The sequence below is a fragment of the Medicago truncatula genome, chromosome 2 (assembly GCF_003473485.1).
Source record: "Medicago truncatula cultivar Jemalong A17 chromosome 2, MtrunA17r5.0-ANR, whole genome shotgun sequence".
Classification (NCBI taxonomy): Eukaryota; Viridiplantae; Streptophyta; class Magnoliopsida; order Fabales; family Fabaceae; genus Medicago; species Medicago truncatula.
In genome coordinates, this window is record NC_053043.1 from 20,441,458 (window position 1) to 20,564,368 (window position 122,911).

At 33.4% G+C, this 122,911-nt stretch overlaps 4 protein-coding genes and 7 long non-coding RNA genes across 11 annotated transcripts; 10 read left to right on the forward strand and 1 right to left on the reverse strand.

Annotated features, from left to right (window-relative positions):
* Positions 1 to 11,682: 11,682 nt before the first annotated feature.
* On the forward strand, positions 11,683 to 14,587 carry LOC120578188 (uncharacterized). The gene is made up of 4 exons (XR_005644115.1): positions 11,683 to 11,849; positions 11,937 to 12,023; positions 12,298 to 12,486; positions 14,425 to 14,587. It is a non-coding gene; the product is annotated as an uncharacterized lncRNA (long non-coding RNA).
* A 610-nt stretch (positions 14,588 to 15,197) lies between these two features.
* On the forward strand, positions 15,198 to 17,022 carry LOC120578317 (uncharacterized). The gene is made up of 2 exons (XM_039830991.1): positions 15,198 to 15,359; positions 16,636 to 17,022. Exons 1-2 carry the CDS (start codon positions 15,198 to 15,200, stop codon positions 17,020 to 17,022), a joined length of 549 nt encoding a protein of 182 aa, XP_039686925.1.
* A 13,807-nt stretch (positions 17,023 to 30,829) lies between these two features.
* Positions 30,830 to 39,473, forward strand: LOC25486629 (squamosa promoter-binding-like protein 1). Its single transcript, XM_013608247.3, has 10 exons — positions 30,830 to 31,847; positions 32,386 to 32,570; positions 34,088 to 34,737; positions 35,085 to 35,159; positions 35,259 to 35,366; positions 35,486 to 35,603; positions 35,702 to 35,843; positions 36,561 to 36,711; positions 37,277 to 37,912; positions 38,726 to 39,473. Exons 1-10 carry the CDS (start codon positions 31,294 to 31,296, stop codon positions 39,182 to 39,184), a joined length of 3,078 nt encoding a protein of 1,025 aa, XP_013463701.1. The 5' UTR covers positions 30,830 to 31,293; the 3' UTR covers positions 39,185 to 39,473.
* A 10,184-nt stretch (positions 39,474 to 49,657) lies between these two features.
* LOC25486631 (uncharacterized) lies at positions 49,658 to 50,256 on the forward strand. The gene is made up of 2 exons (XR_003009306.2): positions 49,658 to 49,889; positions 49,985 to 50,256. It is a non-coding gene; the product is annotated as an uncharacterized lncRNA (long non-coding RNA).
* Positions 50,257 to 63,804: 13,548 nt separating this feature from the next.
* On the forward strand, positions 63,805 to 65,490 carry LOC112419207 (uncharacterized). Its single transcript, XR_003009361.2, has 3 exons — positions 63,805 to 63,917; positions 64,006 to 65,056; positions 65,157 to 65,490. It is a non-coding gene; the product is annotated as an uncharacterized lncRNA (long non-coding RNA).
* Positions 65,491 to 68,798: 3,308 nt separating this feature from the next.
* LOC25486632 (soyasaponin III rhamnosyltransferase) lies at positions 68,799 to 70,393 on the forward strand. Its single transcript, XM_013608251.3, has one exon. The coding sequence runs from the start codon at positions 68,852 to 68,854 to the stop codon at positions 70,253 to 70,255; it is 1,404 nt and encodes a 467-aa protein (XP_013463705.1). The 5' UTR covers positions 68,799 to 68,851; the 3' UTR covers positions 70,256 to 70,393.
* A 4,539-nt stretch (positions 70,394 to 74,932) lies between these two features.
* LOC25486633 (uncharacterized) lies at positions 74,933 to 75,784 on the forward strand. Its single transcript, XR_003009198.2, has 2 exons — positions 74,933 to 75,374; positions 75,477 to 75,784. It is a non-coding gene; the product is annotated as an uncharacterized lncRNA (long non-coding RNA).
* Positions 75,785 to 80,497: 4,713 nt separating this feature from the next.
* On the forward strand, positions 80,498 to 81,767 carry LOC25486636 (uncharacterized). The gene is made up of 3 exons (XR_003009197.2): positions 80,498 to 80,653; positions 80,753 to 80,855; positions 81,575 to 81,767. It is a non-coding gene; the product is annotated as an uncharacterized lncRNA (long non-coding RNA).
* Positions 81,768 to 85,521: 3,754 nt separating this feature from the next.
* Positions 85,522 to 86,083, forward strand: LOC112418987 (uncharacterized). Its single transcript, XR_003008981.2, has 2 exons — positions 85,522 to 85,707; positions 85,807 to 86,083. It is a non-coding gene; the product is annotated as an uncharacterized lncRNA (long non-coding RNA).
* Positions 86,084 to 93,549: 7,466 nt separating this feature from the next.
* Positions 93,550 to 94,330, forward strand: LOC25486638 (uncharacterized). Its single transcript, XR_003009651.2, has 2 exons — positions 93,550 to 93,710; positions 93,829 to 94,330. It is a non-coding gene; the product is annotated as an uncharacterized lncRNA (long non-coding RNA).
* A 7,483-nt stretch (positions 94,331 to 101,813) lies between these two features.
* On the reverse strand, positions 101,814 to 104,181 carry LOC25486640 (S-adenosylmethionine synthase). Its single transcript, XM_013608259.3, has 2 exons — positions 104,025 to 104,181; positions 101,814 to 103,274 (listed from the first exon to the last, which is right to left on the reverse strand). The coding sequence occupies exon 2, from the start codon at positions 103,259 to 103,261 to the stop codon at positions 102,071 to 102,073; it is 1,191 nt and encodes a 396-aa protein (XP_013463713.1). The 5' UTR covers positions 103,262 to 103,274; positions 104,025 to 104,181; the 3' UTR covers positions 101,814 to 102,070.
* Positions 104,182 to 122,911: the final 18,730 nt, after the last annotated feature.

Genomic DNA, 122,911 nt, shown 5'->3' on the forward strand with positions numbered 1-122,911 from the left:
CAAGATCATTTGAACTAGCATTATCAACAGTGATGGTGAAAACCTTATCTATCATCCAACCCTCCAAACACTTCTCAATCTTTTTTCCAATTACCTCCCCCTTATGAGATGTGATTGGACAAAAATTAAGAATTCTTTTATGCATCTTCCAATCTTGATCAATGAAATGTGCAGTTAGAATCATATAATTAATATTTTGCACAGATGTCCATGTATCAGTTGTTAGACAAACACTTTGATTTGCTTTAGTAAACATGTTTCTTAGCTTATGTTTCTCACTAGTGTAAAGGTTCAAACAGTCCCTAGCAATTGCAAGCCTTCCCGGAAGCGGGAGTCTAGGTTGTGTAACACTCATAAAATAACGAAATCCTTCATTTTCAACAAATGAAAAAGGCAACTCATCCACAATTATCATTCTAGCTAAAGCTTGTCTAGACACATCAACGTCAAAATGGACAGCAACAATTGTGCTATTACTACTGGTTCCTTTACTATCTTGAAGGCTAAGAATGGTTTGGTTAGGATCATAGTTAGGATCAAGATGTTTGGGAAATTTTTTACATTGTTTTCTTAAATGAGTTGATAAATTGGAGGTTCCACTATTGTGTGAATCAGCAGCATAAGATGCATTTTTACACCACTTACACATAGCCCGACCCTTTTCTTTTATAAAATGATCCCAAACCCAAGATTTAGGCCTACAAGGTTTTCTTTTACCTGGATCTTCAGCATTAGAAACATTCTTTGTAGCTGCTTCTCTGACTTTCCTTTTCTTTTTCTTTTGAACATTGTCACCTTGATCTTTGTCCAAATCAATAGTTTGGGGTGGTTCTGGTGTAGGCATTTGTGATAGAGTATTTTCAGCCTGCTAAAAAGATGAATGTTCATACCATGTTATTTTCAATTAAGAAATACCAACAAGGTAGCGAATAAGATAAACAACTTATTATGCAATTTTACCTGATTTTCGTCTGTGGGTATTAAAGCATTAAAGGTTGCATCAGAACTCACTTCCTTATCCATAGTCATATCTAAAGTTAAAAAACAAAAATCATAAACATTGCCTCAATATAAATCATGATTTAGTGAATAAAAATCATGATTCTAAATTCGGCAAACTATCAATATAAATATTGCCTCTTTGCATAAATGTAAAATTTTTCTTGCAAGGATGATCACGAATCTATAGAAAATTCTAGACTAAGAAATGAATAACAATCATTCATATAATAAACAGCTGTATGTAGAAAATTCTAAACTCCAAAATGAATGGCACTCATGAATGGCAGTAAAAAATGAATATTGTGTAGTTTCTGCAGTGTGGTATTGGATAAGTTGTCTTGAGTACAAATTCACAGTATAATTATACAATTCACTAAATAGTAAATGCTCCAAAGGCTAAGTACACTAAGATATAGACAACATATAATTTTATAGTTCAGATATAGACATATAATTATATGACTAATCAAAATAGTTAAATTATAATTAACCATATTAAATTCAATACAAAATAGTGAAATAAAGTTTCTAAAATAGGCCAAGGAAACAATTGCAATATCACCGTCTACGACTACTACTGTAGTGTCTAGAATCTAGATACACATGAATTTTCTTCTTAAAATTATCAACATAAGATCTTAAATGTATAATCATATCATATATAGTCATATATAGTCGTATAATTGAAAGCTTCTTCTTCTTTTCTTTTTTTAACCTTTTTTCGATAACATATAATCATATATAGTCATAATAGGTAAAATTATAACTAACCATATTAAATTCAAACACAACTTATATTAAAATAGGTAAAATTAAGAAGAAACATAAGCATGAATCAAATTATTGGGAAGAAAATGAAACAAATTCATCATTGGAAATGAATTGAAGGAGATGGAAAGGAATTAGAATCAAACCTGATGATGCAACAATGGAAAAATCGAATTAAAGGAGATGAAATTTGGATTATATGGGAGATGGAATTTGGATTATGGGAGAGATTGAGGTACGCAGCCAGAAACCCTAAGGAAAATGAATTGAAATGAGTCTCTGAATACTGAAATGAAATGAATAGCTGGATAGTGTTGGGCTTGGGCTTGGGCTTGGGTTCACTTTGGTATTGGGCTAGTACAGTACTTACTTAGTTTAATAACATTGAGTATTTTTGCGGTTTGGTTTGGTTTGGTTCGATTGCTGAGATGCAAACCGCAAACCGAACCGAACCGCGCGGTTCAGTCTAAAAGTCATCCGAACTCATCCGAACCAAGTGCGGTTTTTTGCGGTTTCAGTTTGGGTTGGTTCGGTTTGCGGTTTTTCTATTGGGTTGGTTCAGTTTTGAACACCCCTAGATACAACACCCACACCTCCGCTCATTTTTCAAAGCTTCGTGTGTTCAGTTAGTATATGAGTTCCGTTTTTATGCTGGGTCGGTATATTTTTTTTTCTTATCCTCACATATAAATTTGGATTTAGGAAAGTATATGTGTTCAGTTAGTATATGAGTTCCGTTTTTATGCTTACTTGCTTAGCAATTTCTGTGTGAAAAAGAAGATAACTTGATCCTTATTGGTTGATCAGAATCACTTTCACTATGAAAATGAATTTCAGCAGAGTAACTGATTTGAATTTTTCTTGTTATAGATTTTTTTTCTTAGTGTTTAGGTCCAGGGGAATTGATGAAGTCTTCTAACATTGGCATAGTACTAGAGTGAACATGTGTTGTGATAAAGTTTGAAAATATGTGTGTTCTTATGTTGATTCTTTGGTTTCTTTGTAATGAAATTCTGTATTTTTGCATTTTGGGTTTCTCTAAACCATTGCTGAGAAATTGAAAAAGGTTTCATTTGTTTTGTTTAGGATTAGTTGATCTGTGATATAGTTTGATTTTGTTGCTATGGTGAATGATTTGAAATGTATTTTTCATTGCTGTATGTATTTGTAATTTTAGTGTGTAAAAAAAGAGATAATTTGATCCTTTAATTTGTTGTTTAGAATTTCATCAGTTGTAGGATGCAATTACAATGATTGTGGTTGTTTCTGATTTTTGACAACTGATTTCTTTTTTCTGAATGGTGTTTAGCTTCTGTAACAATATCTTAAACTCCTTGCTTTTGCCCCTAATCAGAATTTTAAATGATGTACAATTTATTTGATCCTTTCCTAACATAGTAAAAAACTGAAGAGAAACTGTATAATTGCATACTTGATCTCTGTTAATAATCCATTCAAATTATAGTCATTGCATCTTAGAGGAAGTATACATAAGTGGTTGGCAGATAGCATCTCAGAAAATTGATGTGCAGTTTTAAACCTCGTGGTTTCAATTTGACACTTTTCATTCCCAGTAACCTTTTTCTCTTTGTTAGGACTTTCAAGTATAATTGCTTTGTTTGTATGAATGAGAAATTTGGAGATAATTTCAGTCATCTCAGTCTGTTTTAGGAATATTTCTGGTGATACATCTTCGATACTTTCTAACCAACTAGGAACACAACACAACTGTCATCTAGATACGATACATCTAACTAAATTATTCCTGAATAAATTATTTCTTAGTTGAATAAATTATTGTTTAAATTCCTTATGTAAGTGAAATTTTAACTTTAATTAATATCTTAAATTCCTTGGCTGACATTAAATAAGAGAAAACACTAAGAATGATTTAGTTACTATTCCTGAACTGATTTCGTTAACACTCACAATCAGTTTTCTACGTTTCCTTATAGTTAAATATTCTCTACGATCACCTTTGGGTGTCTATTCATTAGAAAGTTTAAGAGAAATTCTAATTAAGATACTCTGGCACCTTATAGGCATATTACAATTCCAGTTTATAATATTGGCACTGTATTCCACATAGCCACTTAGATGATACCAGACTGTGTTCCTTCTGACATTTGCATCATTTGATAGAAGTCTTATTCAATTTGATTTACACAAGGATATTATATAGTAATTGACATAAATTAGTAATATAAAGTGGTATTAGTTGTTAGTTTTTAACACAAGGATGTTACCTCTCTGATAAAAGTATCTTCTATAGGGTTCAAGTATTTTTTGCTTATTTGTGTAAAATAAACCATAACCACTTCTAGAATACCATACCAATTGTTTTACTATAAAAGGGAAGGACTTCTAGTCAGGGGACATAATGTGTGTGTGTGTGTGCTAGTTAAGACACATTTTAGTTGATTTTCTTGCTAATTTTCAATTTCAGATTGCTATATCTGTTCAGCAGATAATCATGTCTGCGATTTCATGTTGGAGCAATTTCAGTTGTTGATATAGCATTAGGTGTTTCTTGATTGTTGTATATCTTATTGTATTATGTAAATAATTTTTTCATTCTAATGCATGAACTAAACTTTTTTTTTTCTTGCTTGGTGTTTAGAATCAAATGAACATACAAAATCTAAACCTTCAAACTAAATCTGCTATTCTCAAGGTTCTGTGTATACTGAAGAAAGAGGGCTATCTACTAGGATGACCAAGGTTCATCAATAAATTTGAAGTTTCACTGTTGTTTAATAGTACCTGTGAATTTTATTTAATTTGGTCGCTTTGCATATCCTTGCAGGTACAGGGAGATATGTGACGATATCATTTTTGCTAACAATGTCGACTCACTTCTCAGGTTAGTTAGTTAATTAATCAATAGGGTTTGTGTTGGGTTTTTTATTTTTTCAAAGCAAAAGGTAGTGAAACCTATGCATGAGACTATTCATGTTGTTATGCTTGGTTTCTTTTCCGCAGTTATAACTTAGAAAGGTATCAGGTCAGAGTTTGTATACACAATTATGATAGTTTTGTTGGAATGTTTTGGTAGTTGATGTGGTTTTATATACATGTAATTTTAGTAATCAGTAGATGTGATGTAGTCTGTGTGTGTTTGATGAGTGATTTTTGTTCTTGTAGAAAAACGAGCAAGAAGTGTATGCATGTAAATCTCACAAGCGACATGTGATAAAGTACGAAAACCATTCGGTCAAGAGGTAACACACTTTTGAATTGATTCAAATAAGATTGAAGATTTGTTCAATGCATCTTTTACCTTACAATTGCATGAGAGTATGGTTGGATATTAATGTTTAGTCTCTTGTTGCCTTGGTTTCTTTTATGGGCTCAAATTTGTGGAACTGAGTGAGTGTTGAAATTTAGATATTTAAGCTGTTAGTTCAGCTAGCCCTTAGGATGTAGTAGCCATTCCCACAAGTGGGTAGAATTGCATATTCTAATTCTCCTCCTCCTCCTTCTCCGGATTTTGAGTGTCTTCATGACATAGCCTATATCTCTATACCCGTTATTTCCTTGTAGATAGTTCCCTGACTTAGCTTTCGTGTTGCTGCTGCTCGCGGAGAAAGTTTTGTCTCTCATCGATTTATTTTGTTGCATTGCAGTTTGCAGGTATTTCCGGGAACTTAAGTTTCGCACCGTCAAGAACTCTCCACCTCGCCTTCTGATTTATGACAGCCTTGCAATATCTGAGACATTCAGCTCTGATTGCCTTCAAAGATCCGTAGCCACTCTTAAAACAACTTGGTTTTGCACAGCCCTTGTGACTCTTTGGTCTTCATAGGTTATTTCAGTTTCCATTTACCCACTGTTTTGTACAGCCTTCAATTGTTACAAAATTTGTCATTGTCTGGAATCTACTATACTAGTGTATTGGTTTTTCAATGTTTAAACTATGCACTTTATCTATTGTTTTGATTGTTACTCTTAAAAGAATTATATGAATGAGATTTTGATATTTTTAGTTATATATTTCTGCATTTTAAGTATTTATTAATATATTTATTTATTTAAATTGGCAACAAAACAACCCCAATTAATTTTTTTTTTTTTAAATCTTAACATTTGCGACTGTTTTGAGGGGTCGCAAGCCCGTTTAAATTAAATTGAAAAGCCTACTTTGCGACTGTTAGGAACTGTCGCAATAGCCTTTGCGACAGTTGGTGCAACTGTTCTCTGAACTGTCGCAAAAGACAGTTGTGACCCCAACATCTGCGTCTGTTGGGGAACATTTGCGACCTTTCTAACAGTCGCAATCAGCCATTTTAATAGTTGCAAAATGCAAATTTTCTTGTAGTGATTTCATATGGAGTGGTGATGTTCATACTAGGAAAGTTTGCACGGTAGCTTAGAAAGTAATGTGTCGACCATGGGCGGAAGGTGGGTTGGATATCAAGCCTACGCGTTTGATTAACGAAGCTTTGATTCTTAAATATTCTTGGGATTTACTTGCTACAGATACTCAATGGTCTAACCTTTTAAAGAGGCGTTATTTCTCAAATGGTAAGCCTAGCTTGCGCTACTTTAAATCGTCTGTTTGGTCAAGAATTAAAGTGTATATAGGTACTGTCTTGGTTAATTCTTTGTGGACAGTGGGCAGCGATGATCGAATTAATTTTTGGACTGATAATTGGTTAGGGGAACCGTTGGTGGATTTGTTGAATTTGGATACAGAGTTTCACGGTAATCTTAAAGGAAAGCTCTCTGAAGCTATTATTAACGGAGCCTTGTTCATACCTACGAATATAGCTGCTAGTGTAGACATTCAAAGCAGAATAGATGGCATTGTATTACCGAACAGCCAGCTGCCGGATGTGTTTGTTTGGAGGCATTCTTCGGATGGAACTCTTTCGTCAAAGCACGCTTATTCACGAAAAAATGCCCACTGATGAAAATCTTAGAAGTCGTGGCTATGTTGTCGTGTCCGTATGCAATTTATGCTTGAAAGCATATGAATCATCGGAACATCTCTTCCTTACTTGCACCTTTGCTTCCCACCTTTGGGATTGGATTGGCTCTAGGCTAAATTGTGTTGCAGATACATCTTCCTTTGATTCTCTTATGTCATGTAGACTAGCAAGATGCTCTTCTCAAGTGGCGGACATATATCTAGCAGCAATCTTGCATACTCTTAATAATATTTGGTGTGCTCGCAACTCTATCCGTTTCTCTTTGTTAGAGCCCTCACTGCACTCAGCAAAGGTACGTATTCATTCTTCTATTGCCATGTCTGGGAATGCATCTAAAGGAAAATATTTGAAATCGAACTACCCCTTTCTTGATTCATTTATGGTCTCGCGCCATAGCCGTAGAGTTAAGGAAATTATCTTGGTCTTGTGGAAGGCGCCATCATCTCCTTGGTTAAAGGTTAACAGGACGGCTCAGTGCTAGGTGGGCATGCAGCTTGTGGGGGGCTGTTTCGTGATTCTCTTGGTACTTTCCGCGGAGCTTTTTGTTGTAATATTGGTATTCATTCTGTTTTTTATGCGGAGGTGCTTGGTTTTATTATTGCTATTGAGTTTGCAGCCCGCAAAGGGTGGAGAAACATCTGGTTAGAAAGCGACTCCACTAGTGCTTTGTTGATTTTTTCTAACTCCTTGTTGGTGCCTATTATGCTCCGCAACAGATGGCATAATGCTCGTAGGCTAGGAGTTCAGGTTATATCATCTCATATTTTTCGTGAAGGAAACTGTTGTGCGGATAAATTAGCCTCTTTGGGACACTCCAGTGTTGGTCAAGTTTGGTTGGACAACCTGCCTACTGATTTGAGCCTAGATTTCGTTCGTGATTCCTAATTACAGGCTTCCTTAATTTGTTTTTCGATTGAGTCTGTTGTTTTTACTGTTTTATTTTCTGTTTGTGGAGGGTTTTGGTATAGCCCCCCTCCTTTTGTAATTATTTTCCCCCTTTTTTTAATAAATTTTTCATGAGTGTACCGGTATATGATGGAGGTATCTCGAGGTGCCAACCTAGCTCGGATGTCGATGACGCCTCTTGATGCTGTTTACACTCTCCTAGTTTATAAAAAAAAAAAAAAAAAACCATTTAGATAAAATAAAATAAAATAAAACATAGGGTGTGTTTGTTTCAAATTATATTTGTTGATTCCCGGGAATAAAATGATAGGAATTTATATGCCTATGTTTGTTACAAGTTTACTAAATTTTATCCCCGGATATAAAATGTTCCTGGGAATAGAAAATTTTTCCCAAGGAAAAGGGTGAGAATAAAGTTCCTATGGAGATGAGAATAAATTCATAAATAGTTACCTATTATAATCTCTATTTTTATGGTTGGTAGGAATATTATAAAGTTAACCAAACATATTTTTTCTAAATACATTGAAATAAAATTCCCATCTTTATATTCCAAGGAATGTTATTCCTAGGAATAAATTTGGTAAACTTTAAACAAACACACCCATACATTTTCTAGATTTTGATAAGAACATGAATACAAAAATTCTCCTTCTCTTTCTACCACAAAAATAAAACTTTCCATTTCGCTGTATTTAAACATCCTTTGCATTTTTGACATTTTTTTAAGAAAAATTGTTAGTGAAATTAATGTGTCTATTTTGTGTGTTATTATTACTCCCTCCGGTCCTATTTACAAGAGACAATTTACTTTTTAGATAGATTAAATAATTTATGTATTTGATTTAGGTTCTTGACTAGATACATACATTATTCAATGTATCTAAAAAGTCAATTTTCTCTTATAAATAAGACCAGAGGGAGTACCAAATTGTCATTTATTGTATGTGTATTAAATTTGACTTTTCATATTTCAGAACAAGTTTGCAGTATTAATTAAGGGTATGTTTAGGAAAAAAAATGTATCTAATAATTTAAAAAGAGATTTATATTTAGAAATAAATTTTTAGTCATAAGAGTTAATACTCTGGAATAGTCAAACTCTTTCAATGCAATAAATTACATTTTTTATTTTTGATTTTTCATTTAAATGAACTTTAACTTTTTCCTTAATTTAGGAATCTAAAATAGTCAACATATAACATTACATTTAATTGTCTTAAATACTTAAATTATATTTTTCCTTTTTTATTTATCATTCAAAATGAACATGTTCAAGATGTACTCTACTTTAAAAGTATAGTTTAGTGAGAAAAAAACTTGAATTTGTAATATAAGCTTGCGCACTTGTTCATGCATCCTCCTCTTGCTACTCTTGATTGGCCGGCTGTTATTTGGCGCACTTGCATTCCCCCATCGCACTCATTTGTTTTTTGGCGTTTGATGCTGTCCAAGCTTCCGACATATGAGAATCTCAGGTCCCGTGGCTGCACCTTAGTGTCTGTTTGTGTTCTTTGTTTTCGGCATGCAGAAACTTCTTCCCATCTGTTTCTCCATTGTGAATTTGCAACAATTATTTGGAGATGGCTAAGTGTTAAATTACGGTGCACTATTTCCTTGGCTTCGTGTTCGTCAATTCTTGATTGCATACCGCGGCCTTGCAGCTCCCAAATTCTTGATGTGTTCGCTGCTGCTCTTGTTCATACGGTTCACACAATTTGGTTGGCTAGGAATGCGATTCGCTTCAGTTCCGCAAACGTTTCCATTCATGCTTCCATGGCCAAAATTTCGTCCCTTGTTGCTTTGTCTGGTGCTAATTCCAAAGGTAATTGTTTAGTCACGGATGGGGATGTTTTAAACAATTTTCTGATCCCTCCTTCTTACAGGTGTGTTAAAGATATTATATCGGTGATTTGGAAACCCCCAACCATCACTTGGGTTAAGGCGAACACTGACGGTTCTGTTCTTAATCTTCATTCTTCATGTGGGGGAATTTTCAGGGACTTCCGTGGTACATATTTGGGTAGCTTTGCTTGTAATATCGGTCATGGAAATGTTTTTGAAGCTGAGCTTGCAGGTCTGATGTGTGCTATGGAGTATGCGGCTTCCAACAACTGGCTTAGATTGTGGCTTGAGTGCGATTCTGCCACTGCGGTACAGGCTTTCCACAATCACTCTCTTATTCCGCTGCATTTACGGAACCGTTGGCATAATTGCATTCAGCTTGGCCTTATGGTGATTTGTTCGCACATATATAGAGAGGGTAATTGTTAGGCAGACACTCTGGCTTCCTTGGGACATATTGTGACTTCCAATACCTGGTTCCGTACTATGCCGGCTTCTCTTTCGGTACATTTTGCTCGAGACAGAAATGACCTGCCTAACTATAGATTTCCGTAGGCATCTCTTGTCTACTTGTTCTGCTTTATTTTTTATTTTGGCTTGAGGGTTTTGGCCTAGTCCCCCCTCTTTTGTACATATTTTTCCCCTTTTTTTATTAATATTATTTATTAGGTTGGCGGTAGAGGATGGGCGTTCTGTGGGGTGCCAACTTAATTGGGATGCTACAGTTACACCTTGATGCCTAACCTTCCTATTGGCTCAAAAAAAAAAAAAAGAATATCTGATAAATATAAAAAAAACAAAACACAAGATAAATATTCGTTACTACCACTTTAAAGGTATCTCTGATAAATATAAAAAACAAACACAAGATAAATATTCATCATTGATAAATACTATAAAAAAAGAAAAAAAATATTGTTCCTTACGTATAAAAAATGGGACAAAAATTTGATAATAATCAACACATGATTTATATTTTTCATGATAAATATAAAAGAAGTATAAATATTTATCATTGACACAAAAAAATTATGGGTCAATTCGTCAAAAAAAAATTATGGTTCAAATATTTGCGACTGATAATTATGAGAAAAAAAAAATTCCATGAAAATATTATTTTTTTGACAAAGGAAAATATTAGTTATTGGTACATAAAAAACATGGAAGGAAAATTTGGCATTGGTAATTTAAATCTTAAAAAATAGGGACAAATATTTGTATTTATATAAAAAAAAACAATTCGAAAAAAATTTCGTTGATAAATATAAAAGTAATGGAAATATATTTTCCACTGATACATAAAAACACAAGACATATATTTATAACTAATAAACATAAAATAAAATGGGAGACACATTTGTTATCGTGTCATAAAAAAATACAGACAACAATGAAAAAACATGTGACAAATAATTTTTGTTGATAAATAAAAAATAAAAATAAAAATAAATTTTCTTTAGAGATTAACAAACAGTATCATGTCGCCCGTGTGCATGACACGGGTTAACACACTGGTTTTATATTATATCATGTTTTTAAACACTTTTGTGGTCGAATGTGTCGAAGTCAATACACAAGATTCAATAACAGTCAACCTTTATCTATGAATTTAATTGTTTTAAATGTATTAAAATATTTTTTTGTCTTTTTCATTTCTCATTCAAAACATATAGACATTTTCTCCTTATTAATTATCAAGACTCTGAAACAACAGTCAACAACTATAATTGAATTTAATTCTCTTAAATGCATTAAATTGTTTTTTGTATGTTTCATTTATCATTCAAAAATGAATTTAATTGTCCTTGTTTTCTTCATCTGTTTCAAAATGAACGTCATTAGAAGAAATGAAATAACTATTTTACCAAATTAAGTTAAATCTTTTGGAAATAGTGGACATAATATTAATTGGCGGGTACAATTAGAAAGAAATAGTTAGTGGTGCATTGAAAATTAAGTGACATTCATTTCGAAACAATATTTTTTACAAAAGCGACATTCATTTTGAAACGAAGAAGTAATATTTTTTCCTTCCCAAGTTCATTTAGAAAACTGAACGTAGACTTTTGTCTCCTTTTAATTTTATGAATTATATAGCGGTCAAACTCTGCCAATGTATTAATTGTCTTAAATGCAATAACCACGTGTACAACAGAAGTTAAGTAGTGGGTCATATCCTTAAAAGTAACATCTTTCACTATGTAGTATAAATACATGTACAACTATTGAGTTGCCTTGAAAAAAGTATTACATGTCCTTGAAAATAACATTTAAAATTGTATGGATCTAATTCTCTTTCTAGTTTTTAGTTTGTGCATAACATGTTGCAAAGTTGAGGCAAGAAGAGAATTTTTACAAGATGAGCAAAATAATTTTACTCTATCATATAGCATCAAGGTATTTTTTTTTATTATTATTTGTTGTCCAACATTAGTTTGATTTATACATAATGTAGTTGATCGTAATTTTGGTTAACGAATCCAGGATTTTATGGCCGATAAATTTGATTGTGTTGATATCTACAAGCAACCTGCTCTACAACACTCTTTACTAAAAAATCACAAAATTCAGGTATAATAATTGAAAAGTTTATAATATTAATTATCTTACTTATTGTCAAAAAAAATATATATATCTTACTTTATTGCTTTGCGAAAACTAGTTGTTATTTGATGAAAATGAAGATAATGTTATATAATTGTAACTAACATATATATAATTCAAGATTTGTAACTTTAAATTTTCATTCAAAATTACTTTATTTGTTTGTAAAGAATTTCAACATCAACTATAAATCATTTTAAATAATTTTTATTTTATTCCCTCTTCATTGCAACATATGTAGCTTCTCCCAACTTTTGCAAAGAACATTGTGTGAAGTAGACCATCATATGGTAAAACAGTCGATGATTGTCCATTGGGAAAAGTGCCTATTTACAACAGGAGAAGAAGACATCAGATTATTACCAATTCATCTTCAAAATTATAAATTGATGATTTTCAAAGGCATTCTAAAAGTTCCCCTGGCTATCATGTAAGTGGGTATTTTTAATCAATACATTAATTTTACATGAAATATTAAACATTATGTATTTACCAATATTAGGAAAAAAGGACCAACAAAATTAATTCCGCACCAAGACAGCACAAAACAAAGTCGTACTCTGATGACCGAATAAAAAAAGAAAATATATATTTAGAAACCACTTATTGAAATAAAAGAAGAGAAAAAGTGAAGCAAAATGGGTTATTATGGGGCCAACCAACTAGAGGTGTATGGTTTAAAACCTCATCCCCGCCCCTTTTTATGGTTAGCCAGAGGGTTATTTTTTTTTTTCCGTTAAATCTTTGTTAAACGTATTAATTACGGGAAATGCTAACTAGTACCCCGTGACACTAGTTAAGGATGTCAAAAAAGGAAATTATATTGTAGTTATTGCATTGAAAACTGTGTAATTAATACTAAAAAAAGTCAAAAGTGTTATCTTTTATGATAATAATTTCCTTTTTTGGCATACTTAACCAGTGCCCCGGAGACACCGGTTTGCATGACCCATTAAAAAAATTAACAAAAACTATGTGAAAAGTGTAAAAATAAATACAATTAATGAAGCTAATATATATATATATATATATATATATATATATATATATATAGTCAGGATCCGTTGACACCAAATCCTAACCGTCTATATCATTTGATCTAAAAGCCAGAAATTATTCATTAAACAGCTCATGTGATTATTGTGTCTGTTAGCCCACATGATTTCTTTCTTCATGTTGGGTATGAGTTTGTCTCTCTCATTGTAGCTCCATCACTGATTTTCACCCTTTCCGATTAATATCAATAAGAATGGTGAAAGCAATTGAGCTGTTTGGGTCTTCAGGACAGAGAATTATAAGTAATTCAATTTTATTCAATTGGAGATTTAGGAAAATACTAGATGTCAACGAATCTAGTATTTATTTTATTCAATTGGCAATTTAACGTGAGATAAATGGAATTGAGGCTTATCATTTTTCAAAACAAGAATGAATCTGCTCTGTCTGAACAACATACTATCAAATTTATTTTATTCTATTTTATTAAAATGTTTAGATATGCTTGTGGAAGAGATTGTCAATTTAAAGAATTGTGATTGAACTTTTTCTGCAAAAATAAAAGCATCATAGCTGCTGTGAGTGAGTTCAAGAAAAGGAAGAAGGAGATGAGTGATTTCTTTTATCCGCTAAGGAGTCTTCACCATAACAACCAAGGTGAATAAATGTCAACCGTTGAGATGGAAAAAAGAACGGATAGAATTTGGTGTCAATGAATCCGTTGATACCTGGTGTCAACGGATCTTAACTCATATATATATATATATATATATATATATATATTGATAAAACTAACGAGACCAACAAAAACAAATAAATAAATGATCAAACATTTATCATAAAAAATCTAGAATAAGTCCAGAAGACATCTAAAATAGCTCTAAGAAAAAAGTTGAAATAAAAATGTAACGGGTGCACTAAAGTGATTAAATTAAATGAATTTTCTCTCTCCATTTGTATTTCAAACATACAAGTAACTAGAACCGTAACTTATAAGAAAAATGAGTGAAAAGAGGATATTTTTACTATTATTTAAACCGGACGAGCCGACCCGCCCTATCACCACCATATTAATTTTGTGGGGTGTTTAGTGAGGCAAGTTAACTACTAGGTGAGATGCAAAAATATAATGCCTAAACGTCATGTCAAACGGGTCAACATATTGGGCCTAACCCGTTTTCCAATCCCTGCTTTTTTTATGGACGAGGAAGAAAGAACTAGGATTACAAGAGAGAAAGGTGGCTAGGTGTATATGCAAGATAGGTAGCTAAATATCAAATTTTAGATTTAAGACATAGTGTTCGTGACAAATCACTTTAACATTTTAAAATTGTATAAAATATGAAATATTGTATGTTTTTATCTTCTCTAGACTGTTACCATTGATACAACCCAAAATATGATATATCATGGTGCATACGCGGGAATAGTTGGGTATGATCTATCAGTTCAAGCAAAGCAATACAGCATGTCATACATTTGGATTGAAAGTGGATCAGGAACACAACTAAATAGCATAAAAGTTGGAGTTGGGGTTAGTTACTTTTCATTTCATTATGTTAATATTTTCCTCTCATGACATTACATTCTTTTAGAGAGATAATGTTAGAAGAAACATAATCATTCTTTTATAATAAACTAGTCACATCCTCTCTTTTTTATGTAAAAGGTTTATCCAACCTTATATGAAGACAGCCAACTACGACTAATTGCTCGATGGACGGTAAGAATACAAATTTAATGCATTTAATAAATATATAAGACCATCTACAATGGTTAGTGCTTCACGAATTTAGAATCATATTAAATAGGAACTCCTACTGTGGAACAAACAAACATGGTGCTTGTACAGAAGAGTGGTTATGGAAGCACCCCTTTTTAGCCCCCTAAATAAATTGCATTAAAATAAATTATTTTGTTGAAATTTCATGATTTAACGTTATTGGTGGGACTAGAATTATCATTTTTTTTGTTGTGTTAGGTTGGAGAGATTGGATACTCATTAAGTATTAATATTAGTAAATGCTAAAATTGATGAAGTGTATATATAGGACCATCTTAAACATCACTGTGGATGGTCTAATGTGATGGAAACAAAAAATAAATACATATTGTTAATGTGCTCAAGCTCAATTCGATATAAACATGCAGGCAGATGGTTTTAAACGAACTGGATGTTACAATGTTAATTGTTCGGGTTTTGTGCAAGTCAATAATAACCAAGAATATACTCTTGGATCTATCGCGAGGCCCACTAATTCAATTGGATCAACCGAAAAAGTTGCTACTTTTATCAAAATCAAACAGGTAAATTTGCAATTATTATCAATACATTTAAATATATTATACATTATGATATATATTTACAAACTATTACATCAAATTTAAAGGGTTTATAAAATTATTTTTGTCTGACAATATTATATTTAGAACACGTATTAAGTAATTACTTTAATATATTTAAAAAAAAAGGATAAATTAAGTTTTTTTTTTTGCTAAGCCGGGAGATTGGACATGCATTAAGGGTAAACAACGACATCACAACTAGGTTGGCACCCCGCAAAACCCCCATCCTATGCCGCCAAACTCAGATAAAATTTTATTAAAAAAAATGGAAAAAGGTTACAAGAGGGGGGACTAGGCCAAAACCCTCATGAAAAGAAAACAGAAATAGAAATAAAACAGAAAGAAAAAGCAACAACTGACTACGGGAGCCTAGAACAAGGGAACCCACTCCGGTGCAAGAAGAAGTCAGTCTGAATAGTCTGAGGCACACCGATAACCAAACGTTTCCTTGAGTAGCGTGTCCCATATTAGCCAGAAAATCCGCACAACAGTTCCCTTCCCTAAAGCAGTGAGATGAGATAATTTGAATTCCTTGGTTGCAAAGATTATGCCAGCGATTACGAAGTAAAACCGAAACAAGCGACCGGTTTTTAAAGACCAAAAGAGCACTCGTCGAGTCACTCTCTAACCAGACATTCCTCCAACCGTTTTGAGCTGCATACTCCAAAGCAAGAAGAATAGCGTATACCTCAGCATAAAAAACAGTAGATGCGCCAATATTACAGACAAAGGCGCCTAAAAGGGAACCTTGGTGGTCATGGAACAGGCCCCCACAAGCTGCATGAGAACCAATTGGAGAGCCATCTATGTTCACTTTTATCCAAGGGGCTGAGGGGGCCTTCCAATACACCATCAAAATATCGCTAACACGACGATTGTGAGGAGAGACCGATAAAGCATCTAGAATATGTGCTTCAAAAACAATACATGAAGAGAGTGCAAAGAGACCGTTTGGTCGGTGAAACACAAGAATTCTGCGCCAGCCAAATACCATGAAGAGAGTGAATTACCGCAGCCAAATGGATGTCATGAATTTGGGATGAACAAAATTTAAGTAATTGAAAAGAATGATAATTAAATATACAATCTTAAATATTTATAACTCATTATGAGTCCCTTCTAAAGAAAAAAAAAAAACTCATTATGAGTGAATGTTTTTGTTTTTTTTTAATTAGTCTTAATATGATTGGTTAATATCTTCTCCTTGTATTTCTCTTACCTTTTTAAATATATGTAGGATCGATCTACAGGTCATTGGTGGTTACTTATACAACATGAATCAATACATGTTGGATATTGGCCAAAAGAGTTATTCAACCACTTAACTTTAGGAGCATCAAAGATTCGATTTGGAGGTCAAACTCATGCTTCACCCAATACGGATAGTCCCCCAATGGGTAGTGGAAGATTGCCTAAAGAAAAATTTGAAAACTCGTCTTTTATGGGAGCACTTCAGATTATAGATTCACAATATAATGAAGTTGATGTAAAACCTGAAGACATGAAGCCATATAGAGATACTAATTCAGATTGTTATGACTTGATATACAATGGTTTTGAAGGACGTCTTTATAGGCAAGCTTTTCTTTATGGTGGGCCAGGCGGACGAAATTGTGGTATATGATTGTATTGAGAACTATATTTAATAAAACTATGATTCGTCCTTGATATATATTGTTATACCCTTGGACCAAAACAACATAATTAACATAAAATTTGTGGAAAATTAAAATTTTATGCTTATAATTAACAAAACGTCCCCGTGAGCTTAGCTCACTTGGTAAGGGATATTGCATATTTTATGCAAGGCCCGGGGTTCGAACCTCGGACATCCCACTTATTCATCTTTAAGGTGAATTTCTCTATCGCTAGGCTACTTGACAAAAAAAGAAACCACATTTCACAAAGGTATACATAAATCATAGAATTTAACAAAAAAAAAAATTCTTGAAAACTAATTGATTTAAATTAGTTTTTTAATCGATTATTGATTGTTAAATTTAGGAACTGTACTAAATCGTAGTCAAGTAATAAAATTTAGGCTTAATTGCACTTTTGGACCCCTATCTTTTCAAAAGTTGCAGTTATGGACCCCTAACTAATTTAAATACAAAACAACCCCCTATGTTTTGATTCTTTGGCAGTTTTAGACCCCCAAGGCAAAAAAAAAAAAATGACACGTGGCACCTCACTTAGGGTGCCACGTCAGTGTTGACCGAGTCAACAACGGACTGGGGGTCCAAAACTGCCAAAGAATCAAAACATAGGGGGCTGTTTTATATTTAAATTAGTTAGGGGTCCATAACAGCAACTTTTGAAAAAATAGGGGTCCAAAAGTGTAATTAAGCCTAAAATTTATAAGTTCATCTCCACGGAGATTATGAAATTGCAAACTAACTACTACGTTTTTATTTTTTTTATTTTTTGATAAAGCTAGAAATGTATTAAAAGAAACCAGGAGCTTCCTGAACCTCTTACAACAATTAGTCCATAGAAACCCTAGTAAAAGGTAACCCTAAAGAATCCCCAACAAGAAAGGTTGAAATAAAAAATGAAGGGTACTCCCACCATTAAGAGGAGCAAGGCGTAACATCTTGACCATTCATGGCTAAAGCATCAGCCACCATGTTCCCCTCCCTAAGTACATGAGTGCAAATACATCTAATTTTCCTACAAAAGTGCATACAATTGTGCTATCTAGTATTCATCCTCAAAGGAACACCTTCTTGCTTGTTTGGTATCATATATCGGTTCAACGTTATGAGGAGGGAGGGGGGGGGGGGGGGGGTGCTTCTCTGTGGTCGATCATAGACACGGAGAGTCTCTTAATAGAGAGATGTTAATGTGTCAGTTGTAAGTAAAAGTTCAACATTGGATATGCAAGAGTAGATGTTGAGAAACATATGAGGGAGATTATCATATACCTAATGTCTTAGGACTTTGGGTGAAAAAGTGATGTCGATCTCACTTGTGCTGTTGCTATTTGACTAATATGATGATACAACTCAATGTAGGCTTTCATATAAGTCGCAACATTATAATGATTTGTTTTGTTAGTTTTTGGATGTCATTTGTTTAATTCTTTTATCTTAAATTTTAGTTTTAGGATGTCATTCGCTTTAATGCATATTTGTTATTTCAAATTTCTTCACTTTTAGTCTTTCGTATGAAATGACAATAGAAAATGTAGACTTGTTGTGTTGAGTTGACAACATACATGTGTATTAGACATTTTAATTTGATGTGATATTTTTTGATTGAGTCTATTATTTTGGTAGCATGATTATCCAGTAATTTCCATCTCCTTCACAAAATCATAAATTATCAGCAACTCATTTTATTAATTATATTGTCAATGATAAAACACACTCTCCTTAGTTTTTCTTCTTATCATTCATCTCTTATTCAAATTCATTTTTCATCTTCTTTCTTTTTCTAATTTACTTTCTATCTTCTCACTAAAGAAAGAAACAAAGACACCCTTCTACGAAATAGCCACCAACTCACATTTTTTATCATGTTGTTCCTCTTATCTTATTTTTCTATCTTACCATATCATAGACACATAAAATCTCACACTTAACGGAGATCATTTGTGAGTAAAACTTCTACATTGGATGCAAGACTATATATTGTGCAACATATAAGTTAAATGACAAATATATCTAAAGTCTTAAGGTTTTGGATGAAGATGTGGTGTCAATCTCACTTATGGGGTTTCTCTTAGCCAAATGTGATGATTCAAGTCATTATAGACTCCCTCAGAGCTCTAATCATTATGATAAATTATTGTCTTAATTTTTGGTTGTCCTTTTCTTAAATTTTTATATTAAATATAAGTTTTTGGGTGTGGTTCACTTTCATGCAATTGCTTTTATTCAACCTTTTTTCTTTCAAATACCTCAACTTTTGAACTTTAATCTTATTTATGGTAGCCTTGGTCCCAATCCCAGATTAAAGAAACGGGCTGCTTTAACATCTACAACAAAATGATGTGGTTAACAAAGCGACGTTTTAAAATGATGTGGCACTTATTTCTTGTGTCTATTTTTTTGGTAAAATACTACTCATAAATCTCCAAGTGCTTCAACTAACCCGTAAAATTACCAATAACTCACTCTATTCCGGAAAACACTTGGGTGACATTGTGGTTGGTGACATTGATCAACCACAATATCACAAGTGTACAAAAAAACAAAAAAAAACAAAAAACCTTGTGAAAGAGAAAGAAAAAAGCCTCTTATGACATTGTGGTTTCCACTGACAAAATACAAACTACTTTTTTTTTTCCTTATCATTTCTTTTTCATATTCTTTCTTTTTCTAATTTTCTTTCTCTCTTTTCATTAAATATAGGAACATAAACCTACATTCATTAAACCACCATCAATTCACGTTTTTTACCATGCTGTGCGCCTATGTCACCAAATCAAAAATGCATCAAGTCTCACACCGAAAGGAAATATGTTAATGTCTCAATTTTGACGTAAAGTTAAACAATGGATGCAAGAGTAGATGTTGACAAAAATATAAGTGAGATGAACAATATAAGAGTAGATGTTTAAGTTTTATATTAAATTTTAGGTTTTGGATGTCGTTCGCTTTCATGCAATATTGTTTCATGGATAAAATCATGTGTGATTTGTTGAATTAACAAAATACATGTTTATTAGACACTTTTAAATATTGTGATGTTTTTTTTTCTGAATTAAGCCTAAATTTTTGGTAAGTTAATTATCCTAAAGTCTCCAACTTCTTCAACAATCTCATAAATTACCAGCAACTATGTTTATTCTCTAGTATGAACACTTGTGTCAAGCACATTATAGTATCATTCTCATTTGTGTGGTTGATCTCTGTTCAGTGGCTAAATCCACACCAATTTTGACTCCCCCAAAAGGTTCGATGATGGTATCATATCCCGATTTGACGATGAAGAAGTAGAAGAAGTTCCTAGTGGTAGATCCCTGAAGTGGATAGTCTCATACTTGAGGAATAGAAGTTAATGTGTTATAAGTCTGAGTTAAAGTTTCATATTGGATGTAAAAATATATGTTGAGTGACACATAAGTGATATGACTCATATACCTAATGCCTTAAGGTTTAGGATGAAGATATGGTGTCAAACTCACTTAAGTGGATTCTCTTACTCTAATGTAATGATCAAATTCAATGTATCATCCCTCAAAAATCTCAACATTATAATGAACTGTAATTTATTTTTTATTTTTGCATGTCATTTTTTTTAAAATTTAGTTTTTTGAAGTCTTTCTCTTTCATGTGATTTTTTTTATTCAACCTCCATTATTTCAAATTCATTCAATTTTGATCTTTGGTGGTAAATGAGAATCGAAAATTGCAAACGTGTTATGTTGAGTTGACAAAATACATGCTTATTAGACATTTAAAATTATGTGAGATTTTTATAATTAAATATAATTTTTTTTGTAAAATAATACCCGAAAATCTCGTACTCCTTCAACTGACCTATAAAATTATTGGCAACTCACATTATTTCTTATACTCTTACAAATAAAACACACAATACTTATATTGTTTCCCTTATCTTCTCTCATGTTTAAATTATTTTTCCATATCTGTTTATTTTCATTTAATTTCAATTTTTTTCTCATAAAAGAAAGGCTTAATTACACTTTTGGTCCTCGTGTTTTGGCCAACTCACGAAACTGGTCCTGCCCTTTTAAAACAGAACAAAACGGTCCTTCAGTTATCATTTTTGTTGCAGTTTTCGTCCTACCCCCCATTTTATCCTCCAAAAACGCTGATGTGTTGCATTTTTTGATTAGGTGTCCAAAAAAGCGCTTAGGTGGCATTTCCATGTGGCATTTAATCTGATTTAAATAAATAAAAATAAACTAATAAATCAAAAAAAGCTTTTATTTATTTTTTGTTTGCTTTAAAATCATTAAAATAAAAAGGGGAAGAGAAAGCTTTGAAACCCATTTTTATTTCTCTCACTAACCCCAACAACCCTTTCCCTTCTCTCTAAAACATCCGCTTGTCTTCATCTTCTCCGACGAGACTTGGCCGGTCCGACGCGGTGGCTGGTGAGCCACCACGGTGGCACCGCCGCGCCGGAAAAGAAATCCTCATTTTCTTTTTAATGCAATTGCTCTACTTCTTCACCTCTTTCTATTTTTAAAAACAAATTTTCAAAGAAAACTCATATACAATCTAGATCTACAAATCAAAATACGAAACAACAAAAAAACTACCTCTTCTTTCTTCTTTCGTTTCAGTTTCGAAAATAAGGTTAGATTATTGATGTTGTTGTCGTTTTATTTCGAAAAAGGAAGTGTTTGTGTTTGATTCGAACTGGTACAGTGGTGGTTTGCATTTTTGTGTTATTTGAAATGGATATTGAGGTTATTGTGATATGATGGTGGCTTTGTGAGTATGTTTGTTGGTTGATGGAAATCAAAAATGTGTGATTGTTGTTGAGTTCTTGAAGGTTTGTATCAGAGTTTGTGTTGGTGATGTTAGAACATGATTCTGGAAAAAAAAATACTTGTGGTTGGTGTTGTTAGATTGAAAACTGTTGTTGTTCTTGAGGGAGAAAAAATGGTTGAAACAACATCAGTTTGGGTTCAAGATGATGAAGAATCATGAATTTGGGTTTGAATGGAAGAAGAAGAACATGGAGGAGTATGTAGAAGATGAAGAAACACGATGGAAAAGAACAAGATGGAAAATTGAAGAAGCACTTGAAATGTTATTTCCTTTTTTATTCTTTCAATTTTATTTCCTTTTTTTTTCTTTCAATTTTATTTCCTTTTTTTTCTTTCAATTTTTTTATTTTAATTTTTGAAATGTTTAAGTTGGTTTTTTAAATTAAAAAATGTTGTTTTAATGACATGTTAATGTCATTTTCCAAGTTGGCACTGCCACATAGGTATTTCTTTGCCATATCAGCGTTTTTGGAGGATAAATGGGGGATAGGACGAAAACTGCAACAAAAATGATAACTGAATGACCGTTTTGTTCTGTTTTAAAAGGGCAGGACCAGTTTCGTGAGTTGGCCAAAACACGAGGACCAAAAGTGTAATTAAGCCTAAAAGAAATAAAAACATAAATCTTCCTCCATGAAAACACCACCAACCAACCTTTGTGTCTCTTTTTGACATTATTTGACTATGTCACATGCTTAGGACACGAAGAGTTTTCCATTTGATTGTATTGACAACTATGTTTAATAAAACTATGATTCGTCCTTGATATATATTGTTATACCCTTGGCCAAAAACAACATAATTAACATAAAATTTGTGGAAAAGAAAAACTATGTTTATAATTAATAAAACCACATTTCGCAAAGGTATACAAAATCATAAAATTTGATAAATTATCTTTTCTTGAAAACTAATTGATTTAAATTAGTTTTTTAATCGATTATGATTGTTAAATTTAGCAACTATATTAAATCTTCGTCAAGTAATAAAATTTATAAGTTCATCTCCACGGAGATTATGAAATTGCAAACTAACTACTACACTTTTTTTTGTTGATAAAGCTATAAATGGATTAAAAGAAACCAGAAGCTGACTGAAACTCTTACAACAATTACTCCATAGAAACCCTAGTAAAAGGTAAACCTAAAGAATGCCTAACGAGAAAGGTTGAAATAAAATATGGAGGGTACTCCCACCATTGAGAGGATCAAGGGGCAAGACCTTGACCATTCCTGGCCAAAGTATCAACCACCATGTTCCCCTCTCTAAGTACATGAGTGAAAATATATCTAATTTGCCTACAAAAGTGCATACAATTGTGCCATCTTGTATTCATCCTCCAAGGAACACCTTCTTGCTTGCTGAAAGCTTTCACAACATTAAGTGAATCAGTTTCAATCCAAATATCTCTAAGGTCCAGATCATCAACTTTTGCCATGGCAAACAAGCACCAAATTCAGCTTCTAAAGAAGATTCAATGCCAATATTTTGAGCCAAAGCTTCTATAAAGAAAGATGGAGAAGCTATAAAGATAACACCATTGGAACCACAAAGAGGATTGTCAAAGAGACATCCTAGATGGAGAGATCTTTCTAGCCTTCATAGGTATGCCAAAGAGTCTAGAAACCTTGAAGTCTTGCATGCTAGTAGATCCCTTAACAATATCAAGTACAAAGATGCTATGAAAAAGAGTGATCATGGAAGAATGCTTGTTGGAGAAGTATCTTTTATTTATTTCAATCTAGATGCTCCAGATGACATGAACAATAGAAGAATTCATCACATATCTGTCCAGTTTACTAGTAGTAGTATTCACACTCAGCAGAAGAGAGGTTATGGAAGATAGATAAAGCAGTTGATCAGTCCCTTTCACCAGCCATTCCCATAACTAATAGGTAACAGGGCACCTAAGATAAATGTGTTGAGAAGATTCATTTGTTTTATAGTAGAAGCAACATATAGAAACAATGGAGCAACCTGTTAGCCTGTAATTACGACATGCTATAATAAATGCAGTCAATGAAGTTTGACTCACTGTTTGATCGAATTTATGGACTTTAAAGAGATTTGTTGTTTTTATGGTGAGGGCTCGACGAGCAAGCAAGAGTCGAAGAGAAGTTAGTGCCAGATAAAGGAGCCAAGTAGCGGTTACTATCGAAGGATATTATTTGAAATTCAAATATTTTTATAATAGTTATTAGCAGTTATGTTAGAACATTTCTGTGTAGGTAGTTACTTAGTATAAATAGTAGTTTTTCATAGGAAAAGCATGTCACAATTCAATCATACAGAAAACTTACAATCAAACTATCCGCATTCAGAGATAAACGAGTAACAAGTCACAATGTATGAATCTCTGTACCAATTTACATTCGATCAATGCAATTTACGTTTATTTCTTTAATTTCCATTGCAATTTACTTGTTCTTTTCAAGCAATTTACTTTATTCCTTTGAATATAACTTCAACGGGTTCAACCATCGTTGGATTCAACGGTTATATTCATATTCTGCATTATATTATCAAGAACATTCATCATTTTTCTAGAAAATAATAAACACAATATGTCCCAAAGATTTACTGGTTAATCTTGCAAGTAACTATTTTTAAACCAGCGGTTGTTTACCAAAAACTAGGGTAAACAAATTGGCACGCCCAGTGGGACTGTTTGTGCTTTTTATTTAAATTGGCAGAGATTTATATCAAGGAGATTGTGATGTTACATGGTGTTCCTTCGAGCATTGTATCAGATAGAGATCCAAGATTTACTTCTAGATTTTGGAAAAGTTTGCAAGAGGCTTTGGGTTCGAAGTTGAGATTGAGTTCGGCTTATCATCCACAGACAGATGGTCAGTCGGAGAGGACAATTCAGTCGCTAGAGGATTTGTTGAGAGTTTGTGTTCTTGAGCAAGGAGGAACTTGGGATAGTCATCTTCCGTTGATCGAGTTCACATACAATAATAGTTATCATTCTAGTATTGGAATGGCACCTTTTGAGGCTTTGTATGGTCGGAGATGCAAAACTCTGTTGTGTTGGTTTGAGTCAGGTGAAAGAGTGGTCTTAGGACCAGAGATTGTTCAGCAGACTACTGAGAAAGTTAAGATGATTCAAGAGAAAATGAAAGCGTCGCAGATTCGACAAAAGAGTTATCATGATAAGCGCAGAAAGGATCTTGAGTTTCAGGAAGGAGACCGCGTGTTTTTGAGAGTCACTCCTATGACTGGTGTAGGACGTGCATTGAAGTCAAAGAAGTTGACCCCGAAGTTTATTGGTCCGTATCAGATATCAGAAAGAGTTGGAACGGTGGCTTATCGAGTGGGTTTACCACCGCATCTTTCAAATTTGCACGACGTTTTCCATGTGTCGCAACTTCGGAAGTATGTTCCGGATCCATCTCATGTGATCCAGAGTGACAATGTGCAAGTTAGAGACAACCTTACGGTAGAGACTTTACCGGTGAGGATTGATGATCGTAAAGTGAAGACGTTGAGAGGCAAAGAGATACCTCTCGTGAGAGTCGTTTGGTCGGGAGCGACTGGTGAAAGCTTGACGTGGGAGCTTGAGAGTAAGATGCTGGAGTCTTATCCAAAATTGTTTGCTTGAGGTAAATTTTCGAAGACGAAAATCTTTTAAGTGGGGGAGAGTTGTAACGCCCACTTTCGTTTAATTGTTTAATTAATCGAGTTTAAGCGATTATATTATATTTTTATAATATATGTGTGAGTTTTGTTGATTAAGATGATTTAAGTTGATTTGGATAATTTGACGTGTTTTGATAAGATTATGAGACTTATTTTATTGTTAAATAAAATAAGATTTGATAAGAAAATAGAAATATGAAAAATATTTAGTTGAGGGCTGTTTTGATATTTTAGATAGTTTTGGGGGAGAAAGTGAGATAAGATAAGTAATTAGGAAGAGATATAAATAGGGAAGACCTAATTGTTAGAAAAACTATTGTACGTGAAAACTTTTGGAAAAGGGAGAAAAAGCTTAAAAGGGAGAAGATCAAAGAGAGAGCTGCGATTTCTTCATAACCAGGTAAGGGTGAGACTAATAACTCAGTAATGTTAATTGATTGTAATTCTGATGATTAGTTAGCAAGCTTTAGGATTGAATTGGAGAAAACGAAAACTAGGTCAAATCCCTAGAATTGATGATCAAACGGTAGGAATTGGTTAAATTGATGTAGAAAGTGCTCCTAGACCTTAGATAATGTTTAGGACGAACTTTGGAATCAATATTAGGATTAGAACCATGTGAATCGCTGAGTTTTTGTGAAAATAGCAGGTCTGGCCGTAGCGACATTCATCGCTCGCCACGGCGAGCTATGAATCTCGCCTCGCGAGTGATGAACATTCATCGCTCGCCTCGCGAACCCTTTTCCCTCGCCTCGCGAGTTGCACAATGCAGCTCGCCACAGCGAGCAACCTTACTCGCCATAGCGAGCTAGGGCAGAGAGCATGTAAGATTTTGCAATTTCGACTTTTTAGTTGGACCATGAGTGCCTTTGAGTGCCTGAACATACCTAGTAATGATTAGGAATGAATGTAGGACAAGATTGAACCTAGAACAACATTAGTTGGGAAGTTGGCTTGTACTCGCCATGGCGAGTAGATACTCTCGCCTCGCGAGCACTTCCAGATTGGAGTGCTTTGGGTGTTTGTGCGATCTGTGTCGCACGTATTGATCAAGACTGAACCCCTAATTGGTAATGAAACCTATTGATGACGTTTAATGCAATATGTAAGGCCGTTTAAGATATGTTGTTATTAATTGAGTATGAGTTAATGTATTATGCATTATGTAAGATATGAATGAATAATTATGATGCTATTGAATTGCAATTGATATATTGATATCATCCGTTATTGTGACTTGACTATGTTGCTGCTGTTATTTAACTAAGTGCATAATGTCTATATATGATGAATAAGATGACGTTTAGCTCCAAATTATTGGATGCATATTGATATGATGATTACGATGTTTTGTGATAGAGTCCATGCATTAGCATTCATTGAGCTTAGTCCTCACCATGATAGGAGCTTTGTCCTCCGCACGATTATTAGGAGCTTTGTCCTCCGCACGTTTAAAGTATATTAATACTTATGATGACGATTGGTACCACATGCATATAAGGAGTCTAAGAGCATTGTCGCATTGTCGTGTCTAAGATGCTATGTTGTTGATGATGATTGAATATGTGATTACGTGATAATTGTTTATCAAATATGCAAAGTTGTTTAAGATTGATATGATGTTAATTATGATTCAAATTACTTTGATTAATATTATTTTGTTATGAAATCTCACCCCTTCTGCTTGAAAATGTTGCCCTTCGTATGGGTAACTTGCAGGTGATCGTGCTTAGTGTGCAGTTGTCGTCGTGAGTGGCCTTGCCTTCACTGTGTCGTCTAGGTCGCTCTGATACGTAACGGGATGGGGCTATATGTTATGCATGCTTCGTTCTATTACGTGAATAATATGCTATTTGTGATATTGAACTAACTCTTAAGATTATATTGATGGGGCCAGCGTGCCAAAACGTTTTATGGATTATAATATAATTTCCGCTGCAATGTTTAAGTTATTTGGTTAAATTGTTATTTAACTGTTTTGGAATTATGTTAAATGTGATATCCCGTTGTTTATGATGTTTACTCTGATAAATGTTTAGAAATTTTTATGATGGGAAAACGGGGTGTTACACACCGTCAAGATCTTTGTCATGTCAATAACTTTTTTCTTCTCCTCCACATTAAGTCTACCTGCAAGAAGGTGGCCTGATAACTTTTCCTCCAAGTCATGCTTGTGCATTCAACAAAGCATTGCAATCCACCAATCATTTTTATCCTTATTAAAGAAACCTTTCAATCTAAACGGACATTGACATTTCCTTGAGCCGATTCAAGGTTCCGTTTCTTCCTCGTCTTAGGTGGCTTGTATATCCCACTCCTTTCACGTTGCATCGTCAAGTATGATCTTTTTAAACTTGATTTATCTATGCAAATAGTAAATTCGGCCCTTGCCCCTTGTCGACGAACCCAATCAGGTAACTCTTCTCGCTCTCTCCATCTTGCATTTGTTGTAAAAAATGAGGCGGTGTTGCGAACTTTGTAAACAACGCCGATAGGTACCAATTTAGGTTCTTCAACGCGAGTGTTTTGTGCTGGGAGAAGAACATAATTCAAAAGTAAAAGCCAATTTGCATTGCATATGAAATTTGTAAATTGTAGACAAAGTCAAATTGGATCCTTTCTTTCCTCTCATTCTTTCTCCTTTCAAAATTTGTTTCTACCTCTCTCTTTATCTTTTTTTATTTTTATTTTTCTCCCCTTAATCTTTTTGTTACAAGAAAAATGAAGATAAAAAATTTCTATATGAAACCAACTTCAATATTCAAAACATTTAATGGTAAAGCATGGTCATATAACTCCATTATCAAATTTCTGTCAAAATCAAAAGCAAATTCATATGAAGACAAAATGAAGAAAGAGGGTGAATGGAGCACTAATAATGTTATTGAGCGGAGAAAAAGACCCATCTCGCAACCCATCTTCAAATTCTCGCAACCCATCTTCAAATTTCAACAATGGCAGTGGTAAAAATTTCTGAGACAAGTAAGAAATTGTACTCAATCGATTAATGAGTTTTATTACAGAACAAATTATATAGGAGAATCTGAGTTCAATTTTTAGATAAAATAATTATTTTGAACATATTTTTTTTTACTTTTCAACTAATCTTTAGATAATTAAGATTTCATTCTTCTAAAGACCAAAAAGTTAACATAAAAAAAAAAAATCTTCTAAACATATATAAAATGATAGTAAGGATAAAATAGATCACAATATAGCTTCAATAAAAGAGTGCGAGAATTTGAAGAAACAAACGAGAAAGAGAGACAAATGGGACACAACAAAAAACGTCCACATTCGATGACCATTTATTCAAGTCAGCTGGGTACTTTTTATCTTTTCTTTTTTTTTTTTTTTTTGTATCGGTTGGAAATTCACTTTTTAAAGTGAATAAGTGGAGTGTTTGGGGTTCGAACTCCAGCCAACTGAACTATGCTCACGGGGACTTTATCTTTCTTCTTTAATTAAACACTTCTTGAAAAAAAAATCTTGAATAAATTGTACTACTATTAAAGATTAATTAAGCATTATAAAAACACTTAACTAGTTACCATCATTTTCCTTAAGATAATTAAGCATTTATTAAACTATTACGAGGAATCTATTGAAATAAATAAGGTGAACACAATGAACATTTTGAAGTTTGGTTGTGTGTTTATCAATTTTCTAATTAATCAGTATTATGTCATATTTTTGTATCAATTTATTTAAAAAAATATATATTTTGAATGAGTTTTGTCTACGGAGTATATTAGTACCTGATCAAACTTTATTTGCTCCAAGCATAAAAAAGGGGTTAAACCACCAAGAATGATACTCAAAATCGAAAGTAGTGTATTTTACTTTCAGTCACTAAAACGTTCAAAACGTAATCAAGAATTTGGTTCAAAGAGAGCTCCTCATGCTTGAAGATTCGTCTATTTGTTTTGTTTCAAATTTCCCAAATGCAAGAAAGACGTATAAGATAAATTGTTGAACGAAAATTGTTTGAAGATCTTTTTAAAAAACCAAACTGAAGCATAAGATCCTAAATATGAATCAAATTTGCCGTTGAAACCTAACCTCTGCGAAACCAATGACCAAATTAATCCAAAAAAATCATATTTTAAAAATAAGTGGTCGACATCCTCAATAGTACCACAACCTCCCACACAGAGCTGATCTTGATTTTGAAAAACTCTAAATAATTGTAAGATTTAAAAGCTCTTTTAGTCACCTAATAGTATTCCAACGAAAACATGGTTAATCCATTTTGGAGTTTATTTTTTAAGCTCTATCATATTCATTTATGACGTAGAGTTACGTTTAATGATGTGGCATAATAGCAAATTAGGACTTGAAAAAGCAAACTTAAGTTTCATTCATCAAATGTAATTTTGTTTTTAAACTTGTTCTTTTTGGTTCAAATCAACGATGTCATATCATTAAATTTAATTTTATATCTTTGTCAAAAAAAAAATTATATCATTAATAAATCTAATAATCATAAAAGCAAGGCATGGACTGAATCTAATTTCGATGATTAATTTGCATATTCATTCAACTTAAATTCTCTGAATTTGTTACAAGAGTAATCACAAGTTTTTTTTTTTTTTTTGAGAGAAGAGTAATCACAAGTTGATGTTATAATATCTGCCCATTTTTATATATGAGATTGAAATTTTTTGTGCATTATATTTGAGATTAGACTAGCTTCTAGATTGTAATTAAAAAAAAAAGACTAACTTCTAAATTAAATGCTATGAGTAAGCCATTATCAACTCTTCAATGACTACAACTTTCACATGGATTGTTTATAAACTATAGTTTTACCCAAGAGAGAAATACATTTATTTAGAGGTGAGAGAAATAGATTATGACCTTTTACTAGATATTCGATCGGATCTTAATTATAAGTACAACATTTTACTTTTTAGATTTATTGAATAAATAATATATTTGTTCTATATTAAAGGATATACATTAGTTATTAAATAAACCTAACAAATTTTTTTTGTTTATACATACTAATAATTTGATTAAAAAACATTATAAAAAGAAAAATCATAATTGAATATAAGGTTGAACCAACAATATAAACCTTGATCTATTGAACCAACAATAACTCGCACGAGACGAAGTAATATATACTAAATAAATTAGTTATTCAATAAACTTAAAATATACAATATTACTTGTAATTGAGATAGGAAGGAGTATTAATTAATTCAAATAGTTTAAAAAAAAAAAAAGATTGATCACTAATAAACGGCGGTAAAAATTTGGTATAAATTGTAAAAAAGAACATTGACCGTTTGAAAGACAAAAGTAAAACATAGTACATGAGAGAGAGAGAGAGAGGGTAGAGGCAAGTACTGTCTCAACAGTAGCACAGAAACAGCATTTTTCGACAAATTCTTTCCTAACCTTTTCCTAATTTCCCTTTGTTATACGCATGTTTTCTGTCTCCACTTCCTAACTTTTATTCTATTATCTTTCTTACCACTTTCTCTTCAACTCAATTCAATCCTACTTCAACTTCTTTGAAAAATTCATGCTGCAAGCTTTAATTTTGCAATTCTGGGTCTGTTTTATATGAATTCAGTGTAATTTTTAACATATTTGCTTGTTTTGGGTAAGTAGCTATTATTTGGAATTGGATCCATGTTTAAGCTAGATTTTTTTGTTATATGATGAAAGTTTATGATTAAAGTTTGAATTTTTATGTAATTGGTTCAATTGGGTATTTTAATTTGGTGGATTTGGATCTGGTTGGTTGTAGATTTTTAGAGGGGTTTTTGAATTATGGATGCTGATTTTGAGGGGAAAAATCAGCATTTGTATGAAGCAGTAGTGCCTGAGATGAAGGGTGCTGTTGGTAGGGGGAGTAAGGATTGGGATTTGAATGATTGGAGATGGGATGGTGATCTTTTTACTGCTAAGCAACTGAATTCGGTGCCGACGGATTGTAGGAATCGTCAATTTTTACCCGAAATACGTGAAAATGTTGATGTTTCGAATAATTTGATTTCTGGGGAAGGTAGTAGAGAGTTGGAGAAGAGGAGGAGGGGTTTTGGTGGTGAAGGGTTGGAGATGAACGATGATTTTGGTTCTCTTAATTTGAATCTTGGGGGTCAAGTTTACCCTATAATGGATGGGGAGGAAAAGAGTGGTAAAAAGACAAAGATTGCGCCTGTGCCTACTTCAAATCGTGCTGTTTGTCAGGTGGAGGATTGTAGGGCGGATCTTAGTAACGCAAAGGACTATCATCGTCGACACAAAGTTTGTGATGTGCATTCTAAGGCTAGTAAGGCACTTGTGGGAAGTGTTATGCAACGATTCTGTCAACAGTGTAGCAGGTCAGTTAGGTTGTAAAATGATAGTTTCTTAAGGATTACAATTCAGATTTATGATAAGTTCATCGCATTAGTTTTGGATTTAATTGGTATGCATAAAGATTTTATACACTTTCAATCCATTATGATTGTCAGATCATTAAAAATGTTTGCTTTCAATCAAAACCATCGAAAAAGTCTCATATATGATTGGTTGACTATGTAAAAGGTTTTACATTGATAGTGCATAAAAAGTGGGTTAGGATCCTCTCCATATCTCAAAAGAAATGGAGAGCTCCATTTGGAGAAATAAATTTTTGAAAAAAATAAAATCAATGATGGTGCAGCCCACTTGGTGGTGGGACCCACTATCTACTTTTTGTGTCGGTCTCTCTCAAAATGGAGTCCTTCATTTCTTTTGAGAAATGGAGAGGATCCAAATTCATCAAAAGTGAACTCTTAATATTTTGGAATATGTTAAGACCGGGTTTACATGCATTTTTAGTTTTCAGAATATTTACATGAGCACCTTAGTTGGTGCGACTTTTTAAATTTATGACAGGTTTCATGTTCTTCAAGAGTTTGATGAAGGGAAGAGAAGTTGTCGTAGGCGTCTTGCAGGCCATAATAAGAGGAGGAGGAAGACACATCCTGATACTGCTGTAGTTAATGGAGGTTCTCCGAATGAAGAAAGGGGCAGTAGCTATCTGTTGATGAGTCTACTAAGGATATTGTCCAATATGCATTGTGAGTTTGTGTGTTGCATTTGTAATTTCTTATTTACCTCCTACATTACAAACGAAAATAATGTATAATGTTTTGTCTTTAATTCTTCTCTGGATTGAGGAAATTTGATAATCATAAGAATAAATAAGATGGGTGAAAGATGCTGCATTGATGACACTTTTGTGAAGGTGTTAATGGTATCTAAATGGTCTATATGCTCTTGGGATTAATGTTTAATAGTGGTGTATCGCGCCACAACAGTGTTGATGCGGCGCAGAGCATTAGCTGAGCGCCACAGTGGTTTTCACAGCCAGAACGTGTGGGTTGTATCTATCGCGGCACACTAAATCCGCTACAGTGTGTCCTCGTGAGCTTAGCTCAATTGGTATGGACAATGCATAATATATGCAAGGTCCGGGGTTCGAATCCCGGCCACCACAAAAAAAAAAAACTGCTACAGTGTTATGTTGATTCTTCCGAATCCTCCAAGTAGCCGATGGCTGTGTGTGATGGTGAACAAATGTTTGGCACAATTTAAGATACCGTTTAGGTCTACTAGTTACTAGATTAAACGAGAAGACAAAGTCTTGGCCCTTAAGGCCCAGTTTACAGAAATATCAACTAAAAGAAGACGTCATAAAAAAAAAGGGCCTTTGTAAACCTTAGGCTTTTAAAAAAACAATAGTAGTTAGTAATAATAAACAAATAAATCTTTTTAAAGAATAATAAACAAATAATAAAATGTCCAAGGAACATAATTAAATAAAAAAATATTATTTAGTAATAATAGACCAATAACTTAATAACAATAATAATATGGACTAATAGTAAAATAATTACTTGTATAAAAGATTAGATATATATAGTATAGGTTATTAAATGTAAACTATTTTGATATAAATAATTGTATATACATAATATAGTATCATTTAGATATTATTTATGTAATATAAATTATTTAGATATAAATAGTCAAATAGCGGCCATACCACTACACACTATCCCAGTTTCAAAGTTGGTCGCTCCGCACCGTTACCTGAGAACTATGGTAAAGTGAAAATAACTAGTATAAGGTAGCAACAAATAAGATCTGAGTTTGACGGAAACTGAAAGTCAAACACCTGGTTCTGAGAGTAGCACATCCAACCTTCTTGTTCGTAGCTGATATATATTTTTCCTAGAAAGATTGCACATCATTTCGATCATAAGAGAAATCATTTGGGCAGTTAAAGCTACCCAGGATATATTTGGTCAAAATGTGGGATTGGAGCACTCGGATTAGTCGGTCCTTAGGCCGGATACCGAGTTTTAAAAAAAATATATATAATTTGGTCCAAATGTACTATAGTGATTGTTCTCAGCCAAACCAATTCTTGAAAAGTTGAATGTTCCATGTTTCCTTTTTGAGCTTATTCAAATTCAAATTATATCTTCTTTTGGAACGTTTAGTATTAGTATTACCATCTACAATTATTGTGAAATTCATCATCGGCATGTTGATTTTGACACCACATATTTATGTGTTCTATAAATTGCAGCGAACGGCCCAGATCATACGAGAAACTTGGATGGTCTATCCCATCTAATTGGGAACCTGACAAGTTTAGCTGGTACATTTAACGGAAGAAATATAGCATCCTTATTGGAGGGACCTCAAGAATTAGTAAAAGCCGGTACATCTGGAGCTGCACAGAATGTTCCAAACTCAAATCCGAATGGCGCTGAACCATCAAGACCAGATTCTTCTATTGAAATGACAAACGGTCTGATCCATCAGGACCCTCCAGAGTCTAGGTTACAGTGCGCGACAGTTCCGGCCAATCATTTGACACAAAAATGTATACCTTCAAGCAGTGTTGGAGTAGGATGTTTAAAACCTCCTCTGATACCGCAGTCCTCAAATTTAGTTCCTTCAAGGGGTAGCCTTCCACCTCGACCAGTTGCCACAGAGACTACAGTTGGAAGAAACAGGTTATGTAATATTGACCTGAATAATGTATATGATGATGGACAGGACTATGTTGAGAACCCTGAAAATTCTAATCCACCTTTGGCCTTAGGGGTTGAATCCCGTGATCATTCTTCATTTGTACAATATGAATCTCTCAAGTCAAGTCCACCACAGACGAGTAGAAACTCAGATTCGACTTCTACTCAATCACCATCCAGTTCTAGTGGAGAAGGCCAGGTATATTGTTTTAGCAATTGGAATTTGTTTCATAATTACTATATCACTTGATAATGTTGTTTTTACCTCTGTCAAAAAAGTGCTGGAATTCCAAATGTACATTTCTGATGATTGTTTTGTTAAATTTTTATACCATCTATCTTAATATTCATGTAGATTACTCTGCTATAGCAGAATCCGTGGAATTGGTTATAAGTTGTGTATATGATTTATTTCTTTGTTATTGATAAAGTAATATTTGGTGTTCACAAAACTAGTGGATCGAATTTTGAGTGCAACTTCGTTTTATGATGGCTTCCAGATTTCATTTATTGACATATTATTTATATACTGTTTTATGTTTATAGAGTCGAACAGATCGAATTGTTTTCAAACTCTTTGGCAAGGATCCTAATGATATCCCCCATGTTCTTCGATCACAGGTATTTTTTTTTCCTTAACTTGAAATTGGTATTAACTACAATTTGATTGAACTTTTTTCTCTAAATGGTGTTTGATTATTATTTCTCTTTGAGCACCAGGTCCTTAGCTGGTTATCCAACAGTCCCACCGAGATAGAGAGCTATATAAGACCAGGCTGTATTATTTTAACTATATGTCTCCGCCTAGAAAATTCTGCATGGGATGAGGTATAATTAATATTCAAATTATTTGTTAACTTGATATAATATCAGATCATATGTAGATTGCCTACTGGAACCATGAAAACAATAAATCTGAATATGTCAAATACTATTTCATAATGTAGCTATGCTATAATCTGGGGCCCAGCTTGAGAAAGCTTCTTGCTGCATCAAATGATTCTCTTTGGAGAACAGGATGGATATATACCAGAGTGCAGCACTCTGTAGCTATTTTGTATAATGGTTGTTCCCTCTCACTGTGTGTGTTGCATCCATTCTTCGGCAAAACATACTTGGATTACTAATATATATATATTTTATTTCTTGTATATATCCTTTAGGTCAGCTGGTCTTAGATGTGCCATCGCGTCTTGGAAGCCCACAGAATTGTCAGATTTTGTGCATTAAACCCCTTGCTGTCTCTGCAAATGAAGACGTAAAATTTACTGTGAAAGGGTTAAGCCTTTTCTTGTCTAGTGCAAGGTAATTTCCTCACACCTTATTTGCTTAAGACTTGAGAGGCTCTAGTTTCGAAAAGAGCACTGGCAGAGCTGTAGTAGCATATTTAGAGCTATGTGGAATGCTAAGGACACTCTCTTCAACACTCTCTTAAACACTCATTCTCTTATTGGATGAAACCATTGTTTGACTCACCACTTTGAGTGGAACCCATTTTCAAAGTCACCACGATTCAAGCCAATAAGAAAGTGAGTGGTGGAGAGAGTGTTGAAAAGAGAGTGTTGCTAGCACTACTCTTAGAACTATAACTATTTCAGCTATACTTGAAAGAGAGGAAGGAAATAATAATTGGAATATTATCTATCGATAAAGTGATAATACTACCTTATTAACATTATATAATGCACATAAATTCTGTTAATTGTTAGCCTTGAATTACATGGAAATATATTTGCAAATAAATGAAACAACACAAGAACTAATGATATAATAAAACTCTATTTCTTAAGAAATTAGTGACATGTTTTGTTGTTCGACGGAGATATATGCCCACTACTTCAGCAATATTATGTTGGATTTTGAGAGAGAATATAATTTTAGATGGTTACAATATGCAATATTTTTACAGGCACCACAATAATTTTGAAAATGAATTGCGAGAGAAACTAGGAAATATTACCTAAATGTCCATGGTTATTTACTTAAATGTCCCAGAAGTTAAGCCTTTCCTCTTGATTTCAGGTTGCTCTGTGCACTTGAAGGGAAGTACCTGGTAGAGGACATGTGTTATGATTTGATTGATGGAGCTGATGCAGCCATTGGACATCATGAGCTTCAAACTCTCAGCTTCTCTTGTCATATACCAAATATGACTGGAAGAGGGTTTATTGAGGTGGTATCTTAACATTGTTTTATATATACTTTCTTTTTCCATGATTTTTGTTTTCGACGCTGTGAACTTCTTGAATTTTTATGAAGCTCAGGATGAACTGGATTATGCTTTTGAGCATTCTTTTCGTTCTACTGTAATTTCATCATTTCAGAAAAATAATCCACATATTTTCCTTCCATTGTTAAGTGGTTGTTGTATAATTTTCCTGTGTTGGATCCGAGTGTGCATCAAGGAACCTAGTTAGTTCTACTTTTTCTCATTCAATCTATTTAGTGCCAATCTATGAATGAGAATGTTAAGTTTGACACCGTCCATCTGATTCTGGAAATCTTAAGTTATGTATAATCATGTGGTTTTTTCTTAAGCAAAACTAACTGTTTAAAAGAGATGCGTTGTTCACGTGTCGTGACAGACATTACTATAAATTTTCAAATATTTTTGAATTTTTTTAAGAAATGACTTAACAGAGGAAAGAAATGTTCTCGCAATTCTGTTTTTCTTCTCTCTCTATTTTGCTAGTTTTTGAAGCTATATCTTTGTCTCTGATTTGCTAATCTTTACTCAGGTTGAAGATAATAGTCTCAGCAGCTGTTCCTTTCCATTCATAGTTGCAGAGCAAGAAATTTGTTCCGAGATATGCAGTCTGGAAACTATCATTGAGGCGGCAGAGACTGCTGATGACATCCAGATCAAAGCCAAATTAATGGAAGAAAAGACTCGAGCAATGAATTTCGTACAAGAAATGGGTTGGCTCCTTCATAGAATTCGTATAAAATTCCGGCTAGGGCCAATGACACCTGTTCAAGATCGTTTCCATTTAAATCGATATACATGGCTTGTCGGCTTCTCTATGGACCATGATTGGTGCGCTGTGATGAAAAAACTCTTGGACACTATCTTTGAAGGTGAAGTTGATACTGGAGAACATATCTCTGCAGAGCTAGCTTTGTTAAACATGGGTCTTCTACACAAAGCTGTAAAGAGAAATTGTAGGCCTATGGTGGAACTATTGTTAAACTTTGTGCCAGTTAAAGCATCAGATGGTGGAGATAGTAAAGAGATGCAAGTCAATAAGGTCCCCGACGGATTCTTGTTTAGACCTGATACTGTTGGGCCTGCTGGGTTGACTCCCCTTCATGTCGCAGCAAGTATGAATGGCTATGAGACTGTATTGGATGCGTTAACTGATGATCCGGGAATGGTAATTATTTTCGCTTTTGCATACGTTATATATTCAGTTCATATTTTAATTGACACTCTAGGGATGTGAGAAGGGTGTATGGAGACTACACAGTGAAATCGTTATTAGGCTCTATAGTTTTGTAGGGATGTATTATGTCCTAATCCTACATTCTAAGATGGTATTGTAGCTTATCCTAGACCCACTGTTGGGATATCCATATTGTCCACGCTCTTGACCCATTGGGCCTAGGTATGAGAACACAAGACTTCCCTATGATCTTCTTATCATGCATAACTTTTAACTATGGAGCCTATAGGCAGCAAAAAGTCATTCCAGAGATGTAATTGGTTCAATTACCCACATTAATTGCAGCAACCTCTGCGATCTATTACTAGGTCACTTCGTCTGCTTGCATTGTAGTGGTACAACTCCTCAGAAATATGACCTTTGTAGTGCTTGTAAGACTTTGGACATCCTCACCTTAAAACCGGTTTTGTAAAGACTTATAAGAACTTTTGATAAGTTAGGTGCCAAATACTTGTTTCAAATTGGGATGGTCTTCTAAGTTAGAAGATAACTCAAAGCTTCCTTTGATCTATTAATACTAGTGTTTTCAGAACTGTACCGGACCGATTGGTTTAACTAGTTGAACTGGTGACCGGTCAGTTTCGCTTGATTCAACTGTGGTCGGTTCTCAGTCTGTTAGAACTGGTCGAACTGTGTTAAACCATGGTTGGTTCATCTGGTTAACTTTATTTATTTCTTTTTCTTTTTCAAATATCTGTTTTATTACTTACAGATGAAGCTTTCCCTTATCTGTGTCATGATTAGGTTGGAATTGAGGCATGGAAAAGTGCCAAGGACAATACAGGTTTGACACCCAATGACTATGCATCCCTAAGAGGCCACTACTCCTACATTCAACTTGTGCAGAGGAAAACAAGCAAGAGCAGCCAAACTCAACATGTGCTTGACATCCCAGGCACCCTTGTAGACGGAAACACGATGAAGCAATCAGATGGACATAAGTCATCAAAGGTATTGAGTTTGCATACAGAGAAGATTGCAACAACAGCAATTCCAAATCATTGTGGGATCTGCCAGCAGAAGTTGGCATATGGCAGTGTCGGCGGCATGAGGAGGGCACTTGTTTATAGGCCGGCGATGCTGTCAATGGTCGCCATTGCAGCTGTATGTGTCTGTGTAGCTTTGCTCTTCAAAAGTTCACCAAGAGTTTCCTATGTATTCCAGCCTTTCAGCTGGGAATCATTGGATTATGGTTCAATCTAACGTTTTATATAAGATGTATCTTGCACTAGGCCTGCATTTTTTCCTTCTTTTGAAAGAGTGAAAGTCTTGAATCTTGGTATATACTTCAATTATTGTTTTTGTAGATGTCATCCAGAATAATCTTCACTATGCTATCTATCAAATATTGTGTAAATGAGGTTATTAGGTCATATATATGCAATGACAATGTAGTAAGCCTAGAACACCTTGTACTATTCAATAAATGTAAAAAAGTTATTACAAGTTGGTATTCTTTAAGCTACCATGATTTAATTATGCTATTATGAAAGATAGGTACTATATTTAGTAGACTAGTGATGAGATAATTGTACAATTTGCTGGTGATTTTAGATTGGATTTTGGTGTCATTATGTGCAACTTATATTCTTAACCATCGGATTATGTACTGAAATTTATGCCAATAAATTTTCTTAACTTTAAATTAAGTGGAGAGTTACTAGGATTTATGAATTCTGTTTATTGCTTATGTTGTCGTCTCAAAAATCTTAATTTTTTTTTGTTAATATTCACAAGTTTATTGTAAATAACTTAACAAATTGATTTTATTTCTTCTAGGACACTCACTGTGGCTAGTAGACCCATTGATGGGTCACTTTATCTATATACTACTAATAGATTCATGAACTTCAGTAAACAAATAATAGAAACTTCACATTGGACTGTAAGTCATCAAAAGTTTTGAGTTTGCATACATTGAAGATTGTAGCAATAGCAATGCTAATCATTGTGGGCTGTGTAAGCAAAAGCTGGCGTACGGTGGTGTCAGCGGCATGAGGAGGGCACTTGTATACAGGCCGGTGATGCTGATCACTACCAACAACAGCAACAACGATGGAACGACCAACACATCCTCCACACTGGACACACGTACTCCTTGAAGACCCAGTATCCTCATCAACATCGGTGCAATTTGTGGGATCGTCCTCCTCATCACAACTAGTCAGATCCAACAGAGATATCAGCGGTGCTAGTAACTCCACACAATCATCCGATGAAGTCTCAAATAACCATCCGTGACAGAGAGATCACTCTAGATTCTTCTCGCCTCTAGAAACAATAGGTTCCACTTCATGAGTCTCCAAAAGGTGAGGGAACCATAACAACCAAAAGATTGAGTACCAAGACCGGCACAACTACATCTCTCTCTAAGGAGATGATATCCCTGGTACAAAAGGAGTCTCCCCATTACCATGTTCAGCAAAAAGCTCTTCCTCAACTCAACATCTCTCTGCCTACCTCAACTAGACGAGCAAAGGTCTACATGCTCCGAGGCAGTATGAAAAAGGAAGTGCGCATAGGTTGAACAGTCGATAGATAATTATTCTTATCATTCTCTTATACAAAAGTCATTTTCATGTGATATATATATATATCCCATTAAACAAAAAAAATATATATAAATTTTCAAGTTCAAGGAGCATTTTGCACATAAGTGTAAAACTTCAAGGGAGTATTTGCAAAACGTCGTGTTGACTAACAAAAGAATTTGACAGAGGGGGTAAATTGATTAATGTTGTGCAATTTCAGGGAGGTAATTGAAGTTTTGTTAATTTCAAGGGGGTAATTGATGAAACTTACAATTTCAAGGGGTTAATTGCCTATTTACTCCATATACACAAGTTTGTTTTTCTTTTTCAAATAGCTAAATTTCATTGAATAACAACACCAGCAGTGTTCAACTCTGCACATCCATTTGACAGTATATGCAAGGAATAGGTGCAACATTTCCACATAAGAGAAACACAGTCATTTTAAGTAAGGGTTTTCATGGGTTGGGTCAACCCAGAAAATCCGGTCAAACCCACTTAAAAAACCCAAAAAAAATGGGTTGGGTTTGATAATTGGGTGGTTATGGTTTCTAAAAATGAAAAACCCATAAAAATAAATGGGTCTTGGGTAAAACCAGACCCAAACCCAAAAACTCACTTATCCAATAATGTTAATATTTTTTATCTTTATTTTCATAAGGTAGAAAAAAGTTATATTTCCAAAATATACACATTGTACCATATATATTAAAAATCAAAACATACTGGAATTACAAATTAATATGTTGTACTTTTTGCTTATTTTGATACTAATGCAATTTTACGTCATTCAACTTTAGTTTGTTGCAAGTATTTTATGATGAAGTTTATTATTTGATATTCTATGATGCATAAAATTATAGTAAAATAAGTTAAACATTTTTTTAAGAAAATTAAAAAGTAGAGTACTATTTTAAAACAAAATTATGAGGACTTGTCATTTAGTCATTTAATATTAAAAAAATAGGAAAAATAAGTTGGGTAACTCATTACTCAATCCAACCCAACCAAAAAATTAGTGGATTTTCCCAAATCCACCCAATAGTATAACGGGTGGTTATTTTACCTCACCCAACCCAAACTCAACCACAAACACCCCTAATTTTAAGCATGATGCAAAACTACAATGCAAGAGGAAACATGCAACAATCATATGATATATGAACGTAATATATAACTGATCATTACTAACAACAGCAACAACAATGGAACGACCAACACATCCTCAACATTGGACACACGTACTCCTTGAAGACCCAGTATCCTCATCAACATCGGTGCACTTAGTGGGATCGTCCTCCTCGTCACTACTAGTCAGATCCAACAGAGATATCAGCGGTGATAATAACTCCACACAATCATCGATGAAGTCTCAAATAACCATCCATGACAGAAAAATCACACTAGACTCTTCTCATCTCTAGAAATAATAGGTTCCACTGCATGAGTCTCTAAGACCGGCACAACCACATCTCTCTATGAGGTGATGACATCACCGGTACAAAAGTTGTCTCCCTAACACCAAGCTCAGCGAAAAACTCCGCCTCAACTCAACATCTCTCTCTGCCTACCCTCAACTAGACGAGTAGAGGTCAACTGCTCCGAGGCAGTATGAGAAAGGAAGTGTGCATAGGTTGAACAGTCACATAGATAACACTGTTGTCAATCATCCTGACCACCTGCACTTCGAGAAATTCCCTAGTTGAACAGTCACATAGATAACACTAAGATTCCATTTCACTTTGTTTTTTGGCCCGGAGTATTTTTTGTTTCCTTTCAAGAAATTTTTTGGGAGAGAGGTATTTTAAAATATCTCAACCTTAACAGTGACAGCAGCGCTGCAACTCAGCGACCAAATCTTACCCAAGCTGAATTGCTTGATCTGTGCTTGGTTGGCCGGGTAATGGTTAATAAGCCTCTCCATATTTCCACGCTTGAGGCACGGCTTGGTCCTATCTGGGAACTAAAGTACCAGATGACACTAATTCAGATGGAGGGCAACAAGTTCATGGTCCAGCTCTACTCAAAGGCAGATCTCACCAGAATCCTGAATAGAAGCCCGTGGCTGATCGACAACAACATGCTGATTTTGAAAAAGGTTGCTATTGGAGAAGATCCTTTGACGTTAGCAATGGACACCACAGAAATTTGGGTGCAGATACATCAATTGCCTTTTGGTTTCATGGACGAGAAGGTTGGCGCACTTGTTGGAAGCCATATTGGTAAAATGATAAGGTTCGACGAAGAAAACAATTATGGGCCTTGGCGTAAGTTCATGAGGGTTCGGGTTGAAATTTCAATGGATACTCCACTGCAACAAGAGTTGGTCATCGAGCGGGAGAAAGGAGATAATATCAAACTTGTCCTTAAATTTGAAAAACTAGGTAAATTTTGTTTTGTCTGTGGTGTCATAGGCCACTCTGAGAATTTTTGCAGTGATAAATTTGAGCCAAACTCAACAAACAATGTGCAGAGGTGGGGAGCTCACCTTAGAGCTGAGAACAATGCGGTGGGAAATGGAAGCAAGGAAGCCAACAGGTGGATTGTTGGTGGTCGGAGCAAGGTATCCGGCAGCAGGATTGATAGTGGTGCGGCCAACATTGATTGCCATTCAAAAGCAATTACTAACCATGGCGTTTCAAATCACAGAATCTTCGGTCGCATTAAAGTTGGTATAAATGCGGAGACAAGAGCATTAACTTTTTTTAAGTACACTGAGTGCAAACGGTCGGATGGAACTGAATTAGTGCGATGGTGGACAGAGATCGACCCCACCGAAGTCATCATTGATGCAGACACTTACAAGGAAGCCAGAAATACTACAACTTTATTTGCTCCGAATCTTACCAAGTCAGATAAAGTTAACAAAGTTTTAGCGGAAGGGATGACGGAAAAGGATGAATTCTTGTATGCCAATGGTGGGGGTGCAGAAGCACTCTGGAAGTTAATTGATTTGGAAGCCCAACATAGGGCAAGTCCACAATTATCACGAGCTGGAAGCAAAGAAGCGCGTGCAGAAGCTGAAAAGGAAGGGGCGCGTGATGCAGGTGCTAAAGGGCTGCCACTGGCCAACAGCTGGGTCCCACAAAGGACCAGTCAACAAGGTCAAGTTGTGCCTTTTAATGCCATTCAACAGCAAGGGGCCCCACGGTTGAGTCAACAAAACCAGCAATCATTGCAGCAGTCATTACCCTTTAAGAAAATATCTGCACATGTTTATAGACAACTGTTTGCAAAGGAGACAGCACCTATAAATGTCTCTTTTAATACTAATAATGCTGTCTTTCAGGTCCAAAAAGTGGACAAAGTTCATCAATTAATGTCTGCAGGACAATCATCAGTGCTGGTCCCCAATCTCAACAACACTGAGAACTGTGCGGCATTTGCTGCTACAAGGGAGAAGACAAGCCATCCGAGCCAGCACAGCCAAGCTAGAGCCGCGCGACTTGGCAAAGGACCGGCTGCTGTTCAAACTCATGGAAAGCCAAAGAAGCCAGCTATTGCACGCAACCCGGTGCAGCCGGATTCCTTCATGGCTTCTGCACGTGGGGCCAATAGAGCTGGTGGGCCTCAAGATGATTCTGAGCCTAAAAAAAGGTCTAGAACTGATACTGCTGAAGAAGGTGATCATCGTAAAGAGGTGCAGAAAGAAATGTCTGTTGTAAACAACCCAGTGTATGGAAAAGATGAAACGGCGGGACCTGCTAAGCAGGCCTGCCGAGAACAATGAGTATCATAGTATGGAATTGCCGAGGACTGGGAAACCTGCGAGTGATTCCTAAAATCAAATTCCTTGTCCGGTACTATAAACTGGATATCCTTTTTCTTTGTGAAACAATGGTTGATAATAATAAAATAGAGGAATTTCGCTATCTTTTGGGTTTTGATTTCTCTTTTGCACCTACTAGAAATAATAGAGGTGGAGGTATTGCTTTATTTTGGCGGAATACGGTTAATTGTAGCATCATGAATTATTCGACTAACCATATTAGCGCTAAAATTGAAGAAGTTAATCAAAGCAAGTGGGTCTTTACAGGCTTTTATGGGTACCCAGATATTGCCAGAAGGAGAGATTCTTGGAATTTTATTCGGAGTCTTGCTAACCAAATTAGTCTTCCTTGGTGTATAATGGGAGATTTTAACGATATCCTCTACTCAGATGAAAAAAAAGGAAGAGCCACTAGACCAAATTGGCTTATCAAGGGCTTCCGTCAAGCTATACAAGATGTAGAGCTCATTGACATTCATATGGAAGGTTATCCGTTCACCTGGTTTAAAAGTTTGGGTACAACACGCGCAGTGGAAGAAAAGCTCGACCGAGCTCTAGCAACTAATCCTTGGATGCAGCTCTTTCCGAATGCAAGACTAGAAAACCTGGTTGCTCCATCATCAGATCATTTCCCTATCCTGCTAGATAGAACTCCAACAGCAAGAAGTCACAGAGTAGAAAGGTCTTTCAAGTTTGAAAACGCATGGAGAATAGAGGAAGGAGTTCATGATGTTGTTCAGGGTAGTTGGCTTGGTAGTACAGGTCATAATGTTATGGAAAAATTAGCAAATTGTGCAGAAGATCTCACGCACTGGAGTAAATCTCACTGTCACAAAATACAAACAGATATTGAACATTGCAGAAAGCAACTCAATAGATGTCGTACTACCCATGGTATCCAGGATGAAACTTATTTTGATAATATGAGGCAGAAACTTGATCATTTGCTAGTCCAAGAGGATATGTTCTGGCGACAAAGAGCCAAAAATCATTGGTACCGAGATGGAGACCTGAACACAAAATTCTTTCATGCAGCAGCAACTTCCCGGAAAAAAGTAAATAAAATTCTCTCTCTTGAAAACAATGAAGGAATTCGTACTTCTGATGAAGGAGGAATGCAAGTTATAGCAAAAGAATACTTCGAGGAACTGTTTGAAAGCCATGAAAGCACACGTTCTCCGGTCACCAATATGCTAAATCAAGTAGTTGACCATGAGGACAATGTGCAATTAACATCCCCGTTTTGCAGAGAAGAGTTTAGAGACGCAATGTTCTCTATGCAGCCTGATAAATGCCCAGGTCCTGATGGTTTCAACCCAGGCTTTTATCAACACTTCTGGTCTATCTGTAGCGATGACATCTTCAACGAGTGTTGTCAGTGGATGAATGAAGGACACTTCCCGCCATCTCTAAACTCCACGAATATAGCTTTAATACCAAAAGGAGTGGAACAGAAAACAATGAAGGATTGGCGACCTATAGCTCTGTGTAATGTACTTTATAAACTCTTGTCCAAAGTCCTCGCTAATCGGTTGAAGAAGATCCTACACAAGTGTATAGCGGATTCACAGTCTGCTTTTGTGCCTGATAGATCCATCTTAGATAATGCATTAGTTGCCATTGAACTAGTTCATTATATAAAGACTAAAACAAAAGGCAAAGAGAAAAGTGTGGCACTGAAATTGGACATCAGTAAAGCATATGATAGAATTGATTGGGCATACCTCAGAGATGTTATGAGTAAGTTGGGTTTCTCAGTTAAATGGATCCAGTGGATCATGATGTGTGTGGAAACAGTGGATTACTCTGTTATTCTAAACAAAGAGAAGGTTGGGCCTATTATTCCAGGTCGTGGGTTAAGACAAGGTGATCCATTATCTCCATATCTATTCATCCTCTGCGCCGAAGGCCTCTCGGCGTTAATCAGAAATGCTGAAAGCAGAAGAGACCTTCAAGGCGTTCGAATCTGTCGCACCGCACCAAGAGTCTCCCATCTTCTTTTCGCTGATGACTGTTTTCTTTTCTTCCAAGCGAATTTGAATCAGGCGACGGTTATGAAGCAAATTTTATTGCAGTATGAGGAAGCATCAGGTCAAGCAATCAGCCTCCCAAAGTCTGAGATTTTTTACAGCAGGAATGTGGATGATCCAACAAAGCAATCCATTACCAACATTCTGGGAGTCCGCGCGGTCTTAGGGACCGGCAAATATCTTGGTTTACCATCCATGGTAGAACGGAGCAAAAAAACAACTTTCAGTTTTATCAAAGATAGGGTTTGGCAAAAAATCAGCAGCTGGAGCAGTAAATGCCTATCCAAAGCAGGTCGAGAGGTTATGATCAAGTCTGTTCTTCAAGCTATCCCATCCTATGTAATGAGTATTTTCAGGCTACCACATACTCTCCTGGATGAAATAGAGAAGATGATGAATGCCTTTTGGTGGGGTCATGGTGGTTCAAGAAATAGAGGCATGAATTGGCTTACTTGGGAAAAGCTCTCTGTTCATAAAAATGATGGAGGTATGGGCTTTAAGGATTTAGCAGCTTTCAACGTTGCTATGCTTGGTAAACAAGGGTGGCAATTACAAACCAATCCTGATAGCCTTGTTTCCAAGATTTTCAAAGCTAGATACTACCCAAAAAGTAACTATCTAGAGGCTAAACTAGGTCATAATCCTAGCTTTGTTTGGAGAAGCATTCTTAGTGCAAAGGTGGTGGTTAGACAAGGAGCTCGATGGAAAATTGGGGCCGGATTTGATATCCCTATTATCAATGAACCTTGGATTGGGTCAAGCTCTAGTATCCCACCCATTGGGGAAGACATGGTGGCCCTCCAACCATACTCAGTTGGAAATCTAATAGACCAAGAGCAAAAAGTCTGGAAGGAACCCTTGCTTCGTCAACTTTTTGCCCCGGAAACTGTCCAGAATATCTTGAATACTCCTCTTCATCATCAGGTTCAGAGAGATAAATTGCTCTGGAAGGCGGAGAAAAATGGCCATTATTCGGTTAGAAGTGCTTACCGGATATGTATAGAGGAAGTAATTAATAACAATCATTTGCGTAAACCAGGGTATTGGAGTGGTATTTGGAGACTAAAAGTTCCCCCCAAGGTAAAAAGTTTGATCTGGCGCATTTGTAAAGATTGCTTCCCGACACGGAAGAAGTTACAAAGAAGGGGTGTTAATTGTCCTTCAGAATGTGTCAGGTGCGAAGACCCCCATGAAGATAGCTATCACCTATTGTTCCATTGTCCTTTAGCAATTGAAGTTTGGCAGGCTGCAAATATGTGGCACCTGATATACCCTGCTATACAACAGTTTGACAATGCTCCTGACATCATTTTTAACTTATTACAAAATGTACCAGCTGTCCATATTGAAAATATTGTTACTATTATGTGGAGCATATGGAAAGCAAGGAATCTGAAGCTGTGGCAACAAGTGTCGGACACAACCATCACTGTCTTGAAAAGAGCGAAACATTTGCTACAAGGTTGGCGAGATGCCAAGCTTAAGCAAACTCTCCTCAGCTTGGATAACTCATCTTCCAATCAAAGTTCCTCTTCCCAAAATAGAAATACGCCTGTTAGATGGAGAAAGCCAAGGGCTGGAAGGTATAAGTGTAATGTTGATGCATCCTTTCCAAGTGATTCCAACAAGGTCGGGCTGGGAATCTGCATCCGAGACTCAGAAGGGAACCATGTACGCTCCAAAATTATGAGTTTCTCTCCAGTCTGCTCGGTAGACGTAGGAGAAGCTTTGGGTTTATACCATGCACTACGGTGGATACAAGAACTTCAACTAACTAATGTTGATTTCGAGGTTGACTCTAAAAGAGTAGCTGACTATTTCAACAAAGGCCATGGAGATATCACCGAATTCGGTTCCATTATGGATAATAGTATCCAATTGTGTCACATTTACTTAACAAACTCTCATGTAGAGTTTATTAGGAGGCAAGCAAATGAGGTTGCTCATACTCTAGCTAAGGCAGCCGCATCTAGTACTAGCTTCCAGGTCTTTGATGATATTCCTACATGTATTAGTTCTCTAATCTTTAATGAAATGATATAACTTTCTTCCTCTCAAAAAAAAAAAAAAAAATTAGCATTAACAACATATGTTAATTGCTTTTTATAATGATTGACCAAATGAAATTAAAAGATCATTAAGATGAGTAATACTTTCTATTTGATAGTATGTGTGACTTATAAGTAGACCTTAAGTAATTTAATCAAGGGGGAACACAACAACAACAACAAAATACTAAACACAAATATGCTCTAGTTTTCTTGTTCCACTGCTCAAAGGTTGAGAGTAATAAGAATTGGTCACGGTGTGGATACACGTAGAGTCTTCATATCTTTAATGAATTTTTATGCTTCAAGAATTGATACAAAGGTACACTTTTAATATCTAAATTTATAATTTTATTTTTTTGTATCGAAGGGAAAGGGATCCGCTTTGACCCGGTGTCAATGTGGGACTCTCGTTCATTTCATTGTCGTTATTATTTTTAGGTTAAAAAAAAAAGTCCAAAAAAACATTCAAATAATCCAAAAACAAATTTTAAAAAAAAAGAGTTCCTTTTCCTAAAAAACCTTGATTCTCATGAAGATATTTTTGTATTTAATTTTCTTTAATAAAAATTTAATTCATTTAAGCATATTTAAAACTAAAACACCAACCAATTTTTTTCTTTGCCATTTGGCTTTTTATTTTTCAAACCTTTTCAAAAATAATTAAAAAACATCAAACAAATCACTTGGTTCTTTTTACCCTGAACTACGAGGTTTTGATCCCCACATGTACGTAGACAAAAAACTTTGTCTTTCCAAATCATCAACAAATAATAAAAAATATTTTCTTTTTTTCCCTCATCACACTAATCTTTTTACAAGCAAATAATAATAAATAATTTTAGCCAAAAATAAATAAATGCAAGAGATTCCTATAGAGTATGTGCAAAAACATTTCCTTTACATAACCAACCCCGAACCTTAAATCTCTTATAATTGTGGGTTTTATTCGAACTTTTTCCTCTTTCCTTGGAAAAATTAAAACTCGATGGTGAATCCTAAATTTGTGAGTCAACGCTAATCAATAACTTGATCTCCGAAAATCACCGCGACATCACTAAATCGTTCTACACGTGGCAACCACATGAAGAGTCTGTTCGACCATCGTCGATTAAATGCATTATTAAATTGAAATTTAAAGCGGGATATTTGTTTGCAACTCCTTGGAACAACTATTAGGGCATTCACAAGTTGTAATACAAAATAAAGGCATACGCAAGTCTTATTTGAATAAGCAAAATAGACAAACACCATTATATTAATATAATTAAAAGAAACATTTAATCGATGGAAATGTTTCTTGAAACTCTCTAAGTGTTCAAAACTATTGAATTCAAGTAAATAAACAAGTGTCTTTTACATTTTTTTTAGACCAAGCCTTTGAAGTTAAGCGTCTTTTACATTATAAAGTGATCAAACAATTCTCCATTTCTATGATGCATATGTGGTAATATATGGCTAAAATTCTCAAATTCGTGTATGCTACAATTCTCATTATTTTTCTATTTGTCATAGCAACTGAAGTCAACGGTAAGACTTTTTTCTCTTAATTTTCTTCTTTATCATTTACATAATATTTTATGCCAATTTCAACAACAATGCTTTATTCTTATCTTACATCACAGCATTTCGTAATCCCTGCAAATCTGACTCTGATTGTACAAAATTGAAATTGAAATGTGATCGTCATACGATTTTGACATGCTTCTGGAGGCATTGTTACTGCATATTCTAATTAGCCAAGGATGCTTCTTTTTTTAAAAAAAAAAATATTGTTATGATATTTATAAACTAGGCATATTGTGTTATATGTATCATGGGTTTTGTTTTGGCACCCTTTGTGTTAATATTCATGAAGTTTGATTTTAGCTAATAAAAAAATGTTAAAGTATTGAAAGGGTTGTGTATTAATTCTAGGCCTATAAACTATGAAACACGGATACGGATATATATGGATATCAGACTCGACACAGACACTGACATGCCGACACAACTAATAATTTAAAAAACTCATATAATTCAGTGTAATTACAAGTGTCGATGTCGGACACGGCCGGAACACACTTAACCTGAAGAGTGTCCGTGCTTCATAACCTATAAAGCACCTTGAGATATCTCAAGAATTTCATTCTAGATTCCTTTGCCCTTACAGTTTCTTTGATAGACATAAACTGACAAATACGGCAAATTCAACGTATCCTCCAAGTGTTGTGGGTTACCTTATAGTTAAGCTTTAAAAATAAAAAGATGTATCAAGAGTTGCAGCGTTACTATTAATTAAAATTACCTAGATTAAAAAATAAACGAATAAGATTGTGTGAAGTAACACATATGGAAGCTTCAATGTTACAACAAATACGGCAAATTTTAATAATTTTTAAAGTTTAGGGTTTAGGGTTCAGGAACTTAAACTATTTCGAATTTTTTTAAAATAATAAAAAAATATATTTCAATTTTTTTTTATTTTTTCATTATTTTTCATTTTATGAGATTTTTTTCATTATTTTTATATTTTAAAAATTTTTCTATAATTTTTTTTTAAAAAAAATCACGCACAATAAAAAAATAAAAATAATTATACAGTCAGAGCGCCACATCATCAGAAAAATGTGACTCAACATGCCACATCAGCGAAAATACACAATCGGCTGGCCTAGAGGGTATTCCAAAACAAACAAAAAATTTACAAAGACGAAAACAAAAAAAATTTACAGAGAGGAAAACCAAAAGAGACCTATATTGCAGGGGGTAAAGGCCTATATTAACCCAATAAAAGACAAAGAAACAATGGTTGATGCAAACACTTGAAGAATAATATCCAATACCGTCCTAAACCAAAGACGAGAGATGGAAAAAGAATCTCATTCTAATGATGAATAAGAAAGGAAAAATAAACAAGAGAATTAACATAGTTTATACGTAGACATGATTAATTGAAGAGAAATACCAAGCTTATAATTTTGCAAATTCAATTCATCAATCACTTAGCAAAGTTATGTCACATTATGTTTAAAGTAGATTCATCACTTAGCAGAACTGAACCATGTTTTTCAAACAAAACCAATCATCAAATCAAATCACAAAATTAATAAAGTTCCTTTATTCAAATCACCAAATAAGAATCAAAATCCCAAAACTTATAGAACAAAATTCAGAAAGAGTGCATATCTTCAATCACTAAATAAAAAACAAATTCCACAATTAAAAGAAGACAAAAACTACAGGAACTATACAAGATACATTCAATTCATATAGTTGGATATTTGTATATTGGTCTCATTTTTGCTAAAAAGCAAGACGTTGGATACGATGTTGCAACATGTTGGCACAATTCATGTGCCCTAATTTTGTGCCTTGTATCGTTTTTTTAGGATGTTATTTTTGCGTGAGATCAGTGAAGATTCTATGAAGATTTTATTCACGTGACTTGTGGTCCAAGAGACACTTGTTCCTAGAAGCAAGGAAAGGCGGTTTATACTTAGCTTAATTCTTAAGAATGTTGTTGCGACATTTAAGGAAACAATATATATGCTTCTAGAATATTGTGGAGACTGAATATTTTATTTAGTCTGCTGATTTTTTAGCCTATGGCGAAAAAGCTCATGCTGCTGATTGGCTATATAAGGAAGACTCATACCCTAGTTTTATTCTCTAATTCAATAGTAATGAATTGAGTCTTTTAGGGTTTCGACTTGTGCTTTATTTGTGAGCCTCTCTTTATATCATCTTGATGCACTGAGCAGGACCTGTAGTCGAGTTGTAATGAATCAAAACTATCGACTGATAAAAGTCTTATTAGGGTTTTGAATCCTTGTTATTTGTGAATAACTCGTAAGCTTTTAAGCAAGATTGGATTTTATTTCTTGGAGTATGTCTCCATTTTGATTGTATTTGTTTAAATCATAGGGGTTGTGATTGATTGAGGGAAAGTGAGATGGGATCTCAGATCTAGGAGCTCCTAGGTTGAAGTCAATACGGGTAGGTCCTAGGTGATAAGTTGTAAACTTGGAGTTTGCTGAGAACTAAGAACTAGGACTACACTAGTGAATTTCTTTCCTGGCTTGGTTGCCCCCAAAGCAGGCATGTTTGTCACCGAATTGGGTTAACAAACCAACTGTGCCCCTGAGGGAAGATAAATTCTGGACTCATGGACAACTTTAAGGAAGGAGGTATTTGATTTTTTTTGTATGCCTCTTAAGTGGGAGTAGTATGCTTTACTGATTTACTGCTGAGGGGCAGTAGCTCTTATGTTATTTTTCTTGTGAGAGTTTATTTCTCTCTGTTTTATTATGTGGGAGTTTAGTTCTCCTTGGGTTTTTATGTGAGGCTGGGTTATATCTCTATTTCGCTGATGCGTATGCCTCTGATGTTCTTAGTGATGTTCCAATGTTTCTTGTGCATTATTTTTGAAGATGTTTTTTTTTAAGTAATGCTGAAGTTTGTTACTTTCTTTCAAGATGAGTTCTTGTGTTAAAATGAAAAAGGTATGATTGTATCCCTCTAGTTTGTCTGTATGATCTAAGATTGTTTTAGCCAAAAAATTGCCAAATGGGGAGATTGTTGGATATTTGTATGTTGGCCTCATTTTTTCTAAAAAGCAAGATGTTGGATACGATGTTCCAACATGTTGGCGCAATTCAGTGTGCCCTGATTTTGTCCCTTGTATCGCTTTCTTGGATGTTATTTTTGCGTGAGAACACTGAAGATTTTATTCACGCGACTTGTGGTCCAAGAGATGCGTGTTCCTAGAAGCAAGGAAAGGTGGTTTATACTTAGCTTAATTCTTAAGAATGTTGTTGCGACATTTAAGGAAACAATATATATGCTTCTAGAATATTGTGGAGGCTGAATATTTTATTTATCTTAGCCTATGACTAAAAAGCCCATGCTGCTGAATGGCTATATAAGGAAGACTCAAACCCTAGTTTTATTCACCAATTCAATAGTATTGAATTGAGTCTTTTAGGTTTTCGACTTGTGTTTTATTTGTGAGCCTCTCTTTGTATCATCTTGATGCACTGAGCAGGACCTGTAGTCGAGTTGTAATGGATCAAAACCATTGATTGATAAAAGTCTTATTAGGGTTTTGAGTCCTTGTTATTTGTGAATAACTCGTAAGCTTTTAAGCAAGATTGGATTTTATTTCTTGGAGTGTGTCTCCATTTTGATTGTATTTGTTTAAATTATAGGGGTTGTGATTGATTGAGGGGTTGTGATTGATTGAGGGGAAGTGAGATGGGATCTCAGATCTAAGAGTTTCTAGGTTGAAGTCAATACGGGTAGGTCCTAGGTGATAAGTTGTAAACTTGGAGTTTGCTGAGAACTAAGAACTAGGACTACACCAGTGAATTTCCTTCCTAGCTTGGTAGCCCCCAAAGTACGTGTTTTTCTTGTTGCAGTGAAGAGGGAATAAAATAAAAATTAATAAAACTGAATTATAGTTGAAGTTGAAATTATTTAAAAATAAATAAAGTAATTTTGAATGAAAATTTAAGGTTACAAATCTTGAATTATATATGCTAGTTACCATTATATATCATTCTCTTCATTTTCATCAAATAACAACTAGTTTTCAAAACGCTATAAAGTAAGATAATTAATATTATAAATTTTACAGTTTGTTTATTATGCGGAGGTTCTTGGAATTATTCTAGCTATTGAGTTTGCTGTCCGGAAAGGGTGGAGGAACATTTGGATTGAGAGCGACTCCACTAGTGCTCTATTGATTTTTTCGAACCATTTATTGGTGCCTATTATGTTACGTAACAGGTTGCATGATGCTCGCAATCTTGGGATTTAGGTTATTTCTTCTCACATTTTCCGTGAAAGTAACTGTTGTGCAGACAAATTAGCTAATTTGGGTCACTCTATGGTTGGTGAGATATGGCTAGACACTCTTCCAGATGAGATGAAGACTGATTTCTTTCGGGACATATGCGGTTTACCTAACTACAGATTTCCATAACTTGTTTTCGGTTGTTTTGGTGTTTTTTCTGTTTCTTTTTATTTGTTTTCCTTTGAGGGTTTTAGTTTAGTCCCCCCCCCTCCTTTTGTAATTATTTTCCCCCTTTTTCTTAATAATTTTTTTAGAGTTTGACGGCATAGGATGGAGGTATCTCGGGGTGCCAACCTAGTTGGGATGTCGATGATGCCTCTTGATGTCTGTCCTTTCTCCTTGCTTATAAAAAAAAATTAATATTATAAATTGTTCAACTATTATACCTGAATTTTGTGCTTTTTCAGTAAAGGGTGTTAAAGAGCAGGTTGCTTGTCGATATCAACACAATCAAATTTATCGGCCACAAAATCCTAATTTCGTTAACCAAAATTACAATCAACTATATCATGTATAAATCAAACTAATAACGGACGATAAATAATAAAAAAAATACCTTGATGCTATATGATAGAGTAAAATTATCTTTTTCTAGTAAAATTTTGCTTTTTACCTAAACTTTGCAACATGTTATGCATAAACAAGGAGCTAGAAAGAGAATTAGATCCATAAATTTTAAATGTTGACAATCAATAATTTTTTCAAGAAAATTCAATACTTGTACATGTATATATATTACAAAGTGAAAGATGTGTTAGCATGTAAATTCAACATGCTCATTTAATATGGTCATCATTTGTTTAACCTTTTACTTTGCAGGAATCGAAGGCTTTTTCATTCTAAGGTTGGAAATTTCGTCAAAATAGCAAGCCAACGCATTATTTGAAGTTCGATGGAACAAAGTCGAAGAAAGCTCGCGTCGAAGTCAAGCAATGAAGGAGGGAAAGCACGATTTCAAGCATCGAGACGGTTTCCTTTAGTGGAACGTAGGGCAATCGGTTGTCCAAGATGGAGAAAGTGCTGATCATGGGTTTAGTGGTTCGCCATCTAGGTGTTTAGTATAAATAAGAGTTTCCAAGCTGGAAAATGGGTCGCAAATCATATACATAATTCTACAACACTCAAACTACCGGCGCGAGGGAAACGAGTTATACAGAATGTATGTAAACTGATTTGTAGACCACCTTTAATTTTAATGAATTGCATTTATGTTTTCCTTTAAGTTTACGTGCTTAAAGACTTTTGTCTTTTTGTTTTTACTTTACGTTGGTTTTGTTTGCAATCTCAAATATGTCGAGAGATAGTGCCTTTTCTTTACAAAATCGTCCTGGTCTCTAAGTAACCTGAGTGCATCTCGTGGATCTTTTTCAAACCCTTTTTTCGATCAAAACCTTTGCACAACATGCTCCTAAGATCTCTAGTTCGGTCTGAATTGTAATAATCAGAACTAACCTGTAGTTTGCCTAAAACACTGGCAAACACAAGGATATGACTCACTTCTTAACTTTTGTTGTACACGTGTGTATTGCATTTAAGACAATTAATACATTGGTAGAGGTTGACTGTTATATAATTCATAAAATTAAAAGGAGACAAAAGTCTACGTTCAGTTTGGTAAAAGAACTCTGGAAGGAAAAAATATTACTCCCTCCATTTCAAAATGAATTCCGCTTTCCTAAAAAAATATTGTTTTAAAATGAATGTCATTTATTTTTCAATGTACTACTAATTATTTCTTTCTAATTGTACCCTCAAATTAATATTATGTGCATTGTTCCCCAAACATTGCTTTAACTTAATTTGGTAAAATAGTTATTCCATTTCTTCTAATGATGCATTGACTCATTTTGAAACAATATTATAAACAAGGACAATTGAATTCATTTTTGAATGATAAATGAAACATACAAAAAACAATTTAATGTATTTAAGACAATTAAATTCAATGATAGTTGTTGACTGTTGTTTAGAATGAGTCTTGATGATTATTAAGAGAGAAAAAGTTTAGGTTTTGAATGACAAATCAAAAAGACAATTTTTTTTAATACATTTAAAACAATTAAATTCATTGATAAAGTTTGACTGTTATAGAATCTTCGGTATTGACTTCGATAGATTTTACCTCAAAAGTGTTTAAAAACACAATATGATACAAAATCAGTGTGTTAACCCGTCTGATGCTCAGGCGACATGATATTGTATGTTAATCTCAATAAATACTTTATTTTATTTTAATTTTTGATTATCAAAAATTATTTGTCCCGTGTTTTTTCATATTTGTCCATATTTTTTTATGACGCAATGACAAATGTGTCTCCCATATTTTTTTTATGTTTATTAGTTATAATTATATGTCTTGTGTTTTTATCTATCAGTGAAAAATATATTTCCATTACTTTGTAAAATCTCTAAAGAAAATCTATATATTATTGAATGTCAAAATTCTTTTTATTTTAATCCATAATAAACGGCCCTACGATGTTTGTAATAACTTTTAAAAAATCACTTTAAAGATCATTGTATCTGTTTGTTTGTTATATATTTAAAAAAAAATAAAACCAGAATCAACACTAAATCTAAAAACAACCTCTAATTATAAAATAACATAACTTTGAGAAAATTGCAAAATATTTGCCACTTATAGATTATACACGGGAATGTATAGATAATATATCTTTTCTCTTTGTTTATCATAATATCATGTTATAAAATAATATTTTTCATTGTACCATAAAAATCATTGTTTTAGATTGTTAATTATTATACACTTTAGAACTATAACTATTAAAAATATTGGATGAATTATCAATGAGTCATTAAATAATAATATAGTTGTATAATTCGTACACGGGACTCATAACAAGATTTTTATCATCGACGAGATCTTGATTATTTATAATATTTTGGCTTAATTGCACTTTTGGCCCCCTATATTTTTAAAAGTTGCAATTTTGGCCCCCTAACTAATTAAAAACAAAACAGCCCCCTATGTATTGAATCTTTGGTAGTTTTGGCCCCCAAAACCACTTTTGACTTAGTCTTTGCTGACAACTCACATCCCTTAAATGAGGTGCCACGTGTCGACCATTGTGGGTGTCACGTCAGCGAAGACTAAGTCAAAAATGGCATTGGGGCCAAAACTGCCAAAGATCCAATACATAGGGGGCTGTTTTGTATTTTAATTAGTTAGAGGGCCAAAAGTGCAATTAATCCTAGTATTTTTTTTCAACCACTTTATAATATTTAATAAAAACTATTTCAATGATTTTATCATGAGCAGGTTAATCTTTCAAAAAAATAATCATGGAGAAATTACACTAACCTCCCTTAAGGTCTTTTTAAGTAACACAAGCACCCCCTCTATTTTACTAACAAAACATTAATCTCCCTTATTTAGCTATGAAAATGACAAGCTCTTCCGTTATAATTTAACACGGTTTAAGCCTTGTTAATTCCATTTTTTTTAGCAATTAACTTCTTTATACGAGTATGAACTCCCTTAATTTGCAACCATTTTTTTTTCCTTTTTTTTTTTCCAAAAAGGAGGAGTAGCAAAGAGATACAACCTCAAAATGCAAAATAGATAAGACATAATAAAAAATAAAAATAAAAGAGGGGGACTAAGCCAAAACCTCTTCAAACTAGACAGAATTCACAATTAGGCAATCCCATAAGATTCCTCACAAAAGACTCTTTAATAAAGGAGGGCAAATCTAATCAAACTATATAAGAGTTCAAAGAGAGCCCTATATTAGCCTTTCTCTCAGCACAATGGTTTCCTTTCTTATAGATATGAGTGATCATTATGTTCATTTGTCTAATCAGAATATTGTAATTATCGCGTCTATTCTTTAAGGAACATAACATAAAAGAAGATTTCTTAAAATCCTGAACAACTAGATATGAGTTAGTCTCCAACCAAACTTAAGAATTTGGTCATTTTCCCAAACTGATCAAGAGATCACTCACTATTCCTTAGTGAATGTGGTTTAATTTTTAAACTCTAATTTAATAAAAGAGGTATATCAAAGATTATTTCATTTTCATTAGTCAACCATAATTATTAAGAATCAAAGAAATATAGAAACTGATTCATTGAATTATGAAAAGAGTGTACATCAGGTTATTTATACAAAGGAATTGTACTGTCTAATATGAGAATGTACTACTATACTTAAGCTATTGTACTACACTTTAAGTAACTTGTACTGCAAGGCATTGCTTTTCTTCATACTTTGTTTCTTCAGATTTTGTATTATGTAATAGCCCCCCACAAGATGGAGGTTGGTAAATGTCTAGCAACCTCAACTTGGAAAGTAAAATGTTAAAAGGCTGTGGAAACAGAGACTTTGTAAAAAAATCTGCAAGTTGATCATGTGTTGTAACTGGCTGGAGCTTGAACAATCCAGCTTGAAGTTTCTCCCTTACAATGTGGCAATCTATTTCAAGATGTTTTGTACGCTCATGAAAGACAGGATAGCTGCAATATGCATGGCGCTTTGATTGTCACAATATAGGACAGGAAGCTTAACACAATTAATGTGGAGATCTCTCAACAAGTATAAAAGCCACTGAAGTTCATAGGTTGCTGATGCCATTGCTCTATACTCAGCTTCTGAAGAAGATTTAGATACAGTAGGCTGCTTTTTGGTTCTCCAAGATATAAGGGATTGTCCTAAAAAAAAACAATGGCCTGAAATGGAACGCCTAGTATCCTTACACCCTGCCCAATCAGCATCTGTGTAACCTTGAATATGTAATCCTGAAGCTCTAGGAAAGAAAATGCCACGACCTGGAGAGCCTTTAAGATATTTAAGAACTCTTAGAGCAGCATTGTAATGAGTGTGGGTTGGTTTACTCAAAAATTGACTAAGCTGTTGAGTTATGAATGTAATGTCAGGCCTAGTTGTGTTGAGATAGATCAATCTCCCAACCAATCTTCTGTAAGCAGAGACATCAGTGAAGAGTGGTGAAGTGTCATTGTGCAGCTTAATGGATGGATCTGAAGGTGTGGTAACAGGCTTTGAGCCAAGTAAACCTGAATCTTGTAACAAATCCAGACAATACTTCCTCTGGCAAAGAGAGATACCATTTTTGGAGTGTGCAACTTCAAGACCTAGAAAATATTTCAAAGTACCAAGGTCTTTGATTTTGAAGGCTTGGTGTAAAACATTCTTGATGAAATTAATTTCAGTGAGAGAATTTCCAGCAAGGATTATATCATCAACATAAACAAGTAGTGCAGTAAAACTATCAGAAGTTGTCTTAGTAAACAAGGATGCATCAGAAGTAGCTTGTATATATTGATTGTTGATGAGCAGGCTAGTCAACTTTTCATACCATTTTCTACTAGCTTGCTTGAGGCCATAGAGAGATTTGGACAATTTGCAAACTTGATTTGGCTTTGAAGGGACAACACCTGGAGGCACAATCATGTAAACATCTTCATGAAGCTCTCCATGAAGGAAAGCATTGTTTACATCTAGCTGATGCAAAAACCAATGATTGATTGAAGCCAAAGCTATAACTAATCTCACAGTTGTAACCTTAGCAACAGGTGAAAAGGTATCAAAATAGTCAAGGCCTTCAATCTGATTATATCCCTTAGCAACTAAACGTGCTTTGTATCTCTCAATAGAGCCATCTGCATTATGTTTCACTTTATAAACTCATTTGCACCCTATGGGTTTGATAGATGAAGGGAGATCCACTATCTTCCAAGTGCCAGTCTGTTCAAGAGCATTAAGTTCAATCTGCATTGCTTGTTTCCAGCAGTCATGTTTGATTGCCCCATCATAGGATTTTGGTTCAGTATAAGAAACAAGAGACATAGCAAAAATAGAATGAGTGTTAGATAAACGAGCATATGAAACAAAATTGGAAAGGGGATATTGACTGGTACTGTTATTAGCAGAAGAAACAGATGCATTGCAAATGTAGTCATGTAGATATGCAGGTGTAATTTTATTTCTGATGGAAGTTCTAATAGGTATAGAGACATTAGGAGGTGATGATGTAGGTTGTGAAGGAGTGGGGAGTGCAGGTGGTGTGAGAAAAGGTGGTGATTGTGAAGAGTCAGGATCCTCAAAATTAGAAAAATGAGTGGAAGGAGTAGGAAAATATTGCCAATCTTTAGTGGAAGAAGAGGATGATGATGAATTGTAAGGTAATATTAATTCATGAAAAACAACATTTCTGGAAACAAAGATTTCTCTGGAATGTAAATCAAAAAGAACTGAACCTTTGAATCCAGACTTGTAACCTAAGAAAATACACTTTCTGGCTCTAGATTGTAATTTTGTTCTATGAGCTTGAAGTGTAGAAGCATAACAAAGGCAACCAAAAACTTTAAAAGAATGAATATCAGGCAATGAATCATATAAAACATGATAAGGAGATTTATGTTTGAGAAGAGGAGTTGAAACTCTATTTATGAGAAAAACTAAATGCAAAACAGCATATGACCAGAAAACATTGGGAAGTTTGGATTGAAACAACAAAGCTCTAGCAACATTGAGAATGTGTTGATGTTTTCTCTCTACTCTAGCATTTTGTTCAGGTGTTTCTACACAAGCTCTTTGATGAATGATGCCTTTTGAAACATAAAAATATGGTAAAAGGAATTCAGGACCATTATCAGTCCTTATGAATTTTGGAGTAACATGATGATGATTATGGATCAAGTGAATGAAATTTTTAACATGTGAAGAAACTTCAGCTTTGGTTTTAAGTAAAATGACCCATAAGAATCTACTAAAATCATCAACTATAGTTAGAAAATACTTGTGGCCATGAACAGATGTTTGAGCTAAAGGACCCCAAATATCAAGGTGAAGAAGTTCAAATTTAGAATTAGCAATAGATTGGCTGGAATGATAAGGTAATTTTCTTTGCTTAGCAAAATGACATAAGTCACAAGTAGCTTTATTATCAACAGAAATAGAAGGATACAAATTATGCATTTTGGACAATCTTTGATTAGACAAATGTCCTAATCTAAAGTGCCAAATAGCATTGGAAGGAATACATGAAATAGCTACACTAGAACAAACAGAATTACAAGATTTCAAAGAAACTGGAGCACAAAGACTTGTGGAAGAAGAAACAAAAGACTTCTGATTGCATGAAGCAGTATTCAGCCTATAGAGACCATCACAAATATTACCCAAACCAATCATCTTCTGGGATTTCATATCCTGTATCAGACATTTATCAGGCAAAAAATTGACTTGGTAAGACAAAATAGTGCAAAGTTTGGAAACAGAAATTAGGTTAACTCTGAAATGAGGTGAATATAAGACATTGGTAATATGGAAAAAAGCTGAAAAAACAGCAGTGCCAGCATAGTGAACAATCACAGTGGAACCATTAGGTAAAGTAACATGCATAGGTTTAATCTTATGAAAGGAATGAAGCAAATGCAAAGAGGAGAAAATATGCTCATTAGCACCTGAATCAACAATCCAATGATTATTTTGAGTATGTATAGAACAAGAGATAACAGTATTTATACCTGAGGGAAAGGATGGAATGGAAGAAGTAATATGATTGGTGCTAGCAGGATTTGAGGTAGATGCTTGAGGAACCAAAGATGATTGCTGAAGTAAAGCAACCAGATGACCATATTGCTCTTGAGTAAGACCAGTTTGAGAGATAATGGAAGATCCTTCACCATCTTTCTGAGAATCAGGAATGCCTTCATTAACAACAGCATTTGAAGAAGCATGAGGTTTATTTGCTTTGGGATAACCGTGCTTCATGTAACAAAAATCCACTGTGTGATTGTTCCTATGACAAAAAGTGCACTATCTGGAATTGTTCTTAGATTGAGGTGGTCCTGAAGAAGGTTTACCACGTCCATAGGACTTTCTAGCATCTGATGCATTCACAAGTATACTAGATTCTTCACTAGAAACAGGAGTAATTACAGTATTATTACTTTCTTCTTGAACAACCATAGAATAAACCTTGTTGATTGAAGGAAGTGGATCCATAAGAAGAACTTGAGTCTTCACAACTGAGAAAGTATCATTCAAGCCAGTGAGAAACTGAATTACTTGATCCTCCATGCGAAATTCTCTAGCAGCACGCATAGATTCACAACGGCATGGATATGGACAAGTGCACATAGGTATAGGACGATGTGAATTGAGCTCCTCCCAAAGAGATTTCATCTCTGTGAAATATCAAGTACAAATTTAGCACCTTGTTTGAGATTATTGATGGAAGAGCGAAGAGAAGCGATACGAATTCTATCAACTTTAGAAAAACGCTTCTGAAGCTCAATCCAAACATCAATGGCGAATTCATGAAAAACAATTGTTTGTGCAATTTGCAGAGAAACAGAATTCAAAATCCAAGAGTGTATGAGATGATTACAGCGCTCCCAAGCATTGCGATTCAGATCATCAAGATCAGGGATCGGAATGGATCCATCAACGAAGGCAAATTTGTTCTTCGCACCAAGCGCACGTTTCATCGAACGACTCCAAGCGAGATAATTGGAGCCGGTGAGAAGAGGAGTGACAGTCATAGAATTTGGTCCTTCACTTGGATGGACATAGTAGACGGAATCGGTGTTAGTTCGTGGAACTACAACCGGAGCTACACGAGGAGGCATGGTTCAAGAGGAAAGAATGCAAAAACAGAGCTTCAAAAGCTTCAAAGAAGATGAAAATTGAAAAACCACAAAAAATGTGATTGAAGAAATCAAGGGTAACTCAATACAGAATTGAGTACGAAACAAGGATAAATGAAGAAGAATCACGAAGATTCAAGAAAAAATCAAGGAAAATTTGAAGCTTGAAGAACAAGCATCAATGGCGGAAGCTAGATCTAGATCGTAACTAACTCTCTCAAGAAGAGAGAGAAAAACTGATACCATATTAAGAATCAAAGAAAGATAGAAACTGATTCATTGAATTATGAAAAGAGTGTACATCAGGTTATTTATACAAAGGAATTGTACTGTCTAATATGAGAATGTACTACTATACTTAAGCTATTGTACTACACTTTAAGTAACTTGTACTGCAAGGCATTGCTTTTCTTCATACTTTGTTTCTTCAGATTTTGTATTATGTAATAATAATGTCCATCCATTTTTATATTCTCTTTTAGTCTCTTCTTTAATTGGCGATGTTTGATTTTATTTTTTGGTAAAAACAATTGCTATTGTTTCTCCATTGCGAGAAAACAACCTCATTAAAATTTTTTGCCAAAGGAGAAAACAGAAACAAGATATATTAAACCAATATGACTGAAATTAAATTGTGTATCTGGAAGGTTATTGAAATGAAATTATATAAAATTAGACGGTGTGCTTGTCTTGTTTAAGAAAATTTGAAGGAAGGTGAATGTAATTTGCCCTATTATCATTAACGCCATCTTTATCGTTAAATTTTTTTTCTATCTTCTAAATGCATATAACATTGCAATTCGCTTTAACATATGACCCCTACTTCGACGTCCAACCCGTGCGGATCACAGTCCCGTGCTTAGTGCCGAGTTTGTTTCTAGTTATATATATATATATATATATATATATATATATATATATATATATATATATATATATTATTGATGGATATATTTCTTGCACTAAATTCATGTGACTCTGGCCTTTTATGTTCAAACTTCCATAAAAATACTTCACTTCTAAATTACAACTCAAAGAATCCTAAAAAAGACTTAAATTACCGAAATTTGACTCTAAAAATATGGTATGAAAGATTGTCATTAATCCCATGTTAATATATTGTCTAATGAAAGACGTTGTCATTACTAATAAATTCTATGATGTTTTGACAGGCTATACCTCTGAAACGCTAGAAGGATCCATATATGTTGGCACTCCCAACGTTTGCGAAAGATCCTTAAGTCAAGGCTGCACTGACTTTCTGGTTGCTGAAGATGGTGGTTGTTTCATATTGTTGAGACTCTTTCCAGACCTCCAATGCATACAATAGACATTGTCCTGACTGAGGGAAGATAATTTTTCAATGGTAATGGTCATATTGTCCCACTGGACATGTCAAATTTGTCAATGGAAGCGTGAATTTTAATCGAGATTTGGATGAGTTTCCTCAAGTGCTATTCCCTTTGATTCAAGCTATTTTCGTCGAAGAAGAAATTATGCTCCTTAGTTGTAGGTTCCATAAATTCTCTAGTATAGCGTTAGGCATGACTGTTTTAGGTTGTGTAGTTATTCCCTTATTCACGACGTGGTCATGATCTTTGTGCACAGCTCCACTATGATCATGGCCTTCTCTTATAACCACGGTCATAGTGCGGTTGATGGTGCTAAAACCAAGGAACGTGGGTTTCTCGTGTCATTGAGTCTTATTATGTTTCGACTTAGCCTAAGTCTCTTATGACCCATGAACTGAGTTAATGACTTTGAGAAAGAATCAACTTTCCTTACTCGACTGTTCTAACATCGCCTTACCTTCGATTAGCTGAAAAGCTGTCTCCTAAAAGTTTAATCGCCTATCTATCGAATCTGGCTAACATGATAATTGATTTTATATGTAAACAAAAATAAGTTTGAGAATATAAAAAAAATATTGAAGCCTATTGAGGAATATCTGTTTAATTTGCAACCTCTTGGGGCGGCTAATAAGACAAACATTATTATATTAATGTACCTAAAAAGACATTTAATAATATTTTTTAATCGGCGGAAGTGGCTTTTATTTTGGTAGAAATTTGGCGGAAGTGTTTATTGAGACTCTCTGAGTGTTTAAAACTAATTAATTAATTAGAGTGATCAAAACATATTGAAATATCATCATCATGTCTAAAATTTTCAAGTTTGTGTATATGATCTTTTTTCTATCAGCTATTGTCGCTGAAATCTACGGTATGATTTTTTTCTTATATTTTTGTTATTAATCTTATACAAAAATTGAGTCAGTTTAAATGAGTAATGACACTGTTTTATTCTTGTTTTTACATCACAGCATTTGGTGAATTCTGCCATTCTGATTCTGATTGTCCAAAGTTGTGTCATCCTCCTAAGAATGTTACTAACTGCTTCTGGAATCACTGTTACTGCGTGAGGTAGTTAATTAAGTATAGTGTTAATTCTAAGAATATAGTTTAATTATTATCAGCTAAGATATATCGAACATTTCATTTTATTATATTCCGTTGTACTTATATTTCATTGATAATCACAATAGCATATATTCAATATATCTTGCAAGTGTTTTTACAATTGTTTGCTTTCAAGAACTTAGCAATCAACATAATTTATTTGTTTATAAAAGCAATAAAGAGAGTTTATGGTTTTGCAAGTTTTGAAATGTCTTGCATAATGCAAGATTATATTTGTAATTCAGATATTTAACGATGATTAGGGTATCCTTAAATCCTACGTACCTTCTTTATTGGAATTAACTTGGTTTGATATTAGTTTGTGACCTTGCCTTGATAAATGAAAGTTCTGATATTGTCCCCTAAAGATGAATCATAACCCTAGTCATACATTTATTCGATTAAAAGAGATTAAAACTAATAGTAATTTCACACTTATCAACTCCCCCCAACTTAGAACTTTGTTTTTCCTCAAACAAAAGGCCTCAAAAAGATAATTGATTGAATCAAGAAATGATTCACAAGGATTTCTAGCAAATCAATCAATTTTGAAAGAGTTGTTTGAAATACATGATTCAAAAGTTGAACTATACGGGCAAGTCTTATGCTTACCACTAGCCTGGAATCTGACCATGAATGTGAACTTTACTCAAAACACAAAATTCATTTGGTAAATTCCAAGCCAATAACAAAATTAATAAGAAATCCCACCTAACACACTTCTTTGTAAGTAGATAATTAAATATAAAGATCATGAGGGGGGCTTGACCTCACATCGAACAATCTTGCTAATATCTTGATCAAGTTTTGAAATCATCCAAGCATATTACTTAGAAAATATTAAAGTATAGATCATTAAGGTCTTTAAGGGTTGTAATGAGGCTTGGTTATAAAAGAATTTTCAATTGTATGACCATTTAAATCAAAGTGGCCTTTGTACAGAGGAGCATTCATACACTTGATTTACAACACAAAACTTTTTGAAACAAATCTCCTCTTTTATTTTCACACACCCTCGGTGATAAACATTTAATACAAACTATTATTGACAACGACACCATTTTCAAAGTCTGTTTATTTTTATAAACTAAAATCAAACGAATTAGACACAATCCCCAATAACGACGTCATTTTGATGAAATATGATTTGGGGATTCATCAACACAATGGTAAGCATGTCGGTTTTTTATCAACAAATGAAAATATTGTATCTACAGAGACCGCACTTAGTTAATTTAAGTTTTTCTGTCGGAAGACGCCTCACGGTCTCGACTTGTTCGTAAAGAAACCTATGAACTTGATGAACGCACAAAAACAAATGCATAACATGTTCTAGGATCTCTGGTTTGGTCTTTCTTGTAATAATCAAAACTATCCCGTATTGTTTACCAAAAACACCGGCAAACAACGAGCTAGCCCGTTTTGGCAGCTCTAAAACAACCCATAAAGGGAAATACAACTGGTGTTAAGCTACACTTTTTAGGACGAACCCTTAAAGGGTAATTAACAAAAAACCTTAAACGAAGAAACTAAATATGAAGCGAACAATCTCATCCACCATATGTACAATCCAGCGAACCCAACTCGGGGCGCAAAACCAGATTGCAAAAGAAAGTGGTGTATGGGCGTTCTCTCTATATCAAACGTAGATGAAATTGTCCGCCATCATAGAAGAAACTCCACGTACCTAACCACTTGTTGCGATGAACCACCCATAACAAGTTTACGGCCACGAATCAACCTGAATCGCATAAGCATTGCCTTTCAAGCACTATCCAAAGCACAACCAAAGTTAATGGATTCTCAACCAATAACCTTGAACTACATCAACCTTGAAGGCAGAACCAAATAAAAAATTCAGTCCACTAAGAACACCAAAACCGTCACCACCTCCAAAAAGAAAGCAGCAACAATTTTTTCAAACCAAAACCAAGATAACATACCCGAACGCACTGAAAAGCCCATATCTGTAACGTTTTTGTGGAAGAGATATGAGGACGGAACCGCCGCCTACCTAAACAAACCCAAACCTTCCGACACGGTGGAGAGAAGGTGTGATTCCATCAAGGAACCCGCACAACCCATCAACACATAATCAAACCTGATCAAACGAGAGCCATTGAAAACCTTGCAACACACCGACAAAAGTGGGGGAAGAAGGTACATAGGGCCTTGGAGTGAACGGCTGCCGAAAAAAGAGAAGGTTCGGCTGTGGTGTGGAGGATGGAAGTCGCTCGTCGCACCACCAATCATGGAGGCTACATGGCTAAGACAAAGTTTGGATCGACAGGGAAGGAAAAAAGGAAAGGCGGTTGGTGAAAGCTTAGAGAGAGAAAGAACTTTGAGGCCATTTTTGGAATCGTTGTATGCTCAGGGATAGGTGAAGCTATATTTGAAGCATAAAAAGTATACTATCGATTAAGAAGAAACATAAGAGAAATAGCTATCAAAGTCGAATTTCTGCACAACTTTCTCTATCTTGAACTATTTTACTTTTGACCACGTTACCAAAAAGCTTTTATACAACTTTGTTTAAATTTTTTGTGAATTTGAGTGAAATCGAACTAAGCACAGTCTTTGTTGTTTGATAATTTATTTTTGATAAAACCGGGAGGATAACAAAAATCTTCTTTATAAAGTGTATGCAACAATCCATTTCAAAGTTAGAGGTATTCATTGAGAATTTGTTTTGTTTTTCAGTTTTTGACGCTTTAAAAATTCATAATAAATCCGTCATTTTTCGAAAAATTCTAATTATTTTGGTGAAAAGTGATATTTTACCATCTTTTCGCTAGTAATAAATAAATTAGTTTATTGAATGGTAAAATAGGAAAGAAAAAGTATATGTGAGCTTAGCTTCGTTAGTAAAACCAATATAAAATATATCATTAGATTGAGGTTCAAATCTAAAACACTCGCTTATTCACGGTGAATGTCTAGCTATTTTTATTCAATAAACTACTTGAAAAAAAATTGAAGACTACGAGCCACCGTATCATTACGAGACCCACGAGGCCACGAGGCAATAGAGACTACAGACAGACAAGTATTTTCTGCGAGACTATCATCCACGCATTAGTTTTGAATGAAAACAATAGAATTTTTCTTTTCTTTTTGATGGTAGATAGACATTACAAGTTTAAATCTGTACTATGTATGTGGACCTTGAAACCGAAGGCAGTAAGCAATAAATATAGGCAAATGTTAACCGATGTCTCCGGATACTGATTAAGGAAATAAATATAGTAATATAATATTGGAATTTGTGTAGTCAACTCTTCAAAAATTTAAAAAATATATTTTTAAATGACAACTTTTTTTTTTTTTAAATTTCTTAACCGATGTTCGGAAGCATCGGTTAACATGACCCGTAAAGATATTGATAAGACCGTGCAAGCATTTATGACGAGTCACGAGACACAGGTGATAGGCGAGACACACGAGGGAACATTATGTACACCATTATTTTGTAAATGTGACCGAAACTCTGCCTTCATATATATCCCAATCAGAACCTTATCACTACATCCATCTTTAACTCTTTCTTTGAACCGTTCTCATGGATTCAATTGTTAATCATGAAAATGGTAACAACAAGCCTCTTCATGTTGTAATGATCCCTTGGCTAGCTATGGGACACATGTACCCTTATTTCGAGTTAGCAAAAATTCTTGCTCAAAAGGGTCACACTGTCACCTTCATAAACTCCCCCAAAAACATTGATCAAATGCCCAAAGCACCCAAAGCAATTCAACCATTCATCAATTTGGTAAAATCACCTTTACCATACATAGAACAACTACATGGTGAAGAGAGCACTCTTAAGGTTCCATTAGACAAGAATGGTCACCTTAAATTGGCTTATGATGGTTTTCAAGACCATGTTACTGAAATACTTAAAACTTCAAAGCCTGATTGGGTTTTCTATGATCATGCAGGTGATTGGGTACCTTCAATAGCCAAAAGCCTTAACATTTCATGTGCTCATTTCAATGTAGTCCCATCTTGGAACATATGTTTTGCTAATCCACCAAAGGATCAAATCAACAATGATAGGTATAGTCCACCAAAGTGGGTTCCTTTCAAAACAAACATTCATTTCAAACCTTATGAGATGAGGAGAACAATATCACTTTTTAAAAATGTTTCCGGAGGAAAAACAGCGAGTTTTAATTTCGACAAAGTTTACTCGAGTTGTGACCTTATTCTTATCAGAGCCACTAGAGAACTTGAAGGTCAATGGTTAGATTATATTTCGGATCGATACAAGGTTCCTGTGGTTCCAGTTGGAATACTTCCACCATCCATGCAGATAAGAGACAATGAGGAAGAAGAAAACGACCCTGATTGGGTGAAAATCAAGGCTTGGTTGGATTCAAAAGAATCATCTTCGGTTGTTTACATTGGATTCGGGAGCGAGTTAAAGTTAAATCAACAAGATCTAACTGAGTTAGCTCATGGAATTGAGCAATCTAGGTTACCTTTCTTTTGGGCTTTGAAAAACCTTAAAGAAGGTACACTTGAATTACCCGAAGGATTTGAAGAAAGAACAAAAGAATATGGAATCGTTTGGAAAACATGGGCACCACAGCTAAAGATCTTAGCTCATGGATCAATTGGTGGATGTATGAGTCATTGTGGTTCAGGTTCAGTCATTGAGAAGCTTCATTTTGGGCATGTACTTGTGACATTGCCTTATTTAATTGATCAATGTTTGTTTTCAAGAGAACTAGAAGAAAGGAAATTGGCTATTGAGGTACCAAGGAATGAGCAAGATGGGTCCTTTACTAGGGACTCTATAGCCAAAACATTGAGGTTGGCAATAGTGGATGAGGAAGGAAGTATCTATAGAAAAAATGCCAAAGATATGGGAAAGATTTTCGGTTCAAAAGATCTTCACAATGAATACATTAAAGGTTTCATTGATGCTCTCCAAAAACATAGAGTTCATTCCAACAATTAAGCATATTTATGTGTTGTTTTTTTTTACCTTATTGCAACAATAATCCATGAGATGTTGATGTAAGTTCATTTCATTGGCAAAAGTTTGACTTTGTAATTTCATGGAACAAAGTTTAAATAGACTCTTGTTAAATGATCATTGTTACCATCATTAATAAAACAAATTATTTTTTTAGGTGTTGATGGTTCACTATAACATATGATATACTTTTTTGATCAAACAGTCCATTTTTTGAAAAAAAAAATCAAACAATTAAAATTTAAAAAATTAATGGAGTCTATAGTGGACCAACATTATAAGTGTTTAACTTTAGACAAGTAGAATTAGAATAAAATTAGGGTTTTGTTAACCGGTGCTTCCGGAACACTAGTTAAAGTGCTAAAAGTAGAAAGGAAAGTCAAATTTTGTATTAAAATGAACACTTTCTAACTTTCAAAAAGTAGAACACAAATTCTCATACAATATTTCCTTTTATAATTCGTTAACAAGTGCTCCAAGGGCACTCGTTAACATTTTTCTAAGTTAATGAATGAGAACCAAATTTGCCTACAGAATCATAATTGAAGGATTAAATTGTAAGGATTGATAATTATAGAACCAAAATGAAACCTAAAAATTAATTAAGAAATTAAGTCGAGCTTTTAATAATAGACCCACCTGCAAAAAGAAATAGAGTGCAATAGCAAAGCAACAATGGGCGGAACTCAGGCTGTGCACATGCACATTCTGTTCCACCTTTTTCTGTTTTGCACCTCGTGAAAATTGCACTCTGCACCTTCCTTCGACTTTAACGATGCATGTTCTCAATTCCTTGTTTATTGTTGTGTTTAAATTGTTCTCATTCTTAATTTATTTTATGTTAGAGGTATGATATTTGTTCAAATATTTTATAACAATTTTTGAAACAATTTTCTTATACTTTTATTCATATTTTCTCTCTTTATTATTTTATTTTTGTCTTAAAAGAAGAAGGAAAAACTTCAAAATCGTTGTACAAATATCATTGAACTTGGTACTGAAATGCGGAACATTTACTCGGAAAAATTAAACATAATAATCACTTAGTAATTTTTCAGAAGAAACACCAAACAATATAATCATGGCTTAATTGCACTTTTGGACCCCTATCTTTTTAAAAGTTGTGGTTATGGACCCCTAACTAATTTAAATACAAAACAGCCCCCTATGTTTTGATTCTTTGGCAGTTTTGGACCTCCAAGGCATAAAAAAAAAAATTTGACACGTGACACCTCACTTAGGGTGCCACGTCAGCGTCGACCGAGTCAACAATGGACTGTGGGTCCAAAACTGCCAAAAAATCAAAACATAGGGGGCTGTTTTGTATTTAAATTAGTTAGGGGTCCAAAAGTGCAATTAAGCCTATAATCATAATAATGATTAATGACACATTTCAAAAACATGAATTTCGAACCAAATACTGATAAATTGGTTATCGAGGGTGAAAGAGAGAGACTATGTTTGCGGGGTTGGTGTCGACTCATGATGGAGAAATTAGTGTCGAGTTAACTTGGTCCCGATCATGTAATAGTATGCTAACAAGGTTTCACTAAATACACATAATCTACACATTTTTTTGTTTACGTAAACCAAATATCATCCGTGCGCAACTTTGGAGATTAATCCCTCGAGTCTTGTGATATTTAAATAGGCGGCAAACTCTGCCACATGTTTAAATCTGAATTCGAAACTAGGACCTTAATTAGGGTAGAAAAAACCTGCATCATCTTATCTTAGTGTTCTTGGATTAATCTACACATTTGATTTATATATTCCTCAATTGCAAATTGTTTGAGTTAATTTAGAAGAAAAAACTGTTATTTAAACTAGTCCAAGATGATGTCGTAAGTTGGAGCAAAAAGAGATGCCTCTGGTTTATTTAACTAAACCCAAATTTTTGGTTCTAAACCTATCCAGTGAGGTTATAATTAATTGTAGGTTTAATTTCACTTTTGGTTCTCGCATTTTGACCAACTCACGAAAATGATCATGCCTCTTTTAAATCTAACAAAATCGTCCCTAAACTATCATATTTTTTGCACTTTTGATCCTTACCCCATTTTAGCTCCCAAAAGCGCTGATGTGTCGCATTTTTTTATGAGGTTTCCAGAAAAACATTTAGGTGGCAATTCCAACATGAAAAATGGCATTACAACTCATCAAATCAACGTTTTTTTAATTGAAAAGTCAATCAATTAACATAAAGCAATTCAAAAATATAAAATATTTAGAGTAAAATAGATAAAAACCCAGAATTATTAACATCTTCATCTCTTCATCTTTCTCATCTCCATATATTCATCATCCCTAAAATTAAAATTCCTAAATTCACTTTCAACTTTAATTCTCATTAAACCTAAAATTCAAAACTCTTTCATCTCTTTTCTTCAAATTGATTTACTCCCTCCTTCATCATATCAACACCATCGTTCACCACAACCACCACCACTGTCCTCACCCAACATCATCATCGGTGGATTCATCATCATCATTAATCATAGGGAGATATTTATAGCGATTTTGGTTTCTGCAATTTTGGAATTCTTCATTTATAATCATTTGCTGCGATTCTGATTTTTATTTTTTTTTGCTTAGTTTACAGTTTTGTTTTTTTGTCTAAATTTGTGGGTTTGTTTATATTTGGAGAGGAGAAAGATGAAGATGAAGTTCATAAGGGTAACAATGATGAAAATCAAGTTGATATTGATGTTGTTAATGTGCCTATGTTTGTATTCTATACCCCTTCCTTCACTTCCATTCTCTCTGCAATTTTCAGTTTGCAGTTTTTTTTTTCTCATTTCAGATTTTTATTTTCTATTAGTTAATTAATGTAAGTATTCTTTTTATTAATAAAATTAATAAAATATGATATGCTGACATGTATATGTGTTTTTCATTCAAAAATGAACACATCAGCGTTTTTAGAGGGTAAAATGGAGGTTAGGACTAAATTGCAAAAAATCAATGGCTTTTCCTATGGCATGGAACCTAACCATTTTAGCTTAATAGGCTTTTGAAAAAAGCCTTCATCTTCTCTAATATTAAAAAATGAACTGATAGGATCTGACATAGGCTAGATCGTAAGCTTCAATAGATTGGTCTGATTACAATCCTAATTGATGTTTTCCTCTCTACTCCTCAGTTTCAATGAAAAATTTGATGACTATGACAAAGTTTTTATTACCTATTTTGACCTGACAGTAAGAATCATGAAAGTGCAATGTTTTTAGTTTAAATAAATGAAAATGCAGTGTTTAAAATTTCGTTAATTTTTTACAATTTCATTTTAATTCAACAATGTTCTCAACATACAACATACACTAAATTAAAAACATGGTCTAAAAAGTAACCCTCTGAGAAATGTTATCATTCCCTAAATGTTTCCATTAAGTTAATATGATCTAAGATATATCTAATTTAAACAAATCTGCCAATTAGTGCAAGTAACATCGAATTAAAGCATATAAATACATTTTTTTTAATAAAAAATAAAGAAGAAATTTAACAAGAGAAAAACATGTCATTTTATAATAGTTTCCGTTGAGTTTCTATGAGTATTGATCTGAGTGACATAAGTTTAATTATTGTTTCTGTTATGTTGTGGTTGATGCAATTCGGTTTGATTGGTAAAATAAAAACCGCAAACATAACCAAACCGCACAATTGAATAAAAAAATGGTTTTAATACATCCTGAACCAAATACAACTTTTTAGATGTTTTAATTTTGTTTATAACTTTTCTATTTGATCGGTTTGGTTTTGAACATCCTACCTGTCCGAACTTGGCAAACACCACAGGTAAAATACTAACGACACATGAACATTCTAGGATGCTAAAAAAAATCATAAACGGAACATCTAAACTCCTTTTTTTTTTTTTTTTTGGTCAGGTAGCCTAGAGGCTGGAGCTCACACATTTTAAATGTGGAGAAGTGGGGTGTCCGGGATTCGAACCCCAGCCCCTACATATAAAATGCATTTGTCCCTACCAACTGAGCAAAGCTCACGGGGACCCACCACATCTAAACTCCTTTTAGTACTATACTCCACTTGTCTCATAAAAATTGTTGCATTTGTTTATTTTGTAAAGTTTAATTGTTGTGGCAATTCACATTTTCTCCAACCCAATATTTTATCTCCAACCGTCTTTGTTGCCCAATGCGAGGGTTTCGGTTCCTCTATTGAATCAATTTTTACATATGAATTTCGTTCCTTAAATAAAATTAGCTATGAGTTATTATTATTTACATGACTTTCATTCCCCTCATAAGAAAGATATATGTAAGATGAATTTCTTTCTTTAGGTTTAATTTCTTTTTTTTTCTTTTTTTTTGCCTTAGATGAAGTGGTAAACCACTGAAATAAAACTCACATACAATTGTGAGGTTCCGGGTTTGAACCTGAATCACGACGTTCAACCTTATAATTTCGACATTTTCTAGTTGAGTTAGGACTTCTAAACTTTACGTGACTGTTCAGTTAACCCTTAAAAATAAAAGATGCGACGTTAACATTCCTCTTAATTATAATAGATAGATAGATCACGCCTAACAAAAAATTAGTAGATTCCACCATATAAATATCTAACGGGCTGGTAATCAAACATTATAAATTTTTTACATAGAAATCAATATTATTAAAATAAGTTTGTGGTCCATTGATGCATTATTCCTAAAATGTACACTGTTCAAGAAAATAATTTCTCTTTTGAACGTTTCCAATGTATATGAAAAGCTGATGTAAAGAAAATAATTATTATTATTTTTTGAAGGAAGAAAATAATAATAATAAAGGTTGGTTAAAAGAATATTGAATGCAACCTACAATTTTGCAAGAATTCAGTTATCAATTGAACAAGCTAAAGAGTTATTAATTATGTTTCTTGCAACTCTGGAAATGTAAAACAAAAAATAAAACTATTTGATTGAAGTAGAATAATTATTTTACATTATAAAAAAATCAAATAAAGCTCTCTTTGTAACATGCACATGTAAAAACTATGGCTTTTTTTTTTGAAGGGATGTAAAAACTATGGCTAAAATTATGAAGTTTGTGCATGCAATGATCCTCTTTCTTTTTCTTTTTGCAATTAATGTCACTGGTAAGTCTTTTTCTGCATACAATTTTCTCTTTTTATCTTATATATAATCTTTCTTCCAATTTCAGTGATACACCATAATTTTTGTATTGTTTTTTCTCATAGCATTTCGCGACCCCTGCAATTTTGATTTCGATTGTAGAAATTCAAATTGTACTGCTCCTTATGTTGCAACGTGTATGTATGAACATTGTTATTGTTGAATGATTAAAGTTCAAATGATGAAGATACAAATGATAAGACCCTCTTCGAATCTAGCCATTGAGAAGTCAATATTTTAGTAGAATAAGATCTATGATTTCTTTGGTGTACTTGTATTTGCTTCTACAAATACTCCTTTGTAATTCAAATTCAATAAGATGAAATGATTCATATCATTTTAATAAATTTTAGGGTAAATACCTCTTTTCGTCTATGTAATATTAGCGAATTACGGTTTTAGTCCCTGTAAAAAAAATATTTAGATTATGTCCCTGTATTTCAGATTCTTCCACTTTTGGTCCCTCCTTTTATCACGTCAGTAGAATCTGCATAAATTACGTCAATATAATTTCATATTCCTCCCACTTTTGGTCCCTGTAATTTCAGATCACTCCACTTTTGATCCCTCATTTTACGTGCTATGTATGCAGATTCTGCTGATGTGGTGAAATGAAGGACCAAAAGTGAAAGAATCTGAAATTACAGGGACAAAATCTAAATCTTTTTTTTTACAGTGACTAAAACCGGAATTTGTTAATATTTCAGAGATGAAAATAGGTATTTACCCTAAATTTTATCATGATTTTTTTCTCTATCTCAATATTGAATCATGAGCTTGTAAAATACATGGCGCCATGCAATCTTGAAACTATTTTGGATCAGACCATTTTTTTCTCATCCGAGATTTGTTTTCAATACTCTTGATATTAAGAAGATTGCACTTTAAACTTCAAAGATTATAATCATATACCTGAAAATGACCTTTAATACCTCCGGTGGCAATTAACTTTCATTTGTTTGTTTAATTTTTATTTTGTAATGAATTGTAGTTAACTACCGCTGATTTTTTTATTTTTTATTTTTCATTTTTAAGTGTGTGATAACAAATCTTTCGGTGTAATCAACAATCTTCTAGTATTAATAGTTAAAATTACCTTTCATGGGCCGGTTTGATACGGAAAGATGAAATTTGAAGTATTCTAGTTGTGACACCCAAAATATTTTAATTTTACATTGGTTTCTAGTAACGTTTGCAACCATGAAGGGATGGTTTTCAAAAGAGAAATGATAAGTAAACACATAATAATAAAAGTAACTTATATTAAATGAAGACACCAGTAAAATAACTTGTATAGAACTTATTCACATTATCGACCTTTCAAAACATAAACACATTATCGACCTTTCAAAACATAAACTCATTGCTTTACTCTAAAGACTTTACATATGAAAGATAATGATTCATAAGTAGAACATCATAAATACATATTAGAGTGAATAAACATATTGTTGTTAGACACCAGCACATTGACTTCATCTTAATCATCCAGCTTATATGTGTCCATTACAAGTGCCAAACTCAAACAACAAAGAGTGAGTTATGATCAAATCATGTATAGGTATAACAATAGTAGAACAAACACGTACGACATGTTTAACAAATTGCACCTTTAAATACATACACACAACATCCAATGGGGTTATGCAAATTATACACTTAGTGACTCGTATTCATCATCATCAAGACGGTTTTCCTTGGTGTTTTTTTTCCGAAGGTTTCAAGGTGGGTAATTTGGATATCGTGGTTTCCCACCTCCAATATGCCGATGCCACTGTTTTTATTGGCAAGGCTTGTGTGGAAAATTTTCAATGTATGAAGTCAATTCATAGATGGTTCCAATTGGTTTCCAGTCTAAAAGTAAATTTCTCAACGAACAAGTTGACAGGGGTGAATAAACCTTATTTATTGAGTTGGTATCAAGATTTCTTAAGAACGCTCACTCCCAACTGAATTGACGAAAGTACCCCTGCGTGACTTAAGCCACGCTGTGTACTTCGTGCGTGAGTTAACTCATGCTGAGTTTACTGTTTTTGTATAAAACCTATCATTCCATACTGCAAGCTCCATTTTCTTTCCCTCTTCACTTCCAAAATTCCAAAAAGTGCGATTTTTTGGGTCAAAATCTTCATTTCAAATCGCTAGGAAGCATGTTTCTTTCCCTCTTCACTTCCAAAATCCCAAAAAATGCGATTTTTTGGGTCAAAATCTTCATTTCAAATCGCTAGGAAGCATGTTTCTACACTCATCAAATATCAGATAATATATCATCTAAACTCATTTGATTTTGCTGATTTTTGGGCTTGGTTCGTCAGTTTTGGGAAGAAGGTTGAATGCAAATTAACTCACGTTGGGGCTAACGTGAGTTAACTCACAGGTGTTAAGTCAGCGTAGCTTAGGGCACGCAGGAGTAATGCCTAGCGTGGCTTAAGTCATGCAGGTGTAATGCTATGTTTTTTAAAAGGATTATCGTTATTCAAGTTATCTTTTTCCTTGTTATTTTGTTATTCAATATACCTATTGATATGGTTGAGTAGGGGTGGACAAAATTGTACTGTCCGACCGAATCCGGCCGACCCATGAGACCCGTTGCTTACGCGGGCAGATTCAATCGGTTGTTCGGGTTTGACGGTCGTATTTTCAAGGGTTGTGATGGGTACTGTTGGTCGAGTGCGGATGGAAGAAATGAGTCCTACGGTAACCGATACCGACCGATAGATGTATGAGATGCGATGATTTTGAGGATGTTTTCATAGTTATTAGTGGATGCTTACATGTGTTTCTCGCCGTTGCACCGTAACAGAAAGAAAAGTAGTGAACCATTGAAGAAGAAGATAGCTGGTACATGTTTGTTGTATTGGATTTGGTTTCACTAGGATTGCTGACATGGAAGTTTAGCAACCGTTGGATTCAATGCACATGGTTTAAGAACTTGAATGGCTGAGATTTTATATTTTGTGTTTCTTTAAACATCACGTGACTTGCATGTGACCTTTTAACTAAACATAAAATAAACAAAATAACCATTAATAAGATTATCTCTTTCTTCAGTACGTAGGGGTGAGGAAACAAAGTGGCAGTGGAGTCCAAGACATCAAGAGAGCAAGCGTGAGGAATCGGAAATGGAGTTCATGACTTCATCTATTCCTTCATGCTCATGGGAATGAAGTCTAACATAAAGTAGCCTCTCTCATTTTTGTTATATAAACTTCTTATTTCTTATATCTCTTTTTTGTGTTTCTGCAACTCTCTTCCCCCATATTTGATGGTGGTGACCATGACTCCCAATCTTGACAACGACTTTTTTTGAATGTTTTACTCAATTTCAACAAAAACCGTGCAAACCGTCCGATCCAATCCGTCACCCGAAACAACCGACACCGACTAAACCGAACTTTTAAACGGACGGGAATGGATGCATATATATCAACCGTGGTTATCAACGGATTGCTATTTTCAAACCGAAAACCGGCCGAAACCGACCGACGTCCACCCCTATGGATGAGAATGTGGCAGATGATGGCGTTGACCCGAAACCAACAATAATTGAAGCTTCCGACGAAGCTTCTGGCGATGTCAAATCAACCGTAAATGTGAAGTTGAAAGTCAAAATTCTAGATGAGCCGATTCACACCGGAATGAGAGGGATCCCAAAAGGTCGTGCAAGTATGGGACTGCATGGTTGAAGGAAGGCTTATAAGAATTGTTTGGTACTTTCTATATCAACAAGATGCTTCTTTTTTTGGTAGCCCATTTCATAAGAACTTCACAATTAAACGTGCGAGTGAGGACAAAACACGCTGAAAAGACTCGTGTTAGTTTGTAGGGTCAGTCGGCAATTTTTAAAGTTGTCTGGGATGTTACGGTGTAAGTTACAAAGAGTGAGTAGATATAATCAAAGAAACAATGTTATAGTTTGATCCATATGTCTACGTTAATCTTTACATAATAAGTCGACCATTAACATCCTCTAATAAGTCATCATCTGGTATACAAAAAAAATCACAAATTGATTAATAAAATAAATTTTGTATTAGTAAACTAGTCACTCACAATCGAAAAAAGAATTCAAACATAGTAAGATTAACAACTAAAAAAAAAAAAAACAATTGCATGGTCAAGAGCATTTAACATAACATCTAAATTAGAAAATGTTCATCAACCACCAACAAAAACAAGGCAATTTATCAACTGAAGCTGAATTTATAATCATCTTGAAATATAAGGGTAGTTACAAATGCTATTATTCATCTACCAATATTTTTGATAAGAAACAATAAATAAATTGTAAAGTTACATAATTTCACAGATCATGTCTATGTTTGAATACTCATATATAAGCTTTATAAGTCTTTAGTCCCTTCAAAAAAAAAAAAAAGTCTTTATGCAATTTTCCAACAATTCCATTCATGTTAAAAACATAAAAAAAATAAAAATAAAAAAAATGTTAAAATGCTTAAATATTGTCTAAAATATAATGTTTTTGACTTGTGACGTGTATCGTTACACTACGAGATGTGACATAATGTTATAGTATGAAATAATCTAGCTTGTTCTATAAGCTTTTCACCTTGATGCAAGTTGAGATGAACAAAAATGTATATTTAATTGATTTGATTTCACTTGGATGTTCATAACTCTAGATATGATTGAAATACTACATACAATCAATGTTACTTTATCCACAAATCTCAACAATATGTTAAAAGAGTAAATTACACTGTCCTCCTCTTAAAGATGCTTAAATTACACTCTCCTCTCATCTTATTTAAAATATATTATAAAATATTTCACTCCCCTCTTCTAAGAGAAGCTTGAGAGAGTCTCATTTTTTACCACCTTTTATTGAACAACAAAACTTGAAACAACATAATATACAATTGTTTTTCCTTTCTCTATTATGAAAGGCTATATAAGATATTAAAATTAATGAAAGGTTGGTAAATTATAATGAAATTTAATTGCAAATAATATATTTATGTGAGATCTATTCTATGAGCTAAAGGAATGGACATGATACTTCAATATACTTTAGAGCCATTTAATAATTTTTCTAATTTTAATGAAGGATTTATTGAAACTACATAATTATTAAAAAAATATTTTAATTGACATAAAAATAGCATGTGGTTTTCTACTATATAGTTGATACATGCAAAGTTGAAAAAAATGGCTAAAATTCTCAAATTTGTTTATATTATGATCCTTTTTATTTCCCTATTTCTTGTTGTTTACTGTGAAAGTAAGCTCATTTTTTTTTTCTTCTTCATTTGTGTTATATACATCTTTCACCCTTTTTAAGTACTCATATTTATTTATTTATTCTTATTTTACATTACAGAAGAATGTGCTAATGACATCGATTGTTATAAAATATTTTTGGGCCCTCCTCTTATACCTATGAAATGCATCGATGGTGAATGTAAAAGGATTACATAGTTAAGGTAAAATATATTGTTCTATTATGTCTAGGCCTTCATTTTATTTGTTCATCTTAATCTTGTTATTCTTATAATTTCACTCACACTTTCAAAGAGTAGTTCAAGTTTTACAGTTTATTATATAGCTTTAGAAACTTGTTAAATATTTTTTTAATGGCATAATAATATGGCACGAGTATCAAAGTGGTACCTTTGCAATAAATTTCTTGTGTAAATTACTATGTGAATATATCTCTAATTGTCAATGTGTATTAATTTCTAAGATGTTGTTATGTTTTAATATGTCTCTTAAATGTTATCTCATGTTTTCTTGTTAATATAATCACAAATACCAATATGTTCCTTTGTGTTATCATGCCTCTAAATGTTTCCATATGTTTTTATTTTCCATATTTTAACGTCAACATCCTCCGGTCACTAATATAAACAAAAATCTACTTTTTAGATATATTCAATTAATGATGTATATAATCTTTATTATATGTTATATACATCATTAATTGAATGTATCTAAAAAGTGAAATCGGAGGAGGGTCTGTAACTGTTAAGTGTAGTAAATTTTCCACATGTTTTTGCATGATAAATATCCATATCAATCAAAACTGAAACTATACATTCATACTTGTGTCGATCTTCTTACATTTGTTTTACCTTTTATGATTTTCTTACTAATTCTCACTCTTTTATTTTTGTATATGTTTGCAAAAATACATATGTTGTAGGTTATCGGTCGGAAATCCAAGCTTTGATAGGGGATATTGGGTGGGATGTGTCTATTGTACTATTATTATTGAAATTTGAATTGTTTTGTGGTCTGTAAATTATTGGCTCATAAGCTATATTATAAAATATGAACTTTAAATACGAAAGTCGACTTTAATTTTGTGGATGATTTGATCAAATTTCATACTTTTATTTCAAGATATTTTAAGGTTATGGATTTAATACAAGTTTTTGTGAAACCGTAATATGTTTCTTCCTAAACATTATATTTGAAAAGAAATTTTGACGGTCTATTAGCAAGCGGTCTAAAGATTTTTTTTTTTTTTTTGAAGAATCACGGTCTAAAGATTTGTAAATATCACCTTTCCGAAAAATATAAACATCACAAACCTAGGAAGCTTTTTAACACCAAAAAGACACATGCCAACTTTTGATAAAATAAAGTGTTAAATAAGTTTTTAATCCCTCGAAATAAACCAAATTTTTATATTAGTCTCTCTAGTAATTTTCTTCGATTTTTGACACTATAAACATTATGTTTTCAATTTTAATCAATTTTTTTATAAAAGTTATTGTTTCTTGTTTCAAACGACTTTTATTGATAACATAATATCATTAGTTTAAAATTAAATAACAATTTAATCTTTAATTTAAAGTTTTAAATAAATTAATGTCTTATCAATTAATAAAAAAAAAATCGTTTAGAACATGAACTTTTGTAAAAAAAAAAAAAAAAGAAGAACCAGGAACTAAATTGAAAACAAATATATAGAGGACAATCAATAAAAAAAAGGGTTAATTAAGTTTTTGGTCCCTATAAATATTTGCAGTTTTGTTTTTAGTCCTTATAAAAATAAATCACACTTTTTAGTCCCTACAAAATTTTTTGTTAGTGTTTTTAGTCCTTGTTAAATTAAAATTTGTTTAATTATGCTTAAACTTCTAAATTTTTGAAAGATTTTTTACATACATGTTCATAACATCGTAAGACACTCTTTTGTAAAAGTTTTTAGTTTTTTAACATGTAATGAATTAAATATGAATTTTTTTAAAAGCCAAATTTTCAAGATTATATTAATGAAAATTTGGATCTAATAATAAAATTTTAAGTTACTTTTTTGCGGAGGAACTTTGTATAATATTCTAAGTAAGAATGTGAAAAATATGTTACAAATTTAAAAGTTTAAGCACAATTAAGCAAATTTTAATTTTACAAGGACTAAAAGTATGTGTTGGTCCCTGTTAAATTGAAATTTGTTTAATTATACTTAAACTTTTATATTTTTAAATGATTTTTAACAGACATGTTAAGAGCATTATAATAATCTCTTTTATAAAAAATTAGATTTTTTTAACATGTAATGAATTAAATATAATTTTTTTAAAACACCAAAATTCAAGATAAAACTAACGAAAATTTGGATCTAAAAATAAAATTTTGAGTTAATTTATTGTGGTGGAACCTTTTATAATGTTTTAAACAAGTATGTTAAAAATCATTAAAAAATTTAAAATTTTAAGTATAATTAAACAAATTTTAATTTAACAGGGACTAAAAACACTAACGGAAAATTTTGTAGGGACTAAAAAGTGTGATTTATTTTTATAGGGACTAAAAACAAAACTGCAGATATTTATAGGGATCAAAAACTTAATTAACCCTAAAAAAAAATAGAGGGACTAAAGAAATTCAGTCAAAAAAAAAACAAAGAAATTAAACACTTCCTCCGTCCTTAATTATAAACCCATTTTTATAAAAAAAAGTAAATAATAATATCTCTAATTATACATTTGTATATAATTTACTAGGCGCATTAATTATTATTTTTCTCAAGGATATCTCTTATTAATACCTGAAATAACCACTCAAGGGCCTAGATAATCAAGTGCATTACTAGCTTTTACACGTGGCGTTCAAAAACTAAATGTCATGTTCCCTCAGTCTCATCCTCGAAGCACGCACATTAAATGCAAGGCCGGCCTAAGGGCCAAGCAACCCAAGTAAGAAGGTCAAAATTTTAGGTGAAAAAAAAAATAGTTTTAAAAAATTAATTTGGTTATAAGTATATTATGTGACAGATAAATTACAGACATTTGTATAACTTAACTTATTACCAAAAAAGTCTCTATTACTCTTGTCATGAATTCAAATTTTGGTCTCCACAAAATTGATTTTATATAAATATTCTGTTAAAAAAATATTTTTAAAGGTCACATTAAAATTTTTGCTTTATGCCTCTTAATTCTGTTGGGTCGGCCCTGAATTTAAATGTTGACAAGACAAACAACCAACTCTATGACGATGGAATCAAACGGTCACGTCACCAGCGGACCAATTGGGCAAGCACATGCCAAAACATATCCGAGCATTCATTGATAAACTCGACTTGAGCACTCTTATAACTAACAAGGATATTTCGCAGACGAATTAGCATATTTACGAGCACCACTCGCGAGCACAAGACCTTTTCAGACAAACAGCTCCTCGCGGGCACATTACGAAGCCATGGACGCCGAACAGTCAAGCTTTATGATTTTCATCTTGACCCAAAATATACACAATTGATTTCTCAAAGATCAATTAAATTATATTTAACTCTAAACTTTATTATTTCTTTTGTGACGTTCATTTTAGTCATTGTATGCATGATGTAGTCATGTAGCTGAAAGGTAGTTGTCAATATATAAAATTGTTGTGAAAAACAACATCTTTTTAGTTCTGAATGGAAGATGTTGTTTCTTTACTCAGCAATAAACATAAGGTTTGGATAACTCCACCTGTTTATTTAACACGACCTATTTCTTGTTTTCAATTCACTATGCCAAAGAAAATGTGTTCATTGATTCTTGTTTGGTTTTTTGGGGTCATTTGTTTTTGTTTTATATACTTATTACTTTTGTTCTTTGCACACCTCATTCAATTAAAGTGAAAAAATATGAGCAATCATGTTTGTACATCTAATTGATGATAACCTTGTTTTTCTATTTTTTTTATTGGTCTAAAACAATGGAGAGAGAAAAAGGAAGAGAGAGGATAAAAATATCATGTGAGTATGAGATCAAAAGTTATTATAAAATAGTTGTTCAAATATCATTTCACAAAAAATATATATGTTTGTCTGATTCGGTTCCAACGATCCACTTGAAAATGGAAATAGATCGTCTCTTGTGCAATAGGTCCTGCTCCTAATCCAACGGGTGAGAAGTTTTAAAGGAAAAGAATAAAAATTGAAAATTTGTCATAAAGGAAGAGCAACGGTTGAGATTGCAGTGAAATTGGCAGCATAAGAAAATCAGCAGGAGAGGATCCGGATCCCTTGAAAACACAAGTGACACTTGTGAAAATCATATTTGTTTTTTTTTCTTAAGATTAACAAAAATGAAATGCTAATCGTCATTTCAAAATTTAGATAAGTGTAATTGTGAGCTTAGATCAATTGATAGGCACAAATACATAATATATGCAATATCTGATGTTCAAACCCTAGAAGAAGAAAAAAAAGATAAATAGATTTGAACCATATATAAATAAAAATATGTATATTATGTGTGGATAGCAAGGTACCCATACGCTTACTCCTATTTATATTTATATTTATAATTATACCCATAATGTGAGTTTTTATCCAATTGTACATATTATTCGGCAGTACCTAATGGTCATCTGAATATTATTACCCTTTGGTCTTTTTACCCTTCTCTATCATAAAAGACTAAAATTAAAATTAATAATGAAAGGTTAGTAAAGGAAAAAAGAACTCTACTTATCAACAAGAATAATGATATTTGAACTCTATTCATATAAAGAACATATGAGTATGAGAGAGTTGTATAAAAGTTGTTATAAAATAGTTGTATAAATATTATTTCTTTATCAACAACAGTTTTTATATAAGAAGTTCAGGTGATCAATTGAACAAGTAATAGGGGCAAAAACAATACATTTATGTAAGAGACAATATTTATTATAACCTTTGGAAGGATATATTGCAAATCTATCTATAAGTGCCAGAAACTATTTAGTTCTCAAGAGATTATTTGTTTCTCAAAAGAATTATGGTTGTAATTCTCAAATTTGTGTCTACTCTCATCCTCTTTCTTTCTTTTTTGTCTATTGCAACTGGAGCTCGCCGTAAGAACTTTTTTTTCATCATTTTAAAATTTTCTTCTTTACTTACACAATATTTCATGGCTTTAAATAAAATGGCTTTATTCTTGTTTTATTACATAGGAATCCGTAGGTTGAATTGCAATTCAGATGATGGTTGTCCAAATAATTATTGTACTCCTCCTCACTTTGGGAAGTGTGTTTCAAAACAATGTGTTTGTATGAAACTAGCGTGGTATACAAAACCCTAGGTTTGAGGTGCATGGAAATGGCAAGTTAAAAAATAATTAGGTTTTATTTCTAGACCTATAGTTTTATTTGCATGGTAGAATGTTGTTACTCTTATGATTTCTATCGGACATCCATCTGTATTTCTTTAAGTTTTGGCTTTCTTTGATAATCTTAAAAGTATTTAACAATAATATGAAAAGATTTATATTTGTTGAGAAACATGACATCCATGAAAATAGAGAGAAACAACGTCGAAAATTATTATATCGATACTAGTTGAAAATACAAAAATGAAAGAGAGATATAAATGAGTCAACTTGTAACTTATATATTGACTAAACTAGTACCCCTAACTAACTCTAAAATGAGTATAACTACTTATATTTTAACAATACTTAAACACTCTTAGTAAAAACATCTCTAAATTGTCATGTCTCAAAATCATAATACATCACCAAATATAAAATATCATCTCAACAGTTGAGTCATAAAACAACAAATAGTCATAAGACTCCAAACAGAAAGACATCCTAATCAGAGTCGACACACTAGACTCCGAAAAAGCCGTAAACGAGGAAGCTCTGAGCTTTCCTCAAGCAACTCACCAATGCAAAGCAACTACTCATGCACGCCGTCTACCCATCCATACGAATAAGGTAGGCGGTCAACTAAATGACCACTAGGGGTTAATTCATAATTCACAATTAAACATAATCAATGAAAATAAATGATACAATTAATTTCAATTGATTAGGCAACTCAACATCATTAATATCCAACAAGTATACGAATATAGATATTCACTACACATTCCTACATATTCATAGGTTCATCAAGTTTCACCAAGTAATACAATTCAACAAGTATACAAATCAACCTGCAAATATTCATCGAGCACATAAGCAATTATAACACCTGTCAAGTTATGCAATGCGCCTAGACACGACTCTATATGCATTGTGGTACCGGTCACCTCAAGGTCGTCACCTTAGATACATATGTATCATAGTCGTCGCCAATATGAATACAAATTATTCGTCGTCGCCAATATGGATATACATTTCAACACCAACATCATGAATGCATGAACATATGACTCAATCAATGCATATGTCCAACAACAAGTCGTCAACAATCAACATCGACAATTTTCAATACATGCATAAACCGTCAAAGTCGTCGCCAATTGCATGTAAGAATTCACCAACACAATTCATCATCATCATAATTAATCAACAACAATCAACTTATAGAACATATGGTTCCAAAATCACAATCTTCACAAAATACGGCCAATTGATCACATCACATCTTTCATCTAAATAAATACTCAAACATCTTCAACTCATTCATATTCTAGCGTATCATTACAAATATAAAGTAAGTTGTAAGTTAACTGACCCTAAAAGTCCTATTTGACAAGGTTCACCTATATTTGCGAAGACTAGCATTTTTCAACAATTCTCCAAGGTCAAAGTAAGCACGTACGAACGCCTCAACCGAGTATATACACTATTCACCTATAAATGCAATAGCATATACATATACGTTTCATAGACCAATGTCGACAAATACCGAAATTCTCTAAGTTCGTATCATTTCTTTTATTTTCAAAGTTATTCAACAAAATAAACCAAACAAGTTCGAATGCCTCAACTAAGTATACACACAAGTCACATATGAGTGCAGTAGCATATACATATACGTTTCATAGGCCAAATCTCCTCAACCCCAAAGTTTCACATAGTTCGTATTGTTTTGCCATTTTTCAATGAATTTCATGTTCTTGAAAATTATCAAAAGTTTATGATACGATTCACAAAATGTTTTGTAAAAATGAGTGAATGAAGGTAATGACCTAATTTTCTCATAAGACTAGTGTTTATATAGTCACTACACAAATGGGCTTAACCTCTAGTTGTCTTAATGGGCTCAATATTCTTACCGACTAATTCAGCAAAGTTACTACACACTTAAACCATCAAACTAATGGATAATTACCCCAACTCACTAGTAACTTGGTAAAAATAATTATTCCCACTTAAAACACTAAAAATAACTTCCGTGACAAAATGAATAATTTACCCTTTCTCACTAAATGACCAAAATACCCCTGAATCTAAAATGACTTAAATACCCTTCCTAAGTCAAATTCCACTAATCTCGAATAAAATACGCACCGAGACAATTAATCACATACAAACACATATAAACATACATAATAAATAATTAAAATAATTCTAGCGAAAAAATGGGTTGTTACAAAGAACAACCACACAAGTGAGTTATGCACCATATTTTTATCCAAAATGTCAGGGCTTTCGATATATGGGTCATCTCATTCATATGTTTTTCAACATTCTTTTTTCCGCATAATGTTAGACTTTTAACTCACTTTCTACCAACAATGTCCACCTTAAGTATGAGTCCGTTCATTTATGTGGTAATACTCCCCTCATGTGAAAGTTTTTTCAACCAAATAAACTTGGATTGTAGTTGGCACAATCAACCTTCAACGGAATATGACTTCTGACCACCATGATTATGAGGACTTTTGATACAAAGAGTCGATACATTTAGCAACAATCATCGTTGACACCATTGTTGAGAATTCTTGGGAGACTTAAACACTGAGATGGATCGACATATTGGATTTGCGGAACCACGCAAGTGAATTTTGACATCACTTGAAACCCCAAGACTTTAAGGCATTATTTATATGGATTCTCTCATTTATATGTTTATCAACATCTACTCTTTTATTAAATATGTAACTTTAACTCACACTCAGGGCCGCCCTAAGGGTCAAACAACCCAAACAAGGGCTTTAGGTCTCAAAATTTTGGATAAAAAAAGGCATCTAAAAATTTAATTTGGTTATAAATATATTATCTGACAGAAAAATTACAGACATTGACATAACATATCTGATTACCAAAAAGACCTCAATTACTCCTGATCAAGAATTCAAATTTTAGTCTCCACAAAATTAATTATATATATATATATATATATATATATATATATATATATATTTATTTTCTTACAAGTTATATACATATTCTATTAAAATTGATAATTAAAAGCACCGAAAGCTAACCGTAGTGTCCACCGAATTGAATTACCCTTCCCACGGATTAGCCCTCAATGGAGAAACCAATCGAATCCTAATTGATAGAATTGGAAATCAAGTGATTGCAACAAATACATTCATCAAAATCACCATTTCTTTTCTCAATAGAATAATCGGTAATATTTTAAGCCAAATATATACCCTTTTTTAATGTATTTCTTTATCATATGAGTGTCCATATTTTTTATTTTTTTTAAGGAATGAGTGTCCATATTTGAATGTTTATTTTCTAGAACTTGCATTGTTTCTCTGAAATTTATTGGTCATATTTGTATATACACGAGGCATGTTGTTTGATACTCTGACCCTTTTCAAAACACTCTCATTAAATGTTATCCTTTGCTAACCCAATTTGATCCTCCATAATACTTCCTTGTCGTTTCAGTGACAATCCATGTTACAAGTTTTTTAACCTAAAATGTTTACATCTATTTGATTTCTTCGGACTTACATAGAAGTATAAGTTTCCCTTGTATTGGTTTGGAACTAACTTTAGAGTTTCTCTTTGAAATTAGCAACATCTTAAATTTGGGTATTGGTACTAAAAATGAAAAAGGGAGATCAGCCATCTAAAAATTGGACCGCACAAAAAAAAAAATTATATATATATATATATATAGACAAACATGCGCGCGGAAAATCAAGAGCCAAGCAATAAAAAAAATTGGTCACCTAAAAAAAATATTTCTGCTAACGCATGTGTTGTTCTAGAGAAGATTTGGACGGTTGGTCATATTTAGTGTATAAGGATCCGTAGAAGATATCTAACTCCATTTCTTTTGTTAAGCCTACTTTTTTCAAATATATCACTGTAACCCAAACCATGTTATAACCTTGAAAGATCTTTAAAGTGTGTACGTTTGTACTTGAATTTGAATGACTATTCTAAATCTCTTCAAATTTACGGTGAAATGGCATTATCATGTTTACTGAGTGGATTAATAATGATTACTCTCTATGGTATTGGTGGAGAAGTGAATAGACAATTGAGTGCGGTTGAAAGTTTGGATTATCTTCTCAACGACTATCCCGATTGAATTCTTGGAGAATGGAAGTGGTAAGTTATATAAAAGTTGTGAGTGGGACAAAATAAAGATATAAGCACCATGTCAGAAATGTATGTTACTTTACTTATTACAAATTTGAATGCACGGTTATTTTGTTACTTGAGGACAATGAACGGTTTAAGTATAGAGTTATGATGACTCTCATCATATGATATTTATTCGTGTTTTATCCGGTCTTTTCTATTCATTAGAGGTCTTTCTAGAGATTTTAGAGTGAGTTACTCATGATTTGGGAAATCATTTGTAATGTTTTACTTTGAGCCATTGTATTTCTCTTTCTTCCTTAGAAAGACAACTCTACAGATGTTTTAAGTATTTATTTTTATTTTTATTTTTATTATTGTATAGATCATCGAATTCAGTAAACCTAGACATCTCATGAAAGTTATGAAGCAAAGAGATCAAATGCAATGAAGATATTTAAGTCCAATCAACTTAGAGGAATTTTATCCCAAACAACTTGAATATTCGCATTGGAACACTCTTAGGACGGATGTCTTCACGGGGGATCCAAATGAAATGGAGCACTCAAATGAAAAAGATCAAACTATGGCAGTTAGTTTTTTTTTGGGTTAATAGTGTTTTTCACCCCTATAATATATGTCATTTTCGGTTTTCGCCCCTATAAAATTTTCGGTTTGATTTGCACTCTCGTAAAATTTTTATTTTCCGGAAAACACCCTTAATAGGCCATTCAAAAACCAAAATTTCTTAAAAAAAATTCTGAAAATGACCTATTAGGGGTGTTTTCCAAAAAATAAAAATTTTACGATGGTGCAAATCAAACCGAAAATTTTATAGGGGCGAAAACCGAAAATGACATATAATACAGGAGTGAAAAACACTATTAACCTTTTTTTTTTTACTAGAGCCTTTTGGAATATAAATATGAAAATTGGGTTATTTTGGTAAAAAAAAAAAAAAAAAAAAGTCAAATGCACAATTAAGCTTAGAACAAAAACTGAGTGCGAAATATTAAAAAAAAAACATTAGTTTTTTTTTTTTGAAATAAAAAAGACAAAAAAACATAAGTTAGTGTGAATGGACCGTGGATTCCTTAATATGAATGGACCGTGGATTCGTTAATATAATATTTGTTAAATCGTTGTCAATTATACTCATCCACTATTTTATTTTGAAGCATTATTCATCCACTATTTTTACAGCAACAAAAAAAAACTAAAGTAATATAATACTTGTATTATTTTTTCTTTGAAGAAATTATTGTTAAGTTGTTGTCATTTACTCATTTATTCATCAACTATACGGTCAGTCCAACGGTCATTTGAATTCAATGAGGTGTGCAAAAAACAAAAGTATATGACCCAAAAATACAAACGAGAAAGAACAGCTTTTGGTGGCACATTGAGTCGAAACCAAAAATAAGCCACGTTAAATTAACAGGTGGAGTTATTAAAAACCTTATGTTTATTGCTGAGCAAAAAAACAAAATGTTCCACTCAGAAATAAAGTATGTTAACTTTTCCACAACAATTTTGTAGATTCTCTCTCTCTCAAAAAAAAAATTATAGATGGAAAATATTTGGTGTAAACCGCATATATGAGTGTAAGGGGCAGAGTGTTGTATAAAAATAGAGTAGCATTTTTATTTTTTACAAAAAAAATAGAGTCGCTTTGACGATCTCAAACTATTATCGATACATCATTGTTTGCGGAAGTTCAAAATGATAGAATAGCATGGATGATGGAACGTAATGGGAGGTATACTGTTAAGACTGATTATAAACTTGCTAGATGGAGTTGGTACACCGTGATCGGTTCCATGTTGAAGGAGAGTGACATAGAATCTGGAAGGTGAATTCCCCTCATAAAACACATAATTTGTTATGGAGGATTTGCAGGGGGTGTATTCCGACGCGTCTCCAACTATAATCGTGGCATGTACAATGTGAGGTGATCTGTCCTTGGTGTGATACGGTTGTTGAGGATGATTGGTATGCTTTTGTGGGTTGTTCCGTGGCGCGGGAGAGTTGGTATTTGGCAGGACTTTCAACTGTGCTGCAAACGCGAGTTGGAACTAAGACTAGTTTGGCAGATTTTGTTTTTGACATATGTTGTTCAGAAAGTCGAGAATAAAGTAAAAAATTAATATTTGATCGAAAAATTTATTTGACTTATTTTTTACACTTTTGATTTCCATAACAACCAATAAAAATGATCAATACAATATTCAAACAAACTGAATGATGATAGGTTTATTGTAAATATTTATTCGCTTACATAGAAAAAAGACGTTGTTATCATTTTAGAACAAAATCAATTAAAAATGTATTTGATTCATTGAAACATCGTTTTCAACTTTACTAAATAACTACCTCTTAAAAGAACACTTTACTAAATAACTAATGTTAGTTCTTTTTTTTTTTTTTTGAGGGATTTTATATTTTCTTGTGTATTGACTATCCTCTTGTTAGACAGTAATTTCGACATGTTCAATTAATGTAGTCAATGACAGTTGACTTTTGTTCTTTCAAAGAATTAAAGTTATTATCTTCGGCATAAAGATTTTGACATGGTGTGAGACTTAATATTTGAAAGAGTTCGATAGGAAGTGACTCTGCAAGAAGTTTGGTCAAAACCAATCAGTTGATGTCGAAGGGAAAGAATTGAAATTCAAAAGCAGCATATCCTAGGAACCTATGAATATGATGAACATTCATACACTTTCTGGAAAAAGATTACACAACATGTCCTAAGATTTCTGGTTTGATCCTGCTTGTAATAATCAAAACTAGTCTTATTGTTTACCAAAAACACCGGTAAACATCTCTACGCGCAACTGCATATTTTAATTCCTCGAACCGAAGTTGTTGTTAAAAATTATGGAATCGAAGGGAAAAAGAACGAAGATGTAAGCAAGATAGAGAACATATGTGTAATCATGAGAAGAATACTCATAGAAATTCATATTGAATGAATATAGATTGCAAAAAAAAAATAATGAATGAGTACAATAGTGTTCTTATATATAAAAATTAGTTTGTTTGAGTAACTAAACTAACTCTAACTATCTTTTAACCAAGCTACTAACCCTAGCTAACTTAACTAACTATAGTTAATTACTAACTCCAGTTTAATTACCTTAACTAACTGCACATAACTTCCAAACAGTTTTTACAATCTTTGTCGTTGCTTTAATTTAACTTTTATGTAAATTTATTGTGATTTTTGTTGTCGCATATTGATCAAGTATGTGGTTCAATATGTTTTCACTCTACAAAATTCAAGATTTCCAAGTTCGGTCCATAAAATAATTTGTTCTATTTTAATCCTTATAGGGGGGTTAAATACAATGACTAAAATACTCATTTTGCTTTTATAGGGGTCAAATACAATGACTAAAACACTTGATTTTTGTAAAAGGTTAAGTGCATAAAACTAGTTATTAAAATAATAGAGCATGGAGATATTTTTTCCTTTATAAAGTGATCAAGAAATTTTTTGATTCTGTCATAAACAAAAAATTGATTCTTGCTTACAAAAACGGAAAAATATGAATATAATTTTTAAATGTGTGTATCATATGATCGTCATTCTTCTTCTATTACTTGTTGCAACTGAAGCTGGCACTGGCAGTAAGCATTTTTTTTCTCATCATTTTAATTTTTCTTCTCTCCTAGAAAGAAAAAAAAAAAGAAAAGTTTTCTTCTATAAATAATGCAACTTTTTTTTTCTTCTTGTTTTTCATTGTAGATATTCGCCAGTCATGTGAATTTGATGTTGATTGTGAAAATAAATATTGTCCTCCATCTCATGATGGGAAGTGCGTTTGGGAGGAGGAGGGGGAGGAGGGGGAGGAGGAGTACTGTGGTTGCATCCCAAGATAAAATTCAATATACTTGAATGTTATATCTAAGGCTACAGTATTATTAGCTTGTTAGAATGTTGTTATTATATCCTCGTGAGTTTAGCTCAGTTGGTAAGAACAATGCATAATATATGTAAGTTCTGGGATTCGAATTCCAGACACCACCAAAAAAAATGTTGTTGTTATTCTTAGGATTTCTATCAAATTTTCGTTTGTATTTCTTTGAGCTTTCAATTTCTTCAACAATATCAATAGTTTTTAATTATATTTGTTATACCTTTTTTTTTTTTTAAAAGACGTGATTTTGTAGGAGTTCCGGATTACTATTGTTGTAAGGGTTGGAGTATCCCTATACTCCCTTCGAAAAAATATATTTTATTTCATTAAGGATTTATTTGCCTGAGACGAAAATTCTTCGGAATTCAACGGACTCGTCCCAATCAAAATTTGGGTCCCAGAAAATTGTTTATCGCAAAGACAATATAAATAATACTCCCTCCGTCTCTAAATAAATGACATAATTGACTCTGACACACATACCAATGCATATGTTTTATCTTTGATATCTTCAATTCTCTACTAAAAAAATTATAAAAATTTAATATTTTAAAAATACTCATCGAGACGAATCCAACAACATCTTACATGATATTATTTATCTTTGTGAATTAGTAGAAAAATATGGTCAAAGTATATCAAGTCAATAATGCATATTGTCAACTAAGTCATTTATTAAGGAACGGAGGGAGTAAGTAATATACTCTCCTCGATCACATTCACCTAGAAAGATTACAACAGAATAAACAGACTACAAGATAGATCAATGGTTATCTCAGTTATCATGGAAAACTGCAACGTCAGGAAGAGCTTGATTAGTCAAGACAATTTAGTCGACATCATTGTTCGTGACACTTACACATGACTAGGGATACTAGTGTCAACTTTAAAGCTATATCTCGGCGTCCTAATCAGCTTTTCATGCAACAATATTGAGGTCATAGGCTACCTCGATAAACTTATAACTTTCATTGTGGATCTAGGTTTGAAGTTCATACAAACGAAGTCGATGCTCCTACAACCTTATATCATAGGAAGACTGGTATTTAATGATAAGGAAGCTGCAATGTCAACTTCGAACCTCCGGATGAAGTTTCCTCTAAAGAATGGCAAGATTGCTAACGTAAGTAGCTCGTCAGTTAATGGTAAATTTAGGAAAGTGCATCAAATCGTATCAAGTAATAAATTAGTATGTTAATAATCTCCACATGGATTATCGTTGAACTTGGTAATTAGTGGAATTTATTTATAAAGCAAATAAAAGAGAAAATTTAAATGTGGTTGCAGAGTTTTAATTGCCGTGTTCAATGCAAGATTAGGTTTGGATGATTCATAAGTGTAACGACGATTATGGAATCCTTGAATCCCCCCTTCATCTTTGCTGGAAATTAAATCAAGAAATCATTGGTTTATAACTTGTCTCATGTTTGGATTTAAGAAAGTAGAACATAACCCGTGATGAATCAGTGGAAGTTTATTTTAACATCCCTGCAATTCAACCATTTACAATTGCGGAGTTCCGTTAAGACGAGTTATAGCCCTAAATTCATACTTAGATTCAATTATATTAGAAACTAAGCAATTCACTATTGCCTTGCTCTAATGGAATTAGAGTCGTATACGGTATAGAAATAGGCATAAACGAATTAAATCAGATTTTAGATTATAAAATGAATAAAAACTTTATTAATTGATTCCAAAAATAAGAAGGGGTTCATCGTAGAACCCTAATCAAGGAGGTTTAGTTGCTCATGGACACCAACATCATTACAAAATAATAGAAAAGCATACCTTAGAGAAAATAAAAGGATGATGGAGATCATATTCCTTGAAGCTCTTGATGCCTTGAATGCTAATAACACATGGGAGTTTGTTGATTTACCTACAAATGTAGTGTCTATTGGGAGTAAATGGGTCTATAAAATCAAGAGACACATTGATGGGACTATTGAAAGATTCAAAGTGTAATGCCCGTTTTGATTATTTAATTATTTTATTGAGTCTAGAATTTATTAAGATGAGTTTAGAATATATTTATATGATTGGTGTGATTTATGTGATTTAAGTGATTTATGTGATTTGATGAGGTGTTGTGACTTATTTTATTGTTTAATAAAATAAGATTTGAAAATAAAATAAATATTGAGTTGAGGAGTTGTTTTGAGATTTTAGAGAGTTTTGGGGGAAAAAGAGGAATAAGATAGAATAGATAGAGGAGATATAAATAAGAGAAGACCTAGTTTAGAAAAGTTAGTACGTACGTTCAGTTTTGGAGAAAAAGGAGAAAAAACCAAGAGAAGAGAAGAAGACCTAGAGAGGCTGTGATTTCAATTTCTAAGGTAAGGGTGAGACTAGCATTCAATTCTATTAAGTTGTATAATTCTGATGGTGGTATCTAACAAGTGTAGGATTAATTTAGAGAAGTTGGAAATTAGGGTTAAAGTGAGAAATTGATGATTAATTGATGTAGAATTGTTAGATTGATGTAGAAACTGTTTATAGACCTTAGACAATCCATAGGATGATATCTGGAATCAATGTTAAGCTTAAAACCATGCCTTTAGGTTGATTTTCGTGAAAATTGCAATTATGCCCGAGCCAACATTCACCGCTCACCTCTCGAGTGATGATCCTCGCCATAGCGAGTGATGATCTTCATCGCTCGCCTCGCGAGCAAGTTTCATCCGCCTCGCGAGTTGCACCTTGCAGCTCGCCATAGCGAGCAGTTCACTCGCCATAGCGAGTGTGACCAGTGAGGAACCTGTTTTGTGATTTCACTTGTTAAGTCGAACTTTAGATGATCCTGAGTGCCTGAACATGTATAATAATGATTAGGCAAGTTTTTAGATTGAGATTGAACATGGGAAAGTTCAAAAATGGATTTTTGGGTGAAAAATGTCAAATTCCCGAGAGCACCCAGCTTCTGGTTCGCCAAGGCAAGTTGCTTACTCGCCAAAGCGAATGCCTTTTTCCTGAAGTCGCCATAGCGTGTAGAGGCTCTCGCCTCGCGAGTTGCCTAGTTACAGAATACCTTGTTTAGGGTTTTGCGATCTTTGTTGCACGAGATGTTATGAGTTTATCCTTGGGGTAGGAATGGAGGTTGTATATGATATTAATGATAATCTGTGAAGTTGTTATAAGATGATTTGATGTCGTTAATAATGTGATATATTTGTATATGCATTACTTGAATTATATATGATGTTTGAGATGTTGTTGATTTGCATTGATATTGTTATATCATGAACTGTTTTATGTACTGCTTATGTTGCTGTTTGTTTATTAACTAAGCTGCATGAGTCGGTCTAAGATGAAAGATAATGTTCCAAATTATTGGATTTATATAAGAGGTCAATGTTCTAAGATATTAAGTTGTTGAGTCCATGCATAGTCATTCTTTGTTGGGGGCTTGATGCCCTAGAGCCTTTGCTCACCACGTTGAGGGCTTCATGCCCTGGAAGTATATTAATACTTAACACGTTGAGGGCTTGATGCCCTGGATTGGTACCACATGCATGATTAAGAGGTCTAAGTTGCATAGTCAAGTTGAAGTTGCATTGTTGAGTCGAGTTGTTAAGTTGTGTTCTATACATGAGTTGTTAATGAAGTATGATATGATTATATTACTATTTATGATGAGATTATGATGTTGCTATGTTGTTACATATAATTGATGAATTATATGCTTAATATTATTGTTTTGTGAAATATCACCCCCTTGTGCTTGGAAATGTTGCTCTTCGTATGAGTAACTTGCAGGTGATCGAGAATAAGAAGTTATTGATTGTTGTCGTGAGTGGCTATCCCTCACTGTGTCTTTAGGTGCTCTGATACGTAACGGGATGAGAACTTTTGTGGCTATTTTCTATTCCTTACGTATTGATTATGAATTTATATGATTAAGTTATTAATTGGATATTTATGAGATGTTTTGATGAGGCCTTCGTGTCAAGATTATTTATGTTGTTAAATTAAATCCGCTGCGAAGTTTTGAATAATTATGTTGATGGATAAATTGTTATTTATCTCATTTATGATTTTTAAGAAGTGTAGCATTCCGTTTATGTGTTGAATACTCTGATAATTGTTATGAAATTTTTATTTTGGGAAAACGGGGTGTTACACAAAGCCATACTTATGGCACAAGGTTACAACCAAACATAAGGCTTAGATTATTTTGAAACTTATTCATATGTAGCTAAGCTTTCCATTATTAGAGTTCTTTTAGCACTAACCTCTTTTTTATCAGTTAGATGTCAATAATATGTACCTACATGGTGATTTACATAAAGCAGTGTATATGAGGGTTCCTCAAGGAGTCTCATCCCCTAAATCAGCTAAAGTATGTAAATTTCTCAAGTCTCTCTATACACTTAAACAAGGAAGTCGCCAATGGTTTGAAAAACTAACCATATTTCTTTTGCTTATGGTTTACCCAAGCCAACTTTGATCATACTCTATTTATCAGGTCCGCTTCCACATCTTTTACTATGATACTTGTGTAGTAAAAGCTGCTTTAAATACAACTTTTCATATCAAAAACTTGGGCCAACTGAAATTATTCTTTGGGCTCGAACTAGCACATTCCTTTGAAGGTATATCTCTGTGTCAACGTAAATATTATTTAGAGTTACTTGAGGACTTAGGACTCACTAGTTGCAAACCTTTGAATACAACTCTTGATCCTTCTATTAGACCGTATCAAGAAAGAGGTTCTGCTTACCTTGATGTCACAAATTACTAACGACTGATTGGGCGCTTGCTTTATCTTACTACTACAAGACCTGACATTGCATTTTCCACTTAACAATTAAGCCAATTTATGGCTTCTCCCACATAAACACATCGCAGAGCTGCACTTAGGGTGCTTAGATATCTTGAGAAATCACCAGGCCATGGTTTATTTTTTTTCCCAATCTTTTGATTTCCAACTCATTGGTTTTAGTGATGTTTATTGAGGTGGTGCGTAGATACATGACGATTTATTTCAGGATATTGTTTCTTCACCGGTCAATCTAAAGTTTCTTGGAAATCCAAAAAGCTACTGTTGTGAATTCGGACAAAATCACACCAATGAATAACAAAGATGTGTGGAGAAAAGGAAGTGGTAATCAATGGATAAAGTGTCTCCAAGCAACAACAACAAAAACAGACCTAGATCTAAGTGTAGAGCAACACCACAAGCATAATCAAAGCAATAAAGATAAGAAATGAAAGAAAGGAACAAACACACCAAGATTGTTGACCCAGTTCGGTCCAATATGACCTAATCTGGGGGAGAGAGCAACCCTCCAATCCACTATGATGAAAGTGTTACAAAAGGGTTACAAGAAATTAGATTATAAGCTTACAAAAGAACAAGACTTAATTTCTACCCATTTTGTGTCACCCACACTCTCAATAATGAGTCCTAAGAAAAAACACAAAAGGAAGCTTTTTGATCATTCAAATGGTGAAATCTCACTACCCAAGTTGTTTACAATGCTTCCCAACCCAAGAGATACTCACTACAAAGACACTCAACCCTAAAGTTACCTCCTTTGTAATCTAAGTTTCTCTCTCTCCAAGCTCACCTTCAAAATCTGCAGAAGAACACTTTTATAGCAGTTTTTAGCTGTCAAAATCGTGTCACGTTTGTCCAAATTGTGACACGATTGGTGCGTACGACCCAAGGTACGACCAACCTTATCCTGAAAACGTGCCCAGCAAGTTGAAAATCGTGTCACGTTTTCTCAAAATCGTGACACGATTGAGCACCCTGAAAAACCATGCTCATTGCCTGGAAATCGTGACACGTTGATGAAATTATGTCACGATTTCTCTGTTCTTCCAAACCACAAATTTGAAGCCAATTAACAATAGCTACAAATAGTCTCTTACTCTTTTGCAACGGCTGAGTATAGGGCCTTAGCTTTTGCCACTCATGAATTGCAATGGATGTGTTTTCTTTACATGATCTAGACTAATCTTTATCTAGTTTATTTGTTCTTTATTGCGACAATCAACGTGAATTACACATTTCTACTACGTTCACTAGACCCATGCACCCACTGTCACTATCAATGTTGGCTTCACGGACGTACCAAAAATCTTGGTATTGATTGTCATCTTGTTCGTTAAAAGATACAAGTTGGTGTTGTGCGTTTCTTATCGATTTCTTCTTAAAACCAAACGATAGATATCTTTACTGAAGCAGTACGACCTCATCAATTTCATGAATGTATCTCCAAGCTTGGGATGGTAGATATCTACCAACCTCCAGCTTGCGAGGGGGTATTAGCAATAAAGACATATGAGAAAGATTAGACTTAGAATAGCTTGAAACTGGTTAGCTTGGAACACAAGTTATTACATTTAGCTTTACATTTCATATGCATATTACATTTAGTTTGTTACAAGTTAATTATGCTTAGTTGTCATCTACAACTTGTATATAAGCTACTTCATGTAACAAATTCAATTGATAAAAAATATTCACAGTTTTTTCCATATTCACTTTTTCTCTCATTTTTTAAGAATTTGAAATAGCATCAGCGAAGTGCTTCTCTTCTTTATGTTGATCCCTACATCTACGAGATCAGGAAAAAACTAATCAATGAAATTCGATGATGGTTAAACTATAATTTTTATGAAATAGCTTAGTAATTATTAATTAAGTAGTAGTGAGGCGTCGATACGGAGCCTTTCATTGTGGACTGATACTACAAGTACACCATAGAAACTTCGCTGACTTTACAATAAAACCTTGAGTTCACTCGCTCAATAACAATCCGAAATAGCGGAAATTGGTTCTTGTTCTGCTTCCAAAGAGAAAGGTGTTAGTCTGTATTTTCGACAGGCTACAATAAATGCAGTCAATGAAGTTTGACTCAGATTTTGAAAAAGAGATTAATAAGTTTCGATTCCTTAATTTGGTCGAATTATGAGACTTAAATGGATTCATTGTCTACATGGTGATTGGTTTGACAAACAAGCAGGAGTCGAAAAGAATCGGTTCGACAAAGAAGCAAGAGTCGAAGAGAAGTTGGTGTTGGATGAGGGAATCATGTAGCGGTTACCATCGAAAGGTCTTAGTTGAAGTTCAATTAACACGTATCTTAGGTAGTTGTTAGTGGTTACGTTCGAACGTTTCTGTGTAGGTAGTTACTTAGTATAAATAATAGTTTTTCATAGGAAAAACATGTCACAATTCAATCATACAGAAAACTTACACTCAAACTATCCGCATTTAAGAGAAAAACGAGTCACAAGTTGCAATGTATGAATTTTTGTACCAATTTACATTCAATTTAAGCTTATTCCTTTAAATTCATAGCAATTTACTTGTTCTTTTCAAGCATTTTACTTTAAACCTTTGAAGATAATCTCGACAGAGTCCAACCTTCATTGAATTCGACTGTTATATTCATACTTCGGTAAAAAAATATCAAGAACATTCATCCTTCTTTGAAAAATAACAAACACAATATGTCTTAAAATTTACTGGTTGATTTGCAAGTAACCATTAGTAAATCATCAGTTGTTTACCGAAATTCAAGGTAAACAGAAGGAATCGATGAAATTGGGTCGTGTTCCGCTCAATAAGAAGCTTGACGGTATATTTCTTAATGATATTTAAATTTCTGTCATTTTAATCCTATATTGTCATTGCCTACCTTATAACATGTTTTAATTCAATCAATTAAAGAAAATATTTAGCATAGAAATGTTTTTGTACAACGTTGTGTTTATACAATGACGACCTTACATATTAAATATATATATTCCAACCGTGCTAATACGTAGATATTTTGGTCGTTTACCAAAAAACAAATAGTAACCAACTAATTGTAAGCTCACTTTAATTTGGTATTATTACATTATATGGGATAAATCTTGACACAACATTTTGTCGGTTGATCATGTAAAATATATATATGTTCTAAACGAACACATACAAAGTACACAAATCAGAAGAAAAAAATACATATAATAAATGAAAACAGGGGGAAGGGGAACACAAGAAAAATTATAACATGCTTTTGGTACAATCAAGATTTGTAAGCACCATCCAAAACTCCATTACTTCACTTAAGCAGTGGCTAACTTTCCACCCTTGAGTGGCTTCACAACCTCCCATGTGAAATCAGCATCATCTCTACCAAAATGTCCATAAGCAGCAGTCTTCAAAAACCTGTTATTTCCACCCCTCTTAAGATCAAGGTTAATAGAGATCATTCCTGGCCTGAAGTCAAAGGTTTCCTTCACAATGTTAAGGATTTCCTTATCAGGGATCTTTCCGGTACCGTAAGAATCAACAAACACAGACAATGGCTCTGGAACACCGATAGCATAGGAAACTTGCACAATGCACCTTCTAGCAAGTCCGTTAGCAACAATACTCTTTGCAGCTTGTCTCACAATGTAAGCTCCACTCCTGTCGACTTTTGTTGGATCTTTACCGGAGAAAGCACCACCACCGTGTGCACCCCAACCACCATAAGTATCGATGATGATCTTGCGGCCGGTTAGACCAGCGTCACCGTGAGGACCACCGATGACGAAACGGCCTGAAGGGTTCAAGTGGAAGATGGTTTTCTCATCAAGGTACTTCTCTGGGATCACGGGCTTGATCACATGTTCCTTCAAATCAGCTGCAATTTCGTCATTGGTGACAGTTTCATCGTGCTGTGTTGAGATAAGGACAGTATGGACACGGATCGGAACCATGGCGCCCTTGTCATTGAAATACTCAATAGTGACTTGGGTCTTTCCATCAGGTCTCAACCAAGGGCATGTTCCGTTCTTGCGAACTTCAGTGAGCTTAGCTCCTAACTTGGTTGCAAGAACATGGGTTAAAGGCATAAGCTCGGGTGTTTCATCGGTAGCATACCCGAACATGTGACCTTGATCACCAGCACCAATTTCCTCAGGTCTTTTTGTAAGATGGCCATGAACACCTTGAGCAATATCAGGACTCTGTTGTTCAATGTTGACAAGGACTTTGCAGTTGTCAGCATCAAGACCAACATCATCTGAAACAAAACCTATGTTCCTGCATGTTTTACGGACAATCTTTTCGTAGTCAACATTTGCTTTTGTTGTGATCTCACCAAAGACCATAACCATGTTGGTCTTTGTGCAAGTTTCACATGCAACTTTGCTGTCTGGATCTTGCTCGAGGCAAGCATCTAGAACGGCATCAGAGATCTGGTCGCAAAGCTTGTCGGGGTGTCCCTCGTTCACAGATTCAGATGTGTATAGGAAAGTTTCTGTTGCCATCTTTAATTAAGACCTGAAAAACACAACAAAAGAAAGTAAATTAAGCATCCATAATCAAAATTCAATCTCAGTTCAAACCCGTCTTATCCCTTATATACATCATGTATTTTCTATCAATCATGATTCAAATCTTGCATTAAGTAAATCATAAATCAAGTTAATTGAAGGCATAGTTTAATAAATAAACACCAACAAGACATGATTTCAATGCAATCTTAGTACATGTTTAGATTGATGGCGACTTTAATCAAATTACACAATTCAGACAAAAGTTACACTTTCGAGCTTCAACGAAATCACAGCTCAATTTCGTTAAATTCGCCGTCAATTCAAACATACACATAAATCATAAGCCAACTTAACAAAATTTCAAACAAACTAGAACACTATAACCGACAAATGGAAATTAAGTACAAGTTCAAAGTTAGTTAATTAGTGAAACAGATCAAAGAAAATAAGTTCCATACAACAATTATCAACATGAAAAAACACCAACAACATAATAACAATTTCTCCAGATCTAAGAGACCAAACATAATTCCTACAAAATTGGAGAAATCTTAAACCAAAATTGGAGAATCCTCCAGATCAAGGTTTCAACTTTCCAAACTTTAAACATATTTAGTCAAATCTAAGAGCAACCCATTTGTTAAAATCACAAAACAAAATGACCCAGAAGATCAAAATCCAAACTTGATCAAGAATAACCTCATGATAGATCTATAGAGAAAAACACAAAGCAAAACAAAGAAGCAAGTGTTACCTTAAAGAAAAAGGTAGTTGGTGAAAGAAAGAGAAGTTGGTGCTTGAACAGATTGAACCCGCTTTGCTATGGTTAAGTCTGATCAAGCGTTGTGAGTCCAAAGAGAAGACTTGGAACTCAATTTATAGGCAAAAGTCTCAAATGAGAGAGGTTGCTGAGGTAGTTGAAATGTAGTTAATGACTCAAATGCCCCTTTGAAGCAAGATCTGGTTTAGATTCTTTTTTTTTTGGTTGTGTGAATAGATATTTTTGTCCACAACTACAACTCTAGAGACTAATCATTCGATCAAGTAACCATACTCATCGGTAAAACTCATTCTCAAAAGATTTAAAAGGGCAACATTCTCAATGGCAGTTTGAAGTCAAGATTGCTGATTTAATTGCAAGAGCTTTATTTATTTATTTTGGACGAAGTGATAAAAATCACTGAAACTCATACATATATATTGTAAGGTTGAGAGTTCGAACCCGACTAAACGCGTCCATCTTAACAATTTTAAATTGTAAATTGAGTTAGACCTTAAGAACTTCATAAGAGATTTATTATCGTATCATATAAATTGCTTTTGAATGAGATTCAATTTTTCAATTATTTTCTCTGTTTTTTCTCTAAAAAAAATATTATTTTCGTTGTTTTTTGTTCAAGAATAGAATTATTTTCTTTGTTTCATCCACCCACGTTCTATTCTCTTGTCTGCTGGTAAGGTGAACGGTTGAGATTGGATCTGAAGAAGAATCTTAACGGTTGTAGTTGATTGGGGTGGGAGGTGTCGGTAGTAGTTGAGATAAATCGTATCATGGACACTACAACTCATAGTGAACGCACTATCACGCGGTTCTGTTGTGGGGCCCATTTCTACCTCATTTCCAACCATGATACTCGTTGTTGTTGTAAGATTTTTGACTCTTATTTAATGCCACACTCACATGGCTACTTTCCACTAATAATTTATCGAAATTAATTTTTATTTAAAATGGTCTATAATTACTCTCTCGAGCAAAAGTTTCAAACTTTTTTCTGCTCTCATTCAAGAAAATATTTTATACTCCTTCTTAAAAACATGTTTAAGTTTTATAAGTGTTATTTGATAGACCTAAAATTGAACTTATAGTCTTTTTTTTTTAAGTGGTCTAGTGGATAAAACTCATACAATTAAATGTGAAGTGTCTGAGGTTCGAACCCCAGTCCCTACATATAACATGCGATATCTCTATCAACTGAGCTACGCTCACGGGAATTTATAGTTGTTCGATAAGTTGTATTTTAAAAACAAGATCTGTTTGATATTGTCATTTTTACACAAGTTGATAGCTTAGTTTTATGATATTATAGCGCTTTTATTTTTGGAAGAAATAATAGTGTTTTTTATAAGTTAATTTGAGTAGCACAAAACTTATAGTTTATCATGTTTTGTCTTCACTTTACCTGTGCCATTTTAATTGAAAATAAATATAACTAATAGCTAATCATCTATTTGTTATAAGCTCGTTTATAAGTTATTTGCTCTAAACTATTTTATCAGTTATTCACTATTTTTTTTTACCAAATAGAACCTTTTTTTTGTAGATAAAGTGTTGAACACTACCGTAACTTTCACAAAAAGAGTGAATGGTCTTAGATTCGAACTCAAAACACCATAAAAGATACATGAAATTTGTTTTTCTCGCCTTGGTTTTTGCTCATTCTCACCCTGGTTTTCCTTAAATAACCTCAGCGTAAGTTAACTCATGCTCGATACCTAGGGTAAGTTAACTTGTGTTGAACCCCAGTGTGAAATAACATGTGCTGGTTTCTAGCGTGAGTTAACATGTGCCGGTTTTAGGCGGGTTAACATAACAATATTTCTTGATAGAGATGTTGTTTTTTAAGCCCCTAAACACGCATTTTTCACGGTATCCATCATTAGATATCACTACATTCATTTACCACATTCATTCATTCACTCACAATACCTTATGTTCATTTTTTTAATTTCCAATCATTCACTATATTTTTTTAAAACATTCATTTGCTCAATGGTGAGCATGTCTTAGAAAGATCAATTGATTCATTTCCAAAATAAATCCTAACTAAAAATACACAAGTACGCAAAATAAATTATAAGAGAATACAATACGAAAATTTAACATTTAGTGTTTAATTTCATCTCCGTTTAATCGGGCAATAAACGAAGCGTTGTGTTACATTACATTCTCCTAAGGATGTGGTTCATCATGATGTTGGATTTAAATTAAATTCATGAAAGTTTGTTGAAAATGTTGGCATTGAAGTGTCTTATACTTAGTGTAAAAATTTACAAGTCTCTTTGAAAACTCAAAATAATGTAGAGAACACATTTTGTATTCTACCGAATCAACTATATAGGTTCTCACATCGAATTCCTTCATATAAGATGAGTAGGAACAAAAAGGAATGCATTCCAATATATTCTTTTGAACTTAATTGTACTGGCATGCCAACTGAAAAGTTTCAATTGACAGAGAAGTATGATCAAGCTCAAAACAACATCTTAGAAATACATTCTTGTTTGTCACACTCATCTTATACAAAGAAATTCGATGTAAAAATCTATATAGTTGATTCGGTAGAAAACAACATGTGTTCTCTCAATTCTTTCAAGTTTTCAAAGAGATTTGAAAATGTTTAATTAAGTACAAGACACTTCAATGCAAACATCTTCAGCAAACTAACAAGAATGAAACCAAAATCCAACATAATAATACAACCTAATCTTTATCTGGCCGAATCAAACTCATGACAATATCTTCAGAAGATTTTAGCAATGAAACATCCAACTCGATTGTCAAGAACATGTTGTGGCTGACCAAATATCGAGAACATGCTCCTCACATCGTCGTCGTTTGTGAGCATCATCTGGATGAACTGCAATCTCTCGATTGAGTCGATCGATGGACGTCAATATTCAGGGTCGTCCACCCTCCTTGTGTCTCTATGGTTGAGTCGTCGGTTGATTTGATCCAATTAATCCTTCAAATCTAATAACGTGACATTGATCTGAACCTTGAACAGATAGGGCTTTCCACCGTTGAAGCAGACAAACTAACATCGTGTTCAGATCTACTTAATAAATGTCCATTTCTTCGGATCTACACCATAAAAAATTAAAAACAATCAATGAAAAACTCATTAAAACATTTCATCAACCACTTGGAGTGCATAAATTAAACTAAAACATAAACATGCAAACATCTAAATATTTAATCAACTTAAATCTAGTCTAACAAGGATTCATAGCATTTACATGTAAACATTTAATTATTTCCTACCAAAAAAAAAAAATCAAAATTTACATAAACCGTGAAACTAAAAAATTTCTAATTAAAGAGGAAAAATGTAACATATAAACATAAAATGTCAATGAATTATGAAAATTTACTTACTTGTTATTGTAGTGGTGGCTGATTTGAATTTGATGAAATTTGGTGTTGGTTAATTGGAAAGAGTTTTAGATATTGAATATTGTGTAATGGAAGAAAGGAGATGTTGTCTACTATACAATAACATAACATGAATTAACTCGGGTTAATATTATCACAATTTAACTTATGTTGGGTACCGAGCGTGAGTTAACTTCCGCTGAAGTTAATAGTAATATATATATATATATATATATATATATATATATTTTGCTCAAAAAAAAAATATATATATATATATATATTGATGATTTAATCATTGGTTGATAAATTCATTATGAAAAATAGAGTTTACGAAAATTATAAATGGCAATTGCTGACTGTGCAACTTTTGTCACGTAATATTAAATTTAAAAAAAATTGAATTTTTTTTTTAAATTAAAAAATATGAAAAAAAATTAAAAAATTTAAAAAACAATTTAAAATTCTGAAAATAAATTTTAAAATATTAAAATAATTTTCTGATTTATTTTTATGTATAATTTTCAAAATAAAATTAATTTTTTTGAATATTATATATTTTGAAATTTCTGAAAAAAAATTGTTTTTTTAAATTAAAATTTCCTTAAAAGAACAAGAAATTAGATTTTTTTTTTAAATATAATTTATTTTCGAAAAAATTTTAATATATAATTTTCAAATTAAAAAAATCTATTTTTCGAAAATTTAATTCTCACAGTTTTTTTCAAAATTTTTAATTTTAACAGTTTTTATGTCAAAAAATTAAGTTTTCGAAAATTTTAATTTTTAAAGTTTTTTTCGGAAAAGTATTTTCAGATTTTTAAATTTATTTTCAGAATTTTATTTTAAATTTTTTAATTACGTGGACTGCCATGTCAGTGCCGCCTGGCAATAGTTGCACCGTCAGCAACTGCCACATGGTGAATAGTATGCCACGTTAGACATGAAGTGTGGCCAGAGACCTTTTTCAAACAAATTTTTTTTCTACAGGGTGTATTTCAATTTTTTTTTTTACAGGGACGATTATCATATTTAAACCATTATAAAAATATAGAGTAAATAGTAGGATGGGGTACTATAAGTTTAAGTCTAATGAGAAAACGATGGTCATAGATTCATGCTGCATAAATACATGTAATCAACGTTAAAATAGATTCTTGCGTTTCTTTTAGGGGGAAATAGATTCTTGTGGTCTTGTATCTGACTTTTATTTTGATTATATATATATATATATATATATATATATATATATATATATATATATATATATATATATATATATATAAAGTATATTGTTGCTCTTTTTCTTTGTAACTTGTCAAATATCTAGTGTGAGTGTGGTCCCTAATTAATTGATCATTGCATCAATAAACCAATAATTGTAAGGACAAATTTCTAGACCGTTAATTTTATTATTTTTACAAAAAAAAAAAATTAATTATCTTGATGATTGATATTTAATAGGATGTATAAGAAATAAATAAATAATGAATATATATTCCCCTAAAAAAATAATTAATATATATCATTATGCGTTTGATTTTTGACATGCACAATTTTGAGCAAGAAAAATTAGAGAATTGATCGAGAGGGAGGGTAAGACGATGGATCTCCTACAGTCGAGATTGCATTCACGCAAGTAACACAGTAGGACGAGATCAAACAATGTATATTTAAAGCTCAATATTTTTTTTTTTAAGAAATTGAAATCTATTGAGAAAAATTATTTTTTTAATCTCAATTTAACGTATACCGACTACATGAATACGTGAAAATTTGTGATCATAAGGAATTGAATTCCAAAGAATGAACGATTAAATAGGGTACAAAAATAGAGGGGAAAAGTTCCTCTATCCCATAAAAATTATCATCTCATAGCTTCTTCTTATTTAAATAAAATCTCTTATTTGAGAAAAAAATTTAGTGATGTTACAAAAAAAAAGATGTGTTATTTGAACAACTATTTGTATGATAACTTATGGGATAACCATAAATTTATAAAGAAAAGTGTAGGCACAAAAATCAAAGCCATAAAAAGAGAAAGTAAAAACCTAATGTAGATATAAGAAGAAAGTTGTCACAAATTGACTGTACAAATATCATTTTTCTGAAGAAAAAAAAATAATGAACTTTGTCGTAAGCTTTTTCTTAAAACTCTATTCCTCCTAAATTAAAATTCTAAAATCTCAAAATATCCCCTAACATTACACGAATATCAATCTTCTAATTTACCTTCCCCTCCAAAAAAAAAAAAAAAAAAAAAAACTTCTAATTTACCTTCATGATATTCAATCACAATTTATCATTCTACACTACAACCGTGAGTGGTACAAACCAATATTTGAGTTCCTCTTGTGCTTCATATTCGGGTCATGCGATTAATTATGCATCTCACAGCAGCAAAATGAGTAAAAACACTAAAGAATTTAGGAGAAAATTTTGGTAGGAGACCACCAAATGGAGACTAAAATTGTACAATTGAGATATTTAAGAAGTTAAAAGGGTATTTAAACCTTCTGATTATACATATCACATAAGTATTTTCTGTCACCAAACGGATTTCATTTAAGTAATATTGAGTTTTGATTACTTTTTTATCTCTCTTATAAGTTCTAACCAATCATTCTATTTCATCAAACTAATTTTTTTTAAGCAAGTTGTTTGGGCTTCAGTGTTAAGGAGCTCCTTCCAAAGACATATCTGGGGAATATCGGGTTTGATTCTCACGAAAAACAACGTTTGGCTAATGCGCATGCCTCTACGTACGAGTCGGATTAATCGCTCATCTTTAATGTGTCAGAAACAGGTACGAAAGCAAAAGAAAAATAATTTCTTCTGATCAGTTATTTGTCCCTTAAATACATTAAAATCATCAATATCGCAAAAACTCAACATTTTCCCTCACCTAACACACCAAAAATGTACAAATTTTGAGAAGAGAAAATTCCCCCACCAAGCTTGACCATTCGTTGCGTGGTAGGTATTGTCTACTCTAGTGGGCAAGAAGAAAGCATGCAGAGGGTAGGTAGACTATGTTGCTGGTTACCAAATCTACTTTCTGACCAAACACCTAAGTGAAAAGGACAAGAATATATATGATTTGGATTTTGGAACATACTTAGTTAAATAAACAATATATAGTCTCAGCATTGTTTTAAGTATCAGATAATAGTCAGACACTAGTGGTAGTCCAACCAAAATGAAATGCAGTTCTTCTTTTAACTAGGTACCTACCAACAACCAAAATATAATTAAAACAAGTACAAAGTCTTATAAAAAATAAAACAAAAATACAAAAAAAGAAAGAAGCATTTACGTTGATGGTAACAATGATTTTTACTATCCCATGAGCATAGCTCAGTTGGTAGAACAAAACATTATTATATGCAGAGATCGAGGTTCGAACCCCACACATCCCACTTATTCACCTTATAAGGTAAATTCTAACCACTAAGTTATCTGAAAAAAAAATAACAATGATTTTTACTTTAAGTCAAGTGTTGGAGAATAAAACAACATAGAAATGTGATTTTTCAATCAGAACGATGATATTTTTATAATTATTTAGTGACAACTTTTGTGACAATTTTCTTTTTTTCTCTTTTTATTTGTTGAAAATAATAGAGAGAAAAAAAAGAAATAAAGATAATATGAATATGAGAGAAAATTGTTCAACAATTATCACAAAATGGTTGTGCAAATATCATTTCTCTTACAAATAAAGCCCGCCTAAACCTTTTAATATAGTTCCATACCTAACAAAACATAACTAAACTAAATTAAGAGAATTTTTCGATACTCTAAAATTTTGTTAGATACTAGTGTTTCCTAAAAAAAAAATGTTAAGATACTGATATTTGTAAGCAAAATTAATTTAAAATTTAATGGACAACTTCTGTTCTGCTATTAAAATATTCTTTTTAGTCCTACACCAACACATTGAATTTTTAATACATCGCGTTCGCTTTTGATTATCCCTTTTGAAGACAAAATCTCTTATGTTATTTACAGACTGTCTTGTAATGTCTATTTTTGTTTTTGATTTATGGTTGTTTTGAGCCTTACTGTATTGTAATTAACTCTTCTCAGCTCCCTTTGACACAACTTGTGCTTGAGGGATTGTATGTGTCTTTAATATATTTCTTTTATTCGCACAAATCAGCAACATTTGAAGTATAAACAAAATCAATTCAATCCCACTATATTAACTCAAAGAAATGCGTCAAATAATCAATACAAGGTGTTGAAAGCAAAATGATAGGTTGAAGGAACGTGAGTCAAAGACGAATGGTCACATAAGAAACACATGGGAAAAGTCAAAGATAAAGTGCGATAATAAGAACAAATAAATACTGAGGAAACAATACAAAGTTTGATTTTCCTCAAAAAAAATAAAAAATACAAAGTTTGATTTTCAACGTTTCTATTTTTGCATATTTGTTTAGCTCTGATATAGTGATGAGGTCAAAATAGATTGAATAATAAAAAAGCCAACAATTTTGACCACGGTACGTAGTAGTTTTGCACCACATGAGTGCCGTTAATAATACATTACAAGAATGATATTAAATGTAATCATCCTAGCCTACAAAGAAATATTTTATATTTATATACATTTTCACATTCAGAAACAAGATTAGTTAACAAAACAATTTTTTTTAAGAGACTAAAATGAAATATATTACTCAATCAAAATATTCTTCCTAGTATAAGGTGTACTAGGAAAAGAACAAACTCACAAACATATGTATAAAGGAAGGGAAACAGAAAATCAGAAACTAAAAAATAGAGAAAGAAATAACATTAGCCAATGCCTAACATAGTAAACGGACAAAACCACCAAACATGGTAGTTTGCGATTTTCGCCTTCAACCACAAACATAAACTAAAGAACAGAGAAAGAAATAACATTAACCGATGTCCAACATAGTGAACGTACTAAGCCACCAAGCATGATAGTTGAAAGAGAGATTTGCAATTTTCGCCTTCAACCACAAATAAGTAAGTGACTTAATCTTATCAACAATATCATATGTCGAACATTCTCAATATTAAACATTTCAATAGTTTTAAACCGGCCAAATACCACGTTAGATCCTTTTAGTTTAACATAATTATCAAGTTAGTCATTTAAAGTTTCAAATGTTTCAAATAGGTCATTTTAGTTGATAAACTATTTCACCGTTATCCCTGCTGTCAGTTAATAATTAACTGATGTTGATGTAGCCGTTAAGTTGTTGACTTGGATCAAAACGTTGCCTTTTAAAAGCTCAAAAGTGTCAAAATGTTACGTTTAATCGTCACAAATGACCATTCTAGCATTATAAATGCATTTTAATAGTGTTAGAAAGACATTTGTTGTTGTAAATAGTTGTCTTTCTCGCACTATAAATGATTATTTGTGACCATTAAACGTAGTGTTTTAACACCCTCGAGCTTTTAAAAGGCTACATTTTGATCCAAGTCAATAACTTAACGGCTACATCAACATCAGTTAAATGGAGACTGACAGAAGAAGGGGCAACGGTGAAATAGTTTATCAACTAACAAGACTTATTTGAAACTTAAAAGACTAACTTGAGAATTATGTCAAACTAAAATGATATAATTAAAACTTTCGTAACTTAAAGGACTAAGAGCCCGTATGCCCACACTTTTTTTCTCCTTCAGTTCTTCTTAAAAGCAAATGGAGGGCCAAACAGAAATTCGGAAAAGCTCTTAACAAATCAAGTAGTTTCAATTTTATGTACAAAACTGAACAAAAGGAGAAGGTGTTAAAACAAACTTTCTTTTGACTTCTCGGAGCTTTTCTTAGTGGTACACTCTTCGAATCTAGCTGACCACTTTATTTATTTTTACTGTTTTTCCATCTATTTAATGTAGCCTCACGATTCCTTCATTCTTTTCTTGTTATGCTTTATCTTCTAGAATTGGTCACTTAATTTATAGTCCAGCTACCTGTAAAAAAAAAAAAAGATTTACCAAATTTCATAAAAATCCAATAAATAAATACTTTCATTTTTCATGGAAAATAAATTCTTTTTCATATCATGAATAATAAATATTATTCATTTTTATATAAAATTAACTTAAAAATTGTTTCATGAATTGATATTTTTTTCTAAAATTCAGTCATTCATAATATCACAAAAAATATAGTATGACAACAATCATTGTTTTTTCTTAATATTTTACAACTATTTGGAACTTTTTCCTTAAAAAAAATAAAAAATTGGAACTTTTAAAATTAATTTTTAAGCTAACAAGACAATTATTACCAAACAACTTTTACTTTATTTTTTTTTAAAGCTCTTCCTTTTAACTTTAGTTTTAAAGTAATTTTTAGACACTTAAAAATTCACTGTGAAGCCCCGATACTTCAAAATGGATGACGTATCGTATCCCCTGCATATCCTGCACCGATACTTGCCCGATACGTATCGGAAGAGTATCCAAATATTAAATTTTATTTTTAAAAAAAATAAATTTCCGATACGTCCCGATACGCACGGATACTTGTGTAAAACATAAGAATAAAAATATTATATTACTATAATATATATACATTTCCTTTATCTTTCTTTGGGGACAGACGACCCACACCAAACCAAACAAACAATTTCATCTTCCCCTTTCTAAAAAATTAGGGTTTCAATTTTTTTTTTCAAAATGGTCGCCTTCCACTTTGGATATAGTGCTTTTTTTTTTTGGATCGATATAGTATAGCACTAACAATGTTCCTTTTGGATATAGTATAACATTGATGTATAACACTGATTGTGCTCTTTTTGATATATTTTGCTTATGTAATTGACTAATCACCACTCTCTTAATCGTCAATATTATTTATATTTATGTTAATGTGTTACGAGTCTGGTTTCTTGTGTTTGTTAATATATTTGCATATTAAAAAAATGGTCATAATTATATTGTACATTTAATTATATAATTTTTTTATGAACGTATCCCAGCCATATCGTATTTTGATTTTTGAAATTTTCCCGTATCGGCGTATCAGTGCAGTATCGTATCTCCTATCCAGACTTCACAGGGACAAACACATTCTAACTTGAGAATTATGTCAAACTAAAAAGATGAAAAGTGATATTTAACCTTTTAATAAGTACTTCTTTTGATCTTAATGACCCTATTTCTAGAAGAAAATTGTCTTGAAAGTTTGAAACTTGAAGAGAGATAAATAAAAATGATTAATAATTTATTGTTAAGTGAATTTTATTAACTACTCCATCCTAATAAATTAATGAGTTATACTATATATTACGGGAAACTTGTTCCACGAAACACACGACAAGCAAAGTGGCTATCAATATTTTTTTCTAATATAACAAAAAAACACAAATTTAGTCGTTGGCCGAAAACATGACGTCGTGAGCTTATCTTATTTGATTGGTACGATACATAAAAATATTTAAGGTTGGGGTTCAAACCCCGATCACTAAAAAAAATATGAGGTGAGTCTTAGAGTAATTCTTGTGTTTCTTTAGAATTCGTAAAAATTAGTTTTATTTAACCCTTTTTTTTTTTAAGAAAATCGTAAAAATTACTTGAGTGTGTTAAGAGATTGTTTGTGCATAATTTCGGGTCATGATATATGGGTCATGAATGAATATGGAATTTAAGAATCTTGGACTAAATTGTTCACTGTTTCTAACATGTCAGGTTATACATTGACCAAGGCAATAGATATTTTTGAAGGTGATCAAGTGTTGCTGGAGCGTATAGGAAATCAGAAATGGGATTGGGTTGTTTACAATTCAAGGAAAAGTACTTTTAAGTCTACCAGGTTTCATAGCTTAGAAATAAGCATTGAGAGCTTAATATCACCTTGTTTTTAAGGTTTCATGATTTGCATTTTTGAGAGTTATGCTGGTGACGTTGCACTATAGACATGGGATTATCTTGTGGAAAAAATTAATAATCTTGTTACATTGACACCAAATTTATGTGAGAGTTAATATTAATCAGTCTAGTGCACAGTTGTTTGCATTAGAATTATTCAATGATTTGTCCTGTGTGCACTGCATTTTCAATTATAGATTTGTTTCTGGTATAATTATGTTACACCAGATGTATTTACATATATCCTAGGTAAAATTAATGATTGAAAATATGGTTTATGTCAACCTGTTCTCAGCAGAATAGTTGGATTCTTCTATCAGCCTTCTTGTTTTTGGAAAATATGGAGGATATTTCAAACCTTTTCTTTCTCATTCTAACGATACTGGTTTTGTTCATGTTTCCCAGCTCTTGTTGTTGAGTTATGACATTGGCATTGACCATGTACAAATTTGGATTTATTGATGATAGCATTCTATGACTAGAACTTGATGATTTGCAATTTCTTTAGCCTTAAGGCAAGTATGTGAATGTGATCAACAATGGAAAATGTGTTCAAGACCACATCTCAAAGTTGACTTCTGCACAAAGTTATTAGAAAATTTTATGTTGGTTCATGTTAGTCTTTCCGCAAAGCAACCTTCTACGGCTCCCACGTCTTTTGTCCGCACATAACACTTGAACTATTTACCATCTTTGCAAGTTGAATGCTTTTTTCTCTTTGTTTCTAGTATGTTTTTTTATTAGGAAAACATTTTGAGCTTGATTAGAAACCGAGTTTGTTCGTTAGTGGATAGTTTTGCTTTTTATTAGACGAGTATTTTAAAGAAACAGAAAGGGAAAGACATGGTTTGCAGTCTCAAGAAAAGAAATTGATTGCAGAAATTGATGGGAGATGCAATTGAGGATGCCTTAGAAGCTTGCAGAAGAGCTTTAAGTTCTCAATGATGTAGCAATGAATGGAGTTGCTTAAATTACTAGGAGGCTGCTCTTGCAACTTGAGATACTCTTAAAAGTCATTTGTGTTAATTTAAGTCAGTAATAAGTGTTGCTTAATCTCAAGTTGCCGATGACAATGAAAGATTTATCTTTGTGCTTAGTGTATTCTTGTGTGCTATTAGGATGTACTATACAAGTTTTTGGCAAATTTGAAGTAATAACAACAAAATCAATTCAATCCTAGCCTGGTCACACAAGCAACACATAGGAAAAGTCAAAGATAAAGTGTCATAATACCGACTTTGATTATTTTCCAATTTTTTTTGCACAAGTATGATGTAGGTCAAAGTTGAATAATAAAAGCTAACAATTTTTGTTGGTTACTACGTTATTGGTATGAATTATCCACCACCTTTAGTTGTGACCTATGAAGCACGGACACTCCTCGGATCAGGCGTGTCTCGCCACGACACCGACACTTGTAATTACACTAAATTATATGATTTTTTCAAATTATTAGCTGTGTCGACGTGTCAGTGTCCGTGTCGTGTCCAGTGTCCGTATCCGTGCTTCATAGGTTGTGACTGATCTGATCTCTGTCGGGAACATGTTGAATACACAAAGTGTATTTTGTCATCTCAACTTGATTTTTTTCAATACGAAAGAGTTTGATTTTAGCCGTGATTGATCTCCGTCTGAAACCTGTTGAACACAAAGTGTATTTTGCCATCTCAATCTAATTTTCTTGATACGAAAGAGTTAGGAATCAAATCTCTAGCCCCCTATCTAAGGAGTTTAAATCTCTTACAATTTGGATCAATTTATCTATTTCTATTGTTATTAAAAATCTACATTTTTGACTTCGGTAGTTTTGCACCACATGAATCGTGAACGACACCAGTCACGTTCAATCCGACCGTTCAAAATGACCTTATCAAACATAGAAGGATGCAGAAACTTGAATTTCTCAGATCGGGCTTACGGAGCTACGTCACACGGACGAACTATAACCTAAGTGACTAGTCAACTTAGGAACTAGTTCACTGCGGGAACCTAAACGTGCCTAGATCATGAACGACACCAGCCACGTTCAATCCGACCGTTCAAAATGACCTTATCAAACATAGAAGGATGCAGAAACTTGAATTTCTCAGATCGGGCTTACGGAGCTACGTCACACGGACGAACTATCACCTAATTGACTAGTCAACTTAGGAACTAGTTCACTGCGGGAACCTAAACGTGCCTAAATCGTGAACGACACCATCCACGTTCAATCCGACCGTTCAAAATGACCTTATCAAACATAGAAGGATGCAGAAACTTGAATTTCTCATATCGGGTTCACGGAGGTACGTCATCCGGACGAACTATCACCTAATTGACTAGTCAACTTAGGAACTAGTTCACTACGGGGACCTAAACGTGCCTAGATCGTGAACGACACCAGCCACGTTCAATCCGACCGTTCAAAATGACCTTATCAAACATAGAAGGATGCAGAAACTTGAATTTCTCATATCGGGTTCACGGAGGTACGTCATCCGGACGAACTATCACCTAATTGACTAGTCAACTTAGGAACTAGTTCACCGTGGGGACCTAAATGTGCCTAGAATGTGAAGAACACCAAGCACCTTCAATCCGACCGTTCAAAATGACCTTATCAAACATAGGAGGATGCAGAAACTTGAATTTCTTAGATCGGGTTCACGGAGGTACGTCATCCGGACAAACTATCACCTAATTGACTAGTCAACTTAGGAACTAGTTCACTGCGGGGACCTAAACGTGCCTAGAATGTGAAGGACACCAAGCACCTTCAATCCGACCGTTCAAAATGACCTTATCAAACATAGAAGGATGCAGAAACTTGAATTTCTCAGATCGGGTTCACGGAGGTACATCATCCGGACGAACTATCACCTAATTGACTAGTCAACTTAGGAACTAGTTCACCGCGGGGACCTAAACGTGCCTAGAATGTGAAGAACACCAAGCACCTTCAATCCGACCGTTCAAAATGACCTTATCAAACATAGAAGGATGCATAAACTTGAATTTCTCAGATCGGGTTCACGGAGGTACGTCATCCGGACAAACTATCACCTAATTGACTAGTCAACTTAGGAACTAGTTCACCGCGGGGACCTAAACGTGCCTAGATCGTGAACGACACCAGCCACGTTCAATCCGACCGTTCAAAATGACCTTATCAAACATAGAAGGATGCAAAAACTTGAATTTCTCAGATCGGGTTCACGGAGGTACGTCATCCGGACGAACTATCACCTAATTGACTAGTCAACTTAGGAACTAGTTCACCGCGGGGACCTAAACGTGCCTAGAATGTGAAGAACACCAAGCACCTTCAATCCGACCGTTCAAAATGACCTTATCAAACATAGAAGGATGCAGAAACTTGAATTTCTCAGATCGGGTTCACGGAGGTACGTCATCCGGACAAACTATCACCTAATTGACTAGTCAACTTAGGAACTAGTTCACTGCGGGGACCTAAACGTGCCTAGATCGTGAACCACACCAGCCACGTTCAATCCGACCGTTCAAAATGACCTTATCAAACATAGAAGGATGCAGAAACTTGAATTTCTCAGATCGGGTTCACGGAGGTACATCATCCGGACGAACTATCACCTAATTGACTAGTCAACTTAGGAACTAGTTCACTGCGGGGACCTAAACGTCCCTAGATCGTGAACGACACCAGCCACGTTCAATCCGACCGTTCAAAATGACCTTATCAAACATAGAAGGATGCAGAAACTTGAATTTCTCAGATCGGGCTTACGGAGGTACGTCATACGGACGAACTATCACCTAATTGACTAGTCAACTTAGGAACTAGTTCACTGCGGGAACCTAAACGTGCCTAGATCATGAACGACACCAGCCACGTTCAATCCGACCGTTCAAAATGACCTTATCAAACATAGAAGGATGTAGAAACTTGAATTTCTCATATCGGGTTCACGGAGGTACGTCATCCGGACGAACTATCACCTAATTGACTAGTCAACTTAGGAACTAGTTCACTACGGGGACCTAAACGTGCCTAGATCGTGAACGACACCAGCCACGTTCAATCCGACCGTTCAAAATGACCTTTTCAAACATAGAAGGATGCAGAAACTTGAATTTCTCAGATCGGGTTCACGGAGGTACGTCATCCGGACGAACTATCACCTAATTGACTAGTCAACTTATGAACTAGTTCACCGCAGGGACCTAAACGTGCCTCGATCGTGAACGACACCAGCCACGTTCAATCCAACCGTTCAAAATGACCTTATCAAACATAGAAGGATGCAGAAACTTGTCACGGAGGTACGTCATCCGGACGAACTATCACCTAATTGACTAGTCAACTTAGGAACTAGTTCACCGCGGGGACCTAAACGTGCCTAGATCGTGAACGACACCAGCCACGTTCAATCCGACCGTTCAAAATGACCTTATCAAACATAGAAGGATGCAAAAACTTGAATTTCTCAGATCGGGTTCACGGAGGTACGTCATCCGGACAAACTATCACCTAATTGACTAGTCAACTTAGGAACTAGTTCACCGCGGGGACCTAAACGTGCCTAGAATGTGAAGAACACCAAGCACCTTCAATCCGACCGTTCAAAATGACCTTATCAAACATAGAAGGATGCAGAAACTTGAATTTCTCAGATCGGGTTCACGGAGGTACGTCATCCGGACAAACTATCACCTAATTGACTAGTCAACTTAGGAACTAGTTCACTGCGGGGACCTAAACGTGCCTAGATCGTGAACCACACCAGCCACGTTCAATCCGACCGTTCAAAATGACCTTATCAAACATAGAAGGATGCAGAAACTTGAATTTCTCAGATCGGGTTCACGGAGGTACATCATCCGGACGAACTATCACCTAATTGACTAGTCAACTTAGGAACTAGTTCACTGCGGGGACCTAAACGTCCCTATATTGATTAGTCAATATAAACTCCTAATTCTTGACTCGATAGAGGATACCAAAAGCTTTTGCCATTCTATCTCTATCTATTAAAATCAACACAGGGTGTAAAGGTAGTCAGCTGAGAACCACCACCCTTTGCCTGTGTAGCAAATTAAATGTCAAAATCAGAATAATGGAGGATTTTTGATGTTGTAGGATTTTTTGATAGATTTTGATGTTTTGAAGGTTACAAAGAACATTGCGGAGGAAGTGAGAAGTGCTTGTAACACAAATAATTTGAACATCATTCATCAAGATCAGTCTTTCATGCGACATTTTCTTAAAGTAAGCTGTTTTGCATCAATAAGTTGTTTTGAATAAGTTGTTTTTTGAAAAGAGGTTGTAATAAGCTGTTTTGCATCAATAAGTTGTTTTGAATAAGTTGTTTTTCGAAAAGAGGTCGTAATAAGTTGTTTTGCATAAATAAGCTCTTTTGAATAAGTTATTTTTAAAAAAGAGGTCGTAATAAGATGTTTTGTATAAATAAGTTGTTTTGAATAAGCGGTTTTTGAAAATGAGGTCGTAAGAAGCAGTTTTGGATAAATAAATTGTTTTTGAAAAAGAGGTCGTAATAAGCTGTTTTGTATAAATAAGTTATTATTTTCACTTATTATTGATACACTTAAAGAAATTACCAGAGATTTAGACAAAAAATAACTTAAACTATACATTAAAATTTAAAATATTGGAGGCCGTGGCCATAGCTTGGGACATCCCTTCCCTCCAGCCTCTCACACTGAGATGTTTAAAACATAAACTCACTTGGGTTGGTTTGATAGTATTGATTTGGGACTTACGAATCTACTCATCTTCAAGGTCTTGTGATCTCCTATTGCTCTCACCTAATCTTCTTATATATTAAAGGTAACCCGTAAGCCCTAATTTTAACCTAAACCCTGTTGCATAATTTTACCGTTTTAACCCTAATGCTCACACCTAATCTTATATTTTCATGAACAACCCTAATGCTCACACCTAATCTCATATTTTCATGAGCCCTAATTTTAACCTAAACCCTGTTGCATAATTTTACCGTTTTAACCCTAATGCTCACACCTAATCTTCTATTTTCATGAACAACGCTAATGCTCACACCTAATCTCCTATTTTCATGAACAAAGCAAATCGGCATCGCTTTATTTCCCCTATTTCTTCAAAACAAATTGCCCTATTTCTTCAACAAAACAAATCGCCCTATTGGAATAAAAGGGTTTTGAAAGATTATAGCAACATTTTTTTTTGTTAATATTACACTTTTCATCCAAATTAGAACTGAACTCTCTTTGTTAAATATTTACCACAAAATGCACCTGAATTTTGCAATCTATTTAAACAGGTGGAAGAAACATTTCAACAAACAGTTAAAGGGTATCATTTACGGTAAAGGCCAAATATTCGATAAAAGGAAAATTATTTAAATAAAACATTTTACATGTTGAGTTTAAGAATGAACTATTTTTAGGTACATAATATAATTTTTACAAAAGAATGAAGTAAAATTTTTTCAAAAAAAAAAAGAAAAATATGAAGTAACATACCAATAATATAATATTGACATATAATTTTAACAAAAGAATGAAGTACCACACGATTGATAAAAATTAATATTTTTTTGGTGAATAAGCGTGGTGTTTTAGGTTCGAATTCTAACATCTGCATATATTTGGGACCACATATTTCATTCTCTTTGATATGCATTGAGATTTGTTTTTGTCTACCATATCTACAATGTATATGACCCGTGCGGCAGCACGGGTGGAAAGTCTAGTTTAAATTAATTAAAAAAAGAACTAAACTTAAATATAGTTTTGATATGATTCTCAACTAAAAATGCAATTTTACACACCTTTTCCAAATTTAAAGAAAATTATAAATTTGTCCAAGAAAAAAGAGAAAAATTAGGAATTTGAGAAATCATATGTAATTGCTTAAATAATAGTAGTTTCCCCGGCTCCATGATGATTTCATATATTCTACCATATGTTATGTTTTAGTGCTATGGTATGATGCTACCATTGCCATCCTTACTTAATTGGATGATGCAAAAACATAAACTATTGATTAATAATCCTTTTCCTCACACCAATCCAATCTAGCATTCATTCAATTTTCAGTCACACCATATAAGAGAAAAAAAAGAAGAAGACCGAACCAAAGGTTTTGCATTTTTCTTCTTTTTTATCAAATTTTTCTGAAATTACTATACTAAGTACGAGGAACACAGAGACCAAAGTACCGTGGCGCCGTTAATAAATCACAACGTAGCCTAGAAAGAAACATTTATACCATTTTATAGTCTAAAATGTAGTCAAGATGATATAATATGGATTTGAGAATAATTGATGTAGTGTGTGTAAATTTAACAGCTAAACTTTTTAAAATAAAACAAAAAATATATATGCACTTTCATATTTAGAAATCAGGTTGATCAACAAATGTGATTGGATTTAGAGTTTAGAAGAGGAGGGGATGATCTACTTTTCTCTTTTAAATTACACATTATAAAAAATTAATAAAATAAATTAAATGTGATTGAAGTATTATATGATTATTTCTCATGTTATTATTTCAATTTGAAAGAATTTTTTTATTTTTTATGGTGTTCATAGTTTAATAAAGAAAATTAAGCTCTCCACTTCTTTTTCCTCCTAAATTTTTAATCCAAACACACCCTAAGGTGGGG

What these genes read in the sequence shown, in the direction of transcription:
- LOC120578317 (XM_039830991.1), top strand. Translation starts at nt 15,198, where the DNA reads ATGCAGGCAGATGGTTTTAAACGAACTGGATGTTACAATGTTAATTGT. An exon ending in CTTTTATCAAAATCAAACAG is followed by an intron (nt 15,360 to 16,635) that starts GTAAATTTGCAA and finishes AAATATATGTAG; the next exon opens with GATCGATCTACAGGTCATTG.
- LOC25486629 (XM_013608247.3), top strand. Translation starts at nt 31,294, where the DNA reads ATGGATGCTGATTTTGAGGGGAAAAATCAGCATTTGTATGAAGCAGTA. An exon ending in TTCTGTCAACAGTGTAGCAG is followed by an intron (nt 31,848 to 32,385) that starts GTCAGTTAGGTT and finishes AATTTATGACAG; the next exon opens with GTTTCATGTTCTTCAAGAGT. An exon ending in GTTCTAGTGGAGAAGGCCAG is followed by an intron (nt 34,738 to 35,084) that starts GTATATTGTTTT and finishes TTATGTTTATAG; the next exon opens with AGTCGAACAGATCGAATTGT.
- LOC25486632 (XM_013608251.3), top strand. Translation starts at nt 68,852, where the DNA reads ATGGATTCAATTGTTAATCATGAAAATGGTAACAACAAGCCTCTTCAT.
- LOC25486640 (XM_013608259.3), bottom strand. Translation starts at nt 103,261, where the DNA reads ATGGCAACAGAAACTTTCCTATACACATCTGAATCTGTGAACGAGGGA.